The sequence below is a fragment of the Fringilla coelebs genome (genome assembly GCF_963513975.1).
Source record: "Fringilla coelebs genome assembly, chromosome: 5".
Taxonomy (NCBI): domain Eukaryota; kingdom Metazoa; phylum Chordata; class Aves; order Passeriformes; family Fringillidae; genus Fringilla; species Fringilla coelebs.
The window spans coordinates 28298524-28442702 of record NC_140033.1 but is presented as its reverse complement, the minus strand read 5'-3'; the positions used below and the strand labels follow the sequence as shown (position 1 = coordinate 28442702).

General features: G+C 38.4%; 1 protein-coding gene across 1 annotated transcript; it reads right to left on the bottom strand.

Moving 5' to 3' along the window:
- Window positions 1-30016: 30016 nt before the first annotated feature.
- CNTN1 (contactin 1) lies at window positions 30017-99601 on the bottom strand. The gene is made up of 22 exons (XM_084205926.1): window positions 99467-99601; window positions 92620-92749; window positions 89851-90023; window positions 87780-87875; window positions 86695-86901; window positions 85336-85432; window positions 84999-85180; window positions 83702-83826; window positions 81589-81706; window positions 79814-79964; window positions 79209-79336; window positions 77705-77880; window positions 67721-67841; window positions 65488-65646; window positions 62075-62224; window positions 58620-58690; window positions 55124-55358; window positions 51439-51542; window positions 45090-45276; window positions 43122-43234; window positions 41764-41920; window positions 30017-30408 (listed from the first exon to the last, which is right to left on the bottom strand). The coding sequence occupies exons 1-22, from the start codon at window positions 99579-99581 to the stop codon at window positions 30329-30331; spliced, it is 3075 nt and encodes a 1024-aa protein (XP_084062052.1). The 5' UTR covers window positions 99582-99601; the 3' UTR covers window positions 30017-30328.
- Between the last annotated feature and the right edge of the window lie 44578 nt (window positions 99602-144179).

Here is a 144179-nt window from a genome sequence, read left to right as displayed (position 1 = left end):
CTTGCTCCCAGCAGCCCATGCCAGTGCACTGTGGTACTGGCATCCCCCTGGGTATCTGCCTGGTCCTGTGACTATTCTTTCTTTGCCCCATTGTGTCCCGTAAAATTTGAAGCTCTTGTGAAATACTGGAAATGTGGAGAGCCCTGAAGGGCTGTTCAGGAGAGGGGTTTGCAAAGGGCATCTTCCCTTTGAATGGAGCAAAAGGAAGTAGAGTCCACTTGTTTAATATATTAAGTGCAGAATTTTTTGAATGATGGCTTCTAACATTTGGGAGCTGAAGAGTGCAATTGAGAATAGGGAACTTCAACAGCAACCTCAAAGGAGACATTGAGCAGATTGTGTTCTTAGGTTTAGATGCAAAGGTTAAAGGCAAGGGGAAAAAATCTTGCATGGAAGAATTCACTTTACTCATTTAATGAAGTTAAATCAAAGTTTTTACAATTCTGTTTCAAAACAATGAAGTCTAATGATGAGGATGAACCAAACATTCTCATATATTCGCTCTGAATGCTGTTTCCCCACATTCAAGAGAATGGATTGACTTCTTTTTTATTGCTATCAGAAAAGCATTTCTCATCTATTTTAGTACAGACTTAGTAAATCATTTCACAGTAATATTTATTTAAGCAGAAAAACATTAGTCAGTGACATTGAGAACTAAAGTTCCATTTGTGCTTGGCAATTTATCATTAGACCCACTGGATTCACATACCATCCCAGGAAGATAAGGAATGCAATGAAAAACTGTTACTTATTAAAAGGAAAATCAAAATATGAATATTAAATAGACTGCACTGTGTTGGAGGTTTTGTTTTTGTACTGGTGAAAGACAAAATTCCACATAAAAGCAAAACATGCTACATGAAAAGAACATGGATGGAAGTAGTGTCAGTGGTAGCTGGCTCTGAACCTTTTGTGAACCTGCTGATTTCAGTGGCCTTTGGATGAGCTCCAGACAAAAGCCACATTTTTATATGGCAGGCAAATTTGAGAAAAGCACAGTCAGAAGCAGAAACAAAGAAGTATTGAGGAGCATTGCAGAGCAGACAATGAAGCAGAAATAAACAGAATCATACAGTCCAAAGGACTTGAATTTGCATTCACTCACATTGAAGCCACTTGACTGATTTCCATGTAAGGAAATTTGAGCTGGGGAAAAAAAAAAAGAAATCAGAATTGAAAAAAATCTTCAATATCTGGGTTATATATCTAAGATAAGCCCTGCCAGAAACAGTGCATGTATTATGCCTGGCATTTGGCCCATGCTTTGTATTGCAGTTGGATTTCACTAATCACAAATCCCCAGGAGTTTATAACTTTTTCCTCCTTTCATGGGATCACCTGGCCAGCTCCCCATTATACTTCCAGCACAACTAAGGCCCATGAAACACACCATACAAACTCTTTGTTTCCTCATGGACATGAATAAGAGCTGCTGTCTCCACTGATGTAGGGTCTCCAGTAAAAAGCTGCCCTTGTTCCAGATGAAATTGTGAAAGGCCCCTGCTGAGATGACAATGCATCAGAAAGGAGCCCACAAATGTTTAGTGTGGGTTTACAAGCATAACTGAAAAGCTGCCATGCCAAACCCCTTTATACCCCTGCAGGTACTAGAGCTCTTCGGGTGCCTTGGATTTTTACCTTTTCCCAAGATTGTTTGAATAAAATGCAATTATTCAAGTGAATGATTTCAGCAACACAAGATATAGTGAATCCCTCACCTTTTGTTCCACCACTGATTGTTGTATTTGCTCCAGAAAATTTTCTCCAGAAGAGATCTGCAGACAAGTTACTTTATCTCTTAGCAGATGCCCAATGAGGTTTGTGCTACAGGATCCCAAACAGCTCTGCTGTCATGGTGCTTTGGCCAGCACACTTTTCCCCCTGGTAATCCAGAACAAAGGTGTGTGTGTAATTGCATCACCTTCTTGTGTGCTCTACTGGTTATCTCAAAGTCCTTTGTGGGGAGTCTGATCTTCCCCACGCACCACAGGAGTAACACAGGCACCACAGGATTTTGGATTCTGCAGCAGAGGCCCTAATTTTAAGGCAATTTAGTCTCTTGGAGGATCTGGCCATTTATAAATGGTGAAAAGCAAATATCCTGGTTTTGCACATGATTGACAAAGAAAGACTTTGGTAATGATAATTCATGGCTTCTCAAGAATATCTCATGCTATGGAGGCAAGATTTCTTGGAACAAAGTTGTGCTCATCAATCTACTGCCTGTGAGGAACTTTTTCTGAAAAAGGATGTGAAAAATTGCTTATGTGCCTTTAGAAACAAACATGAATGGCTACAATAAACCATTGTTATTATGCAAAAATGAAATTTTTCTACAATCTTTTTTTCTCAGGCTTCTGCAATGATGTCTTATTCAAGCGAGCTGCTTTCATAGGCTTGGAGCAGAACAATGACAATGGGAACACAGTAAAATATTATCAAGTTAGAATGGCCAAACTGCAATAATATACTTTGTATTACACCTTGAGATTAACTGAGAGTTACTGAGTTTTAACTGAGAGGCAAACCATGTGACATTAAACTGGCCTAATGCAGGCTTGAATAGGCACCCAGACATAACTGCAAACTGAAACACAGCATGTGTGAAACAAACTTTACAGAAGTACCTGTGACAGACATTATGTTTGCAAATGCAACACATGTATACAAATATCTAGAGACCAATTGCATTCATAATTAACAAATGTTACTCAAAGCATTGTTTATATTATAAAACTTGTAGCTGGGAAGAAAATGTATTGGGCCTTATCCACATCTGTTGTAGCCCAGGACTACTGTAAGTTAGGTTTTGGATGAAGCTGCAGGCACTTTGAGATAAATTGGCACCAAAAAAAAAAAAAGTTGGATCAAAAGATTGCTTTGCCCAGTCACTGATACGTAGTTTCACCTTTCTTGTTTAGGTATCTGTGCTTTCAGCCAGTGGTCCACTCAACACCTGTCCACAAATGTTATTCCTATCCTTCATAATAACTGTCTTGGGAAGCCTCATGTCAGCTTCTGGCATGAAATAGACTAAAAGAAATACCCCAGGGATCCCAGAGGAAGTGTTGCACCTTTGTCAGTATGGTTCACATGTCAAAATATGTATAGAGGATGGAAAAGAAATCTTAGTGTTTTTGTCCCATTTGGTATGTCATGTTTTGAGTGAGCTTAGATGCAGACAAACTAAAATTTATGTGTAATGCTAGCACTACATGTTATTGTTGACAATTTTTATCAGTCCTGAATTAAATCTAGCCTGGCTTCTGTGACATGTGTCTGACTGTCTGGTTTCTTGAGAAAACATTTTGCTTTACTTTGGAAAGAAAAATGAGGCTGTGAAAACCTTGAGGACAAAGATTTGCTCTGCAGATGAAAATTGCTGATATTAATATTTCTATTTGTTTGCCAAAGATAAAATTTACATATCTTATTTTGTTATTTTTGACTCTTGCCTCCAAAATATTTCATTTAGTTTTTTTTTTTTTTGAGGAAGAAAGGACCTATTTCCAGCAGCATAATTATTTAGAATGAGGGTTTAAAATTTTATAAGATCATTCCTGCTATTAAATTAGAAATCATTTGACCAAGGATATAATTTTCCAAATAGTTAAATAAATGCTGAATAAGCAATACAATTTTCTTCTGTTGCATTCAGGCATTGCACAAAGTCACGTCACACACTTAGATGAGACCTTTTCACTCTACTACAATGTTGTGCAATGGTTTCCACACCCATGCTGGGCACTGAGAGAGGGATGACAGACTGCTTTATCTTCTTTACTTCAGGAAAAGAAAAACTGGTTGACAGTGCATTCAAAGGGAGAGAGAGAGGGAGAGGGAAGGAGAGAAATTTGTTTGGAACCCACCAATGTTATTATGAAATATCAAGTTCTAATCCACATGACTCATACCAGCTACTCTCCCCAGGCTGGCCAGAAGACAAAGCACATTATAATTATGTGGGTAAGATTGGAATGCTCTGAAAGCCTGTGTGAGGAGCCTGCTGGACTCCACTGAAACCCACCAAGGGCAGTAGAGCTCCTAACCAAAGACCATACCTAGAGATTACGAGTGGCAGGGCCATAGTCCAGTGAAAACACGGTGCCACTTGCCAATTGTTTCTCCCTAAAATGATTGCTCTGCTGAATGCCTGAGAGGAGTGACATCAGTAAGTGGTCACCCATGACAATTTTATTCCTTCAGCCATTTCCTATCCCTTCATCTGCAAGGAAAAAGGTTTTCTTTCCTTGCATAAAACTCCATTTGAAATGAGTAGGTCAGCAGAAGCTTTTCTAAAGCTAGAACTCGCACTCCTTGAGTAAACAAGAAAATTCCTCGAAGGATTTATTCATAGCAAGATTACTGTTATGGCATGGATTCTTCTGCAAAATAATTTCTTATTGTATGTGAAAGTATTTGGGCAAATGAGGACAAAAGGAGAGCACAAACTGCTCCTTTCACTGGCTGGAAAAGATCAGCCTTCCTAATTAGTTTGTCCATTCTTTTGCTCCCCATTCCATGTTAGAATGAAAATATCACCCTATAATGTGTTTGCAAAAATGTACTCTCCATAAACAAAAAATTGGTTTTGAATAGCCAGTTCTCAGTGCACTGCAAGGCCACCTAGACAGTCTTAAAAAGGCAAAAAAAAAAGAAGAAAACAAGCAACAAAAAACCAAGAGCAAACATTTTCAATGTCAAAAAAAAATCTACTATCTTAAATACAGTCTAGAAACACAGATGCAGGAAATCATGCCTACAAATTTCTGCTTTCCTTTACTCATTCAAACTTTTCCCATTCCTTTTCCATTTTCTCAAGGATTTTAGTATTTGCTTCTTTTCTTCTAATTGTTTTGCCTTTCCCTGTACCAGTCCCTGACCATCCTTGTTCCAGTCTTCAACATGCCCAGTTCTTCTTTCCAGTTCTCTGTCTGTCCACTTATTCATCTGTGGCTGCCACATTTTGTGGAATTTTTTCTATTTCTCCTTTGCTAGTGAGGAGCCATGAGCTAACATCTTCTCCCTGGCACAGAAGGGAGACAGGAGCTCATACAAAAACAAACCTCTGTGGGAAACAAGGAAAAGTAGAAGTCCCACCCAGCTGTTGCCTTGTGCTGCTTCCATTCAAAGGCTTTCAGCTTACAAAATCTTAATTCCTCCCTCATCCCTGTACATGAGGAATAAGGGAGTAAGAGATCCCTCATGGAGGTCCCAGACCATAAGAACATCAAGAAAAAGAAACACTCCCTTCTAGCAAAAGAACAGATGTAGTTTTCCCTGAACCTTTAGAAATATTGCACAGTCACACCCACTGGAGAAAATAATTCACCAGTTTTTTGCCTATTTTCAAGTCACTCCATTTACTTTAGTTGTCCAGATCAGATCACCACCTGGCAGCCACCAGGAGCTCACCCTGCTCTTGCAAATCCCAGGTTTCCCAATTAAGAACTCAGGAAAGTTACAATATCCATCTTGATTCTAGTATCTTTTTAAACCCTTGCAATGATGTGAAAAAGAGCTCTTAGAGAGCTCAGATGTTTCTAGTAACTCAGTTCAAACACCATTTCTGCTGCTTTTCCCATAAGCATACAGCTGTTTGGTCTCCTTTGTGACACCTAGCTAGTGTCCTAATCTACCTGTGATTTATTTTTGGCACTGGATAAGAATTGTATATTCAGCTTGTGAGATTATTAAGGAATAGTGCCAATAAAAAAATGAGCTCTTCTTGTTTCTCTGAAATCACTGAGAATATATTACTCAAGTACAGTTTAGACAGATTCATGATCACTAATTCTGGGTAATATTTTTTTCCTTTGGTTTTACTTTTGGGGGTAATGCTTGCATTTTTGATTCATGCTTCTTAACTGAGGTTTCAAAGGGTTATAGCCACTCTCAGTTTACCAAGATGTTGTCTGAAGCTGAAGAGCAAACCTTGCCTTTAAAACAGTTCATCTTTTGGCTGGGTTTTTTTTTGTAACCAACATTACAGTGGCACTACTTGGTAGTTGGGGTTATTTTTTTGTTTCCTGAACTCATCAGTACAGAGCTGTTGAAAATACCTTGATGCTGCTCCTCTGCCTCCTGACATTAATCATGGCTAATTAAGTGAGAATAAAGTTCGGGTTAATGCAAACAGGCATTAATTCCTGTCATGTCCTCACTCTCAGGAATATACAAATTGGACAAGCAGAGAAAAACAACATTGAAAATATATCCTGAAAAAACATTCAATTAACGTCAGGATTAGAGGTCTTGTCAGAGATCTGTTAAAATGTATTCCCCATATTTTCCCAATAACTGCATGAAGACAAATCCCAGTGTCTGCTCAGTGAGACAAAGGATTGAGATCTACTTTACTGGCACTAGGATAAAACCTTTTGTATCCTTGGGGCTGAATGTATGCTAGGCAGTGTCAGGCAGCAAATGTGCCAGGCTCGTTTTTCTAGAGAACCTTATTTCAGAAACTGAAATTTTCCCTCATGCTGCTTAAATGTAGAAAACTAAGCCAAATTAGGGATGAAGAACAAGTGATATTCTTTAGGCAGAAAAACCTAGGTTTAGAAAGAAAGATTTAAGTAAATAGGTGTCTCTTTTTTTTCTTTTTATTTGGGAAAGAATAATAATTTAACAATCAATTTGAAAAATCTGAATGTGTCACTAGGTGAAACACTGTTTTTCCAACCTGTGTTGGCACTAGTCCTGAAATGCTTCTTTCAGCACAGTGAGGCAGCAGTTAGATATGTTTATGTATCACCCACAGCTCAGTGCCTATCCTTAGAGAATCAGAATCTCTTTCTCAAAGGGTATGAAATACATAAGGTCTGTTACTACGTTCTGCTAAAGCATTCACATCTCTTTTTCTAGATACAAGACCCACACAATCAGCTCTATCTCTAAATATGTTCTCCATAGCTTCTTCTTCATGTTCTTTATGGCTCAGTTATGGCCTCATTTGCCACCACCAAACCAATGCTCTGCTGCTCTTCCCCACCTGCTGACCAGCCCTGCAACACTAGTGCCACTGGCACTACTCCTCTGAAACTTGCTGCCGCTACATCCCCATCACAGTTTCCTATTGATCCCCATCCTGCAGAGTTGTTCTCACCCACAGCCCCCCTGCAGCACTTCTGCCTGCTGGAGGAGTTTTGAGGCTTACAGGACTGGCTCCTTCCAAAAGGAGAAGGCAGCAGAAGTGGGGGTAGGAGTTGCCTTCTTTCACCCTAGAAAAGTGAGAAGTTTATTTGTAGTAAAAATGCATACTCAATACTTGAACTGTCCCATCAGCTCCCATGGTTCTCCAGCAGATCCTTGGAAAGTGCTCCTGTCTGTCTTTGGCCACTTCTATTCATAAATTGGAACTGCTCTCCAGGCAGGACCCCAGGGCAGTACATTGACACCCTCAGTCCCCAAGAGGGGACAGAGGGACGGGGCACTGCGAGCACCCACCCCGGGGTGCACTCCTGGGGCTCCCTAGGGCAAGACAGCCCTTCCACAGAGCAGTATGTGACCCCCTGCACTTCCACTGCCAAGTGACCTGTCCTGGAGACCCCCTGGGGAGCATTTGTTTTCGCTCTGGATAACACCAGATAAGCAGAAGCTGAGTGTCAGTGAGTGTCTGCTTTGTAGCTTTATGGATGGCTTGTGTTGGACAAAAAGTGTCTTCAAAATCAAGTTATGGAAGGACATTTGCAACAAAGTAAATGTGCTCATAGCATTATAAGTTTCTCATAGCAAAAAATTTTAATAAGTGTTTTAATTTGGGCACTCTTTTGCATACCATGCTGTACACGTAATTGTTGGCAGGTATAAAAGCAGGCTTCTGTTGCAGTCACAGGAAGAGAAGCTGAATTATTTACAAGGGGAAACTTTTTCAGTCTGGGAATCGTAGTCAAATGAAGAAAATTAAAAATCTTGACTGCTGCAGAGTCCAAAGGCTATAAACATAAGATCTCCCATGCCAATTTTTTATGTGGCTAAAGGACATCTATATTCAGCACAAAAAATGATTAATATACAAGTGGATGCAGGGGGACCTGCTTTTCCCTGTTTTGACTCTTTATGCATTAATGTGTGGTAAATACATGATTCAGCACAGAAACTAAATATTGCCTTGGAATTGTTTGTCATGGGCTTATTTTTTCAGGATTTTGCTTCTTCTATACAATATCAGTACACTTCAGTTATCTTTATTTTTGAGTTCACAGCCTCACAGACCTACTGGGCACAACAACTCAGCTGTTTTTCTCCTCTTATTGCTGCATACAGCACATACAACTCATACCAATGGGGTAAAAGGGTAAAAGGAATGTGGAAGCCAGATAGAAAGCATGCTTTTTTGTAGGTACATATATTCAACTACTGCATGGCATAAATACATAAATAGCTATGCTCTTCATCCATGTCAACTCATAAAATTCTTGTTTTAAAGATGCATTAGTGTATTGTAGCAAAGAAACAGCAATGCATTCTTGTGTTCATATTACAGTGACACTATGGGATTTTAGATTCTTTCTGTAAAAATAATTGTGATAAGGACAAGTCTCTTCTGCTTCTGTTTGTTGGTGTTCACTCCTCCAGAAAAAGCTTTTATTAGAAACATTGCCTTGGCCCTCACATGCCATCCCAGAATGGGGACCTGAACTCTCCTGTGCCTTTTGATAAAGAAGTGCAGTTGCCTCAGCTTTCCGAGCTGGATTGCACAGAGGAACCACATTTAGTTTCATGTGCTACAGCTTTTTTTTCTCATGGTAAGCACCTAGCAGAAAATAAATTTGTTTCCCCATTTCTTATATTGTACAGCAGCTCTGCACTTTTGCCAATCTTTCCTCTAGCAGAGGAACTGAGTCCTTGAAGAAATCAAAAACATCTGTCTCTTCACTCAGCCACTGAGTGGGGAGAAAAACACTGCAGAATGGGGAAACCCAGCTCATTTTGGTTTCTTTTTTACCTTCTAGACACTGAGACAGCCATCATCACAACACTGGCTCTACTCCTTGAAAAACTTGATTAAGAGGTGGACAAATTATGCCTAGGAGATCCTCCAAGAATTATTTCCATAAAAGCAACACCTTCTTACCTGGTAAAACTATTTTTCATCTTCTAAAAGTCAAAGGAGGAATTTAAGAAAGACAGAATTAAAATTTGCATAATTTTCTTCCTTGTGTTCTCTCATATCCACTTTCAGCCAAGACCATTAGTGCTTATGAGGAAGCTTTGCTTTAAAAATATTGCAAAAAATCAATTATGACTGCTAGCTTTAAATAGAGGTGACACTTGGAGCAATCTGGATTGCTTGATAAGCTGTGCTCCTTTGAACCACACGCACTTGAATATGGTTAACATAATGTCATTAACCTTGACATAAGAATGTAGGTCACCGTGACAGAAGGGTGATTGTATTTTGGGAATCAATAACTACGTTAAGGACTTCAGGGTCATCAGTATGAGGGAGCTAATCATACTTCCCTAATGCAAGGCTCATCCTGATTTCACCCTGCATTTGTGCAGAATGTGAAATTAACTCTTTCAGTTACTGAGGTCTAGCTGGAAAAGTAGAAACTCCAACTGGAAGACAGGAATGAACGAGAATGATTTTAAATAGTATATTGCCTTAAAAAAATAATAACTCAGTAGTCAACTGCCTTTGCCTGGCCTCCCAGAATCATGCAGTCATGTCAGAATTGCAACTTGCATTAAAAGGTGAAAAACCCTCCACCACATATTGCTGCCTAGTTCTGATTGCTAGGGAAAAGATCTGAAAACATAATCCTTGTTTTTATTTAAGTAAGTATCATCATGCTCGGACCTGCCATGCTTCCTATACACCAAACAGAGATAAAAAAAAAAATATTCATTTCATTTTAGAAAATATAACAAGAAGGAGAAGCTAAAATTAAGACAGTTTCTAATACGAAGATGCAATTTTGTTACCAAGGGAGTTTCAATCTTCAGTTTGCTCTTGCGAAATGAAGACTACAGCAGCAAACAGGCTGGATTGACTTGGTTTATAGTCTGTAGATGGTGAGTAAATTGGGATAGTCCCACCTAGCTCTCAAGTTTTGGAGCTGTCCATCTTTGGTTTCTTGGCTCTAGCCAGTAGGATAACAGAAGCTCATCATCTGTGCTAGCTGGTAATCAGTCAGTTTTGCCAGCTGTCAGCTATGGTTTTATCAGCTATATGTCAGCTGTGTCTCTTCTGAATCTTGCAACCTGGAAGGTTTTTTGTGCATCAAACCAGTAGAGCCAGCTGGTGTTTCTAAAACACAGAGATCAAGGCCTGCATTGGGGTGCCATTAAAAATAGACATATTTGGGGCCAGAAATCCTGAGCAATTTTTCTGCTGAAACAGCTCCTCAAACACAACACTTAGTCCTGGCATGGAGTAGGACCTGGTTACAGCAGTTTTATTCCCTCTAAGGAAATATCTGGGTGACCAGCATGGACTTTTCCCTGACAGCCTTGCTTTCTTTCCAAGTCACAGCCTTGCAGCCAGTGATGTGTGCTGGCTCTTCCTGGACATCACAGCTCCTCTCTGCAAAGTCTCCCCTGGGGTCACCATGCCACCTTCACAGCTCTCTCCTCAAGCAAGAGTTGAGCTTTAACCCTGTGACTAAAAAAAAGGAATTCAGGGGGCCCAGCATCAGGCACACTCTTTCCCAAAAGGAAGACTCTTCCTGTACTTTGCATCTCCTCCTGGTCCTCCTGGGGGTTGTCTAGGTGGGTAACTAGAGCCTACTGCTTCCTGTGCCTCCAAAACTGCTTGACTTTTCCTTTGGCGTTTTTACCAGAGAGAAGCACTTGCAAGGCTTACAGTGCTCCTGGCATCCCTCAGCTTTGACCAAAAGGCCTTTTTTCTGCAGCACTCCTTACCAGTACTCTTCTGTCTTTAACTCTCTGTTTCTGTGCCAGGATAGCTTGCAGGAATGGGGCTTACATGAGGATATAATCGCTTGGGAAAGGAATGTAATTAAAAGCAACATATAAAGCAGTTAAAAAAAATCTTCTGAGGACACTCAGCTGGCACAGTGAGAATCTTGCTGAGAATATTTAATTGTTTGCATTATTAAGTGCAGACAGGTTGGTTTTAAATCAAAACAAACATGGCAATTAAATAAAAAGACCTATGTCAGTGCAGCATTGTAGCTAGAGAATTAAAAAAATGAAAATGCAGGAAACACAAATATTCAGGCTTTCAAAAAATGGGAAAGACTTACTGGATTAACCAGATAATTAAAAAAAAGAAAACAGTCCTAAAGTTTTATATCAGCTATGCTATAAGGAACCAGATGAAACACTGATGCAGCTGCCTTGATCATTAATATTTTTTATTCCTGTTTTTCCAGTTAAATGTGCAGCAGAACATATAGCATCTGATGATATCAAGTGCATGTCATAAGTAACACTTGACAGATGAATTTACATTTATTACATTTTCTTTCTTTAAAAGGTAAGACACGTCCTGTCTTACCATTTAATTTTTGAAGTCTTAGCACGTTGACATACTAATTTAGGTTTTCAGTTTCTTTTCAAAGAATAAATATATATATATATATAGTTTTAAAGTTTGATGGAAATGCTTGATAGAAAAACTGTCAAATATCAGACAGATTTGTGTGAGGTAATGCCAAAATTGATCAGAAAAAGTCAAAGCTAATTTTTTTTTCTTTTTTTTAAACTAACTGAGAAGGAAATCCAGGCTTCTGAAAGACACTGCATGGGTTTATCTGGTATGTCTCTTCTGTGGATAATAGTATATTAACTTATTCTTACCTGAGAGAAGTAGGAAGGTTTTAGCCCTGTTTGAGAAATGGGAAGCCTAAGTAGGGAGATTGTTTGACTACCATAAATCCAGAGAAGGAAACTCCTTCAGTACTATTATTAGCTTGTATTTCTTACCACCTGCTCAAACCTATAGACAGAATGATGCCATCCACTTCAAAGAAAATACTTAATATTTTATTCTCTGGAGTGGAGTATCATTAAAAGGTGTATTTTTCCCCAAACTGACCAGTTGTTCTTTTGGAACCCTTTCCTGAGCTCCTGTATTTATTTCCATTTTACCCTTACTGCATCCAGACACTGCCTGAGCCAAGTCTCAGAGCAAATCAATTTTTCCCTTTTGTCAAAACTAGTCTGGGGAGGAGGGAATGGAGGGTGCTTGGATGACAGTGTTGACACTTGAGCTGCTGTGGAGAATCATAAACATGACGTTCTAATACATAATCCCTGCTGACAGGTTAGAAATCAAAGCTCATTAGCACAGAAGGAAGACAAGCATTTTAATGCCTCTGGATTCCATCCACTGCAATTAACAACACATACAGCATATTGTTCACCTAAAGCCATAAATCACAGTAAAAACTGTCATATTATACACAGATCCTGAAACCACAATAAAGAAAACGAGAAATGGCTTAGAAAAACTAGGGAATACCACATTTTTTCATATGACCAATTGGAAACTAAACCTAGTGCTGAAAATATTTTAAAGCCTTGTAAGATGGATGGCTCTCATAAACAAGTCTGAAGGTCTCCATTTACCTGGATAAGCTGCATTACTGTAATACCTGTGGGTCCAACCCTACCGATGCAGGAAAGCAAGAGTAAGGCAATGGCACTCCTGAAGTGAATGTATGACTTATGTGCTTTAGTCTGTATGGAACTTGATATAATTTGTGGCAGAAGTCTTACAGATTTTTTTAAAGGGAAAATGAGTGACCCTTAAGTTCAAAGGATATCAAGAGCCAAATCTGAACCTGAATGTGACACACAGGTGCAGATTATTTAAACTAGTGATTATTTCTGAGTACTTCTATTTACAGTTGCTGGACTCCAGGAAGGGGAGTTGTTAGATTGTTGTTACTGTTTAAACTCATCCTCAAATCCACTATGTCAGATTTTTTATTTTAACCATTTGATGCACTGCAAGAGGAGGCAGAACTCTTCACAAGTCCTGTGCCCTGTTTGACATCTTCCTGTGCAGATTGTCACTGAATTGGTCTCCCTTCCTGTTTAAGGCATTAGGCGTGCACACCAACCAGCTGAGAGAGAGATCTGAACTGAGCCAGAAAAGTGCTGGGAGGGGAAAGTGTACTTCTGATATATTTTGCAGCCTAAATGATGAAAAGTTTCAGAAAACAGCATCAGTGAAGTGGTGCAGTGGCCTGTGAGAGCACTGGGGATGCACAGGGCACACTGATGGCCGGCACTCTGCTCCAGCATACAAAGGAGGCTCAGGAAGCACCACCAACCTGCAGCCTCCACCTCCTCAGGCACATCCAAAACCACCCATGCTGGCCCTGCAGCAGATGATATTCTGAAAAATGTTTCTTCTGCTACCCAGGTGTAGCACTGTGCACTTGCTTCTCCCTTCTGCCTCAGCAAGGAGAAAAGCAGGATGGTAGGATGGTGCATGACCACACAAATTCCACATAAGCCGCATCACCCTTCCCAAAAAGGTTTCTGCCAGCCCATCTGCAAGCAGAGACCAGAAATGTTTCAGAAGTCATCCCAGGACAGCTTTGGTTTTCCTGAGGGACAAACAGACCTTATGACCCCCCCTGTTTATCAGACTCACCTCTGTCCTGGTCTGGCCTGTCTATCAGACCCAGTCTAGGTGAATCCACGTCTCAGGAGGGATTGTGCAGCTCTGCAGCTGTGCAGGTGCTCTCTAGCTACATGGAAAATTTCTCAATAATCTGGGTTTGGCTGGGTGTGGAGGAGAGCACCAGGTCTCTCTTTGGGAGCTCCTTGTTGTAGTAGGATACAGGCTTGGCACTGGCCATATATGAAGAGTGGCTCTTTCCTCTGTCTAATTACCATTTTGAGCTGTGGGCCAGGAGAGGTGAGCTCTTGCTGCCAGTAACTTTGTGTGCAGCTCCTGCACAGAGGAGCCTGCCCACTCCCTGGGGACAGAAGGAGATTCCTCTGAGAGGAGTCCCACTGCCTGCCCCTTGGCTGGGGGGGGACTAAGGGACAGCAGTTTCAACCCCAGCTCACCCTGGGACCCTGCTTTTGGGATCAGGCTCCTTATCACTTGCTATTTTCCTGGTCCACGAGCCTTATGTTCCTGTCAGCAGGAGCTGGGATCTGACAGGAGCATGGGATCTCACCCCTTCCCTGTGCCTCCACTTGAGGATGCTTTGCTGCCTAGTCATTAAAAAGAGGCATATAATCCCTTAGCAGACAGAGATTATCCAGATAGTCTTTCTAAGAGAGGTTGCAGAGCAGATCCTATCTGAGGAAGAAGCTGATACCACCAGCAACCTCAGCACTTCTGCTCCCATAGGAGACCATTAACCTTGTCATGAACCTGAAGGCCTCCACATTCCATGGACAGAGGAACAGGACACAGCCCTGAAGTTGGTGTTTCAGGGCAAAGCAGCAGCAGAAATTCTGGTGTATGTCGATGTCTACCACATCCTAATGGTTACTCTGTCCTGATCCCTGCTTGATGTGTAAAGCTTTCTGGATCAAGATTTGAAGGCAAAAATCTTTCCTTGAGTAGGAAATCTGTGTCTTACTTAGGTGGTCTAGATTTTCCTGCCTGATATCTCCTTCTGCCTGTTTTAGCTGTCTGCTTCATGTGTTGCAATCTCTGTCTTGCCCTTAGGCACCAGCAAAAGAAAAATAATCCAGTTTTATGTCAACAGCTGGTTGGAAACAAACATATTTCTAACACACCATTATTTCATGTCAGGTGGAGAAGAAAGACCTATAGCACAGCAGTGAGAACAAGCCTCACAAATGCCTCTGCTTTTTTTCATGTTTCAAAGGTATGCATCCAGTCAGAAACAGGAAACACATAGCAGAGTAAGGGGTGGCAAAAATTTGACCTTCATGCATGTTCTGAAGTGGTCTTTTTCCCACTTCTCTTGTATTTCATTATATTACCCAAAGCACTCAGTTACACATCTGAATTTCCTCAGCTTGTCAACAGAAATTTAAGAATTTGGCTCTTTTCCTAGAAGGGTATGGCTGCAGCTAAAGGAGAGCAAGATTCTTACCATAGTTTTCTAATCAAGTGTTTTCTGTGGGCAAATATTCCCTGTCCCACCTTAAGTGTCTCTGAGGAAAGCCACGTGCTGTCCCATGCTCCATAGTCATCAATTATCTGAGCACTACCAGCAGCATTATTAAGATGGAAGAGAGCAGTTTCCCACAGATATGCTTCTCATTTGATTCTCATGAAAAAATAATTTTCAATTAGCCAAGCAAATATATGCTGCAGATGAAGGCTGCTGGCCACAGCTGGTGGGTGGATTGCTCTGCTGACATGGAAGGGACTCAGCATGGGCCTGTAGGAGGCTGTCATGGCATCAAAGTCCAGCCTGGGCTGGACCACTGTGATTAATTAATCACTTTTTGAAACCAGTGGCACATGGTGAATGGCCTTCAGCCACTTCTCCAGCCTCAGTGACCACATAATTTACAGCTGTAGATCCAATGAGTGTATGATTGAGTGTGGACAGCCTGTGGCACAAGTCCATTGCAAAGGTTTAGTCATGCTACTGTGCCACAGTGTACAGCCTTTACAGCATCTTTTACAGCTGAGCGATCACAGAAGGAGATTATACACTTGTCTTTGTGCATTTCTGGAGTCTGAATGGACCTGTGACAGCTGCAGCTGAATAAATGACTCCTCTGCATTACGGAGAAGATTGTGCCTGAAGTCCCTACAGCGTCCTCTGCTTCCCTCCCTGCCTTCTGCAATCCTTCTTTTGTAGTGGCCACCACCAGCAGGGGTTCAGCATTTACTTCCTCTCTCTGCCACTCTTTGGGTAGGCAACCTGCTCTCTCTGTCAGTAACAGTAATGTACTAGCAAGAGTGGATTGTCCCACATTTATGGACATCCATGTGGAAGAAACCACAAGATTTCTTAGTGGATCCACATGCCTGAATCTGCTGTGACACTTTTGTGGGCACACATAATGAAGCCAAAAGCAGAGATCAACCTGCCTAGAATTGTTTGCTGCCTTTAGGACTTTCTCAGCAGCCCTGAAGTTTTGCCTGAAGTAACCCAAAACTCACTCTTACATTGCCATACTCGTTCTGTGGGGATCCCAACAGTTATATGGCAAAAACTAACCCAAGACATTTCCAACAACAAATTAAATAAAATAAAACATGTACTAACAATCAAAGATGCATTGATTCTGTGGGCAAAACCCATAACAATTTATTGTCTGTTTACATTCCTTTAAAAAACTCACCACTTTCTCTACAGATGTGTTTTGACAGCAGCATTTTGGGCAGCTGCCAAGTAAGGATAAACACAGAGAGCTGGTGCTCATAGGGAAAAGCACGAGAAATGGAGGAAGGAAAGAAAAAACCACACATGCACATAGAAAACTCAAAGGATTTTGCAAGTAGATCAGAAAATAGGAAGACTGTTTAGAAACATGTCTGAAGTCATTGAACATTGGGAATGACTTTTCTGAGAGGAGCCATCACAGCATCAGGACATGAAAGGTAAGGCCACCCAGTGGGCAGGCAAGTGTGACCTCTGCTGTCCTTGCTGACCTGACATGAAAGCACAGGCAAGTGCTACAGGGCTGTGTCAGCCTGGCACTGTGCTCATGCTTAGAGGCAGCTGTGAGGAGACCTCTCAGCCCAAACCTGGGTAAGGTCAGACCAGCCTGAGGGTAGTGGGAATGCCAGGTTTGCCTGCATCAGTGTCTATGGGCAAAATGGCTTGGCTGAGCCACAGATTCCTTACAGACCACACTGGTTGATAAATTGGATGAACTGGTTAAAGATTAGGATCTTCCAGAATACAATGATGTTGTTATCAATTAGAAGGGAGGTGTATTTGGACTTTCAAGGTTCTGAAAAATGTTAAAATTTCTCCAAAAAGGAAAGCTTTGACCATGCCCTTTTCTGACAGCCATTTTCTGCTTTTCCATTACCTTATCTTCTTCCTGTCTCAGTTTTACTGCTAAATCCTAGACCAGTGCCACAACCTAGTGCTTCTCCCCATCCTGGCTCTTAGGAACATTTTTTTTTCCCAAAACTAATCTCCAGGTTTTTCTCTGACAGTTGTGCTGCTCGCCCTTGAAAAAGTTCCCAAATCTAAGCCCTTTCCCTTCTCACTTTTCCAAAGATCTCCCTTAGAAACTTTGCAAAAGTGATGGTTGTAGAGTAGTTAGCTAGCACCCAAAAGTGTCTGAACAGGCACCCAAAATCAAGATTTAGTATGTATATGCAGACCTGATATCTGAAAATACCCACCAGTAACACAGATAAGTGAGGATATGTCTAGAAGAGAAACCAAAAGATGGATGCTGTGTAAGTAGCTTAAATTTCAGAAGGATCAAGCACCCAGTAAATTTCACTGAGACCAAGGGAATTATTGTTTGATTGTGGCTGCATTTAATGCAAACTCCAGTAAGAGAGACAGACACAAAAAAAAGCAAGATTAAACTGGCTTTGAATGTGAAAGCTGATTAAATGCATTTTCCTCAGTCACTATTTGTTGCTACTTGTCACTGTATGTACCAATTACTCATTCCTTCTGTATATCATGTTTGTGTTTGCCACACATGTTATTCAAATAGCCCAGATGCTGAAGCACGAGCCTGTTGCATTTTGTTGGCCAGCTGCACAAGGAAGAGATATTCTAGGCCATGTGTATATAAGAGGTACTTTTTATTATCCTTCTGTGTAAGGGAAAACAAAATACAATCTCCACCTTGTAGAAGTAATTCCCATACTTTTAAGCCTTTCAGGCCCTTATCTATGAGGAATAATAATTCTAATTCCTTGCATTACTGAACATTTGCAGGTTGAAATCCATTACACATGGTGAAGTGCTCCCATACCATTGTAAAACACTAATGACAAACACCCAGATATGTAACTCGTTACCAAGTTACACAAGTTAAAAGTCACCAACCTGGTTTACCAAACCTACTTATCTGATTGCTATAATCTGATGAAAACACAGCTTAAACCCAAAATACATGGCCTCTGGATATTTTAAGATAAGTGACTTATGTTGCATAGAGACCACATACAGCTCCTGATTGCTTGTAAGGATGTGCTGTGGAGGGGACTGCGACACAGTGAACTGCAGCTGGCAGAGGTTTACAGTCCCGTAGTTTAAGATATAAATTCAGCTCTGGTCTCACACACCTGAGCTTTGCTTTCCTTAAAACCTTCTGCCTCAGGAATGCTCCCCGGTGATGACCCTTCCCTGCCCAGCATGTGGCTGGTGTTCGACTCTTGCTGGGAGACGATGGGGGAGGCTCTGGTTAGATGCTAGAAAGCCTTGACTGTCCTCTTTTTCTTGAGACCAGAACTGGAGCACAGCTCTAGCTGTTCACAAGAACATAATTACAGGTAAGTTTAATCTTGATGGCTTATCCCCCTCTATCTGCGTATCAGCTCAGAGTACAACATCTCATGGAAATCCAGTATTTCCACAGTCCTCAGCACTGTACCTCAAGCATAAGTAGGAGGTGTGCAGGGTGTGAGGAATGTATTAAAAGCATATATATTTGAATGCCTAAATGCCTGCATTTGCCAGCCTTGCCTTCCTGGCCTGCCTTGATAGTCAGTGCAGACAGAGCGTCTCCCCCAGCAGGCAAGTCAGAGCGTATATCCAAGGCTCCTCTCTGAGTCACCCCCAGAGGTGTTACCCTCGTCCCCTGACTCTGCAGGAGGAGAGGGAGACTTATTTCTCTATGCAGGCATCCCAGTCCAGTGCCTAAGCCTTGTCAGTGTTACTGTTCTCCATCTTCCCTGGATATTTTCTATTTTAGTTTCTTAAGGGAATAAAAAATAGCGAAAGAACTGCAGGTGTTACAAGCACTTGAACTAAACCCAGACTAGACAAAATTGACTGTTGCCACATTGGCTTAATGGAGAAACAAGCCCTGGCCAGGAATGTGTGACAGCAATGTCTAAATCTGAAAGACAGACTGGGATGATGCATGGATGATACACAGTGAAGACAAACTCCCTGACTTCCAATGAATCCTATGGCATGTATAGGCCCATAAGCAAGTGCTCCGTATATGGGAGGAAACTGGTTGTTTTCCAGTGCATCCTCAACTCTATGTAAACCAGGAGGTGAGTGACTAAAGAGAGATCCAAAATGAGATACCAGATAGTTCTTTCATCCAGTTTTAAATATATGAATACATAAATCAATGTGCATGTTTATGTGTCTGGCTCCAATTAATAAGCACCCGTCCTATGCCTCAGGCTCCCTGACAAGCATCAGAATTAATAATTTAATACATGGAAGAATGATAATCTTGCGGTTAAGTAATTTGAAAGTTGGATCAAGAGTTCTTGGCTCTGCCACAGATTTCCTGTGTGACCGTGGGCAAGTCACTTAATCTCCTTGGCCGAGTACCTCAAAGGTATGTAGGTGCCTGATCCCACCAGTTAGGCGCCACTGCTATCTTCAAAAAAGCATTGCTTAGCTGTTTCTTTAGTTGGTAGGTGTCTGATTTCTCTCAGTAGGCATAAACACGGTTTGTTGACATCATCCTACAAATTAATGAGCCACTTTGAGGCCTTGGTGAATTTCAAACTCCTGAGTCCCCCCTGTGTCACAGCTGGAAAAGCTGGCTTTCAGCTCATCGGACCCCGTGTGGAGGGAGATGCAGAGGACGCACCTGCCTAGCTGGAGAGAAGCAAGCAGTTTTGGCTGGGGAAAGCACTGCCTTTTTGCAAGGACTTTGGCTGCTAGAATCCTTTCTCAGCTGGGAAGGCTGTTTCCCATCCATCCCACGTCTGGACCCCTGCACATCCAGTTAGGTAGCAGGCAATCTCAGTTTAGAGGATGTTTTAGGAAGGACAGAGCAGAAGGACAGAGGTTTTAGCCTAGGCCAGGGCAATGCACCCTCTGTGCCTCTCAGAAGGGGAGCAGCCACGTCTGGGCAGTGTCAGCCTGCCCCCAGCAGCCCAGCAGTGCCTGAAAGCTGTGTCTCGTGACTCACTGTCTCCTCTTTGCTGTGAGCATCCATTGCCCTCCCTTTCCCTTTCTCCTAGTGCAGCCAATTTCCCAAGGGGGAAAGATGATGCTCATCACTACAGCCAGTCCTCACAACAATGGCAATGGTCAGCACCCTGCTGAGTCCCCTGGGGAGTTGGAGTTGTGATCTGAAACTCGGAGCAATTAAGAAAAAAGAATCCACCAAACATATTTGTCATTGTGACAGATTGGGGGAATATTGACCAATGCAGTGACAGGAAAAATTATGCATTCCTCCCATTCCCAGCTATTGTCTGAGGGTGGTGTGTGAGGCATCTTGGCATTCACTGGCCAGAGCTGTTGCTCAGAGGCCCCTGCCCATCTTTCCAGAAGGACCTGGAAACCTGAGCAGCCCCAAGTAGAAAAATGATGTTGTTAGACTTTGAGGACTGGATTTAAACAAGTCAGTCATGTTGTTCAGGTCTTTAGCATACCTTCTAAGCTCAGCCAGTTGTACTTGATCCAAAGAAAGAACAAGGAGAGAAATTTTACGCAGAGGAAAGGAGCAAACAGAAAATGCAGAACTGAAATTAATGCAGTTGGTTTAAAAAATTATTCCAGCTAAATGCTCACTTACTCTTTTAGCTCTTTTAAGACATTGTAAACCAATGAAAATGATATAGAAAATTGGATTTTCCATGTGTGGTTTAATGGTTTCCATAAGAATGTGTAGCTGCTAAATTTCATTAACCATACATGAGAAAATCGAAGATCTGAGCACAACTGAAAGGCATTGGGCTACCAAGGTAAGGAGATTTCAAGCTGATGAAAGCTGCTCCCTGATGTCAGTGTACTTGTGGATGTGCAGAGCTGTTTCTAGTGCAGATCTTGTGGGGGTAGCAGCTTCAGTGGAGGAAAAAGCAGGCCCTAATGGCTAATTCTCCTTCTGCTGAAAACACAGACCGCTCTTTTTGTCTCATTTACTGACACAGCCAATGGACTGAGCCTGCTTGCTGCTGCTGCCCACAAGGAAGAGTTCCCAGAACGGGGGATGATGACCTTTCCCAGGAAAGCTTTGCCTGTTGTTCCCTGGACAAATGCCAAACAAACCCCGTTCTCTCCCAGTAACAATGGCAATCTGATGCTTCAGCCTTGTTTTGTTCCCTGTTGTGCAGTTGTAGCTTCTCCCTTCCTACAGAAGTATACAGGGAGGTAAAGAAGAACCTCAGCTGTGGCCAGCAGGGCAAAGGCTTCCCCAGCCTTGCAGGTGAGGCTCTGCAAGGTGTCAACTGGGATGACAGCTTCCCTGGCTCTTGGGTAGATTCAATCAAGCTGGAATGAAAGCCAGCTTTACTGAGTTCATTGCAAAGTTAAATAGACCAGGGTTTGACAAATGAACGGCCCTGATACACATTACAGGAGAGAAGTTAGGTTCAAGGTTTCTCCTGCGCCTCCATGTTGTCAAGGATTGCAGCAGGGCAAAAATGAAAATTTAGGAACTCCTTTGTGACTTTTAACTTACCCAGAAAGAGCTTGTGGTGCACAGATTGGGACATTACAATGACAAATAAAAAAAAAAAAAAAGGGGAGGAGATTCATAAAAATAGCACAGCATTTAGAAAATAAATATTCTAAAGAGGAAAGCAATTCTTTTATACCTCTGGTGTATGCATCCTCCACAAGCAATCTCAGTCCCAGTCTGCTGTTATTATAGTCAGTAACTGCCACAAATGTCTTCAGGCAGGATCAGGTCTTGTGCTGTCCTTCTGGGAAGGATTTTTCAAATTGATAATGCAATGAATAGAGTAAAAATGTGCTAGTTTTCCCCTTCAGCTCAATCATTATAAAGGTTGATTTTTTTTGACAGTTGATCCAGCATACAGGCATTGACCAAATAAATAGTGGATGGAGGCTTAGCCAAGAAATTAGTCTACCTGTAGGTGCAACACTGGTTACAAAATGTGGTGGAAAGGCTCCCATGACAGCTCTTACACTACCCTGGGCCAAAGTGAAGGTTTGCCCTCCTATTGTCTGGTAGAAATCAACTGCTTTCTTATGGCCCTGAGCCACCAGGTCTAGTGGAAAGTGTCTGCTCACGAAGGGGGGTTGGAACTGGACTGTCTTTAAGGTCGCTTCCAACCCGAGCCATTCTATGATCATGCTTTATTCTTTAAAGAGAATATAGCCCTAGCTCTCTGTGCTTAGCCATTATTATACCTAATGATAAGCATTTAGAAATAGTTTATTAACATCTGGCAGTCATCAGCTTGTAATGAGAGTTAATTTTAATATATCCATTACAGAAAATTACTTTTTGATCCTTAATGGACAGAAACATTAGAATCCATAATTGAAGGATGCTTTTTAACATCTTCTTTCTACATATTTTACTTATTTTCCTTTTTTTCAATAAGTTACTTACTTTTTGCTTCTGGTTGAGCATGCACTTTACGAAGGAAAAATAATGGAGGCTTCCTGGTAGGAGCCAAAGGAAGTAAAAAAATGATGAAAGATATTTTAAATGGGTATTGTCAAAAAACCACATAATGCTTTTTCACGTGTCCTTAATGAAGGGTACATTTGATTTATCTAGATTTTGCTTGCAGTTCTACCAGAGAGAAGCAAGGTGATTATATATTCAGTATAGCTACTATTTAATCCCTGTACACAGTTCTTTCAGCCGTTTGGATACACAATTAACTTACAGGTCCTGTCAGTATCTACTCATGGGATGAAGAGCTGCAAGATGTAATTTATTTTTTCATATTTATCCTAAGAAGTCATCAGAGAACACTAGGCCAGTGAAAAAACTATTATTTAGTAAATCAGGATTATGGAAATCAGAAAAGATACCACCACTTTCTACAAATAAACATGAAAAGGGAAAAACTTAAAATAATGATCATAAATATATATATTTGTCACTTAGAAAAGTATCTACTTAGATGCGAGATCTCCCATTGTATTTTTACAGATGTTCTTTCTCATAAGATTTTTTCATCCCGTGTTTTCTTGCATTTTTAAAGGTCAGAAACGGAGCTGACTTCCCTGGAGTTTGATCTTGTACTAATTCTCAATAGACATCACAGCTTTTGGCATAACACCAACCTTATCGTAGTTTATATGCAATTCTTCTCACAGTAGTTCTAGTTCATTAATTCCTGAGAAGCTAATACTGTCAACAAGGCTTTGCTTTTCTAATGCTACCATTAGAAAGAATCTTTTTACTTCTCAGTCTCTTATTTCTCCAGTGGTGTACTCCACAGTAGTAACTCCTTCCTTTCATTTGCCCTAAGGTTCCTCTGTGTACAAACTCATCTTCTCTTGAGCAGACATCCCACAGGATTTTACTTCTGGTATAATAAAGTTCAAGTATTTCACTAATAATCCAAATTTTCCCACATTTCAAGATCCTGAAGCAAAAAAAAAAAAAACAAAAAACAAAAAAAAAAAAAAAAAAAAACCAAAACACATCTGTTGGCACCTCCCTTGGGGCACACAGTCTCCCTCAGTTTCCTTTATAGCCCTAGGAGGTAGCCAGTCACCCAGGTGTTCCCAGCTAGCTTCAGCAATGAGCACAGCTGAGTGAGCTCTCCTTGCCACAAGCACAGGTGAGGGTGATCAGCCTGTCCCAGAGCTAAATGGCTCACTGAAGCTTGCCTGGCTGGCTCCCCAGACACAGGGGAGGTATCACGGAGGTAGGACATAGGGGAAAACACAGAGGTACCTGAGCTGGGGTGGAATAAGTTGTCCATAGCACGTAAATATTGATGAAAACACCTTGTCCTTCAACACAAAGACAAACTTAGGCATAATCCCCCCATTCTGCTATGATGTATGTTGGAATAAATACTGGCATCCAAATATCTATCGTGTTCTTTATGAAACTAGATTAGAAATTGCAGGTTGCTCATTGGGTAATGCTAACACATGTGTTTTAGTTTAGTTTTCAGGGCACATGGCTTCAAGTCCTTTAAGATGTCTGGCACTGATGCCAAGTCTTTTTAAATCACTGGAATATATCCTTGATGCTCCAAATCTGATTCAGAGCTTTGGGAAGAAGCCTGCACAGGGCTTGATGGAGTTAAAAGTCATGGCAGTTTCACCTACCTCTTTGTTGTACCAGAACTGTCCGTGAAATTGAGTGCTTGCAAAATCCCTTGGACACCTGGATAGTCGTTAAGGGATTTTTCCTTTTTTCAGAGCTCAACTAGTCATGATATTCCCTAGTGATAGTTTTTTATTACCAGTGTTCAAGTTGCTATTCAGTTTTTCTTTTGAGAGAAGGAAAAGAGGAAGGGAAAAGGGGAAAGTGAACGAGGAAAAGCAGGAAAGCAAACAAGTATAAGTACTTTGATCATGGAAATATCCATTTTTGTTTATCTTTGCTGAAAGGCTGAATGCTGGGAGAGCACTGGCCAGAAGCCACCAGGTTATCAAAGTGCAGCAAGGACATCCTGGAAGATGCCAACCAGGGAAATAAACTGTGTTAACTAAGTTCATGCCCCCTGTGCCCTGTGATCCTTACAGAGTAAAGGCTTCTAGTTTCCTCAGTACTGATTAGAAGAAGATAAAGCCAGTGATTATGCTGTTTCTATGTTTAAAAACATCCTGTTTTCCTGCCTCCTGGAATCAATAATCCCCAAAGGAGCAGGGTCTTTTGTTGTATGCCAACACACAGTTACTAACAGTGAAAATTAATGCAATTTTCTAGGTCATTTGTATTAGCATGTTTGGCTCAGTCTTGAGTGTTTGAATTATTGGTTCCTTCCTTACTTACACAGAACTGTTTTACCCTCTTCTCCTGTACTGCTGCCTAAGTCATCACCTCTGCAGCATCACACAAGTCAGTGCTGTAGGTTGAGGACAAACCTTTGCTGAGCAGAACCCAGTGGAGTCATTCTGTGTGCACTTCCTTGGCTCTTGGAGCACAAAGTTTAACCTGTCTGTATAAAAGCTGCCACAAAAATCTGCAGAGCTCCTCTCTATTGTTTTGGACTTTTTTTTTTTTTTGCTTGAGGTATTAATTTTTGTCAGATTATGTTACAACCCCAGTGCACGCTTTACATCCCAGTGTGCTACTTGCACAAGGCTCACATCTATAAATACACTCACCCTCTGTAGACCCTTTTGTATCATTACATCATGAGCTTTTTACCAGTGATAAATCAGGTACTGAAGCTGGCTGAAGAGTCTTGTGATTTGATGTCATCACCTTGGCTTCGGGACACACATCAGAGGCCTGCAGTGGTACTTGGGTGCTCTGTTGCTCTGTCAGAGGAGCACAGCGGAGAACTGGCTGATTTTCAGCAGCTCTTTGAGCTGCAGGTAGATCCACAGGGAGTCTGATATGCATTATTCTGTTAGAGTACAGTTAAATAAGGATCCATAATTAACTGCTTCAGTCCTGTCACAGAGATCTGACAGATGCTGATTTCTCAGGATCTATAGCTAAAAACCTTCTGGGCAGAGAAAACAATGTACGACTTCATGAATATTATTGGCTTATCATAAACTCACAAGACAAATAATAGCAGCTTAATGTTGAAGCACAAAAGCCTCACCAGGGAGTCTTTCCCTAAAGTCCTGTGCATGTCTCCACTCCCTTCTAAATTGCAGATAGAGATAAATTAATAGTAAGGACTAAGCTTTTGTGGAAACTACAGTAACCCTGAAGATTTTAAGCTGAAAATTAACAAACCCAACCTGCAGCTGGTAGTGCCAACCCTGGGGCACAGACTCCTCCACTGCTAAGTGGTTGCCAGGGGCTCAGGGCTGTGCCATCTGAGAACCAGTCCTGGGAGAAGTGCTGGCCATGAACAGCGCTTCATGAATGGTGTGGTTAGCACTAGATTCGAGCAGCTTGGAAACACCATTTGATTCCACCAGTCCAATTCACCTACCATGTCCCATGAGTGCTACCATGCTGCAGGGCAGCCATTCAAAGAGAGCTATCTGGATGGGATGAATTACCTGAGCCTCTGGGAATTTGGTATTTTTTTATGTGTTTCTCCCTGTGAGAATCAGAAATTAACGTCAATGTGTTGCTAGCACAGCTATTGGCACATGGGTCCAAGTTGCTGTGCACTCCCAAAGGCTTTCACTTCAGGACTCACTGGATGTTGAAATCCTCCCTGTTCACATCATATGGACCTTTATGCTGGAAGATATTTGCTTCTCTCCTCCCACTGAGGAGAATGCAGTGGCTTGTGCTGGATGTATCATTTCTGAGGCCAGGGTGCTGTTTCCATGTCTGGGCTAAGCTTTGTGCTCTGAGGACAACAGCTCTTGCCTGTGTGCTCTCCAGTGCCCCTGGGGCCATGTACACCATCTGGGTATTTCCTGAAGGATTTAAGACCAGCTTGCAGTCAGGCAATGACCCCTATGGCATGTGCCCACTTGGAGCTGCATGCCACGAAAAAGGATCTAAATTTGGCTGGAGCTGGACTATCTCAGTGCAATGGAAACACGTCTCCATGTGCTGTTTTCTGCAAGCATCAAATAACTGAAGGACAGTGGTGACACAGATAAATAGCTGCACCATGACAGCCACGAGGAAGGGATGATGCCCAGTCAGTATCTTTGTATTCTCTGTTTGGATTTGTCTTTTTGCCAGCAGATGATACTACATACTGTCCTGTTTGCCGCCTACTTTGAGAGAAAGAAATTATGTCATAACTTTTTGTGAAGCAGACAGTTGGTGGCTGTGACAACACAGTAAAAGACCAAAAGCATCAGGTGTTAAGGACACGACTATTTAAATATAGACCAGAAGAATCCAACCATCAGTGCTCACCAGGGGTTGCCTGTTGAAGTTACCACCTAAATAATGAACTTTCAGTGTTTTGGAGAATAAAAACAAATTCCAGCATCATTCATTAATCAAGAGAATAAACGAGAGTTAAGGCCAACTAAAGTGGAGGACGTACTTTTCAAGTGTGTTTTCATTATGTTCTTTAGACTTGGTTAATCGGTATGGAGGTAAAAGACAAATGTGTTAGCCTGGCAAGAAAACAAAAGATAGTGCCATTTCTCTTTGAGATGTGAACACCATTTTTTATTTTCCACTGATGAGGACTTTTGTGCATTCACTCCTTTCTTCTGTTTTTGAAAACAAGAATAATTTTTAAATGGCAAAGCAAAAGGAATTAGTGGTAGAAAAATTAAAAAGACAAGTGAATCATCTCTGGAAGAAATGGAGAAGGGTGCAGAAGGAGTTGGGAAGGGACAGTCGGGACAGCTGACCCCAAAATGATCAAAGGGATATCCCAGTCCGTAGGCCACCAGCCTCAGCATATAGAGCTGGGGGAAGATGAAGAGAGTGGGGAACATTCAGAGTGATGCCATCTGTCTTCCCAGTCACCATTACCCATACTGTATCCCTGTTTTCCTGGGGATGGCTGAACATCTGCCTGCCCATGGAAAGTGGTGAATGAATCCTTTGTTTTGCTTTGCATCTGTGCATGGCTTTTGCTTTTCCTATTAAACTGTCTTTACCTCAATCCATGAGCTTACTCACTTTTACTGCTCTGATTTTCTCTCCACTCATGATCAGACAGTGAGTGAATAGCTGTGTGGGGCATAGTTGCTGGCTGGGGTTAAATCATGACATATATCTCCTGAAATAGAAAATGTTACCTGAAAAAATACTCTCCTTAGTTATCTCTTGATTTCAAAAATGCTGAAAAGCTGTCAGGATGCTCTCTCTTACTGATTTTAGGAGATCCTTTCTATCTGTATCACCTATAATCAAAGCAAATCATGCAGAAAAGCTCTTAAAATCCAGCAATAGTCACAGGAAGGCAGGGCAGGGATACACAGGACTTCATTCTATGCACACCTTTACTATCACAAATGACCACATTGCTGTTATGAAATTAGAAAGCTCCAATTCAAAAGACAGTTATAATACTTTGAGTAACATTAATACATTTATTTAATTGTCATTTACTTTTCATTCATAAAAAGGACAAAGCACAGTCCTGTTCTACTCATTTGAAAAGAAAAGATAAAAAGTAACTAAAAAACCAGTTCAATATTCATCAGTATCAAATAATAGCAATATCAATTTTCCTGAAATATAAGGAAACAACAAATATGTCTATCTATATAAACTTTAATTAAGAACCTCGCATTTTAAAGCAGATGATACATTAGTTAGTTTTTCTTGACAACAATTTGAAGCTGAAGGTCCCAGTCAAATTTACACAATTATGTGAAACAGAAAATTCTCCAACTATCTGATCAGTATGTGACACCTACCTCATCCACGTTGCTGATTTAAAAAAAGAGAAGTGGCTTTCCTTCCCAGGTCATTTCCATGCAAAAATGAAACAGTTTTGCTTCTTACACCATGTATTAGAAAAGTAAAAGGCAATCATGCATTTGGCAAAAGATGTACTTGTGGTTGTATATTATATAAAAATGAGTCATACTGCAAAAGAACAAAACCAAATGAAGCACAATAAAACACATTTTTTTTGTACAGAAGGCTTACAGCATATAAGTCTCTTACATATGAAGACAGCTCATTTCTCTTTCAAATAATTATACAATTTATGAAACTCAGTAGTGTTTGACACTTTGACATTCCTCTACAGGGGAGTATCACTTCTGCCTATTTAAAAAATTTTCATCTTGTAACAAATAGTTAAAATTAAACTAAAACCATATTATTGATATTTATTAATGAAGACTCTACACTTTTACATGTAAATATATAGTACAAAATTATACAAATAAAAGAAAGGGGTGTAAATTATTAATAGACCTATTCTTGCTTCATGTAAATATTATTATGGACCTCTACAGTATCAGTTCTAAAAAGATAAAATCTATCTCTAAGTAGCTAGCAAGGTTGTGCTAATAAAATATGATTCAAAGCTTATAATTCTTGAAGCATCAGACATTGCACTATTACTTGAGCCAGCTGATTCAACATCACTGTGTTTCTTCATCATTCACACTCAAACTAATTCCCAGCATCCCATGGAAAATGAAAGGAATGTGCATTTCTTTAACAACTTAAAAAACCCCAAACAAACCAACAAAGAAACCCAGCACTGAAACACCCTAGACACAGTCAGAACAAAAACATTCTCTATCTCTAATAGATTCCCATTTTGAAAAGGCCATAGTAAACACGTAGCTTTGACTAACAGTTGGGATCTGACTTTCACGTACTAACACACAGTTGGATCATCCAGTACTCTGTCAAATAGAGAAATGGTCTCAGAACTTTAAAACTCTTATTTACAACACTATGAACATTAGAATAATATCAAGTTCTTGAAAAAGCATATAGTTCTCCCAAATGTATGCCTTCAATACAGGAAGGTAACACCTGGTGTCTGCAGCATAAAAATGTAAATATAATTATTTTTTTACTGTGCTACTCTGCTTTTGCCATTTATTGTAAATCTTTTTCTTTTTTTTATATTTTAAATCTTTTCACTTCAAAAAATAACATACGTTTCCTACCATTTCATGGTCCACTTGGCTGTTAGCATGGACTTCATCCCTAAACTCCTAAGTGTTATATTGCTACCTTAATAATAACAATAGGAATAAGACTAAATCAAAACCAATACATTACGCTGCTTCCCTGAAAGCTGACATTTGACTCCCAAAACCAGCAACAATTACCATAACACAGTTTTTCAACAGAATTCTTTTAAGAAAAGAAGATAATAAATCTCGGGTCAGTGAAGCACAGGTAAATTCCTTTAAGCTGAGCATGCTATCCATGCTCGGGTGTTCTGAACATATTTAAAACAAAAAAAATCCTTATCACTTTTATTTCAATTCCTTCAAATTCTATCCAATTACCTCAAGAAATATAGCTCTAAATAATTAAATGTTTTTGCTTTGACTGTCTCTCTAAAAACCAGTAATCCCAATAAATGATGGCGGGGCTATTCAAAAATATGCAGTACACAAAACATATAGGATAGTACAGACAGACGTAGTACTCTTACATTTATCACATACAATCAACATTTCAATCTCTATTATATTTCACAATTTGTTATTCAAGTTAAAGCACCTACGTATGGTGATTTTACTTTCACTGTACAGCCTATGTTATTGGGTTTTAACACTGTAACTTGCCCCATTGGACCGAATCATGCAACTGTCACAGATCAGCATAAGTGTTTTATAAGGCATATTGAAACAAGTTAAAAATTCTTAGCCGTTCAAAAGTCGATTTACTTCATGAAGGAGTTCCTGGATGCCTCAGTCCTCTTAAAGTTCGTAGGAAATTGGTAGGGTAATTCTTTTTAAAGTGTAATTTATTTGGCTTAGGATGGTGACACAGGAATCAAAAAGAATCGTGGTCCTCATCATCAAAGGGAATCCTTTGTGTTATGTGGAGGACAAGGTGAATCCAGCTACATTCAGAATCCCGAGCAGGCAAGGACACCCAGGGCAGGCACCACTAGGACCAGGAGCAGAGTTGGTACTCCAACAGCGGCACCTGTGCATCGAACAGAAAACAACACAGCATTGGTCTCACTTGGTCTTAAATGTCCAGAGCATGGAGGCTGGAAACTAGGTGGCATATCTCAGCACAGCCCCAACCTGTATGAATAATCTGAAATGGACAAAGAGATTTGTTGCAGTAGGGCGGAGGACTCACTCTTTTGTTCTGCAAGAGCAGCACGTTCATGCAGCATGTTTATACAAGAAACAAGGCCATTCAGGACACATCAGTGTATTTTGATTTGGCCAGTCTGACAAGCAGGAGGTTATTATACCAGGAGTCAAAAGGTCAAAATAAATATTTAAGCATGTGAAAACAAAATTAATGGAGTCTTTGAAATGTGACAAAGCAAAGAGACACCTTTGGAAATGTTAATGCTCATAAGAACAGCAATAATCTGAGAGATGTCAAAGAGTCTGGTCCGTTTGTTTACCTGCCAGACTACAAAGTCCAGATGGCCAACTTCTAGCAGTGTGGCATTTATGTCTGTTAAAGTCACAAGGGAATTTCATAAACAAATATTTTAAGACATAAAATATTAATCTACGGCTTACAAACTTTACATGACTCACTATGGCAAACAGAAATAAGAATTGCTATTGTTCAGAGGTTTGTGCTGCGATGGTCCAGCTCCCTAAGATGATTTCTAAGAAGCATCTATATGAGAAAACAACCCAGCCAAACTGTGCCTGGCTGTCAGTCTTGGAGATGGGCCAAAGGAGCCTGAGAACTGGCTATTCTTTCACCCCAGAGAGAGCTTGTCTATACCAGGGTGGTAGATGGGCAGTGCAGGACCCAGCTTACTGCTGTTGAGCACTTAGCACAGAAGTGCTTGCAGCTGGTGCTGAAGGTCCTGAGGCTTGGACAGGCTCACTGGACAGCTCTCCAGAAAATGTTAAATGAAGAAAAACCATACTGAGAAGGTAATGCACAAACTGAGCAGCAGAGATTTCAGCAGGCCTAAAAACAACCACAGCATGAAAAACTGTGAAAGTACAGGGGTATATTTATCTTATTTTTTAGTGATTTATGAGGCTCATAAATATTTTATTTTTATTCTTAAATAACAAAGTAGAGTTAATGAATGAAGCCATAGGGGGAAAAAACAGGTTTTGTGTTTAAGAATATCCACAGAAAATGTATTCTGCTTTTGTCAGACCAGGATAATGCAGTTGGAAAGACACAAATAAATATTTTGAATGCTTCTAATGGAGAAAAACAAGACAAAAAGTTTGCTGAGTAAAGTTGAATGATGTGCAAGTATGAGGAAACATCTGTTTGCATGCTGCTGTTCCACAGAGAAAAAGGAATAATAAATCTTCCTCTGAGATGTGCTTACTGGCTCCAGAATAGTTAGTAATTCACCTCATTATAGTGGTTCCTTACAAGGTTTAGGCACTGTTGCAGAGATATATTAACCAGCTTTCTTAAATAAAGCAAGTCCTATCCTTGGACAGCACATTAACAGAACATTAGCAGGATAAATGCACATTAAGCAGATCATCTTTTTCTTTCTTGTTAGATTACTGACCTACATGTAAGGATCCATATTTTACTGGAAACACTATTTGCCATTGCATGACATCCAGTACACTCCTGTAACTCATGAATGAAAGTTAAAAAAAGTTTTGCCTAAGAATAGACTACAGGAATTAAGAGAATTAAAATTCTGTGTAGTAATGCAATTGTGATCTGTCAGTTCTAGCAACCTTTAAAAGCTAGAGAAATGCCAGATAAAGACTTAATGAAGTGTACAAATAAATATGTGGATGTAAATCAAAAGAGAAGGATTATTAGGCTCCCTCTGAAGTCTGGCCAGGTATGAGCTGGATATACGTAGTGCCTAAAGTTTTTTTCTCTCCTCAGTGTTATAATGTGGGATCTCTCCTGCTAACCAGCATTTTGTGTTCAAGCAATTGCAAACTAAAGCCATCAAAATCAGTGTCAAAACCAAATCAGCATCACACAACCCAACTACCACTAATATACCATGTGTGAACTTACTATCAAGAGTCCTCACTTCTTTTAAATAAACAAAACACATGCCCTTAAATTTGGCTGTTTTTTGGTTTTTGTTTTTTTTTTTTTTGTGTGTGTGTGTGTGGGGGGTGTTGGTGGGTTTTTTTTGGGGTTTTTTTTTGTTATATTTTGCTTTGGGGTATTTTTGTCTTTTTGTTTGGTTGGTTTGGGTTTTGGTAGGGTTTTTTTGGTGGTTTTTTTTTTGTTTTCTTTTTGTTTTGGTTTGGGTTTTTTGTTGTTCTTTTTTTTTTTTCCCCAACAGTCCCAGGCAAAAATAGTGAAATCTTGCATGGGCTTTACTACTATCTGGTATATAATTCCTCCAGCTGACAATGTTTAAGTTTAGGTCCAAACTATCTAGAGAAACATGCAGCCAGAATGTAGTTTAACATCAAATAAAATCTGTATGGGATGCATGCAGTTAACCTAACTTTTTTTCCTGTCTCCTGTTCTCAGAAGCCTTTCTCACAAGTGGTTGTTCATCTGTCTAAGTAAATGAAAAGAAGAACTGCTGGATAGATTTTCCTTCAGCTACATCTTTATGTACCACAGGAACTCCTTGTAAAGTCCCACTAATCCACAGCTTTCTATTATTATTTTAAATTCTTTGTTGCCATCTCAATCCCATAACATCCAGGATGAAACTTTCACATTTCTGAAAGGAGAGTCTAAATTTTACTGTCATCTTGAACAGTATGCAAGTCTTCCAAATATACTCAAAAGAAATAAAATCAATGCCTAAACAAAACATACATTAAAACAGTTCCAACAGTGATGTATTTCTTAAGCCTTTGTGACAATTTGTTACATCATTATTTTCTTTAAATTTTACTTATCTTTATATATGATATTTTTGGCCCTTTTCCCAACATCAGTGTCACTTCATTGTGAAAAAAAGGACCTTTGAGATCTGTCCCAGACCACAGCAAGCTGCAACCTCCCTCTGAGTGGGGCCTCTCAGAGCCAGCAAACTCTCAAGTTTGCCATGCTCAGAGGACTGCTGATGAATGCCAAGGACACAGCCTGGGCTGATAATCCCCCTCCTTGAGGATCAACCCTTTGCCAGTGGAGAAGATGCAAATGCATTCAACAGGAGCTCTTCACTGAGCTCAATGGGAATTATTCACACACCCCTTTAGGTCTGTGTGCCTGTGAGTGGGAATGTGCCACAGCAAACGCACTGTGAATGCTGCTCTCAGATTCTCAAGTATTTTGGATTCCTAAGTCAGGCCTATGAGAGAGTTACTGTAGTGTTTACAGTAAATTCTACAGAACCTGTACTTAAATTGCTTGAGTTAGGCCAGTGATTAAGTGCTGTTAAGTTTAAGTGCAGCTAAAAACTCCAGGCCTAAATTGTTGGTCAAGTTGAAGGCTAAGTTTGGTAAAGGGGGTCCCCTTGAAACAACCAGAGAGTCTCCCTTATTCCTTTATATCTTCACCCTTCCCCATCCACACCTTTTTCCATTCCCTGCCTCCATGTAGATAATATTAGGCTGATTTTAGTTTTAGACTGATTGATTTTAGATTTTATTCTGATTTTTCTCTATTTGTTTTGTTCATCTAGTAAGCAGAAGAGTGAACCCTACCAACAAACTTTGTACCTTCATTTTTACATTAAATCTGCTTTTGCTGATACCTTCGCTGATGATTCTTCAAACAAAACTCCTTCATGACAGTCTGTCTTTGTGACTGTTTTTCAAAACAGATTTCTTTTTTTCTGAAAGAATGACCAAACTCCTACTCTATCTCTTGTAAATAATACTCTCCTTTTGGTCCAGGATCCAAGGACCTATATTCCATTAGGGCTATCTGGTTTTCAGCTCTCCTTTTTACTACAAGAAGGTTGATTGCAAAGCCTTCTCATATTGTTTCTCCTTGAGCCTGTTTGTCCACTTCTGTGTGAAAAAAATAGGCCATCTGAAGAAAATGAAGGGATTTTTGCCTGTTCCAGTCATTAGTTTCTTTATCAACTGTTAGGCTTCATTTGTATCTGTTTCCTCAGCGTTTTCATATTTACTCAGGTAGAACAGAAAAACAGAATTGGGGTAAAATATAATTTCTTCAAACTGCGTGAAAGAAAGAGGTGGGTTTGTTGTTCTTTCACCTGGATATTGAAAAGAAATTGCTCTTGTCCCAGCTGGAAATACTGTCTCCATGAAAGACTACTGCAAAAGAAATAGGTAGTATCAGCTGATATGATTTAAATTCTGTTATCCCTATCAATGGAAAATGGAGAATAACAGAACTAATTATAATACACTTATCTTGCATCACTGGCATCATTACTGAATCAAGCATCCAACCTTCCCTTGTCTAGGAAACCTTTGTTTGTGCACGAGGAAATTTTCCTCTTGTCTGTGCCATAAACCTTTCAAGAAAGGCACTATGGAGTGATTCACAACTCTGATTTACTGTTTTTGCAGCAGAGTAGATGCATGGGATGGAAACAAAGCTGTCTGTCCACCTGCCCATGCTTTGGGCTGGGCTAAGGTTTGCTGTGCATCTGGTCAATAGCTTCAACTATCCTAAGAAAAATATATTTGAATTGCTGCTGATGGTCTGGGTGGTTTTTCCACCCCATGATGTTAGTCTGTCCTCTCCTACTTGAAAATTCTGTCAAAGAAACATTTTGTTTTGTTCTGGCAATAGCATCTGGAACCTTGGCATTGTCAGCAGCTGGGGCTTCTATTTCATTGATTCTAGCCCTGCCACAGACCAGGGCTGCCAACATGAAAAGATGACTCGGACTCTAAGAAAAATCAGAACATTTCCAGTTGTTGGGTTATTACCTAGCTGTCAACAAACACAGGTTATTTCTCCCTCTTCTCCCTCACATATACTAATATTCATCACAGATTCTTTTGCATGGAGAGTAAGCATAAGACCATTGGTACTATTTTTTTATAAAATACACTCTTAAAGTTGTGCAAGCAACAAATAATAGCATGAGGAGATTCTTCTGGGACCTAGGCAGAGGATCTTCTTTGGCCAGCTGGCATATCTAGGGATTTGTACTCCTCCTTGTTCAAGAAAATAGGGATTTGTAAATTTTTCTTACAAATAAATTCAGCCCAACTATATACCAGCTGTGTCACTCTTTTTGACTTGCAAATAGTCCTCATTTAAAAAGCCACAGGGTGCAATGGGTAAACAGCAGAAACTCTTCAGGTGCAACATGGTGGCACAGCCTCCTTCCCTCTGCTCCCCGAGTACTGCAGCACCACAAGGAATGCTCAGTGGGAACAAGCAGCACCCAGGGCTGGAGAGCAACACGAAAAGCATGCAGACAATAAAAATAATGGACTGAGAAGCAGCAAAGAAAATAAATTAGTCCAACAGGACAGATCAGCTTCAATTTGACCTTGCTCTTCAGCAAGGCTGAAAAAAAATCTTAAATTGGACATTAAAGTCACTGCAGAAAGGAAAAAAGGAAACAGGGATTATTACAGGATAATGCAGACTAAGAAAGCATAAGTAGATATGAAAATATTTCCACTATCTGTCAACTTTTGAGTTTGAATAGAAGAAAAAGAGAAAAAAATTGAAATTAATGAGAATATGGCTTTTCAAGATAACACTTGTTATATCACTGAGTATGTTGCAACGCATGGAATTGTCACCTTATTCAATCAAACTAAGGCCTGGAAGGAGGCAATACCAATAAATTAGAATTGTGATGAAATGAAATGTGATGATGAAGAAAAATCACAAAAAACACCAGAGAACAAAATACATTGATTTAAGCATATGTATGTACCAGGTTAGAGGGCATTTGAGTATTTTCTACTTAATTTTTCAGTCATGAGACAACAGCAAATGCATTTTGAAAGTTACTCTTCTTTTAGAGGAGAGCTCTTTCAGAAATGTTTTAGTTCAGTGGAAGCTTTTTGCTGTATTCTTAAACCAGATGCATAAGAAGTTCCAAGGCAAGGAAGGAACAAAGGATGTCATGCCCCAGCTAGGCAGAGTCTGTTTTCTTCAGTATTATGATTTTTCACCTGTGTTCTCCTCCTCTAGATTACTACAGCAATCTTTGTAACAGATGGGCATTTTCAAATCACAATAAAAAGATTGTGATTGTACCCCACGAGAAGTGAATGATCACCTGACTTACTTGATACTAATGTGTGCAACAAACATTTGTCCCCTTTCAAATAGTAATTGAAAACATTAAAAGATAAATAATTAAAAGGATTGTGTAAATTAGTACAGGCAAAATTTACAGATTTTCCTTTGAAAGAGCTGTACTTCAAAGTAAATACTATTTCAGGATCCTAAAACTTGCCCCTGGCAAATGGAATTCAGATGTGTATATATATATGTGTGTGCACTGAACGCAGAGAAACTGTAATTCTGTTCTCTTGCTATAAGCATAGACAATACATAAACCATTCTTTGTCAATGCCACTATTAACCTGATTTCACATGTGAAGCTGAAGGTGTATGATATTTCCCTCTCTTATCCAATATTTATCCAAATAAGAAAATTAACCCTCCCCTCTTTCCCACCCTGGATAAATATTTAAAATTTGAGAGCTTAATTCTATTTTTCCTTACTCTGGCATAAAGCAACTGCACTGGGGCCAGTGCAGTTATGCAAGTGAAGTGAAAAAAGAACCAAGCACCATATGGTTTTAGTTCCTACTGATTGCAAGATTGTTTTGATTACACTAATATTAGTAATATGACAAAGCACTGCAGTCCAAAAATCGTGCAAGAAACAAAAAAATTTCTCAGCCTTCACTATATTTCAAAGGAAACAGATAAGCCTATTATTAATGTTTGAAAAAGGCTCCATTGGTTAAAGAAGTCTTTCCGACCTTCTTCTGGTTGTGGTAACTCAAGAATGAATTTTAAATTGTGTAGCTCATTAATTTACTATAATGGGCTTAAAAAAAAAAGCTCCTTGCTCTACAAAAGGCACTGGCAATAAAATACAAAAGATCATGGCTGATTACAGCTGCTTGCTGGAATGCACATATACACAGAGTTATTTTATGATAAGAACTTTTATTTCAAGATGTTCACAAAAAAGAAAGGCGTGCTAGATAGCTTTAGATGCTGTTTGGTAAACTTCATTTGTATCACTCTCAATAAAATAGAAGCTGACTCGTTACATGAGAGCAAAGTGAGAGAAAGCAGGATATTTGCCTCCCCCTTTCGCAAGTGACTGGGTTTTCTGTGAGATGGAGGAGGATGAGGAAAACAAAAAGGAGGTTTTTCCCTGGAACAAGGAATTGAGATAGAAATAAAATCTACTTCTAGTTTCTTTTCCATTTGAATTTCAAATGTAATTATGTTAGTTAAAACATGCTACAATTTTAGCTCCTATGTTAGGACCTCAGGGCCAGTTAGTGCTGCTGAATTTGAAATACAGGATAAAAGATGTGTGCTGGTGTCCTGTCTGGCCTCCACCTGTGTCCTGGGATGACTTTATGATGCTGAATTACATTCCCATTCATCTGTTTAGCCCATAAAGAAGTTTTGGGCCTTTAAAAATAGATCTGAGAGAGAAGGAAAAGCAGTAGAATTTTTTCAGGGCTGTATTCAAAAACTGAGAGACAAGAACTGCAGGTCTCTCTGGGCGTGCATTGTCTGCAGCATGGACAGGGAGCAGGAGAGAACTCTCCTTTGCTTTTAGTTAGGTTTTAGCTAGCTGAGGCAGAGAAGTTCCCCAGACTGTGGCTTTTTCTTTTTCTAGAACTGTTCAAACCTGCTCTGGACTGAAAACCCAGAAAAAACACTGTGAGCTCACACTTGTGGCCCACTGGGGGCCCAGGACATTGCATTCCAGCACCAGAGGGACTGAGAGACACTGAGTGAGCCGAGAAACAGCCACAGGGCACTCTCTGAACTACAGAAGGGCTTTCTGAATTTGCCCTCTCTTCAAACAGCAAAAGATTTTATTGTTTAATATTAACCATTTTTTATGCTTATAAATACTTTGCTTGTTAAATAAACAGATTTTTCTGCTTTTCTTGAAGGAAGTTTATCACCTGAACAGGTGGAGGGAAGAACTGCTGAATTTTGCCCTTTAAGGAATCATCCCTTTGGAAGCTCCCTTCCAAATTTCTCCCAAACCAAGACAACCTGCCTATCCAGAGGCCTCAGGTCCCCTGCATTTCATGTCATGCCTCTAAGAATTATGCCCCTGGATGTAACATTTGAGATGTCCCAGGGTGTCCCTGGAAAACTGGAGCATCTCAAATGCTACAAGCTTTGTTTAACATTCTGAATTACACCCTAGATGACAACTGATTATAATGGGAGCTTAGACACCTAACTCAGCCATATTGTGTAGATTACTTTGGATTTGATACCCAGTGAACAGCAGGGAAACACCCACTTGGATGACACATGGGTGTTGTAGACACTCCTTGTTTAAGATCCTGCCATTCCTGGTCACATAGGCTATTTGGAACCTCTGCCCTAGCTGCTTAATTCTCCTCATTCTCTTCTGCACAAAATTAGGTAGGTTTGCAATCACTGGAATCAGATGCCTTAAGGTCATGTAAGGCAATACTCCTCTCTGAGTTTGGTAAGATGCCTTATGTTTTGCTTTAGCAATTGTTTACATCTCCATGTAAATATGTAACTTCCATGTTGGTCAGTCAAGCACCACAACATGCATTCCTATCAAGCTACATCTTCTCTTCCTTGCAATTCTCTGAGAAAAACCATAATCTAAAAAAAAAAAAAGTAACTATCATTCTTTTGGGGTAATTATTCTAAACCCTAATGCATTACTGGAAGATTTCCTTAAGAATAAAAATTAGCAGACATAATTTGCCATGTGTAGGCGTTAAAACTATACTTTGTTCTGCTTTTTGGAAAAGCAGCCTAGAAATAACCTGAAATTCTTTCCTGTTTGACTGTATACTACATGTTCCAAAGAGACTACCTTGCCTTTTGTCTCTTTTTCAAACTTTCCTAAACTGAGTGCAGGGAATGCTGTCTCTGCCAAGGTCACCAGAGACACAGTCCCTGTCTTTCTAGCTGGTGTATGGCAGAATTTATGGATGGGAACTTGTCTGCAGTGGGGAAAACAGTTCAATGCAAAACTGCAAATCAGCATTAGCAGGCTGCTAACTCTCCCAGTGGTGCTAATTCTGTACAGGCATACTTGGGACAGGTCAGTCTTGGCAGGACTGATCAGCTTGGGCTTGACATTGCACTGACACAATGCTTTTGGTCTGGGAAGTAATTTGCCAGCTGCGACCCAAAGGCCCTTGGCACCTCACCAATGGTAGGTTGTAACACATGTTTGACACAAAGATACTTGGGACATGTCCTGAAGACAGCAGTTGCCTAAACATTTTTTGCAGCTTATAAAATACATTAAAAGTGATTTTCCCTGTGTATGATAATACAACAATATATTTCAGATTGTTTTTTTTAAGTGGTTGACTTACTATCCCAAAATATTCTCATAGAACATGGTACACAAAATTAACACATATGCTAAATAGATTAAGAATTCAGTCAGCAGCAGATTTCAAACCACAATTATCAAAGAATGGGCACTGAATTTCTAGTGCAATTCCACACTGAACAGCTGTAGATTGAATGCAATCCATATATTTATATCAAAAGCAGCAGAAGTAAGCACCTATGGAACCAAAATGGCAAATAGAGATAACAGATTAATATAAAAATTCAGACAGCACAGGGACTTGAACCATTCAAACAAACTGTGCCTTGTGGCAGCCACAGGCAAAATTAAACACCAAGTTAAAAAGAGACATGACACTGTGGTGGTAGTCTGCAAATGATGAAATACTGTATCCTGGAAAGTAAGGATTCCAGGAAGGGTTTAGAGATGGTATTGGACAAAGAAGATGAACATAATTTCATAGCCCCATGAATGGTAATAAATGGCTAATGAAAGCCTTGCATGAATAATGCTGAAAGTAGTTAAGTGTGGGGAGGCAAGAATAGGTCTGCAGACAACTGAGTTGAACACAGTGCATATATAGAATCTACAGTCTTAAAGGAAGTACCAGAAGCTGGAGAGAGGAAGAAAAAAGTTGATGAATTATTTAAGACCTGATTACTGTAACTGAGGAGAAATTCAAGGCACACAGTGTTTTAAGCAGTTGATTAGTCCCTTGGCTAGTATAGATACATTTCTTAATGGAAACAATGTATTAGTCACAAAAAGAATCTTTAATCTAACAACAGCTACAAAAGGCAACAATGCTCAGACACCAAACCAGAAAAACATAGATAAAAAATTACACAGAAAAGGTCAACTGTACAGGTATTCATTAGAACAAAACACACACAAAATAAAAACTTAATACAAACAAAAATGGTGATACGCATGAGCTCACACCAGATTATATAAGCAGCATATATTATTGAAAACCTGCAGATGGGTGGTTCACTCCTTTAGGCATGGGCAGCTGCCCTCACAGTAGAGATAATACAGCATAAGCATTGTTCTTTTTGAAAAACCACAGTAATGATTGCATTGCTTCTGTGACAACAATATTGTTGATATTTAATCCTTTCTATTCCCTAAGTTATTATTTTAAATTAAAAAGACAAGAATACAATGTAAGTGATGGAATTATAATCTTGCAAAGACACTATCCAATTCCTTGATGTCTATTCATATATTCCCTTTCATACCAAACAGTGCCAAGGAACTACTTAAGATAAAAAACTAACAGGAAGGAGATGTGCAGACCATGTTTGAACTTGTATTTATAGTGAACATTGAGCCCAGTTTGAATTATCCTAAGCCACGGTCCCTTCTCTCCTTTACCAATCATCCAGACCACTCTGAATTAGAGCATATGGAGTTTCTCACTGTTATTTATCATTTTTGTGCCACAGATCCCCTTTTCACTGAGAAGTGGAACTTCCCCAGCAAGTGATCTGTGGATCACTGTGGACCACTCCTTTTCTCTATTATTTTCCTTTTCCTTTCAGTTGTCAAGAGAATGAGATAGAGGCAAAAGGTGCTAGGACTATGGGGTTATTGCAAGCTGACATCTAAATCCTGAGGTCCTCACCATGTAGTTATGATTGTGGGGCATTACTAGAAGTGGCAGCCTAACCAGGGGAAACCAGTAAAACCACTCTGGCATTTGGAAGATTGGCAGTGCTTCCAGGATTGACCTGGACTGCTACAGAAGTGTCCTGTATGTGTGCTATGAGTCCTCAAAAATGTTTTAAGATATATTTTTTCTCATCTCAGTCACTCCTGAAGGGCTACCTCTCCAATTTTAGGTGTGCCCATCTCTCAATAGCATGCAAGAGGAAAACACCCAGTCCAAAATTTCCAAGGAGTGTGGCAAATCAAAAGGGAAGTTATCTGCTCACCTGAAATTTTTATTTGGGCTACTTCTCCATCTCCTCCTTCACTGTGTGCTCGCACCTCAACAACATATTCACCATCACTGGGGACTGGGACCTCTATTGTGTGCTTTCCAGTGGAAAACAACTTGCCTTCATGCTGTCCATCTGGCCTGTAAAGTACCTAGGGAAGTCATGGAAAATACAGTTATTGAAATGCTACATTTCCATGAAAGTACATTTCTGTATGTACAGTGTGTCAATGAAAAAGTATTGGTTTTTATTTATATGAAACAATATATATACAGACATAAACACATTTATATATATATATATATATATATATATATATATATATATATATATATATATATATATATAAACTTGGTGGCTAATATAACTTTTTTCCATATCTATACAAGGTGAATAGGTGAATTTAGACAGGACATCGTCTCATTTTCCGTTACAAAATTATGCTACCTTTTGAAAAATAATTTTAGCACTTACACTCAAAATAAGTAATTAAGTGATGGAGAATATCAATGCAGGGTGGCAGAGACCATAAAATAAAAATATGAGAACTCAGCTGGGCTTTCTGACATAAAATTTATAAACATTTTCATAGATGAGACAATTAGCAATTTTATTATTAACTCTCAATGATGCTAAACTATTCCAAGTGGGATAGTACATGTCTTGTGGGATCTTTAGAAAAGATCCCATTTCTTCCTGAAATAATCTCTCTGTGAAATACTATTAGCAATTCCCAGGAAGGAGTTCAACTCCTCAATCAAAATTTGCAAATCAAGAATATGATACGAATTTTCCTACTCCAAGCAAGTAGCAACATTGAACAGGAATTAATAGCTGTAGTTTTCTATATGCCTTATAGTCAGTATATACACTTGCCATGGTTACAGAGTAATTGCATCTACTGATAGTAGAGGTGCCTTCTCTTTGTCTACCTTCCCAGACTTCAAAAACTCATGTTTCAGGAACTGTAACCCCCACGGAGATGGGAAAGGAAAACTGGAACAATGCATGCAGATAAAAGGAAAAACTATTAAGTGTGTAACTTTTCCATGCATTATTGTAAACCAACAGACAATAAATGTGATCATGGGAAATGAGGCTTTTTCTATGAAATTTCCCATAATATGATTTACCACCCAAATGAACTTCAGTCCCCTAATACTTTCTCATCATATTGACTAAGCCCACTGGCTTTGCCCTAGGCCTACTGGATGGCTGCAATTGCTGAGCATACCTTCCCCTTCAGCATTCAAATGTGTGCAAGTCTGATTGCATACAAAGATTCAACACTGTCTCTGAAATGCACTACACAAAGCACACAAAAAGATAAAAAATGTTTTCAGCTATCCTACTTTGTATCCTTCGACGGCAGACTCGTTTGACATTGCCTTCACGTGATCCCAGGTGATGATGTACCTTGAACCAGATCTTACAGAACTGATAATTCTCGGGCGTTGGCTTGGAGCTGAAAAGCAACATATGAATAATGTACACATAAATGAGATTTCATAAATGTTCAGTCATGTTTTTATTAAGACGTAAAAATGTGGAAGTGTGAAAATGGAAATTAGGCTGCCATATAGATAAGCAAGGGATAGTCTCCTTCCTGGAATGAGCAGCTACAGCTCCAGCCAGGCAATTTTGGATGGCTTTGTGCAGTGGCTGCATTGTGGTCTGCCTTTCTGTGTTGCCAGATTGGAAGTGGCCAACATTATCCTTCACTGTGTTGCTGACCACCAGTGTTTCCTGGCATGCAATTACCTTCAGAACCTCCCAGAAATATGGCACAAGTCATATTTATTTATTGGGATCAAATATTCAATCAACTATTTACAGCCATTTCTACATCATTTAACTCAGATCAGCAGAAATAACAGTATGCCACTGCAGAAACCATTAATTATAGCATACACAGTAAGCTTATAAAACTTATCAATGAACCCTGCTGGTGCAAGTTGCACAATACACTATTTACTGACAGAGATCCTCAAATTAGTTGAATGCATTTTTAGCCCAGATAATTGCATTTTAAATACACAAGATGCTTTTCTTATATTGTTCAGTCAATGCTAGTGCTAGGTATCCTCATTGAGTCAGGAGCAATATTCAAAAACCTGTTACGGTATGTTAATTCTAGGGTGAGATTCTGATCACTCACTTCTCAAGGCTGCCTGAATCTGATGCTCTGCTGCTGATGAAAAGGGCAGCTGGTCACATTTCAATAATCATTGACAAAACAGAAAGGCAGTGTATAGATGCTTAAGTAATAGCTGGTCTCAACTGCTCATCATTTAGAATATTGTGTCCAGCTTTGGGATCCCCAGTACTTGAAAGACACAAGTAATCTGGAGTGAGTTCAACAGAGCAATACCAACCTGGTGGGGATCTGGAACTCTTGATTTGTGAAGGAAGGGTGAAAGAGCTGCACTTGTTCACCCTGGAGGTGAGACAGTTTTGGAGGGGACCTAAGAGTGCCCTGTCCTGGCAGGGGGTTTATCAAGAAGGATCAAGGCTCTTGGACGGCACGGCAGGAGGATGAGTAACAAAAACACACAATATCAATTAAGAGTCTCAGACTAGATGCTCAGAATAAGTCAGGGACCAGAATAGGTTTCTCAGAGAGGTTGTATAGTCTCTATCCCTTTAGGTTTTCAAGATCCAGCTGGAAAAAGCCCTGAGCAACTGATCTGAGCTTTCAGGTGATATAGTTTTTGCAGGGCATCTCTGATGAGGGGAGAGAAAATGATGCATCTGACTCCATCTTTATCAGAAGGCTAATTTATTTATTTATTATACTATATTACATTATATTACATTACATCTAAACTGAATCTGCCAAGCACTGAACTCTGCACACAACTGCACACAATCTTGTGACTGTCAGCTGACAGTCCTGACACACACACACACTTGGCCCTGACAAGTCAAGGAAACAAAACACATCACTTTGGGTAAATAATCTCCATACTGCATTCTACTTTGGCACAACACAGGCACAGCAAATAAGATAAGAATTGTGTTTTCTTTCTCTGATGTTCAGAGAATGTGAAACCCAGAAATATTCTTGGGAAGAATTGTGCCTTGCTTTTCTCTTGAAGAGAAATGTGTCACCAAGGTGACTCTCCTTTAAGCCTATGATCTTAGCCTCTTTACCACCTTTTGTAAGATATCCCCATTATACATGGCAACAGAAGAGGGGAATGAGAATTTTAGCAGAAATTTTCGGCCTAAGAAGCAATACCACATGAGGAAAGAACATTTGGTATATGAATGAGAAGCCATGTCATGAAGATACTTGACCTAACGCTCCATTTACTTACGTGCTTTCCTTGTAACAACATCAATGGTGCTGCTGGGAGGTCCGTAGCCTGCACTATTGAAGGCAGACACATCCACATGGTAGCGAGTGTTAGGCTTCAGGTTTTCCAGTTTGGTTGAATACTCTTGATTGCTCACCTGTACCCGCTGTGCAGCTGCTTCTTTATCGTGAGCAGCCCAGTAACGAATCTGTAAGCATGCCAATTGCAGGATTAAATTAATTTATTTCATCATAAAGAAATTTTATAAAAACTGATGCATTTCTATACTGTATATTCAGATATAAACTAGCTAAAATAAATCTAACAGCAATAGCATAGGATTTCTTCTAAAGGCTGTGATTTTAACCAAGTTGTGAATAGGCCTAAAGAAACAAAAATAAATGTAGAATTTATTATGCAAACTTTTCTCACAGTGGTTTAACTTGTTTCCAGCTAAGTCACTAGAAGCCTGGGAGCTGGATAATGCCTTCAAAGAAGAAGACTATTTTCTCCTTGCTCTTTTGTTTTTGCATTCTACTCTGAACTTTAGTATTATTTTCTTACACTCATAGAGACTAAACTCTGAGGATGTTTTTGGTGTGTTTTGTTTTGAATGTCTTACAAATTTAGGCCTTTTGTACTTCTATCTGTGGAAAGCATTCAGTCATATTAGCTGCACTGTAGGTCTGGATAGGTGTACGTAACCATTTTCTAGAGGTTTTCAGCTAAACTTGATTAGGTTTCATAGCACAATATAACATCTATCAAATTAGATGAAGAAGTATATCAAAATACTTACAATATGCGAAAAACATGACTGTAAGCTTGTAACACTTTAAAAACCAAAGCCAATTAAGAGTACACAGAAATTCCATTAGGGTTCTTTTAGTTTTTCTCCCAAGAACTTGTTCAATCCTACTTTATTTCATTATGTATTACTAAGCACCAGGTGAAAACAGTTTAATTCCTATGGAGTGATGTCATTCCATACAGTTGCTCACATACACAGGGTCCTATTCTGCATGGCCTTGTAAGATGCAAATGAGAGTGAAACACTGTCAGTGTCTGGGTTTTGTCTGGTTTATAACCATTTGCATAAGACTAAATTACTGCACAAACCTGAAAGAGCAGAAAGTCATGCCCATTGCATTTTGGTTCTGAGTGTCTTCACCCTCAGCAGTTGTGCTGAGCTTCTGCCTGACTTCATAATGAATTTTGTGTATGTTACATCAGGACGTTTAAAATTTTTTAGGAAGAAGTTAACACTCTTGGTAAATTCAAGCTCTAGGAAAAATCTTACTTTGTAAGACATTAGTGGTATCCTGTCCTCTTTTCTTTTAAATAGCAACTGCTTTAACCTTCTGTTCTTCTGACACTAGTTGTCCATCAAAATTTTATTTAAGGAAAAGGTTAGAAGAACTGATGGTCTGTCAAGGTGTTAATATCACAGGTTCTCTTCTTTACAAGTTGTGGGTACAGCCCTTGTTTGGTGAGGCTTTATTTTCTCTCATTTACAATATTTAATAAAATATTTATTTCTTTTATCTTAGAACACATGCTGTGGTTGAATAATGAGAGATGCAGGGGATCTGGCAGCAGATTTCTCTTTACCTACTTCAAATGTCTTTGGACACAAGAACAGTATCACTACCCAGAGATTACTGTCAACTAAATACTTCTTGGAGCTTGTCTCTTGTCGATTTTTTTTGCCACAGTCCTTCCCACCAGTATTACAGTTACTCACTCTGATTATTATAAATGTGACATCTTAGTGGTCTTTGTCACTCTTTCCTGCTGCAGGGAGAATCACACTGTATCTGCAGACCAAACTGGATTTGCTTTTTAAGTTCAGCATGCACACCTGATTTCCAGCAGGCACAAAAAGATAATCTTCAGTTCTATAAATGTAAGTCCTGGATTTTGTTTAGCAAGTATCATCTACTAGCATCCTAAACATCAGTTTACTGTAATTCAGGCAATCGCACTCATAAAATTCATACTTGTAAAGGTGGCTGTTTTCCCAAGTAAACAGCCTTTACCCTAAAATGAGGACTCTGCACCCAGTCCATTCTGCAGGCTTCAGCAGTAGAGTGGCAACCTCCATCAGATGACTGGTTTCAAAAGGCAAAATGTGACAGCCATTTCAGCTGAAGGTCTGATAGAGATCTTCAAGTCAGAGTTTCTTTTATATGATTATAATTAACATATTATTGTAGATAAGCAGTTCTTGTTGAATGCAACCAGCTGTTCACCATAAGGTGTTAACAGTTAAGTGGCTGACTCAGGTGAGAGAAGGCGTGTACATCAGGAGCTAGAGAACGTCATGTCTTTCTCTAAGTTCAAACAAGTTTCTAGCCTGCAGCAAAAGAATGTCTCTAAAGTTCTAGGTGGCCAAAAGTTTATTAACCATGACAGGACCAATAGTAGCTTTGTTGTTGATTTTAGCTAGCCTCTGAAAAACAATTAATTTTTTTTAGTATGATCTATTATGTTAATTAAGTAACAGTTTTACCTAAAGATAGAAAACCCACTTTATATGAAGCTTTTATTAATCATGTGGCATATTCTGGAAGCCTTTGCATTCCTCTGCCTTGCAAAGCTTCTAACAATCTTAATGTTCATTTACAGTTCAGGGAGGCTAATGGTGTAATACAAGAGTAACATAGAACATCAAACAAGACAAGCAAGAACAATGAATGAAAATGCAAATTTCTTCACCAAGAACATACTACATTTCAGACAGAAGTAATAAAATTTTAAAATTAAATAAAATTTAAATCCCAAATACAGTAGTTCTTGGCTGCAATGTTGTGGGCTTTGCTCCTATACTGCGTGGGCATATGTCATGAACACAGAAAGTTCTTCTCTAATACACAGCCATATTTATGTATTTGGACCATTGTGACAACTTATGGAAAAGAAAAAAAAATTAGTACTTCCCTGAGAGCTAAGAAAACGACTGTCTTCTTTATACCATCTGTACATTTCTCAACTTATTTTTAAATAATTCAAAACATTCAAAACAATTTTGGAAATTTCTTTCTTGCCTCTGGAATTAAATGCCACATTGCTTCAAGGGGTCATATTTCCCCACTCTACTGAGTAGCCCCTCTCTCTTTTTTCCAAAGAGCTTATACAGTAGCCCCAGACAGCCTTCTTATTCCTGGTGCTCTGCATTTACTTTGTTAGCGTAATCCATAGGCAATGAATTCCCAGACGATACAGAAGGGGATTTCAACCAAGCTCTTGAGTTTTTGTGGGAAATAAGCCAATTGTGATTTGTGCAAAGGAATGCCTTATGAATAAGTGCAGACCTCTGTGCTAAAATCAGGGAAAAACCTGATGGTCTTCTCCTCTATCTCATGTTCTTCTCCTCTATTCAAACTTCAGTATACTGAAACTGTTTTTGTAAGTATCATGAAACAAAAGCTTCCATATTCTTGAAGGTTCTACATATGACTGACACAAAAATATACTTTACTCATACTGAGAAAGAATGCTATTGGACTATTTCAGTCTAGAAGTGACAATGGTGGTGAGTAGTGATAAATTTGCTTAGTAAAATAAACCTACATCTATTGCACAGAAGCAATGCGAAATAAGAATAGTGTCACTGGTGCTGCATGCACTGCAGAGATGTGGCTGTTAGCAGTCTATTGTGAGAACTCATCAATCTTAAATTCTCTATATGGATGGAGATAGTTTTCATACTTTATCTCTTCTTTAAGTGTGAGCTGAGGATACTCCTCTGTAATGGCAAAATGTATCATCTCACACTCATCACCATGGGGGCAGTCATCCTGACAGTATGCATTACTGTCAGGAAAATCTGACTCCTCCTGGTGTGAGAAGCATTGTGTCACAGGTGAAATACCTCAGGTTCTTTGCTCAGGGCACTCCCACCTCTTAAACTCTAGCATTCAAAAGTCAATTGTGCAATTTTCAAGAAATAATACAGCCCAAAAGGAAACTGAGAAGGTGCTGGTGAATGATGGTTTCTATTAACCTGTTACACCTGAGCAGTAATTTAAAAGGAACTATTTATCAATGCAAATAGACACAGAGCCTTCCAGAGATAGTCACTAGAATTTTATAATGCATTTTGAATACTCCTTCCACCATAACTTTTATTGCAATTTCACAAATGCTATCTGCAGCCTTAACCTTCCTGAATAACCCTGTCTATTTTTGCCCTGTCCTATGGCTCCTTTAGGACTTATGGGAGTTCTGATCTTCAGGAACACAAGTCTTTCTTTTTATTCTCAGTGAAGAAGTATGCACTTTCCTTTTGCTGCCTCCCCTTCTACTAGAGTGAGACTGGTGATTGTCCTGGGGAAAAATATCTCAGAATTAATGCCTTATTGAGAATTGTGGGACAGTAATTTGGGACTATCAGTCTGTTTATTGTCTATCCAGATGGAATCTTTTACATAGTCCTGATAATCAGAAGATTGTCTTAGAAAAATAGGGGGAAAAAAAAGGAAGAAATTTACATTCTAATGTAGCTCCTCGCTGTACATGTACAAGCCAGTCAGCTCATGCTGGATTTGTGAAAGTATATTTCTCCATGAATAGGTGGATGAAATTACACTACAGCTATCAAAACAAGGCCACACCCCAAATATCCATAGTCCATGTAGCAAAAGGTCCATACCCAGGATATCCCACCTTTCTAACAGTTATTCTTTTTTCAGCTCAAAGATCGCCCACATTTCTTTCTCATTTTTTTTCTTTTTTTTTTTTTTTCTATTGACTGTTCCATTCATCCTGGTCTTTCCTGCTAAATCCTCTTTCCTCCCTTCTTCCCCTGATGTGCCCTGACACAACTCAGATGCCTTTATGTCAAATAAGGTAAAATTGAAAAAAAAAGGCCAAACATGGGTTGGCTATGGGCACGTTCTCCTACCATGTTCTTTCCACATTTATTTTACTTCCTCCTGCTTTACTACCCTATTCCCTACTACAGCTCTGAACATCCATCTTCATGGTCTATCACAGCTGTAATCCCAGCCTCTACCAGCACTACTTATTACTGTTCTATCCACCAGAGAGAGCAGCTGCCACTCTCCATCAGTTGCCACTCCCCCATTCCCTGTGTGTGCCTGCCCAGTGTGTGTTCTGCATGTGAAGGCTCCAGTTTCTGGGCAGACTGTCCAGCCTGGGAGTGCAATGCTGCTACAGGGCTGTCCCGGCTCAGCTCACAGATCTCAGCTATGACCATCAATTTGTCCATCCTATTCTAACTGCAAAATCCCTATGAGACGCTAAACCAGTGGGCTGCCTTAGTAAATTAGGAGTTACCACTGATACTAGTGTCTTAATTTCAAATCCCAGTGCCCTCTGCTTGTAATTTTAAGACTTTATGTCTGTATTGTATAAAATCAACCTGTACATGGGACACTATTCTTGTTACGGTATCACAAAAGTTTTACATAAATTTCATGGAAACAGAAACAGAAATCAGGAAATAAAAAAAAACCCCAAGTATTACTTACTTATGAATAGATTTTAATTAAAAAATATATTCCATGAGATCGCTACTCATTTGTATGTCCTTATTTTGGAACATAGAGGATATCTTCAAGTAGCTGAAAACCTAAATCCCAAGGTAAGTCACTAACGAACTAAAGACCCAAACCCCTATTTTGGGCTGCAGCCAAAGTAAGCAGACTCTGCACTGCAGAGTTTGGCAGCATCCACTGTGCATGGATGATGTTAAGACTTCCCTGCTAGAGTACTACATGACCTTTTCTCACTGCACCCAACCTGTGGTTCTTGTCACCTCTGAAGAAGGTCAACAACAATTTTCACCAGTAATACCATTGAGATGGACCAGATGGAACATGCCCTGAAGCTCTTTTTCATGCAGAGAATAGAAACCATCAAGAAAACATCACTGTCTTGCACAACTGCAGTGTGTCTGTTATACTGGATTTTGACATTTGTCAAGCAGTCCCACTTACTACAGGGTTTGTGGGTGAAATATGTTAATAACTGCTGGTAATTTAAGTGGGCCAGAGTTAGTTAAAATTTTGCATGTGTGGGAAATTACATCCAAAATTTAATTACAATATGTTTTAAGAAGTTATAGATAGGCATTCATTTACATGGAAGAGACAATATTCTTTCATGAAATAATGGTGCCTTTTGTTAGTTGAAAAGTGCAAACATACATTTCTTAACCTATTTTGGTAATGAAGTACATAATACCAAAAATAATCTGTTTCTCAAGATGCAAAATCTGCATGGAACATGCTAACTAAAGAGAAATGAACCCTAAGAGATGGAATGCCAGAGTAGGAATTATTGTTGGCTATAACTACTGACAGTAAATTAATAAATGGATTGACAGTATCACTACTAAACTCACCTGATATCCCTCCACAGATTTATCAGAAACATGGTGCCAAGAAACAGACATCTCAGAAGATGACAAAACTTTTACACTCACATCTGTAGGTATTTCAGTTGGAGCTGGAAGATTAAACATATGTTAAACATTCAATCTGATCCTGTGGTAATGTTATACTTGTTTACAGGGATTCTCCTCACTTCAGTAATCTATATTATTTTCAGTATTTTATGTAATTTTTCTGACATCACTGAGCTAAGTGTTAGTTTTTAATCTGGTTTTTCTTGAGTAAATTTCAAGTCCAGTGATGATCTGTAAGGAAAATGACTCTGTAAAAACAAAGCAATGATCCTGTTACTTGGCTCAGACTACGTATTTTTACGCTTCAACAGATTTCATGCTGAAATTTGTGTAAACTGAAAACAGCCTTTGATAAAGCCTTTGAAGCATCAAGTGATATTTTACTAAATGGGACAGCAGCTCACATATTATATACATGAGATTTTTAAAGTTAGTTACACACAAATACTCATGTATGTCACTTAGTCCTAATAATACAAATTTTTTTGTGAGAGCAGATATTAGATACACAGATCTCCAGTGGCACATACAAACTTGAACATAGGCATGAAATAACCCAAAGCACCTCTCAGTAAGGCATACATCATAAAGTTGATTTTGTTTGCATTCTTACTTCTGAACAGCAGACAACAGAGTACAGACCATCCTAATGTGAAAGACCTTTATCCAGGGCTTAGAATATTACAGTCTACTTTCATTTCACTGCTGCTTGAATTTTAAATGAGGTAAGGAATAAAGAAAGGCATAAACTTAGCAATGTCTGTAAAAGATAAAGTTTTCCAAGTTAACAACAGTTCTCTGTCGTGAACCTTTTGAAACAAGTTGCAACAGACAGGCATGGCAGCCCTAGCTGAGGAAAGCTTTCATACACCTAATCTTCCAACTGGGCATCCAGTCAACTATGCATCAAAACAGCCACTGTTAAGAAAAAAATCACTAACATCTCTCATGAAAAGTATCCTAGGTAACAAAATAATCTTATATGCAAAGTTACCTTTTGTAATTGTCTTTCAATGGCTGTTAATAATGCAAATGTCTAATTAAAAAATTATACATTATTGCAAAATTGTTTTCACAATGACAGGAATTTAGATAAGCAAGAGGCCTGTGCACTCATTACTAGCAATCATTACTCACGACTAGCAATGGCAGATATGACTAGCAGTTGTCAGACATGGAACTTGGCTTATTCTGTGGGAACACAGAAATTCCCTAGTCACTGAAGGGAATAACAATGCCTAGAGTTACAACTAGAGAAATGCAGATCTATAATAGAATACACAACTTAGTGGAAAAGCTGTCACTATATTTATGTGTATATGGATATTTATACACGTCTGCATGGAATATTGCATGACCATATTGCTTTAAGATTTCCCTAATACCTTTGAGAAGTTTTGTTGTTTCACAGTAATAATATCACCTGCTGAGTCAAAGGTACAGAAGTACAGGTGGAATAGTTGTGATCATCTAATCTATTCCCAAATCACTTTCAGATTCTTCTCTACTGTATCCATTACAGAACTTCGCAAAAAATTTCATACTGAAAACTTTCAGCTGCCAGGGCTTTTGCTGATAGAAGACTCTTTGAATATTTCATCTGCTCATGCTTGTTTATGACCTGCAAATAATTTACATCCCTATTTGACATTTATGTTCTATAAATATTTTGCAGCCTCTCCCAAGCCAGAAAGGTGGCATCAGCTGGTTTCCTCCAGCCTTCTAATTCACTATTTCTACCCATAAAAAGAGAAATCATGTGGTCATCACAATATATTCTCTTCACTGAAAATATATTGGTCATCACACAATTATCTCTTAAGCAAAACTATACAGAGTTCAGGTTGGCAGCCAGTAAGCATGCTCCAAGGTATGGAAGTGATTTGTTCATGTCCTGATGCCAGGAGACAACTCTCTCTTCAATGCTCTTCAGATTAACTTCCTTTACATCTCTTGGAAAAATTCCCTCTAACCTGCCCTGAAGTTCCTGGATTGGATATAGGCAGTATTCAGGGTCACAGCTCCACAGAGGAGCTGTGAGCACTACTGGTAAAGGTTTGTACTCTTGTGCTTGAAATTAAAGTTCACTGAGCTTCTATTTCTTTTGCAGTCTGCATCGGGCATCATTTAATCCCAAATGTTTTTTATCAGGTATCTGGACTTTGCTAAAGTCTGTGTTAGAACATCAGCAGCCACTCAAGTGACCCCTTTATCTGGAAGCTGGCACTACTGCACATTTGTTTTTCCTCTTTTTGAGCTACTAGGCTCTACCATGTCCCTGAACTTGGAGACCATACAAACACACTTGCCAATCCTGAGGTGGTATGGATAATCCTAACATAAACACGTGGAAGCTTATCAGTCAGTTGCTGATAAAGTCTCTGAGGAGGGATGGATACTTAAGTGTAATTTGACTGATATGGTTTTCACTACACCGTAGCTATTTACTAACACACTCATACAATTGCAAAAAAAACCCCTCTGTGTTGTTGCAGCAGCTGTTGAAGATGATTTGCTAAGGTGTGCTTTCCTGAGAAAAAAAGATTAGTATTATCCCCATCAGCCAGCTTGTACTGAGGACTCCTCTCTTTTCTCTGTGTGTGGCCGATTTGTGAGCAAAGTTCCCATTAGTGCTAATGGGAACCATGAACATAAATCTTCCCTAAAGTACACAGAGTACAGAACAGAATGGGAAGTGTGAGAATGTGGCCCTGTTATCATATCCTCCTCTTGGCTCTTTGGTCCACATCTGCTGACTTTGTGGAGATTTTGCTCTACAGAAAGAAAAATACTAGCAGTCCTTTGGGTTTCTTGGAAAAATTAATAAACTGCATTTTTTAGAACAGGCTTGAGTGATGATAACACAATTAAAGATGGTGTATATATTTATTTTGATTTAAAGTAAACTTTCTTCCAATACTTTCTCTCTCCTTTTAAGTTTGGACATGTCATTTAAACTTCAATGCTAAAGATCACAGCATGTGAAACAATTAGAGTAAGAATGAAGAAAAATATTTTAATGGAATGTGAAAGAGGTTTCTATTAATTTACTCACTTGATAGCTATAACATGCAAACCAGAATAAAGTGTGTAACAGGGATAATTCATATGAGACTCTAAACCCACTGGAAATGTAACTAGATACAATTGAACTATCATTCCTTCACAATTTTGGGCTAAATTCTGATACCGATCTACTAAAATACTAGGCTTTAGTGTGGTCTGTTAAAAAGAAGAAAATTAAGCATATGTCAAATACATGTATTAAGATCAGAGAGACATTGCTGAATAAAGATCTAAATGTTTTAGGCAACCACTTTGAAGAGAAGAATTTTTTTCGATATTCTTAAATCTTTTAACAAGCTGTGTGAAGAATCTTGCATCCTGCTTATTTGGTGGTACTTGCTTATTGCCAGCAAGTACCACCAAGTGCTCTGCATCACGCAGAAAGCAGAAAGTGGGAGTTGGCTGTTCAGAACAAGTGTTTTGTGCTGGCAATGCACAACTTCCCTGCTGAAAATGTATCCTGCTATACTAAGCAGTGTCAAGGACCAGGTTCTACTGATGTTGGTAGTGCTGATATGGACCTACAGTGTAAAACTCATTTGGAACATTTACTCACCATCTTGGGCTGAATAAATGACAGCAGTGAGACTGAATGGCCCATCCCCTTTGTTATTAAAAGCTTTCACTTTTACTTGATACTGAGTTGAAGGTGGCATTGATTCATCCTTGTGGACATATCGGCCAATTTCAGGATTAGTAACTGTTACTCTTCTCCATTCTTTCTCACCAAATGGCTTGAAGGCCACTATATAACCAAAGTTATTGCCATAGTGGTATTCTCTTGACAAAGGCTGAAGAGACAAAAAAACCATGTTAATTTTTGCTAAACAGCTAGGTCTAGAATGAAATATAAATAATGCAGGAAGCATTGATATTTATATTGCAAACCCACTGAACTAAACCTCCATTTCATCCTGATTTCTTTGAATGGTTTGCTTCCACCCCCTTTAAAAATAGGCCCTGTTAGATCTGTAGTATTAGTGTATTTGCTAGGAAAACACTTTAGGAACTTTTTCCTCATCTGAACTCAGTGCAACACACATCATATTATCTCCCACAGAAAGAAACCAAGAATAATTGTGTAATAGAACAGCTGCAGCTAGCAAAAAAAGACCTAAGGAATGCAGCACAGCAGATGTGCAACACAGACATATTATGCCAGTATAGAGGTCCATGTACGTGTGGAGATTGATATTCCTGCAAGAGAATCACAGTGAAGAGAAAATCTACATGGCTGGCCTAAATTATATGAATTTACTGAAAGTTTGTCACCTAGGCAGCTGACAAAGAAAGACGGATACATTCAAAGAAAGACTCATCCTACCACTTTTCACTGATGATGGAGGGGATCCAGATGCTGATTTAGACTATCTAGCTTATAACTGGCAAATCCTTTAATGAAATGACTCCTACTTTCAGTACAGGCATTAAAGGTACCTATCCAAAGTATTTCTTAAAACTATAGCTAATTTCCTATACCTAGGAATACTGGAAAATACAAAATTAAGGAAGACAATCTGCCATAATGGATTTTTCTTCTTTTACCAACACTCTACCTTCAATGATCCCTTCTCAGTCCATAGAGCTGTTACTAACTATTAGACACTGCACCCAACCAGCCAAAATCACATCATTCATCTGCGCATCAGGAGGCTGACCAGAAGCATCCTTTGAAAATAAGCTTTCTGCATCAGCTTTTTCCCTAATGGAAACCTCACAGAGATGAAATAGCTTATCTTGAGGCAAAGGTCTTGGAGCAGTGACACACAGAGTAACTATTCTCCACAGGTGTTTGCCCACTACTGCAGCACTTCAGCCAACATGTGTGGAGATATTCTGAGCAAGGTTTTATGAAACTTCCATGTAGCTGATCTTCTGAATCTATCAGTGTAACTAGCTGCTTAAAATAAACCAGAATTTGATCTCATATGCCAAAGTAAGCAGACTGGATGAGGCCCTAGCCTCAGAACAATTTTCAGCCAGAGAAAACTTTAGAAAGCCAGGAATGGCACATAAAAATTATACTCTGAAAGGTCTTATATGAAATTTGAAAGCAGCTTTCTCTCCAATGGCAGCACATAATAAGTAGCTGAATAGTTTGTAGAATCCACTGTAAACCTTGTAAAAGAAAATGGGAAACACAAATGGGGAAAAATAAGGAAGAATGGGCATGCCACTCCTAGCTCTCCTTCTCAGTTCCTCTTTCAAAACAAGTCTTGGAAGAGCTTTGATTGCATCTCTGGCTGTCTCATTCAACCTGGGCTTATGAATCATAGAAGAAGCTGAGAAGGGGTTGGCAGCAACATGTGAACCCGCCATACATTTTGTTCTTCTCTTCTTAATTAAGGACTATTTAGAGTAGCATATGCAAATGTCAACACATTTGGGGGAATCAATATGTATTTTTTTCTTAGCCTTACAGATAGATATATTGTTGTCTGTCAGACTCGGTGAATCTACAGTCTCTATTTAAAAACCCTTGCTAGACATAGGATAGAAGATTCTTGGGAAATAAATACCTGAAGCCATGCTTAATTTATCTCTCTGGAGGAGCTACCCAGAACAGATGTGAAAAGCATAACATTAGGTAAGACAAATAATGAGAATATAAATCTGCCTGGGTCTAAACAAAATACTAAACTGGTCTTGTACTTCTGGTCTTGCACTAGTCACTATTCTTTCTCCTGGTTATATTTTCTTTGTTTAGTTTGGTCACAGCCAAGTTATCACTGTATTGGAAATGCCATGAGTACCAGTCTTCACATACAATGCAAGAAGCAGCTCTGTAGATTGTTAAAAGTTTTTAGATGTGAAGTAAAATAATCTAGGTCTTCTGCATCTGCCCACTGCATGTGTTATTTTGCTCTTCAAAAATAAAGAGACCAGAATTAAGCCAATAAGAACACATTTACTTCCTAATCTATTATTAGGGGAACTAAAACACAACCTTTCCAACATATTGTAACAGAACTGTAGACCTCTTTTTTCAGAAACTTATAAATCTTGTCTTCATTGTTAAAATACTTAGGAAGACTGAATAAATATTTTGCACTCAGTTGAGAAACAAAAAAACCACCAAACCCCCAAAAAACCTCAGCCAGGAAAGCACGAATCTGATAACTCAAAGATATGGCTGGCTATTTCTGTCATAGTGGAGAACTTCCACAGATATATGATCAATCCTAAGTACAAAAAGAAGGAAATATGCATATGGATGAAAAACTGCATATTCATAAGGAGAATCCCTATACAACATACATGCAATTGGACTTATGACATCTTTACATTACTTCCCCCAAGAAAAGCACTCTTCCTAGAGGCAATTCAGCTGCTACATATGAAACAACAATTCCCCAGAAGACAAAATGGCATAATGTGCCATATGTATCTCACAGCCTTGCAACAGTGAACAGAGAGGTCAAAAGAAAGCAAACTTGGTAATTTTCTCAAGCATAACACAACCATCTTTCTTTGCCAGAGGTAATGCTGCTGTATTTCTGTTTTTCCTGGATACTGATAGGCTCTGACAGGAATCCAACAATCATTTTTTTTATTTCCTTTCCCTAGCTTCCACAAATACCCTGCAGTAGATTTCAGTTCTCTCTTTCATGCTGCTTTTGCCTATGCAGCTTTGTTTATAAATCTCTTGTACTGCAACTTGCTTTCCTCTTGCCTTGGTATCTCTTTTCCCTTCTTGCTTTACCTATATCCATAGTATAGGTAAGTTTTCTAAACCATTGCTTCAATAGCAAAATGAAGTCTGCTTTTAATGATGCAGATAATGATTAATTATCATAGTGTGTGTTTCAATCTCTTTGTTCCAGAATGTTTTAGATGATATTTTAGAAATGCCCAATACATAAACCCCAAAGGTACTCTCTTCCTCATTACTTTCATGTACTTTTTCATGAGAAAAGTCTGAAAAACTACATATTATATACAAATCATGTTCTCACAAGACCTAGAGACAAACCATTCACAGGTTTCAGGAGGAGCAAGATCAGATATAAGATAGTACAGGTTTCATGCCATCTTGCATGCGCAATACTTACCATCCATGTTATTGTCAGCTCCCGATTGCTTCCACCCCCTCCTCCAACATCAGAAGGAGCCACATTAGGAGCTAGTGAAACAGAGGAGACAAGAACAATTACTACAAAGTATGCAGCAGACAGCTGCAAGGCCAATGAGCACACGTGGCACACACAATTAAAGTAATGATGGTGTGCAATCTGCCAAGACTAATGTATAGCTACTGCTTCAGGAAATGTGCCAACTATAACCATAGCTAGCAATCATTCTTCCTTCCCCCTGTATTATCTACAAATATTTAATTGAATATCCAGGAATGGAAAATTTCTTGTAAGTCTTAGGAGAAGCACACTGTCTATTGTTCTTGTGCTTTCTCAGATGTTGGTATGCTCAAGCACCGTGGACTTGCACGTGTAATTACCTCAACACACTGTGATCAGTTACACCATCTTCAATGGATTTACTTGCCATGGGTAAGGTTAAACCCATAGGTCTGTCTTTGAAGCACTGATAGCCTAATTGTATTCTAGATTAGTAGGACATGTCTTCTTGATAGTCATGTTCAGGATGGGTAGATGTAGCTAAGCAAAACTGGCATAGCACTTTATAATTTACTAATTGCATTTTACACTGATTCTGTGTAATGAAATATGATCTGTTGATCTATCATTGGTGCACAGCTGGGTGGTAAAGCAGGATACTTTCAAGGACTCCACTATAAATCATTCCTATATTGTCACTTCTCTCAGACTCTTTGCACTGAGTGCAATGATTCTGTTGCTATCCTCAGTGGTGTCTGTGTATATATCTGCTGTCACTCAATACGGACACATACAGGGTACCACTGAAAACATAGGACATGATAGCTTATCTACAGGGCATTGATTATGCCTCAGATACGCATGTATGAGCTATATGCCCTACCTAAATTAATGTGTTTGTGTAAAAAAATTCTGATGGGATCAGGCATTTTCTCCACTGCTCAGTGGAAGCTGTAAGTTATAGTGCTCAAGCAATATGTAAGTAAGATGCTTGCTGAGACCTTCTCTGAGGGTCAGATGAAGAGGAACACAAAGCAGAGCAGAACTAATGTTCTCAGACAGGATAAAAGTACATAAAAATAAATTTCAAATTGAAATTGAATTCAGTGCATGGTTTGAATAATTTATTTCTGTCCTTTCTGAAAACAAATTAGTAGAGCTCAAGACTAAACATACATATGACAGTTTGAGAGAAAGCTGGAGTTTGTTACTTCACCTTATAGTCACACTATCTATTATAAACATATAGCTTTAGAGCTATGTTAGAAGCAGAGGGTTGCTAGAATGTTTAAGTAGTCAAAGAAGATAGACAGGCTGCCAAAGAACTGAAAAAACCCCTGGCTGTTTAAAGTCTAACAAGTCATTATTTTCAAAAGTATCTTCCTCATTCTCCCAATCATTAAATGCAAGTTTCTCTCTCTGTTAAGACCAGATAACTAACTTAGACAACTGTACTAAGGCAATTACTCCAATGCACCCAGAAGCTAAAATACATTAAAACCAGCCCTTGATCTACTGAATTTTAAGAAATCACTATGAAATTTTATTGATGAAGCAAGCTGTTTCATTAAAAATAAAAAATATTGCACATAGCCTTAGCATGTTAATAAGTTACTGAAATTAGTTATCTACCAGAAGAGAGACTTCAAAATTGAAATGCTGACAACTTTTAAGTGTAACAGACATTATTGGTCATCCACATAGTACAACAAAGACACAGCACTGTTTGTTGCTGTTTAACACAGAAAATGTTAACAATAACTACAATATGTAGACATGAATTTCTGTTTGTTATATGCCTTTTTCAGAATTACATTAAAATGTACATAGAGTTGTGCATACTGCTTCTGAAGTACCTTTGACATTGACTGTGCAGCCCAAATCCTACTGTTGCTTATAACAAATTCCAGCTCCTGGCAGAAAACACACTTGGGTGTAGAAGTTAATCTGTAAATTATTTATACCTTATTTTGTCATGACAAGAAGTGCTGACTGATGCCTAAGAAGACTATACTACCATTTTGCATGATTTGCCAAAAACTGTCACACAGTCTGCCAGGGCAGGGTGCTGTGCCCAGGGAGTCAGACACTTCTTGCAAAAGAGGTACATCCTGCTACAAAACTGGAAAGTATGCCATTTTTGGGGAGGCTACAAAAAATGCCATGAATGTAGCACACTGCAAACTGCAGGGCACCACCCCTATTCCCCGCTCCCCACTACCCCATGTCCATTATTTCTCTCCTTATCTGTGTCTTTTCTAGCATTTTTAAAATGTTGTGAACCAGAATTCTCGTGTAGACTCTTGGGCCTTCAAATGCAGCTCTTGAGTCATAAAACATATGATGCTAGTAGTCAACTTTCTAGGCAGTGATTATCTTTTACTTTAATACTAAAGTTATGTGGCTTTTCCTTCCTTATCCAAAATAATTTAACCAATATCTTTTCTTTCTCCCCAAGCAACAAAATTTTAATGGACCAAATTTGTCTTTAATGAATGTTTTGAAATTTACAATGCAAATACATTTTATTTTGAAAATGCTATCTAATCAAAATTATGATCTAGCAGATGTAATTGCAAAAGTTTTCAACACTTTGGTTTTTCATTTTTAGTTTTGAAACTCAAGCTATGGGAAACAATGGTAAAGAAATCCAGACTGCAAGTGGGTGCTACTCTGTGGAATACAGGTTTCCTGGAATACAGTCTTTATGCAGTGATGCATTACCCCCTAGGACACTGCTGTTATCTCCTCTGTACAGTCAAACCAGAATGTATTATCTTAGTAATATCTAAGTCCTAAGTTTGGAGAATTCATTATAAAAAGGATGTGCCTGAGCCTGAAGAATATCCTTAAATATGTTCTGAGCTATTAACACTGAGCAACCAGACTGATAAGAGAATACATTGAGCTGGATAATATCACATATGTGACATGATGTAAGAAGACATCAACCAAACCTGCAATCACAGAAAACTGGCATTATCCAGTAGAACACATATCCTGCAGTGTATTCTTTAGTTAGCATACAATCTAAATGGCAAATGGACATTTTCCTTGTTAAACACATGCGTGTTTTTTCCGAAGTCCTGAACCACACTCCCAAACGTGTGCACGTGCTCATACACACACAGCCTGGCTGACAGATACAGTGGGGGATCTCTGAAAGATGCAGTATGATTCTGTTTCAGCAATGAAGACAAATTTGCCATATCATGATCTTTCTTTTTTGTCCTCTTTGATGCTATCACATCTTCATAGTTTGGAACTTGCTTACTACAATCTGAAGTAGTCAGTGGCTGAAAATACATTCTCTGCACACTGGATCTTATAAACTGCTTCTTTTAGGGTAAAACCTAGAATCACAAAATTGGTGAACAAAAATGTAAACATTAAGAAACACATTTAAAAAACCCTGGCATTTTCTGTTTACGTACGAGCGCCTTCAGTTCTAATCCTCGGCGATGGCATGCTGGGCTCTCCTGTCCCCAGAGTGTTTGTTGCTATTATCCGGAATTCATACTCCATCCATGGAATTAAATCAATCACTGTAGCAGATTCCATATTTCCTTCAATATCTGGTGGGTCTAAAAAAAAGATTAAATGCTTTGGAAAACAGCCTTTTCCCACTTAGGTCAGCAACAGTGTGGTTGATTGCAACAAAACTTGCACTATTCTGCAACCACACAGAGAAAACTAAAGCAAACTTGACATTGTACATTAGGAATATCACATTTTACAGAGTACCCACTGCAGTGGCTGGGAATTTGGAAACTATGACACTATCTTGGATAAACCCTTATTGACATGTAAGTTTTAACTGGGTGTGAATGAGTACATGTTGTCATGAGATTTCCTTACTAATTACATATTGCAGCTGTAGAATTTCATTTTACCTACAGACAACTGCAATGAGAAATTTGTAATGCAGAAACAGTAAAACAAAAATTCATTACATGGACAGACAAGGGCTAGACATGTAGGGTTCAATCAATTGATGAAGAGTGGTTTATAAAATGTGGTCCTAATTTGATGCACCTAATTAGTGAGCATGTTATAACTTGCTATCTGGTTCTGATCAAGAAATGTAAATGTTCTTTCAATTCCTGTGAAAAGACTTGTAATTGTCTTAAGGATGAGCTTCTTTATCATAAACAAAATGAGTAACTCATGACTGTCTGCAATTCACAGACAATCAGGGTTGTTACTATAGCTGTCTGCAACGATGGAAAAACAGAGGATTTTCATTTATATACAAACAAGAGTTGTTTGTCAAATTAGAGTCTTGTGTTCAGCCAAGGATGAGAACTGAGATATTCTGCACTGGAGAGGCAGCTGATTTGGAATTAAAATATAAATGCAATGCCTGCAAAAAACACAGGCAACAACAGTGTAAGCAAGCACTAGATGGTGATACCACTTCCCTCTTCCTAATTATCATTACATTTCATTCCAAAGTGAGGTATTGAAGGAGAAAGGAACACATTTTCCATTTTTCTTTCTACCTGACCACCACCCTCCCTCATTCTTACTCAAATTATTTTTCTGTCAAATCAGTAAAGCTATTGCAAACCTCTCATGTCATCCAAGGAATGATCCAAATTTAACATTCTTTCAATGCCCTTCCTGGGATATCTGATCTTTTAATTTAATTTTACTTTCCCACAGATTCCCAGAACCATTATGAACACTTGGCACAATGAGAATCTGAATCCCCTTCACTGGAAAGAGCAACATAAATGTAAACAACTTATTACATAATCCATTGATACATATTTCCATGCTGTGAAGTAGAATACACTTCTTTCCCAAATACACTCAGTATTGTGAAACCTGAGATGAATGATTTGGTTAGGGGAATAATGTTAGTAGTAATAATAACAATATTTCCAAAAGGCAATGCCAAAGTATATTTTCTTGTTTCACACATTGAAAATTAGCAGCATTTACTGATAGCCTAGACATTTGGTGACAGATCAATTTGGACTGTTCATCATGCTTTATTAATCTGAAAGTTAACGCTGAATCAAAATGGGGGCAGCTCAGCAATTAGGTAAAAGCTTGCAGCGACGCCAGTGATGGTTTCTATGATGATTTTACCTATTTTGAGGGAATCATCTATTTAACAAAATTATTAAGTGTGGTTCAAATGAAAAAGTAATGATTTTGAAAACACCAGAATAGTTACTGTCAACTTTTCAGAACTTAATAATGTATATCTTTTGTGTTAGTGTCTTTAAAAAGGAATTCAAAAATCTAGATTCCTCCCTATCCCACCCAAGATGTAAATACCACTCAGCATTCTTTAGGGTAAGATTCAGTCTGACTGCATGTCTCAAAGACTGTCTCAGTAATTCTGAGAAGCAGAGAACTTCAGAGGTGCAGAGAAGTTCATTCCATCATGCCTGTAACATTGCAAGTAGGGAAGCTTCCCGAGAAGTGAGAAGAGTGGTTTCAAGTCTCTGCTCTGAGTCAGACAGAATGAAGATCTGAAACCAGCACTTATGTTAACTCTTACACCTCCATTTCCAGTTCCAGTAATGCACACCACAAACAAAACAGGATTAGTTGGCACCTGAAATTCTTTACATTTCCTTATTTTCTTTAACTAAAAAGTACAGAATGAATAAAAATAAAATTAACTTCTCCTGAGAAAAGTAGAGGCTAGTCTAAAAGGATTCTCCTCCTGCATGTATTTTTACTGAACCAAATAATCAGTTATTTAGACAGCTCTAATTCCTACATTCATTTTTTTTAAAGTTCAAATAAATCTATTCTAAAGAAGCCATTAAGCAAGATATAAGAGATAAGAAGGGGCTGGGGAACCTTCTGGGTTCATTTTCCAAGCTCTTTGACATAAAAAATATCAGTGCTGGCTGATGGAGGCAACCATATCCAAGTGAACTTCATATACTACACAGTCTAAAAGAGAAATATGATCGGACGCAGAAGGCCTTCTATATCTAACTTTTTACCCTAAAAAATGTAATGGATTTTCAGTTCAATATGTCAGTCTATTCCTTACATGTCTGTAGTTTTAAGTGAAAACTTAAATGAAAGACAAGTTTTCACTTAAGTGAAAACTTAAATGAAACTATTACTATTCTTAGTATTTGGAAATGCTGAGTATGTGATATCTTAATTCCACAGGAAAGCACTTAAGTTGTAATTTATAAGGGTGGGACAATGAAACATCTTGATAGGAAAATTCTGTATAGCTTGTGACAATGCTATCCTTCATAAAGCATTCAGAGATACTAGTAACTTAAAAATACTAAAAAACATATGCTTTTATGCTAAATCCTGCAAAAAAAAATTATTTTAGCATGTCCTGTGCTCAGGTAGGTTCCTCTTTAACTGCAATTTTGTGGCACAATGATGACATCCAGTGGTTAGAAGGATAATCTTAGCTATGTTTTCTCTAGGGGTGCCAGTTTTAATGCAATTGGAACTTAGTCTGCTCCCAGGAAAAAGCAGACAATTTTAACCAGCTTTCCCCACAACAAATTCAGAAACTACAACATCCAATTTTCATCCAAATTGAACTGTAAATAAATTTTTATGATTCCAGTACTTGATGCTGAATGTTTCAGGCAACAAGGAAAGAGGAAAAAAAAAAAAAAAAGGTAATTCTGGCTGGTTCTTTTCTGTATTTCTTGATATTCATTTCAGGCCCTCCAAATGCTGGGAACAGAACTGCTGGGAAGACACCAACAGGACAGTAAACCTGCAGCAGACATCAATAGCATCCCTGCTTTCCTTCTACTGTGATTACTTTCTGATTAGTCAAACTTTCTAACAAGCATACTTTCAAACTTACTGTCTTTATTTCTTCTGGCATTACTCTTACCTGTTTTGGCATCTTTCCACTCTTCAGACAGAAAGGTTTTTGACTGGATAGTGTATTTAGAAATAGGACTGTGATTGTCTGTTCCACGACTCCAGGTAAGTGCTACAGCAGTGTCTCTAATTTCTTCTACTCTTATACCTCCAGGGGGGCCTGGAGGACCTGGAAAAAGAAAAGAAGGAAAAAAAAGATGGTACAATTAACAAATTAAATATACTGAAAGTGTTAAATTTCATTAACTACTGAATGATTCAGAGTGCAGCTGCTCTTGCATTTTATAACTTCCAAATAAAACTTCCATGATTCTTACCTCATCAATATTGAGATAATCTTAAGTGAAAAGATGATACTTTTAAAATGTTCCTGCTCTTTTTACCAAAAAAACTGAACTCAGGAAAAAAACCACAAAAATTTTCCTTCTCAAATTCCACCCAGTGCTGACCTTATTGGGGGCCCACCTTTAACCCACACTTCTGCTTGTGCCACTTAGGCCCTGGCTGCAAGTGGAAAACCCCGTGACTTATTCTGGACAAAAATCATACCTTAAAAGAGATTTCTATACATCTCCTCCCATTTTTCTTGGCCTTCATATTACCCCAATATGGTAAACCCCTCATCAGGTTCAAAGTTCCTACAAAGTTCTGGTTTTGTTATTGGCTTCTGCTTTATATGATACACAATTATCTGATACATATTAACTGTTGTGTAAAAACAGATACAACGCATTAGGACTACTGAGAGTATTTTCTGCTCCAACATTCAGAGATAATAATATGCCAACATGATTGAGATAATTATCCAACAACCTGATTGAACAAGTCCCAGAGCATATTAAAAAACCAAACAATACCATAATATATTAATCTGCACTATTTACAAAGAAACCACAGAGAATCAAAACAAAACAACAAAAAAGAATGGAAGGAGATTTCTACATCAGATCTAAATACACATAACTCTTTTCGTTCTCTGCTGTTGCCTCTTCCTTACCAATGCAGTGAAACTACAATCCCACATTTGTCATATTTTATAAGATATTTACTCTTGGCCTGGTAAGATGCTGAGTCTTACACTCACAAAAATGGCAGCTGTAAGTAGAACTGTGTTCATTGCATTAAAATCTGAATTTTGAGAACAAAATGAATGCTAATTTCTTCTACAAAATAGTCTTTGAGAAACTCTAATTACTGGGTTGGAAGGTGAATCAGAAGCTTGACAGAGCACCCTGCCTTTTAATTTTTAAAAGGAATTGCTTACATAGTACTAAGGCATATGAACAGATCCTACTCTTTTACTTTGCTGATCTATTCTGTAGTTTCATCACTTACCATATTTGCTTTGACATTTTATCCAAAACTGATGACATTTCATGGGCTGTTAATACCCCGCAAAAATTAAATGCAGAAATATCCAACTGCACAACAACCTGAGACAACAGAAGTTCAGAATCATGACACTAGCTATACTTCAGCTGCTACACAGCTCCGTGGAGTGACTTGAATGTGGGGCAAAACACAGCAGCAAGGCAACTAGACATACAAGTTATATCAGTTCTGAATTGTCAGCAAATCAGAGCATCAGCACTTCAGAATGTGTTATGCCCACAGGCATAAAAGAGAGAGAGAAATGCCCAAAGGACATTAACTCATGCTAATAAACTTCACATTGTAGCAAATCTTGTAGGATGTGCACTGTATGAGCAAGAACAGCATTTTGAGACTGCAGTAACACTTAACAGACACGAATCAGAGAAAAACTGAGAGATAAACTTAACCTCAGATGTCTTGGTTTCTGTAATTTGAAAACTCAGAATCCTTTTAATGTAGGCCTGGTATTATACACAATAATTTAATCCATACAGCTTTATGAAAAATGAGAAGTGACTTAGAAATGTATCCAGGAGATACATTGAAATTATCCTTGAAATCTATTTTTAATAATGAACACCAAATTAAACAATCTAAAAATTGCTTACACATAAGGAAAACACCCATATTCAAAAAATCCTTATTTCTTTTCAGGAAAACACATGCTTAGTTAGACCTCTAAATATCTGCAACCAAATCAGTACCCTGAGTAAACCTTTATGACTTCGCTCATTTATGGACTTCTCATTTTCATTTCTGCCATCGGTTGATGAGAAATCACATCTCCTAAAGAATCAGAAACACTCTTGTCTTGGTGTCTTGCCTAGGTGAAAACCAGCCACATTTCTGTATTACCTGGAGAAGCTTACCTCTTACCACAAGGTCAGCTGAAGCCGAGGAGTTGTCCACAATTGTCTGAGCAGTGCACATATACCTCCCCGCATGCCGCAGCTGGACATTTTTAATCAGCAGCTCACCATTGGATTTAATCTGTCACAAAAAGAACACTCAGTGGAACTGATAAATATTCCTGGGCAGCTCTGTGATACCTGTCTACACATCCCTCCCAACTGACTTACAGTGGTTGCTATTTCTAAATAGTAAGTGCTTACAAAGAGGACAGATCACGCTCTCAAACACAGATCTGATTTACAGGACAGCTGTTGAAAGTGTCCCATGTTTCCTGAGGAGCTGCAGCTCTTTGCTGGACATGAAAAAAACTAGAAGCTTTAGTAAACGATTATTAACAAACCAACATTTCCCTCTTACTTTTTGAAGCCCATATCTGAAAACTAAACTTAGTCAAGAATTTGCTCATAAACCACAGTTATATGATTTTTCTGCACCATTACTTGTTTTTTTTTTTTTTAACATATAGGCAGGATAGAATGTCATGGAGTCCTATTAACAGAGCCCCAGGGAAGCAATTCACCTTCCAACAAGGCTCACACACTCATTGTCCCAGACCCTAATCCTTCCTTATTACTCTTCACCAATGCCAGACTATTGGGAAATACTCAGCCATGTTTCCAAATGGCTATGTGGGCCACTGGCTACCTTTGGCTGTGCAGAGAGGCAAACAGAATATAGCATTTTTATCCTGTGACACTTCTAAGTAACCAGATGTGCACCTGTAAAGCAAAAAGTGGAACAGAGACTATGTGCACCACGGCTATTTCTTAATGAAAAACACATTTTATGTGAAGACTTTAACTTAAGTGTTAAAAAATAACTCACTTGAAATATTTTGCTTATCCATCCTGCTTTGTATTCCAGAAAAAGATTACTAGGCTAAATCAACGGGTTATACATATGCTAGTTTTAAAGGGATTTCTCTAAAAATCCAAATGTTCTCACCAAAATACATCTGAACTTTCATGGGAGTAAAAGTGCTACCAAAAAATTATTACATGGATTTATACCACAGTATATCAACAGGGGCAACATTCAGGTTTCCTAATTCACTGAAATTTGTTCAAAAATATAACTGAAACACCCTCCTCCCCAAAAAAAACCCCAAATGTTGAGATAACTCACTGCAATCCATAGACCTTTACATGCAGGAATAAAAACAATTCAGATGCAAAATGGTATATAAAAAAAAGAAACTGCAAAAAAATATTTAGGTGTAAGAACTAGGGCTATCAACATCATCATCACACATGCTGGGTAACAAAAAAAGACCTTCAAAACAATCTTGAATAGTATGGTCTGTGAGTCTGCATTTAGACATTCAGAAGAAATTAAATAAAGCTAATACCATCCAGTTTATGTTTCCTGATTGAAAAGGATAGGGGGAGAAAGCAAGGTTAAATCTTTTCCAAATGCTCTGAAACTAGAATGAGAGCTTATAGTCTATATTTAGGGGAGATTAGAATACCCAGATAACACAACCCTTTTCCTTTCCAGACTCCAGTGAGGATTTTGGTTGCCAGCTTCAATTTCTGCCGGCATAAAATTTCAGCACAAACTGAAATCTGTTAGCATCAATTTTTTTAGGTCCAACATAAGAATTCACATATTTGTGGTAAATAAATAATTGGATGAAAGAAGAATCAAGCGCACATGAAAGAAAGTGGCTGGCTCTGGCTAGCAATACTTCAGCTGATTGCCTTACAGGGTCAGCAAGAAAGGCAGGTTACACTGTGCCTCCTCTCTTTTTGAGTTACACAAATGGTGCTAGCAAGAATCAAACAGATCTGCTGGATCAGTGAACAATCCAGCATTCCTGATATATTCCAGATAATTTCTCTCTTAGCTATTATTAAACTATTTCCATGTGGATATATATATATATATATATATATATATATATATATATATATATATATATTTTCACACTTTTCACTCAAGGCTAATATGGCTTTTAATTTGATTTTTCAAAATGGATGGATCCTAAAGACATGAGGAGAGTCTGGGACAGTGTCATTTCTGTGCTCATACCTCCCCAGTTTATTCATGAGAACTCCAGTAAGACTGCTGTGGTAGACAGCATGCTTTGAAAATCTGCTGGAATTACTGCATAAGTGAACACTGTCTGGCTGAACACCTGACTAATCACATGTGAGCCCAACAGTGGGCTAAGCAATTCTGGCAACAGCTTCCAGGGAGAAAAATCAGAGTGTCAGTAGCTCTATAAGAAAAAAGAAGGCAGCTACCTGATCCTCTATCCTCCAAAAAATTGCAACAAAGAAGCTGCAAAAAACCAAACTCTGAATTTTAAGTTCCTGTTTTTCATTTAGTTGTTGATTTTTGGGGTGTGTTGTTTAGTTTTTTTTGTTTTGTTTTTATAATTCTGCTCTTATTGGTTTTGGTTTTAATAAAAAAGACAAATAGTTCCCTATTTGACTGCTGTGTATTGGTTCATTAACAGTAAATGTCATCATGGAAAGAACCACAGTGCCTGTGATTCTCTGATAATTACTTGCATTTTTATCTGCAGATAAACTTAAGCAAATGCTGGGCAAAGCAATAAAGTTTAGAAACAGACCAGAATTCTCACAATCATATTATTACTTCAATAGCAAATGAATGCAAATTCTTACTGGGGCTAGTACTTATTTCTATGCTAGCACTTTAATTAAAATAATTTCTTGTATTTAATAATGATGTGCCTATATACTTGCCCTAGCAATAATTTCCCTTATGGTCCTATAACCTAAATGATGAAAAACAGATGGAACAATGTAACATAATTTAAAAATCATCAAAAATCATAGATATGGTGTTGTATCTTGTTGCTTCAGAAACTCTCCTGGGGCAAGCCTTCATGCAGTTGGTAATGAAGTTTTTCATACTTCATGCAGTTGGTAATGAAGCTTTCCATACCTCAGAAGAAGCCTAAGTTCTTGGTGGTAAAAGAAGAGCTTACCAAGCAAATTAAGAGCACAGGCATCAGCGAATTCTGTCCACAAATTAGATATGAATGTACTGTATGTTTTCATCCCAAAACCTCAGCTTTGGCCTTCCTTAACTCAGAGAAGACTGAATCACAGACTGGAAATAGTGATAGCAATACTCAGGGATATTCCAAGGGTATCTGTGGTTCACCACTCAGTATTTACCAAGTTTCAAGCAAATACTTGCATCATATAAGCCCTATGTTTATGATTTAATAGTGATGTCAAAAATAGCATTTTATGACCTATTTCTGATAGTTACTGGGGTTTTTTTACCACCTTTGCCAGGGGTCTAAATTGCCAAAAGCCATCAGAATGTGCCCCTGTACAATTAAGTATCATTTACAGGAATCCAGTGTTTTGACTGAAAACAGTGTCTATCCACTTCTGTTGGGCCCTCAGAGACAATAAAGAAACTTCTGTTAATATAAGACTTAGAAGCCCAAGTAGTAAGAAAGTTAACTTGGCAGAAATAGAAGAACCTGGTAAGCAGGGACAGAGCAGTTTTTTAAATTCAGGTTCTAAAATTAGCCATCTGAGCTTCAGCATTGTTTAATACACAGTAGATGTAAAATGGTAAGAGAATCAATAAGAAGTAATCCAGAAGAGATGGGATTCTTAGTGGTGAGATCAGTTTGTCCAAAGCTGGAAATAATGTTAAACATCTTTTCCTACCACCTGTACCTAGAATTATTAACTCTAAATGAGCTCATGTGAATTGGTTTGATCCTTTCCAGGACAGAATTAGCTGAGTGGTTGCTAAAACCAGAACAGATAATCCAGCTGTTGAGGTAAGTTAATGTAAATGTGACTATAGATGTTTTCTTGCTATTGACATCAGAGACATGGGGACAACACCCACAGCGCAACACTATTGCCTTAATCCTGTTCACCTGAGACCTTGTTTTGTTGTGTGAGCCATAGTTACAGATAAATAAAAACTCAGCAGGATAATGATGACAGTCATTCCCACTAAGGAATCTTTTCCTTCAGTGAGCTATATTTATATGTAAAGGATACACAAGGTTAATTCCACACTTGAGATGTGGACCGGGAAGTATTTCCAACAAGCGTATTATTATTCTTCTCCATTCAGCATATCATTGAAAATTCCTGAGGACACTGTGCTTTGTACCAGCATCCCTTTGGTAATGGGTCTTTTTATTTCACTTATAAGAGCAGAAAAAGCCTAGCTACTTGCTCACTTATGCTCATGGCTCACAGCTCTATGGCTGATGACAAAATTTCACAATACACTGCAAATTAATTTCTCTGAATAATGTTCACACCTGGCTTTCTTAGCTCCTGCTATCTAACTACAGATGGTACATGAATTTTGGCAGCCTGGCAAGTCTCACAAGCACATAAATGTTACAGTCAACTGCTTTTGCAGAATATTTTTTAATTCTAGCACAGAAGTTTGCAGATCTTCTAAACTAATTACAATTCTTTGTGCTGTAAGTAAAATAAGTCTCCTCAAAGGCTTCTGCCAGAGGAAACTGCTGGTTGGCTTCGCCCTCAGCATTATATCTTCTGCTTTCCTTCCCGTCCTTGCTCCTAACCACTGACTCCATCCATCACATTCCATGCTCACTAGGTTATTATTAGGCCATTGCCTTTAAATATTCCTCCAAACCTACCCAAAATTGGGTAGCATTAGAGTAATACTTAGAGTCACTTTCAGCTCACTCATTTCTAAAGCACCTCCCTAACACATCAAGGAACTGCAAACAGTGTATTGAGACAGTGCCTTGAGAGAGTCCTGGAACTCTCTTCCATAAAAAACAGTAAGCAGTTGATTTGGTTGGTCATGCTTCACCAACAATCACCTGCCACCTTAATACATTCAAAATCAGTGTGTAACTGAGGTTTCCTATTTGATTTCAACAACCAGGCGACCTCTTCATTGGGTGAGGGAAAGGCTGTGGATGTTTTCTGATGGACTTTGGGAAAGTCTTTGACACCATTTGCCACAGCATTATCCTGCATAAATTGGTTTCCTATGGCTTGGATGGGTGGACTGTTCGCTGGGAAAATGTCTGGATGGCCAGACCCAGAGAGTGGTGGTGAGTGGAGTTGCCCAGCTGGCAGCTGGGCATCAGTGGGTGTTCCAGGGCTCAGCACTGAGGCCATTCCTGTTTAATATCTTTACAGAATATCTGAATGAGGGGATCAAGTGAATGCTCAGTGAGTTCACAGATGACACCAAGTTAGGCAGGAGTGTTGATCTGCAGAGGGATCTGGACAGGCTGGATCAATGAGCCAAGGCCAATGGTAAGAGGTCAAGGCCAAGTGCAGGTCTTACACTTGGGTCACAACAACCCCAGGCAGTGCTACAGGGTGTGGGAAGAGTGGCAGGGAAGTGGCCTGGTGAAAAAGGACCTGGAGATGCTGGTTGGCTGCAGCTGAACATGAGCCAGTGTGTGCCCAGGTGACCAAGAAGGTTAATGGCATCCTGGCTTGTATCTGAAAAAGTGTGGCCAGCAGGACCTGGGCAGGGATTGTCCCACTGTACTGCACTGGTAAGGAGGCACTTCAAGTACTGTGTTCAGTTTTGGGTCTCTCATAGCAAGAAAGAAATCAAGGTGTTGGAGCAGGTTCAGAGAAGGGCCACAAAGGCTGGTGAAGGAGCTGGAGCACAGGCATGATGAGGAGCAGCTGAAGGAACTGGGGGTGTTCAGCCTGGAGCAGAGGCTGAGGTGGGACCTTATCACTCTTTACAACTACCTAAAGTGGTGAGGTGGGGTGGGTCTCTTCTCCCAAATAACAAGAGAAGCATTTCTCCATGGAAAAGGTTGTCAGGCACTGGAATAGGTTAGCCTGGGAAGTGGTAGAATTATCAACCCTGGAGGTATTTAGATGTGTAGATGTGGCCCTTAGAGACATGGTTTAGAGGTGGACTTCACAGTGCTGGGTTAACAGCTAGACTTGGTGTACTTAAAGGTCTTTTCCATCCTAAACTGTTCTATGATTCTATAATTCTATCTATTTTACTCTAATTCTTCAGTTCTTTTGAACTTTTTACTAATTTCCTGGTCTACACCTGGTGCTAGACTAAACACTCTGCAAGGAGGATTACCAGGGAAAGCAATGAAGAAAACTGGAAATTAAAATCCTTGTATATTTTCTGCTGCAGGTAACAGTGGAATCATAGAATCATAGAATAGTTTGGGTTGGAATACACATTTACACAATAAACTAAGTATCTCCATAGCAATCTCTTGAAGCAGGAGCATGCAGTAGAATAACTTTGTCTATCCATGTCAGCCAACAAACTGCAATTTAAAATAATGTACAAAAACCAGGCAGCTGTAAATCTCTACTCTTCTAATATGACTTTAATAGTTCAACTTGTTCTTTGTTGTTTATAAAACCATCAGTTTTGGAGAAGAAACAAAGTGTTTTGGCAAACACTGTCTCCAATCTAGAATTCATCTCACCACTTTCAGAAATCTGCAGTGCGAATTTTGGTATCTGGACTAATCACCTTTAACAAGTAAATAAAGGAACAGGCTCTTCCATTTGTACTGCACTTATTTAAGTGTGAAAAGTACCTGTCTGGCCGTGTATGTCCACAATATTATGAGTGTCATCCTAGAACACTGTAAAGCTTTCTGTATTTCAAAGAGAGATAAAAAGGAGTAATATTTGCATAAGGAAAAAGCAAGCTTTTCAGTATTCAGAGAAGTCTACACTACTGCAGGTGGTTATGCACAAACACCTTGGATTCAGAAGCTACTTCAAAGTTGAATAGAGCCTGAACTGTGGGTCCTGAAAGTTCTGTGCTGAATGTATTTGTCTGCCTTTGTGCCATGTCTCTGCGCCTATGAACACTGGAGAGAACACTGCAAACTCAGAATTCACACTTCAGAGTCAGTGTGGATTCAGCAGGTTTTGCTTCCTGCTCTGTAGCACCCATGACACTGAGGTGTGTCAGCCTCAGCTTGAGAAATGCCCCTTTATATGAGAAAATGTGAGGAGGCAGCAAGTCAGTTGGCTCTGCAACAAAATTCATCCCCTGGCTTTGCTGTATCTTTCTATCACCACTTACTCTTTCTTTGAATATTTGAAGAAGAAAGCTATGTGCAAGAAGATCAACTTCCTGAACACTTGTACAGCAATTCAATTTAACTTATTAAAGATAAAATGGTGATAAAAATTCAGGTTCACTGATATAAATTAAGACAACTAATAAATAATGTAGCAAATAGAAATACTGCTGGTATGGGAAGCCTTTTAAAATGTATTTGTGTCATTATGTCACTAAGACAATTGCAGCCTAAACTTGAACGCTTCTTAAGCCTATGTGCAAGTTTCTGACTTGAACCAGTTAAATAATGAAGTTCCTTTTCCTTACTATCCATAAGAATGGACTAGTGGGACTCAAAAGTATAAAAAAATACTCTTTTTTTGTAATGAAATTAAAGAAATGTTCCTTTTTGGATACTTTATGTATTTTCTAATATAAACATCTTAAAAGTAATCTTTTCAGTCTTTAAAACTATATGACAAAAAGCAGATCTATAAATAGCAAACATTAGAGTTTTCCAGATTACTTGAAGAGCTGCATCTGTTTGAGACTTGAAAATATCTGTTAATGTTTAGTTCCTTAATCAAATAATCAGAGGAAGATATAAAGTCAAAAGTAATCTATTTAATAGTAAGATTTTGAAGACTCCATTTGACTCTTTGGAAGCTAACCAACTCTTTTTTTTTTCTTTTTTTCTCCCTTAACATATTTCTGTCACAGGAAATGAAAACAGAACTGACAAATGTCCTTTTGAGAAATTAGTTTTAGTATTAATGTAATGCAAATTAGCTTTGCCTTCAGCAATGATGCAGATACCAAAGCTTGCATTTAAAGAAAGAAGAATTATGCAGGTGTTTACCTGAATTTAATTAGCACTTCATTATGTCTATATGACAATAATAATAGTATTATTTTGAGAACTGAAATACTGTGGCTCTATCAAGTTTCAGCAACTAGATCTGCATAGTCACATAAATTAATAGTGATATTATCAGAAGGATAGATGAGGACCTTTCATCAACAGGAAATTATGCACATGCTTCATATACCCAGTAATCTTAATATTCACAGCAGAGTATCTTTTTCTTTTGTGTTTGTGAAGTGCTGGTGAGCATGTTTCAAGCTCAGCATGTTTCAAGCTCAGCAGCTCAGGCTGCTGCTGTCAAGTGCAAACCAGCTCACCCTGTGCATCCAAGAGAGCCTGAGCAAACCTGCCACCCAGTGACTTCAGCCCGGAATTGCCAGGGAGAGGGAAACTGGCAGGAGAAAAGAAAAAATCCCTCTGCTTGCTCAGGAAGGAGAAGAACCCTTAATGCTACAATACAATAACAAATGAATAGAAGAGAAATACAGAAACTGCATATTCCTCTTAATTATATCCTATATAAACCATTGCATTGGATTTACTGAATTTGTTAAAAATTCTGCATTTGTCATTACTTAAGCACTGAACCACCTAATACCTACAAATGCAGACTTCATATGCAATCCTACTGTCTTCTCTGTCCCAGACAAAGACCAAGGTACCCCTGGAAGAGTAACAAAGACTATTTGCACTTGTTTTGCGTTTGAAAGCCCAGAATTAAGGCTAAGGAATGCAAAACAAGAAGATGCCTCTGCTAAAAGAATTTCTACCAGTTTTGACAGATCAAATGCAAAACAAACCAAGAAATATCCTTCAGGAGGAAGAATATCCTTCAGGCTATCCTGAAGTAAATTAATTGATATTTAGATCTATACTACTTAAATGTCTAAGTGAATTAGGAGTTCATCTTCTTTTGAATCCTGTGGAGTATCCATCACTATATCTATTGAAAAAGGAAACATTCCAGCAGATTCAACACCCACATGAAGAGAAGCACCTCTTTCTCTACCTCTGCAGACCGTAGGAAGTTTGTAGAGACCAAGGCAGTCTAGAAAAGTTAGGGTAATTTGGTTTTGAATTGAAGCACTTCAATAAAGGATCTAAAGAACTGTGGAGATAATCAGAATTTGAGATCAGGAATCCAGGACCACTGGCTATCTGGAAGAAGAAAGAGGTAGCTGGGAACTAAATAGTGTCAATCTTCTAAAAGAATTATGCATTTTCTGAAGGCCTTATTTGGTGCCACATTTGTCAACTTGAAACACTTTGCTAAAAAGTGCCTTAAAAGCAGGATTGAATTTCAGAATTAGCAACCATTTCTGTCCATACCCAGAGTTTCTCTTGGTAGCACAAAAAAAAAAAAAAAAAAAAAGGTATCTAAATATGAGAATTTTTGTATCATTTAAGTCCAGAATAGCAGAATAAATATTTACACAAGTAGGCAACCACTTGGACGTTGTTGAATATTAGGCAAGTCAGCATGTGATTAGACATAACAAAAAAGGATTTCTAATAGAGATATTAATTTTCAATAAACCTGATAGAAGACTCTAAAAACATAACTACCATGCAAATACAAAGGAACTATGATTGTTCTACATGCCAAAATGAGTGTCTTTGTATTAACTTGTTTAGCCTTCTCATAAACTGTTCTTCCTCAGTGTTTACAGACTGTTTGACTCCTACCCACCATCTGGCTCAGTTTCATGCCAAATTCCAGAAACATTGATGATAAAAACATAGGTAAGTAAAAATTAATGCAAATGCAAACTTTTTTGAGGTAATTTTCACCCTGTTATCAATCAGGCTATCTACCTTACCAGCTATTTTCAGTAATAATCAGAGTGGGATTTATCTGAGGTACCAAAATCCTTACATCAATTTAGAGATCTGATTCCAGGTATCTGCCTGCAAATGTCTATGTGTCTGTAAGGTGTCTGAATTATATTTCTATTTTATGTTCTTGGCCTTCTGGACCCGAACTGGCACAGAAAGGACAGCTATTCACAACAAAGTAAACTAGATTTCATGTATTAAATAAGGTTCTACAGTATCTTACCATAACATTCCGTTCATAATGCTCATGCTCTTTCTCAAAATCTATTACAAAGCCGTTTAGAGACCAGATAAATGTCAGGTCTAACGTGGGATCATGGGATGCAATGCATTGCATGGTAGCATTCTCTCCAACGGTGACATCAACATTCAACGGAGCTAAAGTAATTCTTGTAGCTTCTGTGAAGTTAATGGCAAACAGGGAAAATTCCAATAAATAAACATTTATTAAAATATAAGCTCAGCTCCATAACTGTTTGATCATACATCAAACCACTCCCTCAAAGTCTAGTTTACATGTTATTCACACAACTACATTTCAAAGGACCAAACGAAAGACAACAAAGAAATCATTTTACAACTAAAATACCTGGTTTCTGTTTAGCTGTTTAAATCTCTGAATCACATTACAACTATTTTTATTCATTGACTATGTCTCAAGTAGAAAGAAGACACATGATGAATCTTACGTGACTTGTGTTGCATTTCTTGTTTCAATTATAATATTTCCTATGTTCTAAAACTTGTCTCTTTAATGAATGAAAAGTTCTACTTGGTTAGGCCAAGTCAGATTTTCATAAGAGCATTGCAGGGATTGTGATCTTAATTTATCTATTGAGAAATAATATAATAGATGCATAAAAAATTGTGTAAATAACTTCGTGTGAAAAAGAGTAAACAATACAAGAAAAGGGAGAAAGCACATCAGCATTGAGCTGTCACACCCAGCATGATTTCTGGAACAGAAATTAAAAACCCATTTGACAAATGACTCCTCCACTATCAGCAGTACTTGATAGACATGGGTCTTACAGAATGCTGTTATTCCTGTCTGTAGTATACAGTTATTTAGTTATTTGACATCAGATTTAAAATATACAATTAAGGATATCAGTACTCACAGTAAATAAAAATACTGATAAAGGAAGGTAATTTACAAGTGCAATCAATGGATATATGCCCTTCTCTCACAAATTTCATGAGTATTTCTTTAACAGCAGTGTTCTTTTAAACACACTTTATATTAATATTTATATTACCACCACCACAACACCAAAACCACCACCAAAACAAACTAATAAACAAACAAACCAACCAAACAAAACCAATCCCCCTACAAAACAAAAACCCACAACACTAAGGAAGGTCATCAGGAGTCCCATTTTTCTGAGTCATGACCCCAGAATCACACCTTAGCATGAGTGCTAAGCTACCAAATAAAGAGAATGCATTGAAATATTTAATGCATCAATTAATTGGATCTTAGTTTAGTAATCTCTTATGGAAAAATCAACCCTGAAAACTGCAATACAGTGCTAGAACTGATGCAAACATACCCAGTTTCAACTGAGCAATATGCTTTAAAAGCACCAATTCAGTGTTAATGAGCAATTAAATTAGAAAGATGTAGAACAGCTTGAAAAAGTAATGCAATGCTGGAACAAAAATTAGTCATTTTCAACTAAGAGATTCTGCCCAAAACAAACGAATGCAATTCTTAGGCTTACCTGTCATTTCTAGAACACCAGTGCTATTGGCTTTTCCTCGGTTGTTTTCTGCAAAACAGGTGTAGCGACCTTCATCCAGCTTTGTGACATTGATAATTTCCAGGCTCCCATCATCCCAAATACGTATGCTATGGAAAGTGCAAAAAATACACTAAGAGAAATTAAATTCTATATTAGAAAGCAATGCTTCCTGTAGAACTGTAGTAAATGAAAGAACAAACCACAAACATCATTTGCAAGCTCACATCTAACTACTGGATTTATAAACACACCTACAATAAAAATATTTAAACAGCCTGTGGATTAGACTGAGACATTAGATGTCTCAGACTGCTGGAGCAAGAGAGTGTTCTCCTATTCACTATCAAGTATTTTTCTTCCAGTTTTATGGTACAATTAAATTCTTAAACTGGACTAGGTAAAGTTGGATACCCTGCTAACTCTTTGAATCTGTACTGCCCAGCAACATTTTGGCATATTATTTTCCTGAAGTTACACATTCTCCTGTCCCTGATGTCTGCAAAATGGAGAATCATCCTACAGGATAGACAGACATAAGGTTACATTTTTAAGGCTCAATGTGCGCACCAACAGTCAATACTAACCGGCTCCCATTTACAAGCAATTCTGTTCCTTTGCTCCAGGAGAATTTTGGCTTAGGAGCAGCTTTAGGTTTGCATTCAATGATTACACGCCCCCCTTTAGCTGCTAGGATTTTCTTCTTCATCGGGTTCAGTTCAAAAGTAGGAGGTGAAGCTGAAAGCAAAAATTAACACAAATACTGCTGTTAGTGATTTTACTGCAAAGTAGAATTTTTTTCTAACATACCATAAATGACAGAACTATTGAATTGCTTACAAATGTTCATTATGCAGACTACTGAGAAAAATATTAATGATACAGACATGCACTGGAAGTATATGGTGATCTACAAGAAACATGAAAAATCATTACGTAGTTCTGTGCTGTGCTACACTGGAGGTTTCCTTCTATTGATTTCTGAACTTTCATCTGAGTTTAATCTAACAAGATCAAAGTCCACTGAAAGTTTCTCCCTTTCAAAAGGCCTTTTGATCAGTCCTAATAAAATTCAGATTCCTGGAGATAAATTTCTTTAACAAGTTCTCACTCAATTATAATTCCAGAGAATCCTTGGGTTTACCTTTCGGTGGTTTTAACCCTCTCTACAAACTAAAACTGTGCTCTTCTTATTCTTTGTGGTTTTCTGTTTGGCCAGCTGGCTGTAGGTGCATTCTCAGATGTACAAGAATACTGAGATGTGACTGTCATAAGCACCACACTTACGTCTCTGAGGTCAGATCTTTGCTTACTAATTTTTTCTTTATTTGAAACCAAATAAAAGAAAAAAGCTTTTAATTATTTTGCATCTTGGCATACCAGCAAGTTAATCATGCCAGCAAGTGTGTGCACAGCCTGAGGAAAAAAGGCTATTATTTAATTACAGAAGTACAGAGCAAAACTCTGACCAATACCCACATATTACCAGCACTGAATTTTGAAAATGCACATTTAAAAAGTGCTCATTTTGTGTAAACCAAGCTGGTAGTGAGTACATAGTAATGGAAGAACAGTGTAGAATGAAGCATTGTTGTGCAATGGGTTGGGAAAACCAAGAATAGTTTAGTTCATGGGAAAGTCTGAAGGCAAGTGTGAGATGGAAAGAACAGCAACTACCACAGCAAAATCTAGAAAAATATGTTATACAGCCAGTGTGTCTGCTCTAATGAAATCAGTGAAAACATCAGAAATTGTTTAAAGCCTGAGAACTCTGGATCTGAGAGTCAAACTTTCAACAGGATGCTCCTCAGGAAAACACAGCAGACTCATAACTACATCCAGCCATCAAATGGCACAGCTATTTGTGGGCAAAACCAAACACTGTGACTTCAGTGTAAGGGGTTGCAGAAAGCAAAACCAAAGGGGAGAACAAAGACTAAGAGCTTCAAAGGCCAAGTAAGGACAACATGATTCCTTAAAAAGCAGATTTTACCTCACAGAGAAGTGATCATATGTGAGTAAAAATGAAAATGCTTCTTAACCAGTTTTGTAAGCTTAAAAGCTTAGGCTGCAACTGTATGTGCTTCATATAACTTCAGAAATATCAGTTCCTCTAAGAGGGAACACCAGAAAACAAGCATCATACATACAAGGAGAAAACATGCCCCACAAGTTGGTAAATTTATTCCTCAAGTTGTTTTCAAAAACCAGCTAGAGAGCTCAAATAAACCCCATCTCACCTAGACTGAGTGAGAGTTCTTAGCTTCATCCTCACAGGAATCTGTTACCAAACAGTACTTGCAAATATAACTGCTATCTTACTCAAGCCTGAAATAGTAAATAGAGAAATAATCCCACTGACCCACAATCTTCAGTTCAGCATTTGCATAAATAATTCCATGCATGTTTTCTGCTATACACTGGTACATGCCGGCATCGTCAAAGGTCAGACTTTGCATTCTTAGTTCACCTTTCCGGAACTAAAACACAGAATCAATAAAATAACAAGATATTAAGATACTAACATAAACTACATAAGCTGAAGAATCCAGACCCTTTTTTTTTTCCTTTTTCAGTAACATTTGATTTACCTTTTTTCTAAAGAAAGAGTCATTGTCATTCAATATTTAAGTTTCTAGGAAAGTCCTAGTTGAGTGCCAGTAGAGAAATTTACTCTCCAGTCCCCTGTTATCATATCAATACACACTACTGATTCAGAAATAAGAAACATGGAATTAAATTAATTTAGGCACATAGGCTTTGTTTTGCCATGTTCACTCATCAGTGCTTTCTGTTGTTACACCATTTTACAACAGGAAAAAGTCAAAGCAAGTCCCAGTGAGGTAAGAGTTTTTCAGAAGATTCTTCTGAGAGATAGTACAAACTATTTTCTATTACTTGGTTTTAATGTAAAAAAGCAAAAACCAGTCAATCAAAATAAGGTAGTTAAGGTGGAGTATTTTGTAAATGTACATGTTTTTGAAAGATCATGTTAATGTGTTCTGTTTTCTTGAGAAAATGAAGCTGAAAGCTTTAACTCTTGTATCTAAGTGCACTGGAGTGCATGGGACAGTGCAAGATTAAGAGAATAGTACTTGGCTGAAAAGAGAACAGATTAAAGGAATTGTATTTTCTGACTATTTCATGTGAAAATGTTTTAATCAGATTTTATACAAGGAATCTTTGTTGTGCTCTAAATGAAAGGCCTAATTACAAGTTATCTGATTTAGAAACAAATTATATTTTCAAGGCAATTAGCATTTCTGCTTTCTTCCATTTGGAAATCATCTTATCATCACAGTAACACACAGCATAATCTTCTGGTGTACTACTGGAGACTTGCACACTGCGTTCTGCAATCCAGTATGCAGATTTTGTTAGTGAAAGCCAAATTCAGTGGGGACCAGCAAGTAACTCACTTGTTAAATTATTTGTTTGGAATAACTACCAAAGCTAGAAAAAAGCATTGTTTTTCCTGGTTTAAGCCACTTCTGTATAGCAGATGGTGATATCCCTGCTCTGCCTTCAACATCATACCTTCCTCATAAGATATACAGTCAAAACCCAAGCTGCCTCATTGTCTTTTTTGTTTGCCAAGAGTCACTACAGCTCAGCAGGTGCAGAGCTGCACTGTGCCCTCGCATTCTCTTGGTTTATAATGGCTTTTCACGTAGTGTACCCACTAGACTTTGAATACACTGTTGGAATGCCTGAACAGGTTTTTCCCAGAGACACTGTGGATGTCCCACCCCTGGAATTGTTCAAGGGCAGGCTGGATGAAGTTCTGAGCAACCAGGGCTAGTGAAAGGTGCCCCTGCCCATGACTAGGGGGTTGGAACTAAACAATCCTTAAAGCACTTTCCAACACAAACCATTCTATGATTCCAGGATACTAGGAGAGAAAATTTACTTTGTTTAAACCAAATATGCAATGTAATAGAATTAAATTATCAAACAGTACTTCTTCAAACTTCTTTTAAACATCACCTAAACATTTGCATGAATGTGTCTAGAAAAAATGTGAAAAAATACAGGATATAGAAAGACCACTGATACTTAAAAAAAAAATCTTTATTTTCCTATCTCCACTGACTATTTTGTCTTATATTTTTAAAGACACATTCATGTCTTTAATGTGGCAAAAATGATTAATTTTAAAGAAAAGATTATATTTTTTTATCCAGAGTGAAGAGCATTTACTTAAAAAGGCCTGGAGAAAAAAGGATATCTACTTCCTAAACATGTGGTCAAAAGTTAAGTTCATAAGTCAAAGCTGAATACTAAATAGCCTGAAGAAATAAGAGAAGACTGAGATGAAACTTTTAAAATAAATTTTAATGCCTCCCGCAAGTAGCATCAGGAAATATTTAGATCATTATTATTAATTTTGCTTTAACTTTTTAATAATGTGTGCTTCAAAAAACTTTCCATGAGCTAACCACTCAAGCCTGTGTTACCTACAGCAATACACTCACCGAGGCACCATTCTTCAGCCACCTGATTGTTGGAATAGGCTTGCCCGTAGCTACACAAGGCCAGTACAGGTCACTGCCTATATCCCTTTCTGTGTCATTGATATGTTCTACCCACTCAGGAGCAGCTGCAGAATAAAATACATGATGCATTGTAAATATAGCACATACATATTTAATTAGCATTATGTTGTATTAATTCCACTGCTTTTTCCATGATACTGAAACAGGCAACTCAAAGTAATGATGATAACTCAGCAATGCACCAGCACAAAAAAGAAGTTTTTGTCTTACAACATAGATTCAAAAAAGCTTCAAACTATTTTTTATGAGAAGAAAATATGGTATTGAAATAATGGTTCCTGAAAGACAGAAGACAAGATATCATCACTTACATGGATCTGTGGATTATTCTGTGTGAAAATTACTCAGTAACGTCGTGAAAATGTCAGTTCAATGACATGAAATTGTGCAAAACTGTATGTACTCAAAGGATCTCCAAAACATTATGCTCTTGGTCCAAACAGTATATGTAAAAAATTAATATTGAAAACAGTCCAGCATATTTGCTTTTGCTAAGCAAACAAACCAATTTATTAGCTTTACTTAATATAAGCAGTAATAACCTTCCCACTAATTCTGAGTTTGATCTTCTGAAGTTCTAGCACTTTACTCAGAAGATCTTTTGTTCAGCCAGTGAAAGAGACATAAATCTTCTGAAGGTGGTTCAGATGTTTTGTGTCATCCCTTCATGTCATGGTTTTGTGGCATAATCCTCTGACAAGAAGCCAAGTTACTTGGGACGATTTCACCATGAGCAGTAAGATACAATTTTTGGTTATCCAATTTAACCAAATGCAAAAAGGAAAGTGACAGAGGGTGGAGGAATAAAGAACTGTGCATATAAGACAGGATTGTGCTAATAAGACAGACAGCTAAGACAGAAAACACAAACAAAATAAGAAACCAAGAAATCCTAACAAACCTAATGGTCTCTTTTTCTTCCCAGAAGTTCTTTCACTTTGAGTACTATAAATTGATTTAATTTACATTATGCATATGTATAACAGGTAACACAGAATTGTCAAAGTGTATATACCAGCTATCAAACCAGACAATTAATACATAAATATCACGCCTGGCATTTAATGCAAGAATTTTGATGCTGCTCTATCAAATTGAACAGCAGTGTGTGAGGATGATGGTACGAATCAACACTGACATCAACTGTGAAAACACAGACACTTCCAACATAACTAAAAGCAGCACAGACCATCAAGAATAAAATTGTTCTTCCTACCTTGTACATAAACTCTTGCTTGGTGTTTATCTTTTCCTTTATAGTTTTCAGCTTCACACTCATAAAGTCCTTCATCTTCATACTGAATATTGAAGATCTTAAGAACTGCACCAGACATGCTTATCTCAGCAGAGGCTGGCAAGGGTTCAAGGTATTTACTCCATCTGAGTTCAGGAACCGGACTTGAAAAGATACAGTAAAGTACAAATGAGCGTGTTCAAGAACTGGCTGTTAAATTGCAGACTACAAAAAGAGCATTTGATCATGAAATATGTATTTTCATTCCCTGAAATATGAAAGCAACTCGTGCTGTACAATGACTTTAAAACATACTTACTTTCCAAGAGCAAAACACTCCAGTGTCACGTTTTGTCCCAGGAGAGCGTACGTGTCCTTGAACTTCACCTTGATATCAGCAGGATATACTTTTGCTCCTAATATGAAAAAAAAGATTCTAAGAAAAGGCATGTCAGAAAGTTATAGTGCTACTAAAATTTACACAGTTCAATAAAACTTTTCTTAAAATTCCAGACAAAATTCTTCTTTAAACTGCAACAGCCTGTCAATTCATAAAGTCTGACTAAGCACTGAACTTTTACTAGTAAGGCATAATTGTTTTACTCAGCAACTAGTTATCTTTCTCTGGATGACTAATCCTAACATTTTTTACAGAATTTCTAATTGCATTTGAAGCATGATGATGTATTCTATGAGTGGGTAGACAAAACCCTGAGTCTGTTTGTTCACAGGTTTTTTACTGCATAGTGTATTTTGAATTATTTTGAATTTAAGCTCTATTTTGTCTCAGTAAGGGTATGAAGGAGCTAGAGCAAGCACATCTACAGTTTATTGAGTGCAAAGGGATATAAAGGTAATCAAATCTCCCTCCTAGCAATCCCAGTAAGGAACCCTCTTGCAGTTCTAGATGAAGAAGGCAGTGTGAATACTGGAGTATTTGGTGAAAGACCACTAATTTGAAATTATACAAATTCAATCAGTAATATGGAAAATTGTACAGATAAAAGAGTCAATGAAAAAATTGATGATCAGTTTATGAGAACCTAGTGACTGACAGTCTGAAGTGGCATTTGGGAACCAAAAGGGAATTTGGTTCCTACTCAGAAAACATGCAGTTCTCCTGAAGAAATGGCAGCAAATAATCCAGTAACACAAAGCCACAGAGGTGCCTTAGGAGATTGACTGAGAGACACAAAGCTCTCAGGCCACCGTTGGATAGGAAATTTCATTAGGGTAAAAGGATTTTCCTCTTTCATGGGGGATTTTCTGGGGGAAAAGAAGCAAATCCTGAGGCTGTTCATCAACATGTACATTAAGTTTCTATTTTTCAGTCATACTCCTCTGAACCAATGCCAAGGCTAGAAAAGATACTGAAGATTTTGGGATCAGGAGCTTATCCCATAAAATAAATGGGGATTCTGGGGATAAGAACTCTGTTCGCAATGATTTGAAAAGAAATTTGTGAATTAATCAATGGAGATTTCTTTCACAAGGTTTTCACTGTGAATGGGAATGATTTGTATCTCTGCATCTGAAACACCAAGTAACACTGTGCAGCAGCCATTATAACTTACTTGCCATATAATTCTCCTTACAGAAATGAAAGTAGTTATGAATTAGCAAAATTACAATACAAACAGTTAAAATGCTGTGCGTGGTATTTCCAATAAATACTTACGATCGGATTGCGGAATAAGTGGAATAAATTTACTGAATACACTCTTTGTTATGGAAGGGCTGGACACAAAACATGAATAATTGCCCTTATCTGATGCTTCCACATTTGCAATGTAGAGATTGCCATTAGTCTGTGACACAAACCGTCGTTTGTCCAAAGCAATGAACACTGGGAACTCATTTAGAAGCCAGCGATAACTGAGGTCATCTGGAGGAAAAGACTTCAGTCAATATTAAAACCCAACACTATCAGCTATTTAAACCACAGAATGCTGTCTGTATATAAATCACTCGAGTCTAATTTCTAGGTTATAGATCTTTTCTTCAGAGAGGCAGCTATGCAGACAGATTTATACGTGTCTCAGCAGCTGGCACATTCCTGCCTGCACTGAACACTGGGGCACTGCTGCTGTCTGGGGTTACTGGGGACCTGGCTACAGTGTGCACACCTTGCCCTGGGCACAACCATCCCACAGGAACTGAGTGGGATGGGATGAGAGAGGCAGCTGGGTCTTAAGCTTATGCAACTGACAAGCTGGGAACTGTTCAGCAGTCTTGTGATTTAGACAAAACCTTAGAATAATATAACTAGTAATATGTCTCCATTCTTCATTTCCTTGCAATGCCTAAACTGAGCATGAAAACTAAGTCATCATTCCATTTTACAAGGCAGAAGAGATGCTAACAGCCAATTTCATCCCTCATGATGGAACTCCAGATGCTTGAGATTATGGGTATAATCTCTGCAGAGCTCTTGAGTAGCTAATGATGAGAAAAAGTCCTTTCCAGAAAATAAACAACCTCATCTCTGACCCTCTGGGATCAGAGATGAGGCTATTTCTTCTGCTGTTGCATGATTTTAACAGAAGGCCATGATCATAGCAGTTGAGGTGACTTTACTAGGTAGAATGAATGGTCAACATACGGTCAACAACAAGCATATTAAAAACAGAAACCTAAATGGTGATTCTCAAAGCTGCACAAAAGTTACTCTTTAGGTGAATATAAAGGAAACTTGCAAAAATAAATATTAATTCATCTTTTACTCTTCAGACATTGAAAATGAAGCACTTTGAGCTGATTTACCTGGGTAGTGATAAGGGGGCTCACAAAGAAGCACTGCCCCAACACCTTCTCGCACTTTAACCTCATAACGTTCCTCAGGTGGAAAGGGATCCAGATCTAGTTTTTAAAAAAGCAAGGGGAGGAGAATAGGGATTTTAACTACAGTAACTTTTTTATTATCATCATCACTTTCTGTCCTGTAGCGATTAGTATAGAAATACACCAATGCATGGCAGATAGAAACTTGTTGACCCCTAATGCCAGTTTTGCTTATTTGTCATTACCAATGAATTTTTTGCTCTTTTTGTCATCATAATTTTAAATGCCAGAGGAAAGAAAAAAGTGATGCAGACTTTATCTCTAAGAGTAGTTAGGTTTAAAATATTTTAATGAGCGTTAAGGCACTGGATCTAAAAAGTTTGTACAGTATTCTCAGATGGACTAATTGATGAAGTATATGAGAGAATGTGGGTTTTGTTCCATAGTTTCAGTACATTTGACAGCAAAACAAAATCACAGCTAGTCAAGACTTTTGAACTCTTTTAAATGGTTGTTGACATTTTTCAATCAGTTTATGCATAAGCAAAAGAAAAATAAATTACGCTAAAGATCAGAAATTTTCTCTACTAATTTTAGCAACTCTATTCAGTTCTTTAGAAACAGTGTTTGTAGAAAGAAATGTTTTTCATAGGTGATCATTAAAAAGGAGAAAAGAAAAAATACAACAGTATAAAGAAGAATGAAAGCAGGCTTTTTTAAACAGATATTTATCAGTTTCCAGCTATCTTTTCACTATTCATTATATCTTTTCACTCTTTACCCTATTTTAGTTTACATATTGAAACACTGTATATTAGGCTTCTGTTAAGTGATAATTTTTCAGTATACTATCAACACTCAGTTCATGCAGCCAGTGAGCTGCTAGGCAGAAAACATGCCTCAGACTGTTTTGGTTCTATATTTTTTTTTATCTATTAGGTTTTACTGGGTTTTTTAAAAATCCTATTTATTATTCAGGACTGACAGGACCAAAGCCTGCTTTAGATATAAATAAATATCCCATAAATGTAATGCTGATGTTTTCTCCATTAAAAAAAGTAACAATCTGGCCTTCAATTTTTTTTCTAGAAGATAACACCTGCTAAATACAGACTAAGACTATATCAATGATAATATGATCCATCAGCTCCTTATAGCTTCTGAATTTCCCTAATATTTAGGGAAATAGTCCCACAGTCTCACAAATATTATCAGAAAGCTGAAATTTACACTAAATGTCCGATCTTCTACAGCAAGGAAGGATTTCTGCTTATGGAGGCTAGTTAAAGACAAGAGGGGCACCAAACCCTTTGTGTCAGAGCACCTAGGGCTTTGTGAATGGACCCCAGTTAGAGTGGATTCCTTTTTTTTGGGGGGGTTCCTTTTTGTGTCCTCTGATGATAAAATATATCTGGGGAAAAGGCAACTTAAGTCAAAATAAAACATAAATCACAGACACTATCTTAAGTCCATAAAATCTTGCCTTATTCTTCATTTCGTACATCAATTTTTTGTAATTGATGTGTTAGTGATATGCAGGTCTGTACATGTACATGTCTTCTCAAGACAAGCTCATGACTGTCAGAAGTTGACAGAAATTTCCCCCAGCAGGGTTTTTCACTGTAGCCTAGGAGTCAGGGCATACTTTACTAGCAAGTGCTGTGCCTTCCTCCTGCAATTGTGCATGCACCTCATCACCATATACCCTCACTCAAGCCTTCCTTCTGTGACTATTCCCCCTCAGGTCCTACCATGATTTTAAAAGAGTCTGGACATTATCATCTCCAGATCTGGCTCCATGAGTCTCTTCATTTAATAATTTAACAATAACTCACTGGGAAGGCTGTTATGTTATGTCAGCTGAATGCTAAAGAATATAAAACACTTACAAATTTCTTTTGTGTCGATCTCTGCAGATTAAGGCACTTGAGATACCGTTTTTACAGAGTAGTACAGATACAGCACACATTAGCAGAATACACTGCAGTGTAAAACATTGGGCATTCGTAGCTAACCATAATTTTTCTACATTCTCACATAAACAACAGCTTACATCCAAAGCTCAGAGTGGCTTCACTGCTTCTGACGGTTCCAAAGACATTTGACACTACACAGACATATTTTCCAGCATCCCTTGATTTCTCTGGATTATTGATAACAAGTCTGCCTCCCACCATACTGTACCGCTCCTTTGTTAAATCAATATCCCAGTTGTTGAGTTTCCACCTATTAAAAAAGAAAAAAAAGATGTAACATTGGCCCCAAAAAGCAAACCTGGTAAGAAAATTGACATGAAAAATAACTCATAAATTCTGACATACTATGCAGGAATTATTAATAAACTATTATACAAGTTTTAAGTTTTCCTTCACAAGAGGCACAGATTTGAACTCCAGAGGTCTTTTAAACATAACAGTGTCAGTTCTTCCTTCTTAGAGATGTGACACAGATTGTTAAAACATAGTTGCTGGCCAAGCAGTAAGAGATGCTTGAGCCAGCTGTGAATAAGTTAGCCAGTCACCAAACACACAGATTTTAAATATATCTCAAATAAATATCTAAGGCCAGACTGGATAAAAATACACTCCCTCTGCACTTTTAAAGTGTGGGGTAATGAGAGATTTTTTTTAAACCTGTTGCAGATAATGAAAATATTTTATAAGACATAACGTGCCAGTAAAGTCAGTGCAAAAACTGTGGCATCCTTCATAAAAGACCTACTTACTATTGCTTCAGTAAACTGCGGTACACTCGTCCCTCAGTTATAGTAAAACTCCACAGCCAATTCATGGAATTACTGCAATTTTCATTTCAGGGATTTAGAGATAAACTGGTGGCTCAGTTCTGACTGATTTCTACTTATTTTAAGAAATGTTAAAAAACACGGAGTGGGTACCAGCGCTCATGACTTAGATTTGTGTCTGTTACTGTGTCCACGAGAGGGAGCCTGTTGCCTTAGAAAGGAACTGCCTGGCTCCTAGGTGCAAATAGCAAAGATGCAACTTAATTAAGTTTAAATATCGTAAAATTATTTCTGCATAAATATTTTCTTTTTTCATAATGTAAGGTTAGGCATTTGTATTTGACAATGATAATACACACGCCGCCTCGTCATTCACTATTGAAGAAGTAGCAAAATATGCAGAGTTCTCATTTGGAAGTGGAACTTGCTATTGTCATAGAAAGAAAAAAAAATCAAATGAAATAGAAGAATTTTAAAGATGCAGCAAATAGAATTTTGATCTTATAGAGTTCTAGAGATATCACTTCAGTACTGTGAGACATACTACATGTCAGTGTTAGAAAAAAATAAACATATCCTTTATTCAGAAATATCTAGGTATAAATGTGCTCATCCTGCAATGAAAATGGCAGGAAGGACTTATTTACCTCCGAGATAGAAGAATTTTGACTCAATAACTGGTAGAGGGCTGAGATGAAGGTAACATATTGAGGTATACTAAAAATAATGTGTCAGGAAATAAGAAAAGTGGCCTTATTCTGTACTGCAATTATCATCTCATCACCTATCAGTGCTAATTGTAATATCTGCTCCTAGACAGAGAAGTTCTGCAGGTGCAATGCAATTCTTTGAGAGTGTTTTTGCTAGTTCATATTTTGCTGAACCTGCAATAGATAAAGAAGAATGTCAACATTTATTTAGAACCTGTAGTCATTTATAGATGGTGTATTAACAGTCTTGCAGACAGAGTTGGGGGAGTCTCTGGACCAACTGGAAGGGATGGGAAGTACAGCAAAGGGTGTCAAATCTTAGCACATGTAATTTCCTTACACTTCCCAAGCATGGCAAGAGGAAGTAAGCGCACCAAATGTCACATTCAAATGGTGGTTCTGTACAGGCAGGCAACCTGTTAGCAGATTTTTAAAAGTGGCAATGAAGATGAAGTAAGCTGTTTTGATGGAGGAATATCATAGCTCACCACAACACTGTATTTAAAATAATAGCTAGCAGACTTGATTGGTTTTTCTGTTCTAGAAACCAGCCTGGGAACACATATAAGTGAGTACTGGAGGCAGGTCATAGGGTAATTTTCTGAAATGGATCTCTTTTGCTGGCAAGGTATTATGTCTGTCTAGTACACTTAAAGCAGTTTTCTGCCTATGATCAGGTTGTAATTTAGTCACAGTCTTAATACTGATAATCTTAAGTATATTTCTGTCCACACTGTGAGCAGATAATGGCTGACAAACTCATCTGAATGCACAACAAAGCATTGCTTTCTACAATAATATAATTATTGTGAAAGAAGTCCTGTGAGAATCTGTATTAAAACTAGCTGAAATGTTTTTTCAGAATGAAGCTTTTCATGTCTTCAATAGCATAGCTGACACATTCTTGATCACTGCCCTACAACACAGAGGATGCAAAACCAACATGGGATGTAGAATATCCAGGTTCAACAATCAGTACTTCTCCTTTCAAAGCAAAACAGAATAAAAAAAACCATTCTGAATCAAAAAGAACAAAGACTCAAATCTCTGCCAACCTCATCTGAAGCTGGAAAGATAGCCTCTCAATTTTTTGAAAGGTCACTTTTTTTTTTTACTTTACATATGGATCAGTATTTCTTTCAAAATTTGAAAACATTTAACTCAATATACTGTTTTTAATTCTGATTAGACATTTTGGCAAATCAAATCAATGTTGAATCTTACTGAAAAATTGTGTATCTCTGCATTTTTTTCCCGCCTTGAAGACTTTGCTCCAACCTTTTAACTCAATTAATCATTTAATAAAACAATCTGAAATAGCTGCTGAATAAAATACGCAAGATTTGTATATCAAAATAGTAGATGTCACCTGTAAGTAGGAAAAGGAACTGCTCGAGCTCTGCAGTTCATTGAAACTTGTCCATCTGAAGATTCTTCTGGATAGATGGTATCAATAGGTTGCTCCTCAAAAACGGGTCCATAACCTTTGTTTCCTTCCTCTGAAAACAGAATAGTTTCAAATTCATCACTTTTTAACTAGCAGTCAAACTGAAGACACAAATTTGCATCACACAAATTTGATTCAAGAATCAAAATGTGAAGGCAAAACAGTGAGCCACTTGAAGTTAAATTCTATGTGCTTCAGCAGAACTGGAGCAGTACAGATAACAAAAGTGCTGTCTGTCCTTCACTGACTCCTGCCTTCTGAGAACCAAAGTAACTCACAATTTGTTCCTCTAATACTACCTTGTGTGCCTTCTCTGATGAAATGAATTATTTGTCACTGTTTAGGCCAGAAGTGGAGATCTTACAGCCTAAACATGTCCAATGATTTTATGTATTTAGAAACAATCTTTACTCCATGAGACAAAAACCCCCATTATGTTGGGTAGCAAAGCCAAAAACTGCATCGTTTCCAGATCACACCTGTCCTTCCTTTGAAGCTGAGGTATGTATTAGCTTCTACACTCCAATATACAATTTTAAAAAGGTCCTACACTGAAAATAATTACAATTTGCAAAGTCAAGTACTTAAAGGTGAATAAATGAAAAATAGGTTTGAACACAAACTGTATTTTTTAATCTTTATCATTCATTTGGGGATGCTGTTGTAAAGTTGGTAGTGTCTGCCCATTCCTGCTACACTCCCTTCTCCTTTATCTCCTCCAAGCATACAAGGTTGCTCTTTGAGGTCTAAGAAGCAAGACTAAGACCAAAGGTTGAATATATTGGGAAAATTCTTCTCAGTAAATCCAGGATGTAACTGGGTTTTTTTTTTGTGAAAATGTCAAATACACATTCTAGGTACAGAATGAGATGGTGAGGAGGCAGTGGATGCTCCATATAGATACAATTTTGAGACAACACAGTTGTCTAATTCTCACAGGTCTCTACTGAGACTGAAACAACAGTCTGGACTCTTGTAAGCAAATTCATGGGACAACAAACAAATACACGATTGCTAACAGGTTCACTTTCCATTCAAGTTCAGAGCCTTGCTTCAAATCCTAGAGATACCAGAGACTTGTAAAATGACTGCAAGAATCTTATAATACAAGGGAAACAGATTTTAAAGCACAACACAGTATAAAAATTTATATACTGCTAGACCAAAGGAAGAACTAATTTCAGACTAAAATGGCAAGATCCACATACTTGCTCAGAGACTGGAATGATTAAGCCAGAAACCTGATGGCATGTTCTGTGCAGTTGTTATGTATGAGTACAGAATAACAACAGTCTCCAGCAGCAAATAGCCAGATCATATGCAGCTGACTCTTCACCTTAGGACTCAAATGATGTTACAAAGCACTTAGGCATTTCACGGCATGCATTTTTAATGTTGCCAGCACTATTAATTATACTGAGTGAAAGCCTGCTTCTCACACCTATCAAATGTGCTTTATAAAGGCACTTCTACTGCCATCTATTATGAATCTGGTTTCAGGTGTCTGTCGGCACAGAATAAAATCTTCAATATTGCTAAAATGTATTAGGAAGTCTGTGAAAAGGTCAAGAAAATCTTTCCTCAACCAATGAGATTATGGATCCTGTATAAGAATCTTTTCCTCTGGAAGGTGGTCGTATCATTCCTTCTCCAAGTGACATTTTCTAATGAGTCTTCTCCTTCTCTTTGTGTTTCCTGTACACCTATCTGTTTCCCTGGCACTCAACATTGCCAAAATTGACTGCCTGAGACAGCTGTTGGGTGTGAGCATTGATCTACCTGCATGTGTTGTATCCAGTTCCATATTTTAACATGAAAGAGGGACAAAGATCTGTTGGCATGGTGCATGGCTAGATTAACCTTGAGTGCTAAAGGATGCTGGATGTGAGAGCCTTGGAGCCATTCATTATCAGTTTAACGAAGTTGTCAGGCTCTGCATTAGCCTTGCAAGACCAGAAACCATTTGATATTTAGATCTTCTACTGTTTTCAATATGTCAGAGAAATGAGGACCCACCCGTGTCTGAGAAGCTCATGCCCAAAAACAAGATGGTCTGGAAATGAGCCAAAGTATCTCTACCAAGCATGCAGGAACACAAAATGGCACTTCCACATTTCTGAGCACTCTGATCACCAAACACATTATGATTATTTATTTATGAATGTCAGACACTCGGCAGTAGCATGTAATGGTCTTCTAAAATACAAGCAGAGACAACACAGACAAGGTAAACAGGCACTAAGTATATTCATCTACTTCTTTTTTTGGAAGAAAATTATTATCCCTCTTTAGAAAATGTGAATAATTCTGTATGTTGTGATAAAAAGCTTTAAATAATGTAGATTCTAGCCTCCAGTTCAAAATTGCCTTTTTGAACCTACTGTTCTGGAAAATGTCCAAGCATTAATAATTTAAGGTTTGGGGGCTTGATTGTTTTTTTACTTCTCTAAATCATGTGGGAAAAGTTGTACTTTTCATGGGAAGCTTATGTGCTGAAGCAGTAATGTGTTTATGTTGAAAAAATTCATAACATAGCATCACTATGATGGAGAAGAGGGGGTAAGTGTAAGTCATTAAGATGCTAAAGGCAAATCATTTTCCAAGGGCCAGTTAGCACTCAAACAGAGAAGGTAACCACTCCAGCACTCCCACTTCATATTATATGAAAGACGAAGACCGTCTTTGGGAAGACTGCCTCCATTTTTCTGGACTCAAAGGAGCAGGAGAATAACTTCTATTTCCTATGTGCCATTGAAAAGCCCCATAGTTAATGATGTAGTTTCTCCTTTACAACAAGTTTCAAGTATGAAAAGCTCCAGCCCCTGGCAGAGCAAGTTTTTCCACTTGTGCCTAACAGAGTTACAGTTTTCTTGTCTTCTCATACTGCCAAGAGGAATGTCAGCCAATACTAATTCTTTTATTTCAAACATATTCCCATTTGCCTATTCAATATTTAAATTTTTAGGTGGTTCTTCCTTAAATATCTAAATGTTAGTTAAGAAGTGACTGAAGAGCCTAACACGTTGATCCCATGGGAAAGCCAGTGACCAGCAAATTAAGGATGAAGCTAAAGTGCAGAAGTTATTCTGCACAATCTCCCCACACAAGCTGTAGCTGAAGAACAGTCTTAATTCTTTTGGTGGTAGATTAGTGTCCCAACTGAAGACACACCCGAGTTCACTGATTTACATGGGAAGTAGTGGATGACAGAAGAGTTTGAAATTCAGACTTAGCAACAGGACATGAATCTAAAGGGCAGTGAAAGGCAACTTGGAAGTGCATTGGAGAAATGTCAGGGGGAAGTGAAGAATAGTCAAATATTATCAGTAATAGGCATGCAATAGCATTTTTGGCAGTAGACTGACAATCGCTGACATGTTCCCTGAGGAGTAGTTTGCTGCTCTAATTTGCCTTGCACTACTCAAAGTGCTCTCTGAAAAGCAACTCTTGTAACAACTGTCTGTTCTATCAGTAAGTGGAGACCAAATTATTTATGCCTTTTTCACCAGTTTATATCTGCAAGACTTCATTTCAAGCACTAATTTACCTGGAAAATAAATACTGCTCCAGTCTCATCCTGAAGATGATCTCTGCCTATACCTCTGTGCCTATACCTCTGATTCATAAAATCTTTGGTTCCCTTCAGTTGAGTAAATGCACATTCACCACCAATGAGAAACAGCCAGTCAATGCAACAGTTCTCAATTTCTGCCTTTAATTACCACAAAACAGAACTGGCTAAAAAAATCAAGGTGTTTACTCCAAAGCAAACTCTAAAATTCTAAAAACATATGTATTTCACTTTGGGAAACTTTTTTATAATTTCCTGCAGTGAGAAAAAGAACAATTTTACAACAAATAAAACCTCTCAGCTTTTAGAGTCTCAGAATACCTTTCATCTCTTCAGACCCAATTCTGAACATCACAAGTCAGTGAAGCTTCAGGTTGCTAGCTCTGTTTCCCAAATACTTCTAGCTGTTAAAGTCTGAAGGCTCACAACACTCAGTCAAATACATGAATTCTGAATCCTTTCAGTTTTTTGGCTGATATCCTTGAACTTGAGGACACCCATAGGGTGAGACATCTCAAAACAATGTATCTGCAAGCCATCACTTTCCTGGGTCCAGAGCAGTTAATATAATAGTAGGTCTGTTTAGGAAGCATGGATTGCAAAAACCTAGACTACAGAGTCACAGATGAGCTTGCCAAAGGCAATTTACAGAGTAGAACCACCTAGAACTGCAGATCCAGCACCACAGAAGGCAAGAGGAGACAAATATACTTCCAGAGAAAGTGTGTTTTGCTAAAGGTGATAAAACAACTTCTTAAATACTCTGCTTTCAATATCTGCTTTTCAATATTTTCAATATTTGCTTTCAATATCCATTACTGTTGACATTGCCAGCATTCTCCTTGAAAACATCCTGTGTGAAAGAACGTCTCCTAGAACCTGATCACTCTACTTGTGCTCCTTCTTTTTCTTCAGTATATTTCAATTTTTAACCACACTGAGAACACTTCCAAGCATCCTGTTATATTTCATCTTGGGTACTGCAGATACATATTTTCTGGATACAATGGCATTTTCATTGCCAAGAAATACATTCAAGACAATTAAGACTGACTGCCAGCAGTTCTCAAACCCATTTGAAATAAGAAACCCTCCAGCAACATTCAAGTGCTGGGGCTGAGCAAAGACTGCAACACCAGATTTATATAACCTAGATGTGCCATAAACCCTAGATGAGAGAAGAAGATTTTCTCTCCACTCAAAAGGTTATTTAATGATTTATGCAAATTCATTGCTTTAATGATTTATGCAAAGTAGAGCAGGTCCAGAAGCAGAGAGTATGTGCACGACTCAGCCTTGCAGTAATACACTGGCAGTAACAAACACACTCTGATTATATAAAACTAGGAATCTTCCACATTGGAGGGGAATGCCATACCTTTAGAGATGGTCACAGGTCTTAACTTTGGCTTTTGATGACAAATGCAACCAAGTATTTATTCCATACCAGGAGATAAGTTAGGAAATGGGTTTGAATGGTAACAGCACTACTAGAACCTGCTCTGGATTCACAATCCTTCACACCAATGGTTCCTATCTTGTTTGTAGGAATCTAAGAGTGCCAAAAACAACAGTCCAGTGAGAGATCAAACAAGCCTTGCTATGACAGTGTCAGTGTGTACTCATGCTGCACACAGGGTCGTGACAGCCCACTCTGCTCTTCCTATGTCACTTAGTTGTTACCCTCACAGCACACGACCTTGCAATGCCATTCTCAGGAACTTGCCAGCAGCTACATTCTGGTGCCAAGGTTTTTTTGGCTAATGGGCACAAATGTGATGTGCAGAATACACAATAACATTAATAATTCAATCCTGCCTGTCAAGAAATTACCTGAACATTTGTTCTCCTTGACTGACTCACCCCTTCTATTGACCAGTGTCCAGCACTTGTTTGGCTGCTGTAGTGGATTGTTTTGTTTGATGTCAACAGGTCCAGAGCAAAATCGCTGTGCAACATTACTGATAGCACTTCACTGTCTTTTCTTTATTATTATTTTATTCTTTGAGGAAAAGCCCAGTATTGAATTAAAGAGGTGAATTTAAAGTTTTAATTTTAGAGCTATCAGCAAGCCTCATATCTTAACAAAGAACAAAACTCTTGAAACACACAGCAAATATATTGTGAAGGTATTGATTTTTATTAGGCATCAGTAAATCCTCCTTCAAATTCAGACGTGGACTAAAGAACACCATTTAAAACCATAGAATAAAGTAATGTTCCTGCTAAACTAGAAATCATCCTGCTAGCTCTGGACTGATTTCTTAAAGGCAATGATCTTACATCACAGTATAAATCAGATTTTGTGACTCAGTAATAAGAAATATGGTGTCATGGTAGTGAAATTGAGGCAATGCCTGAAATGACATCCCAGATGAAGTCTGTGACCCTCAAAGTACAGAAGGATCTAAAGCCTACCTTGAAATTAACCAAAACATTAGTACACAATGTTTGCACTTTTTAAATATTGATGGATATTTTGTACATGCTGTGTTTGCGTTAACAGAAAAATTCATACCAGCAACTAAAACCTAGCATTCATTTAAATTGGCATGGAAATCTGAAACAAGCTTTACAAATCTCCAAGTTGTTTGGAGCAGTTGGAATTTTGCCTTTTCACAGACCTCCCTCTCTTAAAATGGAACTAAAATTTCAATTGCAAACGTTTCTCTAAATGCAGATGCTAGAAATATGACTCCAGAATGTTTTATTATTTATGGCCCCAACTCTATTTATGAAAAAGTATTATAATTTTCAATTAAAAATTGAAGTCAGAATAGGTAGAATTACCCCACTGTATTATGAAAAACTATCACTACACGGGGCTTCCGAAAAATTATGAATTTTAGATGGTGTCAATAATACAGAATTTTGGTTTTATTATTGTTTATTATTCTAAACATGCTGATCATCTGTGCACAATAGACAATCGATATACTTTTTATAATCTAGAGAAAGATTTCATTCTGTAACTCAAATTAGACAACGCCAAATTTAAAGTCCAGATCTGTCTTTTTTCAAACTTTTTATTCTGGCAGCCATTCTAATAAATATGTTTCCTGCCAGTTTCATTGTTCACACTTAGTAATTTGTTGTATCAGCACAAATAAATTAAAGCCATAAAAACATTCTAATTGTCCTTGAAACACAAAACTAATAACAGTTACTTTAAGGAATTAACAGAGGAGATCATCTTACCTGCTGCCAGGGAGTAGACAAAACAGGGTGTAATAAGATGATAGATGAAAAACCAAATGGTTATCTTCTGTTCAGCCATTCTCTCAAAAGGAACTGTGCACTTCAATACCATCATTCAGAGAACTAAAAATGTCTGTTACAGAGAAAGAAGAGAGAGTCAATAGCTCTGACATAAGGCTTTATCTTATATCACATTTGGCCTGGAAGATGATGTGACTAAACTGAATGCTTAAGAGTTAATATAGGAGAGAATCTTTTGAATAATAAATGCATCATCAGAATTTCTGGAACATTAATGATATCTATTATTCAGAGAGCACTCTGTTTCAGAGTACTCAGATGTTCTGGTGATGGTATAATATGGTAAATGTTAAAACTGAACATCCTTTTTTACACTTCTGGATTCTATCCTCCACCTCAGTAAATATTACATTGCAATTAATGCCTTCAAAATCTGTAAAAAAAGACTACAGTGAGTCCATGCATCTCTTTCAGATTCATTTTGTCTAGCATATCACCATTTTAAACTTTTAATATACAATTATTGACCCTTCACAAAAGTGGATATATTTTTCTTGGGTTTCCTTTTAAATACTGAATATAATCATTATTGCAATGTTGTTTTCAAAGGTTTCTCTTTTCCATATGGGAGAAACTCTGCCTGCATATATACTAAAACCAAGCTAAAAAAAATGCAGCTTCTTTTGAATACTTAAAGATTTTATAAATTATTTTTCAGACACTTCTGTAAGATTTGTTACTACTTCCAATCAGAATATTTTGCTAGCTTTTTCTTGCTGGGGACTATTATCTATTTCTTTAGAGAAATGTGTCATCACGTTTGCAGTGTGCAATCCTCTAGGCTTTTTTTGATGGATTTCTTGTCATGAATATATAAATACATTCTTTATATCCATCACACCTTGTTCTTGCTTCTTGATTGGTTTTGCTCTAGCACTCATTAAGAACTTCATACAAAGCAAGGCTTCCAGCTTATCTCTGACAGAATACTGTATCTCAGGCATATGCTGATATCACCCAGTCCCCTCAGTATATTCATTTTATTACTATTTCATTATAATATATGTTTATACATACTTAAATACCCTTCAGTAATAAGCATCCCAGAACATGGTGCATGCTAAAAAAAGAATACTTGTAGATTAGGGACATTGTTTAGTGTAAACTTGAGCAGTTCTGGGTTAGCAGCTGGACTCAAAGATCTCAAGAGGTCTTTTCCAACCGAAACGATTCTATGATTCTAATATTGCATTGTCATTTTTAACAAGGTGTAGTCTCAATGCTCCTGCTCTCCAGCCTCCCATGCCAGGAATTGAAGACTCTGACAGTGACATCCACCTTTTACCATGATACTTGGACTTTCCACATCAAAATTTTTACTAAATTGTTCATTTCCAAAATCCAGATATTTTAAATCTTGTTTTGAAACTGTCCCAGTTCCCACCTCCAAAACCAAGAAAGGGGCAATTTTGAATTACAAAGCACAAGTACAAATACACTTGACTCTCTAAGTATGGTCAGGATACATCCTGCCCTTATTACAGAGAGCCTCTCTGAGCTGCTGCCAGACATGCCTGCTGCAATGTATGTGTCTCATGTCTCCCCCTGAGGTGGCTAGGAATGTGTCTTGGCCACTGGGGCCTTTTGCTTGTCCCCTATTTCTCAGAACTATGCTAAGATGTTCATTTGAACATGCCTTAAACAGTGAACTTTCTTTAGAACAGAGTTTCAAGAGTGGTTTGATAAACTCATAATGCAGGAAAATCACAAGAAGTATCACAAGAAAATCTGGTCAGAAATTACAGAAGCTGTTGCATGCCACATTTTTCCCCTTTTTAAGCAGAATAAATCCTTAATAAAAAGTTAAAAGCTGTATTACCCTACAATTATGGCTGTTACATTAAAACTGTGCTCAGCAAAAGACAGACAAGAGTTAAACAGTGGTTCCCCAGAACTGAGATTTATTTAGAAATATTCCCTAGAAAAAGGCTCTTAGATTGGCAACAAACACATATGCTTACTGTAGATGGAACCAAGGAGAAAGATTTACCAAATGTCTTTACATTTCCACTTGTTGGCACTAACATTTCTTCAGATTCTATCACACAAAGGACATCCACAACCATTTCAGGTATCTACCTTGGCCAATGTATGAACTACTGTGTCTGTATGGTTCATCCACAAGACAGTGGTAGTAGGCTTGATCAAGAAATGACTTTGTATGCTTTTCCACCAGCCATGCCCAGACTATGACATTCTTGTGATATGACACTGCCTTGCCTGAAACATTTGTTTCCAAATGACATGAGTAAATTGCATAGTTATGCTGAAATAATGCACATAATTAAATAGCAAAGAAACAGGAACTCTTTAGGGAACAACGGTAATTACACAGCAGCTCATGATGATAATAACTGTGTTCAAGTGTATTGATAGAGGAGACTGTTAAGAGCACTGTGTTCTCTGACATTATAGTCAGAGAGGGAAGATCCCTCCTCCCTCTCTTCAGCAGAATTCAGGTTCGATTTTGGAAAGATACAATGTCCTCTAGTTCCCCAAAAATCCCTTTTTGCTGGCTCAGAAAAAAAAAACAAACTGGTTTGAACAATGGCTCCAATTGCAGTAAATAAGAATTGTGTCAGTAAATGCTATAAATACTTCATTTTATTCAGTGACAAAAATATCCACCCTGCCGGGATTTAAATCCTTTCCCTACTCTCACTTGTTTCGGCTGAGTGGGTTCTGTATAGATAGCACAGCCATCCCTCCTGATTCATCTCAGCTGGTGGGTGAGAAGCTGTTCCACATCGCTCTGCTGAATTTTGGCAGACCTGGCTGCTATGAGATGAGACAGCACACAGGTTATTGCTGTGTGTGTCAGGTGGTAGAGCTGTGCTCAGTGTTACCGCCCAGCTGCCCAAGGAGTCGTCCCAGCATATCTGAGGTAGCAGCACTGGTGCCAGAGGCAGCACTGCGGGCTGCAGTGCTCAGGCAGCACAATCTACTTTTGCTCTACAGCTCTCAACCTTTTTTTCTTGGCAGAGTGAGAGGGATATTGCTGCCCAATTAAAAATCATTCCTGAACAAACGAACAGCGGAGTCACCTTTCTCCTCTGAAAAAGCACAGTGTCCACATACCTAGACATACAGGCATTTAAATGCAATCATGCCATGTTTAATTACTAACTAATGCTCATTAGCACACTTAGGTCCCTTTCAACTGTACAGTTTCCCAAAAGAACCAGTCACCACTACAGCACCTTTGCTAGATTCAAAAAACCTAGTTCTGGTGAGCTGTCTGGAGTGCAATGCCCAAAGGAGGTGGAAAAAACTGGGGCATTGGCTGCTGAATGAGAAACACATTGAATTTTGAACACAGAGACCTGCCAGAGTGCTTCTGGAGGCTTGCAGTGTCTTGTAATGCTTCATTAGGTTGAGAGGTGTTCCCAGGACACAAGAGTAAACCTGTCTCTCTGCAGTATCCAATAGTAAGGATTCTTTAATCTCTCAAAATGCACTTTAGAGAAATGTCTACATTTTCTGCCATATGCAGCTTTCTTCAGACCTTCAGTGCACTTTGGCATTTATTTAAGAAAAAAAGACACCTATTTTACAGCTATGGGAGCAGACAGTGTTTTCCATCACTTCCATGCTAAATCCAAACATGCAGATGACATCATTGTTTTGCAAGGACATAAAGCATTTATAGGGTAGACACAAAAAGAAATTACAAACAGCAGGTAATTGAAGACAGTTGAATAAAGATTTTCAAGACCAAAGGCAGCACAAACAAGGTACATAATCTACCAGATTTGAAATCAAGAAGGGATGGGGATAGACAAGGGACAGAAGAGCAACAGTAGGAGATGTTGAAGAGGAGACAAAGAAAAGATCCCAACACTACAGAGGGAAGGAATGCCATGTGAGACATGTAGGATCTGTGGGAAGATGGAAGCAATAAACCAACCCAAAAGGGCTGGTAGAAAAGAAGGCAGAGAGGGAAAGTGAAGGAGACACAGGTAGGTAAAGGTGTATGAGAATTACCAGCTGCCTGTGTCAGTAAATCTCAACATTTACCATGGAAGAGCTTTCCTGAACCTCGCTTGCCAAGGCTTTCAGTGTGGGAGCAGCATGATTACTGCATCAGCCCCTGACATCCACTCCAGGCTCCAGTCAGGAACCCCCAAGTGCTGAAGGGGAAGAGAGGGGGCAGAAGAAAGTGTTAAGGAGCTCTGGCATGGTACACTTAGCTAGAAGAGGTAAATCTAGATGCTTGTTATGAACCTCATTTCCTGGTATATTATGATAATTATAGATATTCAAGTTTCAGAATTGGTAGAGAGTCTGTCCAGATTAGACTGTAAATAGATACAACAATCTAGAAGAAATATGTGGCTCTCTATCCTTTTTCAAAAAATGAATATATATAATTGCAATAATTCACTCGCAAATGAACACAGTGGCAAGTTATAATCAAAGTCTTTTAGGAGTCACACCATACTTCAGCCTAATCAGTGTTTTGTATTTGTTTTTACTTCAGACTCTTTCAGTGATTTTTGTTAGCCTGTAATTGCTCCTCATCTCTATTTTCTTAACAGAGTTGACATTTTCTTCTATGAAGTAACTCCTCACAAATCTTATTAGTTACTCAGTATGTAGAAATACCACAAAATGGTTTAATTTAAAAAACCAATTATGTACATTGCATATTATTTATTGTATCACTTTTTGTCCTTTTCTGCTATTTTAGCCTTTGCAAATTAATTTTGTGATCAATGAACAAGTTCTGACAATCTGGGTAAAAATGTGCCATTAAAAATAACACTGACTCTTGTTTATAAGTCTGGCTTCTCAACCATCACCCACACACAATCCAATTTACTTCTGAAGCCAATACTTTAGCCACTAGCATTTATAGCTTTCTCTATTATTGGAAAAGTGATGACAGTCAAGTTCCTTGCCACTGCACAGATTTGTCTCATTCCAGTGGTCCAGGATTGCTGTAAGCAAAGTTCCATGCCAGCCCTGCTCTTACAGCATTGCTGCATCTGCAGGAGATTCTAGGTGTTAGCTGGCTCTCACTTAAGAGTCCAAAAGTGACTTTAGTTCCCTTCATAAAGGCTTGAAGAAATACTTAATTTCCTTATGACTTCTATAATTATAATCTTTGGTTTTGACAGATTTGATCGAGTGGAAATGGAATCTCAAATCCGCTGCTCACAATACTGCCCACTGGCCCAAACAGTCCATCACCAGAAATCGTGCTTCTAATATTTTCCACTTCATCCTATATAAAGAATATAGCTCTCCCTTTCACATGAATGAAATCCAGCTAAAAAGCACATCAGTTTGATAGCCCATAAGTAAGATACTCTTCTTGAACAGAATTTACAATTTCAAGGACAATATGCAATGACATAACAAAAAAGCACAAACTTGCAGCAACATGCAAGCTAATTCTTCCCCTCCAATAACTCCATGCTTTTTAACTGCTTACTGGTGCTAAGTAACCAAAAATTAAAAACAACCAAACAAAAAAAAACACCCCAGAATCAGTTTATTAATATATTTTAACAGGCTAAATTAGCAAGTGATTCTTTCACTGCTGGATAACTCAACCAGCTCTGTAATTTTGCTTAATAAACATTGACTTGGAAATACAAGGAACCAGTATCTTGGAGGTGATCCGGAATTTAATACCACCCGGAATTAAATCTGGACAAAGATGGCAAGGAAGACAAGAAGGGATTTTTCGACAGCACCAAAACCAAAAGGAAAACAAAGGATATAATGTGAGCCCATTGCTAAATGGAGTGGGAACACTAGTCACACGAGGATGCCCAAAGAGAGCTGACGGACACCCTAACAAGGCTGCTTGGAATTATCTTTGAAAGGCTGTGGTGATCAGAAAAGGTCCCTCAGGACTGGAAGAAAGCAAAGGCCACTCTGGTCTTCAAAAAAGTCAGCCTCTCCTCAATCCTCAGAAAGGATGCCTTATTCTGATATAGTGCCTCATTCTGGAGGCCATCTCGATCCACACAGATGACAAGAAAGCAATCAGGAGTAGGCAAGGAAGATTCCTTAAAGGAAAATCGAGCTTGACCAACCTCGTTACCTTCCTCAATAAAACAACTACCTGGATGACTGAGGACAGAGCAGTGGGTATTTTCTAGCTCAACTTCAGCAAGGTTTTGAACACTGTCTTGCACCATCCTCATAGGAAAACTCCAGAAGTGCAGGCTGGATCAGTGGACAAGGAGGTGGATTGAGAACTGGCTGAACAGCAGATCCCACAGTACCAAAAGTGGCAGAGGGCTTAGCTGGAGTCCTGTCACTAGTACTGCGCCCAGTATGGTTTAATGCATTCGTCAATGACTTGGATGAAGATGCATCCTCAGTAAGTTCACTGACAGCACAAATCTGGCTGATACCCCAGAGTGCTGTGAGCCCTTCAAAAGGGCCTCAGCAGGTTGCAGAGACAGACAGAGAAGAGTTGTCTGAAATGCAATGAAGGCAAATGCAGGTTCCTGCACTTGAGGAAGAATGCACCAACACAGGCTGCATCATCCTTCCCATTTTAATTGCTTCTCTCTGCTTTGTCTTTTTGTTATTTTGGCCTCATAGTTTACACAACTAAAAATACGTGTTATTTTTCTTACTCGCATCCACTGATTCATTATGAATCAACATTAATTTTCTTCCCTACAAGGGCCTTAGAGTGCTCACAGCTCAGCTAACCAACACCTCTGTAACAAATGATCATCTGCAAATACTATTACAAATGTATATTTTCAGGAACATTAAGCATCTTCTAATTTTTGGTAAGCTCAACAACTCATCTTTACTATTAATCATTAATACAGTTAAGTTACTTTTCTTTAGGCAGGTGCAAAAGCATAGTTTGAAATACTTCAGACCGTGAAGTCTTCCTTAGTCCTACTTACACACTGTCTTTACTTCTCACATCAGCAACGCAGGGTCAGACAGAGAGTCCCTATCCACACTATTTGCTCCATCAGCAACTGGTTGCTCTTTCTTCTAAGGTAATAAATAAGAAAAAGATCCCTTACTACTATCATAACTCACAGGCATTACTCACTTTTCTGAAAGCTTGCTGTAAGAGCTTTGCTGCCTAAAGACTGCCTGGTAAAATATTTCAGCAATAAAAATCAATAAACCTCCTTCCAAGTCCCGAGCATCCCACAGAACAGCATACTATGTTCCCATTCCTGTACAAGTAGCTTCCACTTGTGTCTTAAAGACCAAGCAGTTTAAATTTGACTCCAACGTAACCAAACACACCCAAGTCTCTAAAATCAGCATGAAAAAACATCAGCCAATAATTCAAATAACTATCCATTACTAAAACTGTGTATTCCTTCATGATAATAGAGATTTTTAGGTTACTTTGGCCAATAACTTTAAAGGGACAAAACACATAAACTTATTGAGAAAAATTAAGTGTATAATTGCTATTCTTTATTTGAGCTTTAAATTTTGTTAAAGTTTATAAAAGAAAAAAATTCTAATCAGAATATTATATTGAAATTAAATCTTAAAGAGATCCATTTCTAAGGAAAAAAATCATTTTATGTTTCAGAAAAATGAAACGAAGACTGTATAAAAATCTTTATCGTGCTCTTGGCATCTTCATTTGATTTTCACATTTTCTTGCACTTAGTAATACCTTGTTATTCATCAGTAAATGGAGATACTGGAATGAATCATGTATATTCAATAAGTTCACAGCAGATGTATTTATATACATAAAAATTTAACAGTTTTATCCATATAATCTGCAACTCAGGACACCCTATAACATACTACTTGTTATACAGCCAAGGACAAGCTCAGTGGGAGATTTCATCTTCAAAATGCATGTTTCCTAGCAACTCTCTTGAAATCAAAGTAGCATTTTTTAAATTTACATCAATCATTTGGAACTGTTGAGAATACTTAAAAACATCTCTTTCATCCTATGAATAAACAGTTTGAATCAGACTAGCAGCTGCAAAAAGGAGAAAAAAGGAAAATCAATTCAATGTTTACTAGAACTTGCTGGTGGATTTTGGAACAATACATTATTTGTGCCTTTTGGTTTTAAGCTTACACATTTCAGAACAGATGTTGGTGAGATCCATTGGCATTTTTTATAGGTTTGAGCTGCCATCACCATTTCAAAGATCCTCCATGTTTTAAAGACTACTTTTCAAGGATACATACTCATGAGGTAGGTTTAGCTGTGCTCTGGAAATTTTAGCAGACAAGCAATGGTTTCATTCTATTGGTGTAAACCTACAATGAACACCAAATGCATCTGAATCAAATAGAGAGAGAAATGGTCAGATGCTAGTCCTAGGTGACCAATATCAAGAGCTCTTGGACTCCATTGTGTTTTAAAGTATATTATGCAAGAAATGGATTTGTAAAGAATTCTCAAAACCTCACAGAAAGCTCACAGAGTCTCGCACATCTGTATGCAAACACTGAGATAAGGTGTGCTGACTTAGGAAGGCCACGGAATGGAGATGACATTGTTGAGAGAGAGATTGAACTAGAACCAAGTTTCAATGCATTTCAAAATATGGCTGTACAAAAAGACAGATACTTTAGAGAATTAGAACTGTGAAAGATGCATTGCAGCACGACCATGTTGGGAAAAAATACAGGTGATTGGTGTTAATAGCAGCATTGTGTGGCAAAAGCTAACAGGCTGAAAAACATGTATAAGGTATTGTAACCAGGAAATAGGTTGCCTTCTGATGGAACGGTGCTGAGTGTTACATCTCTTGTGTCTCAGTATTCATCCAGGCTGATAATGAAATAAGATCTTTTAGAATGCCTCTCAGTTCCTTGCCTCTGTGAAAGCTGGGAAAACCAACAAAAGTGACTCATCCAGTGTCTCAAATTTTATTGAAATCATTTATCTAAAATAAAGTAAAAAACATAATCCTAAATTAAAATAAATTCTGAGGAGGGTTATCTGAAAGTGATCATCTGCTGCTGTGAAACAATTTATGAAATTGACTAAAATCTGTAAATATTTTGAAGAAATTTTGAATAAATTTGTATTCAAAACTGAATATGTACCTTGAAGATGGTTCTAAACATTTTTTTTTGTGTTTCAATCACCAATTTTTTGTTACTGATTTTGCACATTTAATTTTTAATTTCTTATGTGGTGTATAACCCCTTTCTTTTCCTAATTCCCAACAGACCCAGGTTAGATGTTACAATAACACCCAGGTGGAAGAAGTCTGACAGCCCTTGCTAACAGCTCTTACAGCAGGCACTGTAAAAGTTTCCTTGAATTCAAGAGATTTTAAAGTATATCTATTTGAGGCTATGTTCCAGGGTCACTTTGTCACAGGAAACTTCCTTTCTGATGTCTTCCCTTTCAGAACTGTATTGTTGCTCATGCTGCCAGGAAGGCACACAACTGCAAGATACGAGCAAAACCCTGAAGTCTTGGGCCTTTCCCATGCAATAGTGCCAAAGGAAGGATATGGAAAAAGAAATTACAAGAGAAAGTTTTTGACCTGTTCAGCTTGGTAATACTTGTCATTTCGAATTAACTGTAAATTCACTCCTGGTATAACTGCAAATGAAAAAAAGTCTGTTTTTTAAAAAAAACACAATTAACAGTAAGTACAAAGCAGCCATAGTGTTCTTTCATGCTTAGAAAACCAAGGCATTCACTGCAAAAAGGCATAAATTTTGGAGGTTATAAACCAGAATGGGTGCTCTCTGGACAGCAGCAACTCTGAAAAACATCTAAGGGATTCAGTGAACAAGAAATTTTACTGGGGTTTCCAGGACAATGCTGTGGCTGAAAGAACTTTGTGACCCTTAGGGATTAAATGACTAACAAGTACAATTATCATGAGAATTTGCTGGTTAAAAATAAGCAAATTTGCTTGGAACTAACATGACTCATGTGAACACTAACAATAATTGTGATGCTAAGTGATATTTATTTAAAGAGATTTTAAAAAAAGAGCATGGAGAGATATAAAATATACACATATATACAAAAAGAGCGGAGAAAATGCCTTATGGCAAGAGCTTTGTTTGTTCAACCTGTTTGGCATAACAAGGAGAAGACTGGGGAATATCCTGGTTACAGGACATAGGTTTGGCTTGAAAATGAAGGTAACAAAGGGTAGTACTATATTCTAGAGAAAGACATAATAAAACCAAAAATCTGGAATTTGATTCTGGAATTATTTAGATGGGATGTATGTTAAAATTATAGCAAGGTATACAGTGACATTCCCAGCTCTTGAGGTCTTCAGTAACCACTGAACATTTTTTGCAAGGCAGAAAGTACCAGCACTGAGGCAGCTGACCTGCCTCGGAGCTCTTACTGCCTTTCAAGACCTCCAGCTGCAGACAGAAGGCATATGATGATGTTTGGGCATGGTGTTTCACCAGAGTGGGAGCCTTTCAGACTGACAAGCCTTGTTCCCTGTTCCCAACACCATTTTATAGCACCTCCTTCCAGTGTTTTCCGCAAAGGATACTGCGATTCCAGAATATAAAGTGCCATGCTCCAATGAAATTCAAAGTAATTATTTTTTAGTGAACAGCAACTTTTATTGCTCCTAACAATTAAAAATGCTCCAACCTATTTCTTTCCTGAATACTACAAACAGATGTGGAAGCTACAAACAAAGCTGTGATCAGGAGATCAAAAATATAGAAAAGAATGATTGTAAAAGAAAAAGTTCTTGATAATAGCTATATCAATTACAAAAGGTCTGGAGATAATATTGGGTTATGAATTATGGTGAAAAATGCTCCATTTACATGGAAATAAATTACCTGCAAGAAAAAAAAATTATAACCAGTACACTCATCATTTCATCAGCAGCAAGATAAAGAAACAGACCTCCATGTACAGATCTCACTGCTTCTCTCTTAAAACAAGCTTCATAGTGCATTTTAAATTTATGCAATAGATTTTCTGTCAATGAGTATTGAGAAACTTTTAATTTGATACTTCAAATGCAACAGGCAAAGATTTTCAAGACTGACTTCTATATCTATTATAAAAAATATAATTTTCAAAAATTTTCAAAATATTTTTGGGTGCTCTCTCCTTCCCCCTCTTTTTGTCCCTAAGCATTTTACTGATTTCCACCAATTAAACACTGACACTTCAAATCACATTACTCAAGATGAGATGCTGCTCACTCTAACATCTACACTCCCACTCTTTCCCCAAACATAATTCACTTCTTATGTCTCATTTTTTGTTTTTCACAGAATCACTAGGTTGAAAGAGACCTTCAAGATCATTGAATCCAACCCATACCCTAACAACTTAAACCATGGCACTGAGTGCCACATCCAGTCTTTTTTTAAACACATCCAGGGATGGTGTCTCCACTCTACCACCTCCCAGGGCAGACCATTCCAGAAATTTATCACTCTATCTGTAAAAAACTTTTTCCTAATATCCAACCTGTATTTCCCTCGATGCAGCTTGAGACTGTGTCCTCTGGTTCTGTCAGTTGCTGCTGGAGAAAGAGATGAGCCCCCAGCTGACTACAACCACCTTTGAGGGAGTTGTAGAGAATGATAAGATCACCCCTGAGTCTCCTTTTCTCCAGGCTGAGCCACCTCAGCTCCCTCAGTCATTCCTCACGGGGTTTGTGTTCCAAGCCCCTCACCAGCCTCGTTGCCTCCTCTGGACGCACTCAAGTGTCTGAATATCCTTCCCAAACTGAGGGCCCAGAGCTGGACACAGCACTCAAGGTGTGACCTCACCTGTGCCGAGGACAGGGGGAGAATGACCTCCCTGCTCCTGCTGGCCACACTATTCCTGACACAGGCCAGGATCCCTTGGCCTTTTTGGCCACCAGGGCACTGCTGGCTCATGTTTGGGCAGCTGTCGACCAGTCCCCCCAGGTCCCTTTGTGCCTGGGCACTGTCCAGCCACACCATCCCCAGCCCAGAGCATTGCAGGGGGTTATTGTGGCTAAAATGCAGGACTCAGCACTTGGATTTATTAAACTGCATCTTACTGGACTCTGTTCCAGGTCCCTCTGCAGAGCCTACACGCTGCCAGCTTAATGTCATCTGCAAATTTACTAATGAAAGACTCAACACCCTCATCCATGCCATCAATGACTATATTGAACAGAACTGGTCCCAGCACAGACCCCTGAGGGACACCACTGGTGCTGGCCCCAGCTGGATGCAGCACCATTCACCACCACTCTCTGGGCTGGCCATCCAGCCAGTTCCTCACCCAGCAAAGAGTGCCCTGTCCAAGCCCTGGGCTGCCAGCTTTTCCAGGAGTGTGCTGTGGGAGACAGTGTCAAAGGCTATGCTGAAATCCAGGTACACAATACTCACAGCCTTTCCTGCATCTACCAGGCAGGTTAAACACGACCCCAGGCCATCCTGCAAGTGATCACATTCAATATAAACTGGTTTGGGCCCTTTTTGCCTAATTTCAAGCACATTCAGATAAATACATGTATATCCATTCCATTTCTTGTCTGCCTCTGTCTAGTGCCAGGAGCCAGTGGCATCAAGAACCAGCCTTTTTGTACCTTTATTTACTAACGAAAAGCTTCCTCCTATAGTACTTTACCATTGGTGTAGGTATTAGTTAAGTCCTTGTGAGTCCTCTGTGGTACTCACCCCTTACGATAACGTATACTTTCAAATACTGCCATTATTCTCGCGATTTTTCTGAAGCCACTAACATTTATTTAGTATTTTAAAATCTGCCTGAAAGGCACCTACAATGTTTTCCTCAATCTTACTAAGCATTTCCTATTTTACCATAGCTGAATGTCAGAGAAGAATATTTACATATAGCACTAAGATACTGATTATCTCCAAGACTCCCCATGTCTTTTTTAAAGCCATTCACCTCATGGAGATGATAAATTAATCCACAGAAATGTCTGAATTGTACAGATACCTACCTCAGGGAGGAGGAGGAACTGAAAACGCCAGGAACTGCTTGTCTGCCTATCTTTCCATCCTGTTCTGCATTGAAGCTATTCAGTACTAAGGAAAAAACTGTTCATTCCTTAAACCTGTTTTTAAAAATCGCGTGGCATGCTTTCGGTTCTGTAAAATGCAGTTAATGAACTGTGCACAATGATCCTCTGCTAGATCTTGGCCTTCCCTATTATTTAATTGGCAATTAGTTCAACACACTGCACTGCATGCACTGCTAATGTTACCATGTTACCCAGACAGAAAGCTATTTTTTCAGAAAGGAGTAAAAGCAAAGAAAGAGGGTGTATGAAATTCCATCACTGGAAAGGATGTTTGAAACTCCATCACCACCAGCCCTTGGCAAAGACTAAAGAAGGTTAGCAGATTGAATATAACCTGTCTCCATAGGGAGCATCCTGCCAAAGCTCAGTGTGATGGTGCATAAAAGAACAGAATAAAGGAGGCTTAAAAAGTGACCACAGCCTTCTCCAGATTTCTTGGCTGTAATCCACTTATGAATCATACAGTTTTTATTAGTTTTCCCTTCTTTTAATGAAAATTGAAATACAACACCACCATTTATATTTGCAGTGTTTCTAGCTTCAATATAACATGGATAATCCGGAAAGAAATTATGAATACATTGGCTGCTGCTTTTTCTGCATGAATAAAACCATTATGGCTTTGGACTATAATCTGAATTCTCAGACAAGTCAGTCCAAGTGAATCACAGATTACGAAAGTGTGCTGAGAGCCACCTGATTCACCACTGTGCTACTACACCTTCTGGATAAGGTTATACAACAAAAATAGAAACAGTGAAGCACTGTACTAGAAATATGTTTAAAGCGTACAATTTTCTGTCTGTATTTAAATAACTTTTCTAGAAGGTTTTGCAGGATAAGAAATGTCATTTCAAGAGTTAAAATAGAAAGCAGATGATTTTAAGCACTGTATGGACTCTTTTTTTCCTAGGAAGATAATTACAGGCAACAATCTGTCCAAATGTCTCGTAGCAGATAAAGAGTGAGTGATGTATATAACTATTGTGCATCCCTGCCATGATGCAGCTGCTGCTTCTGTGTCACTAATGGACTCCTCTCTTGGCAGAGAAGGAATCTCCTGTCCTTTTTCAACAGGTGACAGGCAAAAATAAATTGCAAATCCTTGAGTTGGCCTGTCAGGAAGAAAATTACCATTTCAACTGACCAGAATCACTCAACAAGAAAAGCAAGGAAGAAACATGACAGAAGATGACAGAAAAATGACAGAAAAAAACAACAGAACTGGGCAAAAAGGAAAAGCAGATTCAACACTGAAAATAAAGTCTCAAAATAAAATCAGGATAGCTTCCTAGTAGTTGTGCTGCTTTCCTTGCTTTCTTTTTCATTTGACAGGAGTAAATGCAAAGACCAGGCCCCTGTGGATCTTTTCTGGTATCTTAACAAAACACACTTTGCCCCTAGCAAGTTCATACAGTTCATTATTTCAGTGTTTTGGGTTTTAATAGAGTGCTGCATCTTATTCAGCAGTAAGTATTGCCATGAACTTGAGAGACAGCATGGGTGGAAGAAGGGGAGGAGACAGAGGGAAGGCTTTCTCATCCCTCCAATTGTAATACACTCGACAGCTTGCCCGGGGAGGAAAGGGTACTGGCCTCAGGGACAAGGGTGCAAAGAAAAAAGGGATAAACATGGTAATTTGGCTTAATAATATGCTGCCTACTATATCAAACTGGATTAGATACAGTTCATTTCCTGCAAAGGTTTCCCAAGATTTGCTTTACATTGCCTTGTGCCAAGCTAGAGAGTTGTTTCCTGTTATGCCATAAAAGTGGATTGAGTAAAAGGATCCTGCTGTAGTATGAAGCTGGGAGCTGCGTGCTCCTGATGGTGAGTCTCAGCATGTGACACCTCCTACTCTAAAGCTTGCTCCTAAATTGTCCCCCAGTACTTCAGCTGGGTAAACAATGGCACCCAGGGTAGATGACAAAGATCCTCCTCACAGATGCAATTTTACTACATATTAGAGCAAACCAGTTTAGAGACTGTTTAATGAGTGGCAGTCCTGACATGATACCTACATGTTTCTTTCCTTCAGAGTTTGCAGAAAGCATGCCAGTATATATAGTGTCACTGGTTTCGTAATTCATAGTGAAAAGTGTTTGATTTGATTTAATTATATGTAAGAATGAATAATCATGTGAATAATGAATAATTGATAATCACCAATTTGCTTCCCACTCTCATCTTCATGTTTGAATGGGTATAAAATATGAGTCCTTTGGGAAAGGAAATGAGTGCTGCCACTGGAGGCCTGCCTGCACAAGGGTCAGATGATAGGAAGCTCAGACAACATACTCATCAGCTGCTCAGGGTCCTGGCCTTCACCCCCTGGCATCCCACTGAGCTTCCTGCCTTTCAGCCAACAGTAAATAATAGCAGATTTGTCCATTCATACACTAACAGGCAGCTACATACACTACACAGGCAGCCTGTATCAGGAGGGTGTGGCTTTTATCACCCCGATTACACAGAAGCAGGTTCTCAGGGAACTTTAAATGTTCACAGCTCCTGGCATGTCTGGTATCCCACTTTCCACCACAAAGAAACCTACCAGCTTTTTTCAAAATGTTTTATTAGGAAAAAAAAATTGCTCTCTATCAGATCTGAAAACACTTTTCAGAATTTTCACCTAAAACTTAATTTCAGGTAAAACAACAAGGTTTATCAGTATTCCTATTCTTTAGCATAGAAACACAAGGCTGGCACTCACTCATTGTCACAAAATGGGGGAAATAATGTTCCTAGGTGTGCTTCTGTCTGCCTCTAGAACTGCTGTGCAGAAAATTGTCATTAAAATTCAAAAAGAAGAGCTGGTACTGAACAGTACTAAGTATCTAGGCAGTAAACAAGTATACTAAGCAGTAGCAAAGTTTCTAAATAAGTAAATAATAAACAAACAGAAAATGGTCTTAAAAGCATTATGTTCTTAGCATATGGCTGCAAGTTACGTGGAAAAAAGACAAACATCTATTGTTTTTATACCTGGAATCTACACAGAGTATTTTGTACAAACTGGAAAGTTGTTCAAATTCAAATGTTTTCAGATACGATACAAGAGTCTGTTTTATCAATGTATGTCAACAATAAAAAAAGATTGTATTAATATAAAATAAACTATAATTATATGATCTCTTAATCTCAAAACTCATTTGACTGATAATGCTTATATTTATAAAATGTTGACTGGGGGCTTGAAGACTCAACACATCTCACTGTGCCAAGTTTGCCATTAAGAGGAGTAGGGCGAATTGCTCCGACAGACAGAGCTGGTCTGGTTCCATGCCATGCTAAAAAAAACGCTTACCACAGATCCTGGGAATGCCCTTGGTAGAAGTAACTTCAGCTGCTCTTGAACTGTATCTTTGTATTTTGCACACCTATCTGAACACACTCCATAGGTGCCTAGCCCAGAATGGGCTGTGAGAAGCCTCCCCAAGGCCTCCACTCATGCATGTGCTGACCCTGGGCTGGGGGCTTTGCTGCACTTGGGCTCTTGCCAGAGCAAGGCTGCAGACACCTGTGCCCAGACCTGACCTTGCCTTGCTGGCTTCAGTCCAGACTGGCAATTTAGACTGGCAATCCAGACTCTTGCTTGATTCCTGATTTCCATCACTGGACCTCCCCTACCCTTCTTATTCAGTTATAAACAGTGAGGTGTATATCTACACTCAAGTACATGTACCTGAGCATGGTTTCAGTCATAAGAAATGCAAGGATCTGCAATTTGCCTGTGTCTGTGGGTATGAAAGGTGAGTGGGGAAGGCTGGTGCAGCAGGCTGAGTTTGTAAATGGGGACTGTAACAAGGTGATGTGTGTGGCCAGCACAAATGGCACTGGTGTCATTGAGGACACTGCTCTGCCTTGGCTCGTGCAGTGCCATCCCCTGCCGAGCAGCCTGCTCTTCCGGGCCCTGAGAAATTGCATCATCTCCTTCTGAAAGCACACAAAGAGCTGAGCTTGTACACAATGGGAAAGAGACACAGAATAGGTAATTTTTATAGAATGAAACAATTTGCATCAGACAGTTTGAGGTCACAGAAAAACATTTTGAATTTATTGTATCCAATAAGCTTAAATAGCTTATTAAATAAGTTAGGATGAAGACAACTGGCTAGTTTTCACATCAATGCAACACTTCCATACTCTGCATGTCTGCAGGAAATAAAATGAAATTAAGAGTTTAAAACTTTCCCATGCTCCCTGTAAGCACCCAAAGGATTATTAATGTTCATTACCAGCCAAACTTCAAGTTCCATTTGCAGAGCCAGGATGATCACTGAAGCATTATGCATGCTTTTGTAATCATGTGGCAAGTTTCCTATGTCATGAAAGCAGCTGGAGACTGCTTACTTCCAAATGCTCCAATGCCAAGTTTGTTTGTCCCAGTTTCAGAGTGTTACAGCAAAACAAAGTCAATTTGGACACTTTATTTTCTAGTTTTCTGCAACATTTTCACCTTTACTAGCCTGTTTTGAATGACCAATCTTTAATAAGATGTTTTTTATCATAAAGGCACTTATTCAAAAGTAAATTTTGCCAATACCCATTAACTGATGTTGTCTACTGCTAGTAGGTAAGACATTTGATGACACCCCTGCTGTTGAACTGACTGCAAAAGTACATATAAAATAAAATAGGAAAACACATATGTATAATAAAAGAGAAATCAAAATTATTTGTGTTTTGCTTGTTTAATGCCGATCTTGCTTGTAAAAATCATTTTATTTGACCATGAAAGTGTTAAAAGCATTCTGCCTTTACTCATCGTAACACACAGAATTGCTCTTTTTTTACATGTTTAAAAAAAGTAAGGGAAAACAATAGTGGCAAGAGAAGTCTATCCTCTTCTAGCTGATGTTCTGCCAACACTTACTTGCCATTATTCTGACTTGCCACACACTGATCTAACAGCTAATCTTATGGTTTCCATACATTGAGGAATTAGAATAATACTTGTACTTAGTAAGTCATTTTAAACTGCTTCTAAAAGTTGTAGTACTTAGTTCAAGAGCAAAAAAAATGTATCCACAGAGACAGTCATTCAGGTGCAGATTGATTCAATGATCCTGCTTCTTGTTTCCAAAGCTAAAGTCTTCTATGCTGCTTAGATAGGACAAAAATCTTTACACATGCTGTATTTTTCTTTCAAGTGTTATAGCACTTTAAAAATCCTGCTACAGTTCCTATCTTTCCAGGAATACCTAAAACTCAGCAGTCACAATTCTGTTATCTCAGTGATATCTTTGTATTATCATCCCATGTATCACCACCACCATTCTCCTTTGACACCATATGTCTCCTTATGTTCCTTCTTTGACACCAGATCAGGCCTGAAGACATGTTTTCCAAGGAAAGTAACCACATTAACACAAACTTTTATTTAGTGGAATGTAGTAAAAAAAGAAACCTATTTTTGTATAGATAACTGGTACATAGCCTTTTAGCCTCTATCTTTTCTTTGTCATTCAGCCTGTAATGCAGGATTTCCCACACATGCTTCCTTTTTAAATGTCACAGAAAAGCAGCTTCTTATTTTAAAAAAGCACAATAAAAAGGTCCATCTCCAGAATTTAAAATAAAAATCCATCATAGGATTAAATCTGAAATCTTACCTACTTCATGATGTGTACACAGTCACGTATCTCCCCAAAGAAAAAGTGCCTTAGAACAAATGTATCTTTTGTCAGTGCAAAGAAAGACTCACACAAACCCAAAAATTGTTTCTCAAAAGTAAAATATAGCTTTTGCAGCAATAAATTAATATTCAGTTCAGAAGGCTCATCTGCATTACAAATACCAAAACAAACCCAAACTAAATAAGGAGATACTAGTGATGAACGCTAGATCCTACAATGTGTTTTGTTCTAATCTCAGCAATCAGAGAGAAGAAATATTTCATAGCCTACAAGCTCAGGGTGTAGTAACCACACTGACTCTGTCACAGCTGCCAAGCCCTGACTGGTCTGTGCCCTCCTCAAATACTTAAGTTCCAGGAGACAGTTCTCACTGTTCTGCCAGGAACTGACTGCAGCAATTCAGAGCCAATGAAGGGTCATGTCATGAAAGGACATTTTCTATAGGAGAAGGCTGCCCATCTCCAAGAGGGGACAGAAAATGCCCTACAACATCTGTTGGGGTATAAGCTGCTTCTTGTCATGGTGGAAATAGATCCAATGCCTCTGCAGTTCACTTCTTTGCTGTGAAAGTGTATCAGACATGATGGTGATAGTGTGTGTGCTGGATCTCAGGCATTTCCAGCAAAGTTCACCCTTTGCAGCACACTGAGTTGTTCAGTGATAGCAAAAGTCTGCCCATGCCCATCTACTGCGGTTTGGTGGGCCTGCAGGCCACCTCAGCAATGCTTTCCACAAGCAGATTTTGCTTTTAAATATGATGCAAGCATGAAGGGGAAAATTATGAAATGTGCTAGGCAGTACTAGAAACAGAATTCCTGAGTGGGTTAAAAACAGTAGAGGAAACACTGATGGCAATTCCACCATAATTCCTTTCTACTGCCTTCCAAAGAAGACAATTGGCAAAGCATCTCACTGGCTGTAGTCAGCAACATCAGATAATTGCAATGGAGTTTCCTAGGATGGGACTCTTATCCATTTACATGGTATAGACTAAGGTTTTATTGTGAATGGTATCAAATTTCACTATGTGACTAGCTGAAAGCACCTCCAATCTTTCACTGCCTCAGCTTTTTTATCCTACAGCCATTCACATTTGGGTGCTTATTGCATTTTATTATCATTGGCACAGTTACACAAAATTGGCACCTTACAGTGATCCTTACACATAATCATTTAGACTGAATTTGGAGACTGAGTCATGGCTAAAAATTTATTTGAATAGAGCTTTATTCATTTAAGCTAGAGGATGAACAATTCCAGAAGTGGAGCATAGAGTCCATTTCTTTTATTACTTTGATTTTTTGTAACAGTATTGCAGTAATTTCTCAGCAGTATCCAATAGTGCCTTCATGTGTTTCTGTAAATAATTTTGGTACAAACAGTAATTTCAATAGAGCGTAGCTGTTGGGCAAATACCTCTTTTATGGAGAGACATTTGCAAATGTTTGAGAGAAATGGGATTGAAGACTAGCAATAGGTATTTCAATAATTAACTATTATAAAACAGAAATTTCCTTAAGGGTCTGTGTGAAAGAAAAGCAACATACACTATAAGAACAAACTGTAGAGCACAGAACATAATTTAAGCGGCATTTGCTCTCAATTAAATCTCTTTTACTTCTTTCTGAAGAAGCTTAAAGGTAAAGGGACAAACTGCAAACCTAAAGCTCTGGAAGGATATGCACTACTACTGAAGACAGCCTGATTTTTTATAATGCAATATAAAATGCAATTTTTCTTGATACTGATTAAGCCACAAGAGAGGTGCTAAACTCCTTGTTTCCACCAAATGGCTAATTCCAGGCATGCTCATAACTTGATGTTTCATTCCACTGAGTCTCAGTAGTAGTTACAGATGTTCAGCAGCTATCAGAGTTAAGTCCTTTGTCACTCTAAAGTAATTGACTGGTTTAATTCTAACATGTACCTGGCCATAATGTGAGATTTTCATCAATTAATGAAAGTACATAGTAAATGCTATAATAAATGATACTTGTAAGGAATACATTCAACTGACCTAAGAGATTAAAGGGTAAGACAATTTTAAAGAGGTTATCTTTGCTGGTAAGTCTGGTGTTTTAATTCTTCCTTAGAATTAAAATTTATCTGCAAATAAAAAAAAAAAATACATCTTTTTTTTTTTTGTGGTAAAAATGTCTACCAATTTTCATAAAGAATATCAAAACACAATCTCCATCATGCGCCTAGAAACCCAGCATCTTTCTTCTGCTACTCTTCTGTTTGTAGACAACAGCATTATCCTGGTACCAGTGAGACAAAATCCATTTACTGCTAATAAAGTTAAGCCAGTTTGCCTTCTTGTCTTTGCACTGCAGAGTAGCATATTTCCTGGAGGCAGCTTAAGTTCAGAAACTTTGTTGAAATGAACAGAATAAATGTGAGACTGAAGACTGACAGAAAATTCTGCAGTGAATATGTAGAAGATTTGTTGTCCTTGGTGTGGAGAATGCTTGTACTCTCTCAGATATTACAGTACGAATGCTTGTGATACACCAACCTGTTCAGGAATGTTTTAAGTTGATGAAAACTTGCTAAGATTTCCTAACAAAACTTGCTTTGTTACGTTTTTTTTCCCCCCAATTAAAAACATTTTATGTTTTTATGTTACCTATATTTCATATCCAATGAAATATACTATTTCATGAAATTGAGATAGAAATACAAACTAAGTGACTTTTAAACAAAGGTGTTTTGGTACTCTGGTTGGTAATGCAGTCATACACCCAATATAATTAGGTAATAAACATAAATTAGTATATTTGAAGACAAACACATTTTAAAAACTTGCTCCCTAACGATTTTTCCCTAGGATTAGTGCTGGAATGTCTTTTTCTGCCATGTCAGAATTAGGAATATGAGTGGACTTCAGCATTGTTAAAGTGACACTTTTACCAGCAATGACATTTAGGTTATATTTTGCTTTGATTCTTTTTGTCAACAGATCTTGGCAATAAATTGTTAGTGCTAAGAAGATTTATTCTAACAGCACTGACAAAGATAGTAACACTAACTAATTTAGAAACTTACCTACATTGCTACAGGATCCTAATTTGTGCAGTTTAGACCTAAAGTTCTCTTAGTTAGCGAATTACCAGGAATAAAAAGGGACTGCCTGTTTTGCTTCATTAGAAAATGTACAGGACACTGGTTATCACTATAATTGTGTTATAAACAATCAGCACATGCCCCAAGAATTGCTACAGAAGCCATAATATCCTAGAATTTATAGTAGCTATTTGCATGCCATATGGACTCAGTGAAGAAAAGCAGCACTATGTTAAAATATCTATTCAAGAAAATCATTAATGGTTTGAAAATTTAATTAAAAACAGCTAATGATTTTAAACATGCTTCTTTAAAAAACAAACAAACTAATCAAGCTAATGTTTGGGAAATCACATTTTAACGGGTGATTTTTCAAATGCTTATCTTTTACAGTTGCATAATCTAGAAGCAAAGGCTAATAACATTCTGAAGCACATCCTGAAGCCCTGTTATTACAAACTTAAGAGCAAAGTCATTTAAGACACTGTCTATAGCTGGAGGATAGTGATCTCAGGACTGCAAAACCAGCTCAGCCTACCAAAGGTGTAAACGTCATAGTGGGTGCTTGCTTGCCTTCTTTCACTTGCCCCCTCCTAAGAGCGCCAAAGCAGACTACACACCCAGCTCAGGCAACTCACTTGGATGGGTAAAGTTAGGTGAGACAAGTCTGGTCCCTGGCTCCCAACATTTTGGTAAATTAAAAAATGACAGGATCTGTGTCTTCTATTCCTTTTAGGAGTAAATCTGCAAAGAGTCAGACAAAGTGCTTATTAAGAGCATGGTTTTGAAACCATTTCTGATTTAGTGACAGGGTCTGGTTTCCAGTTTTATCTTCTCTGATACGCGGCATGTCTGTCTCCACACATTCTCAGTTGCGGTCCCTCTCAGAAAAGAATACAACATTCAACAAAACAATGAAGCTGAAAAATGGAAATAAACACATGATTTCTCACTTTGCTGAACTGGCCTCTTCATGCAAGATTGTGTCTTGGGGGAAAATACAAATAAAGCACCATAATTTCTGTTGGAGAGGCTTCCAGGTTTTTTATATGCAAAACCCGACTACAGTCCAATATTCCCAGTTCTGCTGATAGTACAAAGACCCAACGACACTAAGTTACTGAGAGAAGAATACAGCCTTTAACTGCTCTCATTTACGTCTCCAACAGGAAAGAGCAACCTCACAAACTGCTGAAATTATTTCTGAAAATGTATACATTTAAAAACTAGTCACTCCTTCTAATTGATAGAATACATCTAGAGGGCAGCTGAATGCCACACAGTTATTACTACTGTGAAATTTTCATCTAGTAAGTGTGACAATTAACATTCTAACTGCATTTGTCTCGTGCTAATGCTGAGTATCAAGAGTCCAAATTGAGCACAACCTGTTAAAAACCTGAAGAGAAATTTAATATAGGATTAACAGTCTGTAGCCAGCTGAGATTTACAATTTCTCTTACATAAAGTAGAAGGATATATGGTTTCAGCTTCTATTGCTGACACTTCAAATAAACATGAATTCATCCCTAATAGGCACTGCAGGAAGTCAGCTATGCAATCTTAATGATTCTAGACTCTTTTGCTAAAGTATACAGTTCACAGTCTCAAGCAGATTCCACAGTTCTGTGACAATTAGGATATCATGCAGAGCAACAAAAAAAGCAACACCAGCTGGAGACAGTCATTGAATCTCATTGTCAATGCAGCAGTAAAAGAAATCCTGCTCTATCAAAATGAAAAGCATAAAACAAAGATAAGATGAATAGAGTCAGGATGTAAAGCAATCCCAAACTGACACCTTCAAATGGCTGAGTATTAAAGATCTTTGGGTAACTTTGGGTACGAGTCAGCAGATTGGGAGCTGTCTAACTGGATGCCACCACCGGATGTCACTGGTGCTTCCACTACAAGCCACTGAACACACACTTATCAGGCTGCATGGCTTGGAAGTGGCAGTACTGGAAGTTCAAAACACTGTCATGTTAACACTTCTCTTTCACATGCTTTTCAGTTTTACAATTTCTCCAACTTACTCCAGAAGCTGAAATTACTCGGTAAGCCTCAATAATACTTGAAGAAGTGAACAAAGAAAATATAATTTTATAGTTAGCAACCATACTGCTGCAATTATCCTAACCCTAACAGCATGTTTTGTTTTCCTTTAAAGTAGGTATAGCAGGCCTTCTGGAATAAAATCTATTGTACTTACTCTTCTGTCTACTCAACACAGAATTGAAAATTTCCTTATTGTGTGCTAGCATCTTCATGTTCTACCACACCATGAATTTTACTGGCCAGGTAAAAATGTGTTACACACTTATCCCAAATCTAAACAGCAGATTTTTGGAATAGAGGGATCCCAACAGCTAAAGCTGGAAACCACCAAACTTTACGCCTCTACTGTTGTCTTTCTTTGGAATTCAGCCATGATATAAGCCTCCTTTCACCTAAAATGATATAGCTATAATGAAAGTGGTATTTTTGCTCTTCTGATTATTTACTGTAGTCCACTGGTAAATTTAGAAAGAAGGAAAAAAACAGCCTAATTATATAGGTGTTGTATTAAAGCATCCTCCTCTGCTGATTTGCTCCATGAAGGAAGCAAACCCAGAAACTCACAAAGCAAAGGGTACTGGAGACCTACATGCAGCCTCTACCCACAGCTAACAGGGCACTTCCCTGGAAAATACTGTTTCCTTTAAGAATCTCTTTTTGTAGATTAATGAGCAGAAAATATGGGAAAAAAGTGTAGACATAATGGGGTGATTTTGACAATGGAACAAGGGTGCCAGAAGGAGCTATTTTGCTGTGCAGCACATTCATAAGGATGACAAAAGGGGGTACAACACTGAGATGATAAAGAGTGCTGAAGATACAACCCTCCTCAAGGCAGTAAGATCTAAGCTATCTGTGTATCTGAAGTATTCCAGGAGATTATGATACCAAGTTACTAAAGGTAAAATAGTAAAATAGCAAAAGAAATTATGTTTTGATATTAGCAAGTGATGAATATTAGAAAAAGTAACAACAGCACATACAAAAATCCAGGTGTAAATCAGCCATTACCACCAATGTCTCCCACATTTTAGCACAAGTCCCCAGATATACCAATCCAGTTCTCAGCAGCACTACTGGTCCAGTTGTGGCTGAGTTCTAAATAAAGGTAAATTGTAGTTTCACAACCAATGGTATCTCATATGGGTAGAAAAAAAACTAAAAAGCCTTCAGACTTTCTGGCACTTCTCTGGCTCTTAGCAGTAGCAGCAGCCTTCCAAGCTTACTACAAGCTGAGAACAATAATTTTGAGTCCAACTGAACTATGCCATGCAGTTACACCATGTTGAGCAGAAAGGGGGTGTTAAGTATGCTAACTCTAATGGGCAGCTTTAAATGAGCTCTGCAAACACGCTGAGTGAACTTGCTTTGATGGAGAAAGAAGCCTCACACCATCATATATCCACAGATGCCACATACAGCTTTCCAGGAGAAACCATACAGAATAATCATTTAAGAACAGTAAGCCACATGAAAAAATGATCCTACCTCGTGTATTTTTCATTTGCTTCTACTACTACTCAAGCAACCCCTCAGCTTTGCTAAGCTCCTGAATGGGAGCTCTCCTCACACAAACATATGCTGCCCCTGGAACCAGCCCACGCTGGGGCAGCAAACACAAGACTTAGGGACAATCCACACAACCTGCAAACAAAAGTGCTGCTCTGACAAGAACCACCCAAACTCCTGCACCTGCATGGCCAACCAAGCATGTCATACAATCTACCAAATGCCCTTTTCACAGGCCCTATGTGGCTAACACTGAACAACCATTTTGACAAGAACAAACAATTTTCCTTCTCAAATCAGTGGAGCTAAACCAGTATAAGCATTCTTGCTGAAATGCAACCTGGAAAAAAAACATTTTAAGGAGAACACATATTAGTACCCTGCTATTCCCAGAAACTGGAATGTGCCATGTTACATGCAAGCATCCTCTGCCTACATCTGGCTCACATTCTTTTACATGTCCATCTTTCAGATGGACAACAGGCTCCAATTTAAGTGAAATTCAGCATGCACAGATAGAGAGATATTATTCAGACTAGTGAGACATTAACTTCTGCTTTCTCATTTAGAAAACAGTAATTTCAATTTCCATAAGCTTCACATTTTGTTGGATTTCTCTGCTTTCTACCCCCTCCAGCTCATGAAGAAAACAGCAGTCTTCCCTTGCAACCATGGCAAGGTCACTTGCTGCAAACTGTGAAGAGAAAACTGGCTGCAATTACTGGATGTAAGCACAAACACTCATTCTCCTCACTTGAGAAACTGAGCTGTTGCTATCAATTACATGCATTTAGCTCTTCCCTGGCAAGCATAAATGCTTGCATACAGTAATTACAGCTGCTCTGATGTCCCCAGAAGGAAGTAGGGGAAGTAAAATAAATGATAATAATTATTTTTTATTGCTTCCCACTTAAGTTTTATGCTTTTAATTACAAAATGTTGCAATTAATAATTTAAAACATATTTTCTTTTTTTTTTCAAGTGTTTTGGAAACTTAGGCCACAAAATACTGTTGCTTTGTAAAAGCTTCTCAAAATCTACTGCATTGCTTGTGGGCTCAGAATAAATAACTTGAGACTCATGGTTAAGCCTAATTGGCTTGATAGACATAATACATATATATGAAATTTGCTCTAAAAAATTTACCACTATAAGTAATAAAAATGCAGTAAAACATATTATTTTACACCACATATGTTTAGCAGCAAAGACACAACTGAAATTTCCTTACTACAAGGTATTGCTCTGTAATAATTTTTGTGCACAGACTAAAAAAACCACAGCATTTTTATATTCCTTATATATGCTATATTTTTTTACAATCATTGATGCTGCATGTTTAGTAAGAGCAAGGTAATTATTAGGAATTGAACACAGTATGTAATGGTATTAGTTTTTGTAGAGAAAAAAACAGCAAAGAAATTAAGGTATTTATGTAAGAGAGAAAGCAGAAATTATTCTTTCAAAAATTAAATATTCAATGGAATGGTAACTCAAAACTGCATATAAATTCTAGTGTTTGTTAAGTATGATATACCAAGGAAGATTAGTTGTGTTCATTAAATCATCCTCCCATTTCCGCTAAAGTTCTTTGAGGGAGCCAACAAGGTAATCAACTTATGGCTTATTAACAGTGAAAATGCCTCAAAACTGGTTAAGTATCACTAGGAAAGAAACAGAAACCTCACCAGAAAATGTTACCATGCCATCCTATAGATGCTGACATCCCCAGCTTAGGTGCTTCAAACAGCTCTGGGATTTTCATTCTCCCCCCCTCCAAAACACTGTAGGTGGAAGGTACTGACTGCACTGACCCCAGGAGCAGTCAGGGGGAACCAGCACCAGGGACGTCACCCCCACCCCCCTGCACTGCAGGTGTTCCACTTCTGGCCAGCTCTAACGTGGTGGCACAACTAAACCTGGCCAGGTACCCTCAGCTGTCTGTGGCACCAGGCTGAGCTGCAGCCACTGCTGCAGTTTACCCATGAAGAGTGACAGGAAAGTGTAAAACACTACGTGATTAATGAGGTAAGAAACCTACAGGAAGCAGTGTTATTGTTGAGGAGGTAACATACAGCAGTTCGTAAGAAAAACATCACAGTTTAGAACTGTTAGATTTTTAAGGTTTAAACCCCCAAGGTTTAAAACCCCAAGAGTAAAAAACAGGACTCATAAGATGGCAACTCAGGAACACTGAAGATAATAAATCATTATTTCCCCACATGGCTGATGCCCACTGCAGAACATCAGGACACATGAAGCTTCTTTTTGAGAATGGTATTTCGTAGCTTTTTAGTTCTATCTATTGCATACATTAAGTAATGAATCTGAATTCCCAAACTGCACATATCCTGCTTGCAGAGTCTCTTGAGGAACAGATTACTCATGCAATGTGTCCCAAAGAGAGTATTCATTTAAAATAAAGATGCATGTGGAGCACAAGTTTCACATCAGTTTTCTCAGAAGAAATTCAGCCTGTGTATTGCCCATGCCTTTATGGGAAAAAAGGATAATCTGGTGATTACCATCAAAGCCCACTCCACAGCAGTCATGTGTACTCTGGATCTCACTACTGATTATGTAAGGATGTCAAGTTTCTTTTAATTAATTCAAAAGCAATTACGCAATCAAGCAATACAGAAATCTCTAAAACAAAATTAAGCCCAAAGTTGGCAGCTGTGATTTGGGAATTCCCAAAGTACCAAACTTCTGGGAATAGACAGAATACTGTAAGAGTACATTATGAAAAGTTTTCCTTTTTCTTTTTTATACTCTTTCTTCTTTATATGTTATTTCAAAGTCCTAGAAATAAAATACTAGGCTGGAAAGACAGACTATTTTAGAATCTTACATAATTCCTGTTTCCACACAGTTTTGATAGTATGAGCTCTGTATACAGACCAGTAAACCTTATAGACATGCCCCTTTGCATCCAAAAGAAAATTGGCAGTTGTTTTTTTATCTCCTTTCATTTTTCTATTACAAAATATGAGCTTTTTCAGAGGTGGCTTCTTTGACTCAACTTTGCTGGTCACGTCAAACCACTGCATAAGCCAGACAAATTACTTTGCTCAGGTACTGCCTGGAAGTTAGGTGCTATTATATATACATAAATACACTATAAAAGCTCTTTACACACAGTAGAGCACTCAAATGCCAGTGTCAAGAAAAGACAGGATAACCAGGCCTTTTAGTTTAGCCACAATTGCACTGGAATACATCTCTTCCCTGCAAACTCAAAGGACTACTTAAAACAGACAATTTCCTTCCAAGACAGAGTATTTTTGTAGTTTCCCCTTTCACTCTCTACTAAAATTAGAAAAACTGAATTCAATCCACACTTGTGCATTCACCATAAACTTAAACTTCTAGCATCATGACCAAATGCTGGCTGTGTAGGACATTGTCCCCTCTCAAGAACTCTGTCCTGTGATCAAACAACCTCCCTGGTAAAGGGAGAATCAAGCTGGGAACAACAGGGTCACAGTTTCACTACAGAATTCCTGACGTTACCACAGAATAAGGATGGTTGCATATGGTGTCTCAAATAGCGCCATGTACTGTAAGGCAACTGCAATAACTCTTTGGATGCATGAGGTTTGTATGACAGTCCACACAATGATGAAGGACAGACCTTTAGCACACACTGACAAAAAAATTAGTCCTCCACGAAAAACAATTTTCTAAAAAATTAGTGGTCCATGGAAAACCATTTTCTAAAACAAGTATTTTGGTTTATTGAGGAGGGGGAAAAAAAAGAACACTGTCCAATCAGGTAATTTCAAAATCAGTAACTAAATCAAATGGATTTTCAGGATGTTTACTTAAGGATTTGAGAAGCTGACTTTTAAGGCTCAGAAAAGTTTCTTGCTTCTTGAAGCTGCAAATGATATGAATACTATCTCAGGGCCAGTTCTCCAGCCTCTAAAGGTGACAAAGCAAATCCGCCAACATTTATTTTCAAGACACCCATTATTGGAAGGCTTCCATTTGATATTTAACACTCCCGATATATCCATTTTCTAATTTTACTGATCTCACACTTTACTACATGATTTTAGCAATATCATTAGAATTATGTGTAACAAAAAAGGAGCCTTTATCTTATCATTTTAAAATAGATTAATAGTATAACCTGATTTGAAAGGATCCCCTAAAAATCCATCTTGCGGTCCAGCAGAGGACCATCCCTAAGAGTCCCAACATGTGCCTGAGAGCACTGTTCAAACGCTCCTTGCCCTCTGTCAGGGATTGGTGCTGGGACTACTTCCCTGGGGAGCCTATTCCAGCGCTCGGCTCCCCTCTGGGTAAAGAATCTTTTTCTAATATTTGACCTAAACCTCCCCTGACACAGCTTCAGACTATTCCCTCAAGTCCTGTCACTCATCACCACAGAGCAGAGATCAGTGCCTGCCCCTCCTCTTCCCCTCCTGAGGAAGTTGTAACTGCAGTGAGGTCTCCCCTCAGTTTTCTCTTCTCCAGGCTGAACAGACCAAATGACCAAAGTCACTCCTCATAGGGCTTCCCCCAAGGCCCTTCAACATCTTTGTAGCTTTCCCCTGGATGCTTTTTAATTGCTCAATATTTTTGTTATATTGTGGCTCCCAAACTACACAAAATATTCAAGGTGAGGCTGCCCCAGCTCAGAGCAGAGCAGGACAATCCCCTCCCTTGCCCAGCTGCCAATGCTGTTCCTGATGCACCCAGGACAGGGTTGGCCCTCCTGGCTGCCAGGGCACTGCTGACTCACATTCAACTTTCTCTTTACCAGGTCCCCCAGGTCCCTTTCTGTGGCATTGCTCCTCAGCATCTCCTTCCCCAGTCTGTGCATCCAGGCTTACCTCATCCCAGGGGCAGAATCTGACACCTGTCTTTGTTAAACTTCATACAACTGCTGAATGTCTAGCCCTCTAATTTGTTGAGGTTTCTCTGCAGGGCCTCTCTGCCTCTAAGGGAATCAACAGGTCCTCACAATTTAGTATCATCAGCAAACCTATTTAATGCACTTTTGCACATCCAAGTTATTTATGAAGGTTTTGAAGAGCACTGGCCCTAAAAGGGAGCCCTGTGGAATGTCATTGATGACCACTTGCCAGCCTGATGTCACCCCATTCACTGTAACCCTTTGCACCCAAACCACAAGCCTCACCTACCACACAATGTGTTTATCCAGCTGGGTGCTGGACATTTTCTCCAGAAGGATCCTGTGAGAGACAGTATCAAAAGCTGTACTGAAACCCAAAATGATTACACATCAACTGGGTTCCCTTAGTCAGCTGTGAAGGGACAAGTGGACGACTTAACTAAGTTCTGTAACTTTTTTTTAATTCTACAAAGTTTTAATATCAAGCATCTGTATAGATAACTCTTACAGCAATTTCTAACCCATCCAGGATGCAATTCTGGGAAAAATATACTGATACATTTTATAACTTGAGATCAGAGAGAAAAACATCCTCATCCAAGCACCTACTTGCAGTCAATCATTTCAGACTGCAGTCTGGGGAGGCAGCCCCAGCTGCGCTCCATCGACTCCAGCTAGGGAACTGATGTAGTCTAAAGCATGGCAGACCTGCAAACGCCTGAAGCACTCAGAACACACCCAGGGCCTGGCATTGCTGCACTGCCAGCTTCCTGTGGTATACTGCTGTGCCTGATTGTGAGGGGTGGTGTGGGAATGGCCTAAATACTGAATGTCTAAGCACTGACTAATATTCATAGAAAACAGATGGGTTGGAGGAGATTCCAAATGCCTGAAGATCTTTTTTGTCCTCATCCTTCTCCTGCATGGAATATCTGGCAGCTGTACTCTAATGTTTTCATTTGTTTTGAATTAAATTTCTCTCCACTCTTGCCCTACCCATTTCTTTTTTCATACTCTGCTTGTGACCCTCTCTGAACATGTGTCTGTTTTAATTATCAATCTGCTTGAGTAGGGAGGGCAACCTGGACTTGGCTTATCACAATATTAACCTGTAGGTCCAGGGAGATTTTTTTAAGCAGCACTTTCAATACTAGATTAATCTGTTACCTTGTTCTACACTATGGCTTGCTACAGAAATCCTCTTAGAGGTCTTTAAAAAAATTTTTAACTGTGGCTTAAAATAAAGAGGTTTTTCTTTTAATATGACCTCTGAATGTAGCTGATGAGGTTAAAAACACTTCTGCAAACTGCTCCAGTTTGTGTAACAAAATAATTCAACCCCTAAGAATTGTGTTCTTACATCTTATGAGAATTGTGTAGGTCTTGGAGCTCCTTTTAAAAAATTCTAATCAATCTGAGCACATTTCATTAAAATCAGAAAACATTTTATTTAAAAGTAAGACAGAAAATGAAGGCAAAGTCATTAAAAGACTCAAGCATGTGTTACACATATATGTGAGAACTTTTGTATACACACATGCTGAAGTGCAACAGATCTAGATGATGTAAAATAAAAAAGACTGGCACCTATTCACTGATTCATCACCCATTTATTATTTAAAACTGATAAGTATCTTAGTTTGATTCAATGTCATAAATGAGTATTTCTATTCATGTTTAATAAGGCATAAAAGTTACCATGAAAAAGCCATTCTGACCACTGCAATTTATGGCTGCTAGAACTAATATTAAAATGAAATTATTTAAAGATAATTGCATGCCACTGAAGTACTGAAATTAATTTTCAATTTTTTTTCTGTGGCATTATTTTAAATTGAAATCCAGACTAAGATTCATCTGTATACAATGAGTTACTTCCTAATGTCCATTACAACTCCTTCAAGTCCCTCTAGTCCAGCTATTTCTTTCTCTGATTCAAAAAGTCAAGTTGGACCACCTTCTCCTCCTTAACTTTTTATTCTAAGTAAATGTTAATAACAAGTAGCTCAAAGCTGAAAAGGAATTAAATTTATTTTTGTTAGCCTTCTACAGGCTTCATCTGCTCATACCAAATATGATTCTCCACTGCAGCCATGGCACAGTGCATTCCTGCTGTGTTTGGCTATACCAGCAGTCCTGATAGCCTAAGAAATCTTCTTGATTGCTCATCTCAGTGCCAAGGGACTTGGATGAAGAGCAGACTCAGAAACTTGACAGAAAAACAGTCGAGGTTTCTTGCTGCTTGGTTTCCTGCCCCACTCTCATTTTATGCCTCTCCAGCTAAGGAGACTACTACACCTGATTCAACTCTATATAAACCTGGATCTGATTTATATACTGAAACAGTCTGAGCAGCAAAATACCAATTTTTATAAGAAACTGGTTAGCCTCACTGAACAAACAGCACAACCAAAGGATGACTTTCTTGAGTTTAATGACTGAACTACAGTAGTGTTTCAATAAGCTGGACACCAGGAAAGAACACCATTGTGTTCATGTTGGACAGAAATCTTCAAAAGTTTGCAAAAAGTCTAGTAAATTTAAATGGGGAAAAAAAAAAAAAAAAAGCCAGCTCTGTGCTGTGTCAGTACAAACAAGACTTGCTCAGTTCTGAATGAATGAGATACTTTAAGATCATCTTTGAGTTCAGCCTCCAGAGGAATTTTTAACCTACAGGGGTTTAATTCTTTTCTGGCTCAGAGGACACAGGGCACTTTCTGGCACCATCTGCTCTGGACTTCAGAACTATGACAAAGCAAAATACCACAAAGTGGGCTCCACAGCAAGGATTTTTGCCTGCTCCTCACTAAATGTGCTTGATGAGCTTTCAGAGCCCTCATAACATCAGGTAGGTTCACACATACCTCTTCACAGGTATATGCCTGACATCACCAGTGAACCTGGATCAAAAAACCTGGACAATCTGTGTCCCATGAGGTGGCTTAATGAGTTCTACTCAGATTAAATCTGAAAAATATTCCAGTTGACACCACTGTCTTGAAGACATTTTGTTGATCTCTGACTATTATGGATAACACATGCATAACACCAGATACTCTCTGATCCACCTTGTACTAAAAGAGCAATGAACAAAAGCCAGACTTGTCCCTGCCTGTGCTTTAGAATGAATGACTTCACAAGGCCTGAGAGCTGTAAGAGTGAAATGCAAGGGCAAGAAGAGGTGCTAGTTTCATAATGATATAATGTTAAGGACTTCAGCAGAATTACCTCTGGACTGGACAAATAGAAGTGGGACTGAAAGATTCCTTTCAACTTCTCTTAACTGAAATCTTTAAAAATATACTGTCCCTAACGAATTCTTTTGTAGGCTCCCCTGCACCTATAGACTAGTTGGAACAGAAGGACAATAAGAGAACTTTTTTAAAAGTCTTAATCACAAAACCTGCTGTTCTGCACTAAACTGCAGTAAAACCAATCATCTGTAGGAGCACATTCAAACTGTGTGGTACTGCAGCTCAGTACAGCAAAGCTGGTGGGCAGGGATGAGAGACAAGGCAGAATGAAAGACTTGGTTTGGTGCCTAGGCACCCTTTCTTTCCATGTTTCTGATTTAATGTATAGAGGTGATAAAAAGGCAGAAGAGAAGCAGCAAAATTTCCACTCCTGGGCATATGATACAAGGTAACTTAATGGTCACAAACACATCAGAACAGGGATGGTGTCTAGAAACCAGACTTCACAGATAACTCTTCAGAAAAGTATTTAATCCTGGGATTAGTTTTAGAAAAATTAATTGGCTTTTCATAGAATGAAATCTATACTCATCAAAGGAAGGGGATTCTGGAACAACCTTCCAAAGAAGGAGCCAATAACTGTTCTTAAAAATTGAGAAGTTTTTGAAAGCAGTTAAAGAACAGAATGCTCTCCTTGTTCTACAATTCTGCATTTGAAAATAAAATTATTATTAATAAAGCACTAGAAAACTCCACACTCAAAAAATTAATTCAGAAGTAAACAGGGAACAATTTGAGTACAGTAGCATTTTATGTTTCTGAATTTTGATTACAATAAGCTCTTACTTAGGCACCTGTAGTTTTCCAGATCACTGTGTCAAACTCCATCCCCACCTCCTATTCCAGTGAGCACATGGAGGTGTTCACTTTAAGATCAGCTTGCCATGCATCAAAGGTTTGAGAGGCCTAAGGAAATTATTCATATCACAGTGAAAAGTAATACCACCATCCTTCAAATGATCACAATGAAAGGTTAGCCATAACAACCTCGTGCCTTCGTGCAGTAAAACTGGGGCACAAGGGTACTCAGGCAAACCTGCAAGCTCTGGATCCTTCTGTAGAGAGCTGTGGTGTGGGGGGATCAGTCCAGCAAGCAACCAAATGGGTGCAGAAATGTTCTACATTTCAGAGCTATGGATCAACACGGACTTATGGTTCAAGTCTTCCCTCTTTCTTCTATATCCTGGCTGCACAGCCCACAGGCAGCAATAAGACACACTTCTGGCATATGTTAATAAGAGGCAGACAGAGAGAAATAATATCTCAGAAAAAAATTCCTACAGAATTTAGATTAATTAAGATTAACTGTTGATTTAAAAAATAAAGCAGTATAAACATCTTTACTTTCAGCTGAATATTTTGAGTTGCTTTCTCAATATAGTTGTGCAATGTAAGTGTATGGACACTGTCAATCTGGTGAAACATCTAAGGAAGAAATTTATCTTAATTATAGCAAGCATGCAGGACAACCTAACATCAGCAAATTTATCTAGATTATATTATAGACCACAGTAAAGCAGGCAAGTGATGGCTCATGAGTAGGAATTGTTAATTAATTGATTTATAGCTATTCTTCTTCCATTAGTAGCAAATTTTGGGCTAAAAAATAATATTTGCAGTTAACTATTTCTTGGACAAGACAACAAAAGTTTTTCAGTGGTTTTACTGCTGGTCTCCTTAGAACAAAGACTTAATTTTCACTTCAACATCTTGACTTTTTAAAAATTATGTCCACATAATATACAATCTAAACATCACTTTAAAATGAAGTGCTGGAGAAGACAATGTCTAAGTATAGTGTATAAATCACATCCTGCACTCTGGGAGAGAAAAAAAGAGCATTGCTTGCTGAGTATGAAATCAGCCCATTCTTTTAACTATACATTAAAAGAAATTAAAAGAGCATAAATTGTGATTCTCATGGTATAACGCCTTAAATATGTTCAGCATTAAGTTCTCAGCCTCATCATAAATAACTTATAAAAATCAACTGAGTGCATTTTAAGTAGACTGATCTACATTGCAAGAATGCTGTATATATTAAGAATGTTATCTACAGAAATTAGCAGGAAAAACCTTAAAGCTACTCAAAGTTTTAATTTATTCCAGGCCATCAAAATATGAATAATTGTAAAACTACCAACTGTTGTCTAATTTGAGCTGTTTCTGAACTGTAAAAGAAAAAAACATTAATCCATTTCTATTTTTAGGCGCTTTTACCTTTTAGAATACATTTGAACCAGTAAGAAAATCTTACTGGAGTACAGGGAAGGCTTTAGATGAAGCAATTTGCTTCACACTTTCTTACAGAGTTTGCTTTTGAGATACTCATTTTTAAAAATGGCTGTGACTCTACACCATACCACTCTCAACCTCAGCTATTGAGAATTTCTATTTACCGTTTTGATGTTAGATCAACTTAAAGATGAATTTTGGTTTTATTCACTCAAAAGTCAAACACAAGCATGTCATATAGTTTGATAATGAAGAGGGCAGTGACCTTATCATCTTTCAGGTCCACTGGCTATTCCAGACCCTGGTGGCATTCCCAGAGTCCCTCACTTCAGTGACAGAGCACACCACAGGTGACAGCTGCCTGCCAGGAGGCACCTGGGGGGTGTGGGCCACAGCAATCTAACTGACCTTGCAACCTGCAAAACTGGGTATTTGTCTGTGGCTGGAAAAAAATTAAGTGACTAAGTAGAAGCTTTTTAAAATCCACTATTCAGCATTCATTGATGAGAGGACAGGAATTGAATCAAATCAGTGAAATGACCACACCCTGAAATTTAACCATCACTTTCAAACTTGCAATTCATCTTAGAAATCCCTCACCTCAGTCTGCTGCCCCAAAGACATCATTTCTTCCCCTTATATTTTACTTAGTCATTATTTATAAATTGTTATGAATAAACGAAAATTTTATTTATTTATTCTTCTTTTGGCTTCCATGAACATACACACCTAAGCCTTTGGTTTATATACTCCATCTGGTATGTTCCAGCACAGAAATTACCGCAGAAATGTCTCTGAATAATTAGGTACACTGGGTGGGTTATATGCAATCAGTGCCAGCTGAGCTCCACACAGAAAGAAATACTGACAAAGATGTATAGAATATTCAGAAAGGGGTCTGACATCTTCCAGTGCTGGACAAAGAAATTAAAATCAAGGACACAGCTATCATCTGTGCTACAGTAAAGTTATGAGACTCCCAATGAAGGCTCCAAAAGGCACTGTTCTGCATGCAACAACAACTATAATAGAGTTTCCCAAGGATTTTATTCCAAATAAGGGAGTTCAATAAACATGGAAAGAATGAAGCATTGCTAGTCTCACTTTAAATTTGATGGACTTGAGTAAAGCAAGAGCTTAGTAGCTTTGACTTGTCCTTCATTGCAACCAAGATCAGAGCCCAGTCCTTGTATTTAATCCCCCTGACAAATCCTCCCTGGGGAAGGAGGAAGGATTGCACTGCACAGCTACATGGCACCTACAGCTAATGACTCAATTCACAGCATCACACCACTGGGCAGGCAATGGGTCTCATTCCACAGCTGGCCACCTCTAGTGTCCAGTCTCATTTTGCCATTTGCTCATTTGATCTGAGAACCACTGCTGTCAGTCACTTCAAGTTCCTCTTTCATCAGAACTTGTGGCTGAAATTTCGTTTACTATAAGTGAAAGGTTTTGGATGTGCACAAAAATCAGGCTAAGCATAGAAGGCCACTACAAATGGAAACTATGGCATTAACTGTTTCCTTTCATCCCTGAAGAAAGATGTCTGGAGGTTTTTTTCCTAAGTCTCATCATAACTTTTAAACAGAATTTCATAAACAAATCATCAGTGCAAAATAATAATATTTATATAGGGCTCAGTTATCCATACTTCTTTCAGGCTAAGAGAGAAAACAAACATGCAAAGTATAGAAATGAGCAGCACACATTTGCTTCTCTTTTTATTTTCCTCCAGTCTCTATTAAAAACAGCTGACAGTAAAAGGAATTCTATAATTCATGGTAAGATGCATGCCAGAACTAGGAAAACAAAGTCACCTGTGAAATTTCTGCAGGCACAGCAGAGAAAAAGAGAAAAACTCCTCAAGAGTCACCTTGAAAAGTACTAAGGCACAGCACTCATCTCCACTGTGGGGAACAGAGAGAAAGCACATTACAGCATCCAAGACACACTGTAGCACTTAAGAGAATGAAGTTTCTCTGAGAAAGCACATATTTCTGGTTTTAAAATCTTTCATCTTCATACTTTCCCTGTTTGAGGTAGTTTTGACAGATTTTTCTAAACTCCCACTGGACTGAAAACAAGAACATATTACGAGTGCAGAGACGAGTGTCATGAGAATGATTTTCTGAACATCTGAAGAGAAAAACCAGTTCAAAAAGAGATGAAACAAGTTCCTGGTGGACAGGTTAATCAGAGACTACTGAACACCCACCAGCTGGCTCTGGATCAGTGATTCACTGAGTAGCTGGAAGGTAAAGCAAGGGAAGCATTTGTTGTTAGTGACTGTTCAAGCCAGGATGCTGGATTAGGTCTGGTCCAGTACAGCCCTCCTCACGGTCTTGCATTGTGCTCCACAAAAAATCTGAACTGTATCCACTTTCACCAAAAACATCCTCTGTGACAAGCTAGTCCTGGGTGTCTCAGACAGGTAAAGATGCTCTGTAGGAACAATGGCAGCAAAATAACCAACCCTACCAGTTTTCTGAATACTGCTAAATGCTTACTTGGATGAAGTCCCTGGCAAAGGTTCTTTACCAGACTCTGGAAAATAATGGTTCTCCTTTTTCTCAACAAAAGCCCATTTAAAAAAATCTTCATGGTCTGGATGTTACCAGGCTACCAATGGACTTCTGGTTGCGGTAGCCCAGGCAGATCTTTCTGACAGAAATAACAGGTAAGAGTGTCTATATTTTATGCCAGATGTACTCAGCTGTTTGGCATCTCCTTCTTTAAAGTGTTACCTCATTAATGACTAGATTCCAGGTGAAAATTAAGGTAGCCTATTTTATTTTTAGATGTGCCCCAAAATAACATTCAAAGGAGATGTTGTGGAAAAGAGGAGGAGAGTGTTTCTGTCTTCTTACTATGTGATCCTAGATATAGCTTCACTAAAGCTCTTGCAGTATATGTTAGCAGTACTTTCACACCCAAATGTGTGTATTTCAATTTGGACTGGTTTAGTTTATCTGTTTCATACACTCCATGTGTGAACATGCCTTTATTTTATAGAACATACAATGTCTAGAAGGGTTTTTCATTACATTGCATTAAAAAAACAAACAAAAAATCCAAAATGCTAACCTCAAAATCAAAAAAGATGACCCCATTCTGTAAATGTAGCAGTAAGTGACAGAAGGTACACATCCTCTGAAGAAACTATCACCAATACTAGGAATAGTAACTTTCTGATTTTGGCCTATAGTTTTGGCTCATGGCATAGCCCAGAAGGTCCTGAGGAGTTTGGCTGCATCCCAGTGCCTGTGATCACCTGCGTATGGACAGCTCTACTGCCCAGAACCTCCACAGCACCACACATGGCAGCTTGTCTCAATTCTGAAGCTGTGTTGTGGGTTGCAGCTGCTTGTGCACTGCCATCTGGAGGGGAACTCTTCTTGCCTATTTAGTGAATTAATCAATAAACTACAATTTCATACAGAAATGTGAAGTCCTTGCGGATGCTAAAAATAGACCGAATGATAAATTTCTCTTTCTGGATTTTTTCACACTTCTTACTACTAAAACCATGAAGAGCAAATACACAGGAGAGTATCATGCATCACTGGTGTCAAATTATTAATTAGCAAAGTCTAACTTTTCCGATGGGAAAGCTGCCTGTGGATTTCAGAGCAGCTATGCAGGCTAGGAGAACAGGAAGAGAGGAGGGGGTAACACACTTTCCCTGTGTGTTGAAGCTGCCTAGTAAGAGGATGAAGAGCTTATGCTTAAGGATCAAAAGGGAGGATGTGCCCCGGCCCCAGCACTGCTGCTTGGGATGCTTTGGGGTCTGAGGTGCTCTCACTACATGACCCCTGGAACAGGGGAGCAGAGGAGGCAGAACAGAAAGAGAGGTTAGCTCTAGAATGCGGAGTTGAGAGAGGAGGAGGAAGGAAGAAGGAGAGAAACTCAGCAGGAACTGATTTACTGGTTTTTGTCCTAGCACCTTGGCTCTGCTGAGCATGTTTCAATGCCTAAGGCTGTCTCAGCAGATTAAAGGGACTCTATGTACACATTGCATGCTGGAAAGTATCAAGTGCTCCTCTAGTCAGGGTGGTATAAAAGGGGAAAAAAACCCACCTTCTACCACTGAAATTCACACACCTTTGACTCATATAGCACCTTATTCTTTAGCCTCTAGGGAGACTAGTAACTAACAAGCATTTCTCTAACTCCTGCAGCACAAAAGCGCTTATTTGTGCAGGTTAACATCCCAAATTTTCTTCCTTTACATGAAAAAAATAACCTGCATAACTCCCAAAGTATGATGCTGCTGTAGGCAAAAGATCAGAAGCTACTGATCAGAAGATCAGTGTTTGCAGCAGTAGCCAAAGTGAAGATCCTGAGCTGTAATTTATTAAAAGTTCAGGTACAGCTCCGAGGCTTGGCTTACAGCCTCCATGGACAATGTGGTTATCTGAAACCTAGCTGTGGTAGGAAACCAGCACCCTGTTGTCTTGAGGCTGCCACTGTCAGCTGATATTAAGCCCCATGAATCCCACTGCAGGGAAGCAGAGGAGCTTACATTTTTATGCTATTTCTTCCATTCATACTGAGCTTTGTTTTGAAGTGTCTGATTCACACAATATGTAATAATCATAGAGGAGATTATTGTGTTGCCTGGACAAATCAAGGTTTGTACAAATGTAGTTCTGCATAATGAAATACCTGATCAATACCAATAAATGCTATCAACTCCTCATTTGTGATATTAGATTCATAGACTCATTTAGGCTGGAGAACATCCTGTCCTAAATCATTATGAGAAGTTGGCAAAGCTGTGACTAAACAGGCATCTCTGTATTCACATAACAAAATTGCTTGTTTTGAGAGCTTCAAACCCTAGGTCAACCTAAATAATTTCCCAACCACTCCAAACAGACCACCCTGATAAGATGTAAGGGAATCTGGACATCTTGCTTTTACTTGCATAGCTTCCTCTTTTCCATTCTGAAACCTCTTCCTTCTGCATCACACTGAAAGACTGAAGAAGCAGCAGCAATGGGACCTTCTGCTGGTTTCATTCCCGTTAAACTACATGTGAATATTGCTGAAAGGACTCAATTTAAGTTACTCTAAGAAACAAGCTTTGTAAAAGAAGTAAAAAAAAAAAAAAAAAAAAAGTAAAACAAAGCAGAAATCCTTCTGATACTTCTGTCCTATTTGGCAAGAGAAAGCTGTCTGCCAATTTCCAGCTCACAGCCCTTGGCTGTTTCCCGGCTGAGACTTCTCCCTAAGGATGCCCCTGAAATATTTTCATCAAAGAGCACAAGGGAACAGCATGCTCTGCCCCAGGAGGAAGACAAAGACTAGCCAAATTTGTGACCACTCTGCAATCATTCCCTGCAGCTATAAAATCCCACTCATCCCCCACTAACAGCATTTTCAAAGGGGCCCAGTCTTCCAGACCTAGAAATTTAAATCAAGAGCAAATTTAGGAATAGTCTGGTTCCAGCCCTACCATAGTTGGCAACATATTTTGGTCCATAAAACAGTTCCACCTTCCCTGCAGAGCATAAACTAGAATCTGTCACAGGCTGGATACAAGGTCCTGAAATTTCTAAGCACTTTCTGATGAGGGTGTCTAACACATAAGCTCATTATTTTGCCCGTCTAATGAGTTAAAAGGCTCAATTTTTTTCAGATGCCAGTGTTTTCCTATGAGAAAATACAGCCTAAACTTTCCCCAAATGCCTGCTGGGATATCAAAGTGAACATCATGACCAGAACTAGATAGGTACAATTAATAACACAGTTTTTCATTTCCATCAATTAATCCAATGAAATTTTGTATTTAATTCTGACAATATTTTCTGGTCAGTAACAACAAGTATGAAGTCTTGTGACACAAAAATGTCAAACTGGTAGCATTTATCTGATGTCAAGAGCAGCAATAACACTTTTACAGTCTGCTAGGTTTCTCCACACAGAAGCAAACAAACAGCCCAAGGGTAATCTATTTCATCCTGTAACAGGGTGCAGTGGGAACAGCCTCATATCTAATGAATAAGAGCATCACTCCCATGCCTTTGAAGAAGGACTCAGGATGGGAGACTGGTTACTGGACTGAACAGGAACAAACACTGTGGTTAAGTCATATTCCAGCACCCAGAAGAATGGCCTGTGTTTGAACTCTCTATGCTGAAAGGTCTGCAAATTTGGGTGCCATTATGTTGTGTAGTATACCTGCTTCCAACATCACACCTTGAGGAACAGATTTTGCTGTCTACAACTATTCTATTTTCTGCTATACTGTCCCTCCAGTCCTTTGTGCTTTACTGTACCCATACCAGACCAAGTTTTTAGACACTAAACCCATTTTTAAAATAAAAAAATACAATGTAGCTCAAGAATCTCAGCTGAAAAATTCTAAGTCATTTCGCTGACCTACATTAATCAATGAATTTATAGCCTACAGCCCAACAGGCAACTCAGTAATTATTTTACAAAGTAATCTTTAGTGTGCCAGCTTTTTTTTAGTAAAAATGCTACCAGTAGAAGTCCTATGATACAGGTTTCTCTTACCACTTTCTCCTAAGAGACTAAAAATCTAATTTTCCAATATACTGAAATATTACTTTACTGTGAACAGTGTCTTCAGCAAATGAGATAGAGAAGTTCTCTTCTGCTCAGCTAAGTCTAATGAGTTTTTGGTGCTACCAGTGAGAGAAGTTTAACTCAACTCTGTCATCCCTTTAATTTTATCTACAGGAAAATGTTAACAGAAGGAAAATTTGCCTATTCTCAGTTACTGCTGAAAAATTAGTACTTAGGGAACAGACTTCTTGAACAAGCAGGTATTATAGACAGACTTTTTTCTGCTGATAAGCACTGGTAAAGTATCCATATGTTATGCACTTCATTTTATGCAATTGCTAATTGTTAAGTGTCTGAAGACCTATTTAATCATTCAAAAGTAATCTCATATTCTCAATGATTACTTCTCAACCATGGGATGAAATGTAAAAATAAATAAGTGACTAATAACAGTGTATAATACAGTGAATTGCAGGGAAAAAACATTTTTCAATGTGTTATGAATAATTTAGAAGCATGTTCCTGCTTGCAAAGAGACATGCTAAAACATTTCTTTACAGCTTATTTAGTATTTTGCCACTTTTGGAACAAGACCAACAGCATGATAAATGCATTAATTCCTGTTATTAATTCCTCTTACTAATATGCATTAATTTCTCATCTACTTTCTCTTTATAGTAACAAATGAAAACCAATATTGAGCAGAAGAAAACTTTCCTTTCACCTATCACAAGGCCATAACTCAGAAGTATGACAATGCTACTTTACTGCAACAGTGAGAACTGATCTGTGTTCATTCAATTTCACACAATGCTTAAGCATCAGCTCTTAAAGCTCCTGCGTTTTCTACTAGTCACCCCTTCACTTACTAACTGAACTGAATGGATCTGATCTACAGCCCAGAGCAAGAACAAAATCACTAAGATCTGGTAGCATGCATCAATTCTCTGATTGTAAATGTATTTACCAAAAGACAATTTTCCAGAATTAAGTCTAAGTTGGTTAAAATTTGCCAAGTTGCAATTTGAGAAAATCAAGTATTCTAATTGAGTCTTTGGCTTTATAATGAGAACAAGAAAGACAAGATTTCAACATTTTATTAATGGACACTTTCATCCACGCTAAGTGTTTGGTTTTTTTTCCTAACAATATCCCTTACTAACAACATGCTTGCAAGATTGTCCCTTCTTGACCCTTTTCTCTGTATAGCACCATGGATTATTTATTATTTTAAATTATATAATTAGCCAGTTATCTGAGGAGATTGTGGACAAGAATAACACCACCACAACCACAAATCTGTTCTTCCTCATATTACCTATATTAACAGCAAATCGTTGCTGGGCTGCCTTAGATTTCCTCTCTTTTTATTCAGGCTGTTTGCTCTGTAGTGACTAAAATATTTATGTATGCTCCTCTGAAAATCTCAGCCAAAGCAACTAACAATCGCAGTCCCTAGGCAATTTCAATGGGCCCTGGGTGCCTCACTCAAATGCACTGGAAACCCAGCCATTATTTTTTAGAGAATACTTGTATTTCCAATTTTTAACCTTTAATTAATATATCTGTTTCCTCATTAAACAGGTAATTTAGGTACATCACCTTCAATGGGAAAAAAAAGGAGAATGTTATACTAAGATCCACGTCACTGTGATTATGGCTGTGATGCTTTTTATTTATGACAGTCAAAGAATGCAAGCAATGTCCATTCACTGATACATCTCGATATAGTAGCAAAGCACTGCAACAGCTGAGCCATATTCAGTGAATCACATATGTTCTGAAATCAGTATTTGAATGTGCAGCCCTTAAATGCACACGTGAAATTCTCATTTCCACTACATTCTCTCCATTTCCATTAATACAGTTCCATTAATTTACTTAGTTTCCATGAAAACTGAAATTAGGTATTCCCTAATTAAATGAATGAAAGGAATTCTGAAAGTTTTTTTTCTGCTGTTAGTTATTCTCATTTTTACATCTGTTTTCACATTTGAAAGACTGCCTAATCTTCAAATTACGCATTTCAGGTAATATTTCATGGCAGAAGCACGGAGAATAGAGCAAATCCTCCATGGCAAATGAAGAGCATCTTTGCGAGCAGCCGGCTATAATGCACATCTTCCTCGTTAGTACCGTGAGAGCTCCTCCCCGCCGCCGCTGCCTTCCCCGCCGCCTTCCCGGCCCGGCGCTCGCACGCCTAGCAATGTCATTCGGCACACGCCAGATCCAGCCTTTGCCAGGCAGGATTTTAACCCCCTCTCCCTCTCCTAGGTGCGCTCCCCTTCCCCAGGCTGCATCTCGCAGCTGCGGCCGCTCCCGATGCCGGCGAGCCCCTCCCAGCCCCGCCGTGACTCAGCAGCCGCAGGCCGCCCTGGGCTGCCGGGGCCCCGCGCCGCCCTGCCCGCTGGCACGGCACGGCACGGCACGGCACGGCGGGTGGCAAAGGGCAACCCCGGGCGTCAGCAGTCCCCGCACAAGGAATGCGTTCCCAGGGCTCAAAAC

Coding starts and splice junctions, on each gene's coding strand:
- CNTN1 (XM_084205926.1), bottom strand. CDS start 99,581: ATGATGGTATTGAAGTGCACAGTTCCTTTTGAGAGAATGGCTGAACAG. Junction 85,433..86,694: donor ACTTATTCCGCAATCCGATC/GTAAGTATTTAT, acceptor TTTTCATATTAG/GAGCAAAAGTATATCCTGCT. Junction 51,543..55,123: donor CATTTATTCAGCCCAAGATG/GTGAGTAAATGT, acceptor TTAATCTTCCAG/CTCCAACTGAAATACCTACA.